This window comes from Lotus japonicus, chromosome 2, assembly GCF_012489685.1.
Source record: "Lotus japonicus ecotype B-129 chromosome 2, LjGifu_v1.2".
NCBI lineage: Eukaryota > Viridiplantae > Streptophyta > Magnoliopsida > Fabales > Fabaceae > Lotus > Lotus japonicus.
Genome location: NC_080042.1, coordinates 42,904,432 through 43,048,610, shown reverse-complemented (window position 1 = coordinate 43,048,610; position 144,179 = coordinate 42,904,432). Strand labels below are relative to the sequence as shown.

The 144,179-nt window shown below is 40.5% G+C and overlaps 7 protein-coding genes, 1 long non-coding RNA gene and 1 pseudogene across 24 annotated transcripts; 3 read left to right on the top strand and 6 right to left on the bottom strand.

The window, feature by feature from the left end:
* Positions 1 to 13,207: 13,207 nt before the first annotated feature.
* Positions 13,208 to 15,102, bottom strand: LOC130736454 (uncharacterized). The gene is made up of 2 exons (XM_057588286.1): positions 13,462 to 15,102; positions 13,208 to 13,213 (listed from the first exon to the last, which is right to left on the bottom strand). The coding sequence occupies exons 1-2, from the start codon at positions 15,100 to 15,102 to the stop codon at positions 13,208 to 13,210; spliced, it is 1,647 nt and encodes a 548-aa protein (XP_057444269.1).
* Positions 15,103 to 15,342: 240 nt separating this feature from the next.
* On the bottom strand, positions 15,343 to 27,506 carry LOC130738042 (uncharacterized). Its single transcript, XR_009019124.1, has 3 exons — positions 23,995 to 27,506; positions 16,333 to 16,439; positions 15,343 to 16,167 (listed from the first exon to the last, which is right to left on the bottom strand). It is a non-coding gene; the product is annotated as an uncharacterized LOC130738042 (long non-coding RNA).
* A 3,484-nt stretch (positions 27,507 to 30,990) lies between these two features.
* LOC130736453 (uncharacterized) lies at positions 30,991 to 31,713 on the bottom strand. Its single transcript, XM_057588285.1, has 2 exons — positions 31,369 to 31,713; positions 30,991 to 31,230 (listed from the first exon to the last, which is right to left on the bottom strand). Exons 1-2 carry the CDS (start codon positions 31,711 to 31,713, stop codon positions 30,991 to 30,993), a joined length of 585 nt encoding a protein of 194 aa, XP_057444268.1.
* Positions 31,714 to 33,952: 2,239 nt separating this feature from the next.
* LOC130736452 (uncharacterized) lies at positions 33,953 to 49,687 on the top strand (annotated as a pseudogene).
* A 13,971-nt stretch (positions 49,688 to 63,658) lies between these two features.
* On the top strand, positions 63,659 to 68,539 carry LOC130738040 (probable choline kinase 1). 2 transcript variants are annotated; one of them, XM_057589941.1, is made up of 10 exons: positions 63,659 to 63,816; positions 63,962 to 64,013; positions 64,139 to 64,209; positions 64,534 to 64,923; positions 66,147 to 66,268; positions 66,364 to 66,559; positions 67,078 to 67,195; positions 67,291 to 67,338; positions 67,953 to 68,053; positions 68,263 to 68,539. In XM_057589941.1, exons 4-10 carry the CDS (start codon positions 64,570 to 64,572, stop codon positions 68,398 to 68,400), a joined length of 1,077 nt encoding a protein of 358 aa, XP_057445924.1. In that variant the 5' UTR covers positions 63,659 to 63,816; positions 63,962 to 64,013; positions 64,139 to 64,209; positions 64,534 to 64,569; the 3' UTR covers positions 68,401 to 68,539. The 2 variants fall into 2 exon arrangements, with proteins under 2 accessions (XP_057445924.1, XP_057445925.1); XM_057589942.1 differs by lacking the exons at positions 63,962 to 64,013; positions 64,139 to 64,209 and having other exon boundaries at positions 63,664 to 63,816.
* Positions 68,540 to 70,036: 1,497 nt separating this feature from the next.
* LOC130738041 (uncharacterized) lies at positions 70,037 to 74,375 on the bottom strand. Its single transcript, XM_057589943.1, has 10 exons — positions 74,206 to 74,375; positions 74,042 to 74,103; positions 73,421 to 73,540; positions 73,235 to 73,334; positions 72,971 to 73,051; positions 72,671 to 72,720; positions 72,427 to 72,577; positions 72,295 to 72,351; positions 70,716 to 70,837; positions 70,037 to 70,363 (listed from the first exon to the last, which is right to left on the bottom strand). The coding sequence occupies exons 1-10, from the start codon at positions 74,278 to 74,280 to the stop codon at positions 70,153 to 70,155; spliced, it is 1,029 nt and encodes a 342-aa protein (XP_057445926.1). The 5' UTR covers positions 74,281 to 74,375; the 3' UTR covers positions 70,037 to 70,152.
* A 573-nt stretch (positions 74,376 to 74,948) lies between these two features.
* LOC130738036 (protein FAR-RED IMPAIRED RESPONSE 1-like) lies at positions 74,949 to 77,187 on the top strand. The gene is made up of 3 exons (XM_057589933.1): positions 74,949 to 75,227; positions 75,344 to 76,527; positions 76,631 to 77,187. Exons 1-3 carry the CDS (start codon positions 75,054 to 75,056, stop codon positions 76,983 to 76,985), a joined length of 1,713 nt encoding a protein of 570 aa, XP_057445916.1. The 5' UTR covers positions 74,949 to 75,053; the 3' UTR covers positions 76,986 to 77,187.
* Positions 77,188 to 78,245: 1,058 nt separating this feature from the next.
* Positions 78,246 to 81,331, bottom strand: LOC130738038 (protein MAINTENANCE OF MERISTEMS-like). Its single transcript, XM_057589940.1, has 4 exons — positions 81,173 to 81,331; positions 79,634 to 80,647; positions 78,789 to 79,549; positions 78,246 to 78,697 (listed from the first exon to the last, which is right to left on the bottom strand). Exons 2-3 carry the CDS (start codon positions 80,640 to 80,642, stop codon positions 79,002 to 79,004), a joined length of 1,557 nt encoding a protein of 518 aa, XP_057445923.1. The 5' UTR covers positions 80,643 to 80,647; positions 81,173 to 81,331; the 3' UTR covers positions 78,246 to 78,697; positions 78,789 to 79,001.
* Positions 81,332 to 84,817: 3,486 nt separating this feature from the next.
* LOC130738037 (uncharacterized) lies at positions 84,818 to 131,236 on the bottom strand. 16 transcript variants are annotated; one of them, XR_009019115.1, is made up of 7 exons: positions 130,186 to 130,316; positions 111,074 to 119,899; positions 110,801 to 110,870; positions 89,311 to 89,388; positions 85,931 to 86,186; positions 85,469 to 85,813; positions 84,818 to 85,034 (listed from the first exon to the last, which is right to left on the bottom strand). XR_009019115.1 is itself a non-coding variant. In XM_057589938.1 (2 exons), exons 1-2 carry the CDS (start codon positions 131,059 to 131,061, stop codon positions 109,731 to 109,733), a joined length of 900 nt encoding a protein of 299 aa, XP_057445921.1. In that variant the 5' UTR covers positions 131,062 to 131,236; the 3' UTR covers positions 109,442 to 109,730. The 16 variants fall into 16 exon arrangements, 5 of the variants coding, with proteins under 5 accessions (XP_057445921.1, XP_057445922.1, XP_057445917.1 ...); XR_009019114.1 differs by having other exon boundaries at positions 85,469 to 86,186; XR_009019120.1 differs by lacking the exon at positions 85,469 to 85,813.
* Positions 131,237 to 144,179: the final 12,943 nt, after the last annotated feature.

Here is a 144,179-nt window from a genome sequence, read left to right as displayed (position 1 = left end):
GCAAAAACACAAAAACAGAAGTACTATCAGAACTTAGCATATGATGACTACTATCAGAAGCTACTTGCACATAAGCTATCCACATAAAAACCATAAGATGCAACTTGAAACAAACATAGCCATTGTTCTTCAAATTAAACAGACCAAAGCTAACACTAGCAAAACACATAGTCTTCACAGTAGCAGCACAAATTATTACAAACCATAGCAGATAGAGTCTTCAAACTATTACTCCCCCTTTTGAACACAAATTTGACAGAGGGTGCCCAAATACATCAAAACAAAAGAAAGTAGCAAAATAACACACAGCTTATTCTTCAGAACTGGATTCCTCTCCAGATTCTTTTGCATTCTCCTCTTCACTTTCAACAGATCCTTCCTCCTCTTCATTGTTCCCATCCTGAGTAGCAGTAGCAGCAACACTTTGTTCACCTCCTTGGCGTTCTTCTTCATGCAGCTTGAGGAGCAAAGCATCAACCTTGAGCTTCCTGGCAGTGCTCACCTTGATTGTCTCCTGCAAAGCCTTGGAGACTTCCTGCAATCCAGCAATGATGGCCTGAGTGCCAGATTCAGTCACAGGAGGGGCAGATGTCCTGCTGGTTGGCATGACAATGTCTAGGACATGTGGCTCCATGAACAAACGTTGATCCAAGGTGATTGGAGCTCCACGAGACATAGCCACTTCATCAACCCTGAGTATCTGAGGATGCTGCTTGAGAATGATTTCAGTAAGAAGTGAGGGAAATGAAACAGGCAGCTTCACATCACAAGTATCAACATGTTTCAATGTCTGCTAAAAAACAAAAGCACCAAAATCAAATGCAATAGACTTGCCAATCCTATAGATCAATTTGGCAAGGGTAGCAGAAACACCAGAGGTATGCTGAGTAGGAACCCAATTCACAACACCAATCCTGTTAAGGATTGCATATTTCACACTGAGATTCCCAGTAGACAACAATTTCTTGCGAGGCCACTTCTTCACATGACCAGCAGTAAGTTCCTTAGCAATAACATCCATGGACACTTCATCATCAACAAATTTAATAGCACTTCTTCCAAGTGCTTGATTGATTACAACAGGTGAAAACACAACACATTCAGCCTTCACAAAGACTTTCCTGAACTCATCACTCTTAGGAAGTCCAACATCAACAGAGAGATTCACCAAGAATTCTCTCACAAGCTTCTCATAGCACCTTCCAACATACTGAATTGTCTTCATCAGACCTGCCTTTTCAATCAGATCAATAACATCTTTGCATTCAAGAACATCAGGGCCAACTACCCTTTCCTTGGCCATTCTTCTCTTGCAAACAAACTTCCACTTCTTAACACTCTTCTAAGTGAAAAGATACTCTATCAATGGGAACAACAGGAACATTTTGAGGAATTCGCTTACCAGAATATTTCTCTTTCTCAGAAGGTCGAACGTCTTGGACATCAGCTTCAGCATCTGACTCAGAGTCTTCAACATCAACTGGTTTCTTCCTTTTCTTCTTCTCACTGGGAGTCTTGACAGCCTTTTGCTTTCCCTTACCCTTCACACTCGCTTGTCTAGACTTGTAGGTTACAGGAGAGGATTTGGATCTCTGTGGTGGAGTAGGAGTGACTTCAGGAGTAGAGACCCATCTTTTTCTTTTCATCCTGGCAGCAACGCTAGCAGGAATGGTCTTAGTCAGAAGAAAATCATCAGAATCATCATCAGAGATGTCCTGAACAGGAGCAGGAGCCTGGATTGGCTCTTCAGTATTGGTATCCTCAGAATTTCCATTCTTTGGATCAACATCCTTCGAAGAGGACGACACAGAGACATCAGGCTGGGTAGCATTGCCTGAATCTTCAAGAGAAGTGGAATCATTTCCAGGATTTTCTTGATCAGAAATTTCCTGAGACACAGATGTCTCAACATCGGGCACAACATCAGAAGAAGATTTCACAGGAGAACCTCCATCATTAATTTCCTCTTCATCAGTAACATTCTCACAGTGAGGGACATTGGTCGGTTCTTTGTTCTGAACCTTGGACATGTAGGTCTTTCTTGCTGGGTTTCTTGTCTTCGTCTTCCCAGAAGCTTTCTTTGACACAGAGGATGGTTGAGAGGAACCACTCTTCAAACCCATGCACTTGACTCCTTTAGCAGTTCTTTCAATTTTTGTTTTGACAGAATCATTCTTTCCTAAACTTTGAGACATGATGAAACGAGAGCAAACACAAACAGAGCACAGAATGTTGAAAGAAAATTGAAATTGAGAGACAATGAGACTAGTATAAGATGAATTCACTAGCGGTTGAGGAAACTCTATTTGCCCTTTGGAGGTAGTTATAGGATGAGTGAATGAAAAAGTAATATTCTCTCTACTAATGTCACAACGACAGTTAATGATGATCAAAGATAAACTAGCCGTTAACACAATGTGGCACGATAATTGCTATGCCTCAAAAAGGCAAATCCCTAGACTTCCTCTTAATTTTTCAAAAGTGCTTGCATCAAGGGGTTTTGTGAAAATATCAGTCAATTGCTTGTTAGTTGTAACATGCTCCAAACTGACAATTTGATCCTCTACCAAGTCTCTAATAAAATGATGTCTAATATCAATGTCATGACATCTTGTTCAACATCATACTCCTTCAGCATTTGCTTCATCCACATGAGTTGAGTACAACTACTTCCTGCTACAATATACTCTGCTTCAGCTGTAGACAATGAGACACAATTCTGCTTCTTGCTAAACCATGAAATCAAATTATTCCCTAAGAAGAAACACCCACCAGATGTGCTCTTTCTATCATCTGCACTACCTGCCCAATCTGCATCACAGAATCCAACTCAAGAGGAATTTGTATCATGAGTATAGAGAATACCATAGTCACTTGTGCCACTGATGTACTTGATAATTCTCTTGACTTGTAGCAGATGACTTGCCTTAGGAGCTGCTTGATATCTTGCACACACACCAACAACAAAGGTGATATCTGGTCTGCTAGCAGTAAGGTACAACAAGCTTCCAATCATGCTTCTATAGAGACTTTGATCAACATCTTCTCCTTGCTCATCCTTGGTCAATTTGATGTGTGTAGCAGCAGGAGTTCTCTTGTGACCAGCCTTTTCAAGGCCAAATTTCTTGACTTAGCCTTTAGCATACTTACTCTGTGATATGAACATAGAATCCTTCATTTGTTTGACCTGTAGCCCTAGGAAACAATTCAATTCACCAACTAAGCCCATCTCAAATTCAGATTTCATTTGTCGGACGAAATGCTCCACCATCGAGTTCGACATTCCTCCAAAAACTATGTCATCCACATAAATCTGTGCTATCATGAGCTTTTCTTTGTCATTCTTCACAAACAGAGTTTTATCAATTCCACCCTTACAGTAACCATTGCTTACAAGAAACTCAGTTAACCTTTCATACCAAGCCCTAGGTGCTTGCTTCAACCCATACAAGGCTTTCCTCAGTTTATACACATGGTCTGGATGATGTGGATCTATGAATCCTTTAGGTTGCTCGACATAGACTTCTTCACTCAAATACCCATTCAGAAAAACACTCTTCACATCCATCTGATAGAGTCTGAACTTCAAAAGACAAGCAACACCTAACAAGAGCCTTATAGATTCCAGTCTAGCTACTAGAGCAAAGGTCTCATCAAAATCAACGCCTTCTATCTGAGTATATCCTTGAGCAACTAGCCTTGCTTTGTTCCTTGTGACTGTTCCAGTTTCATCTGATTTGTTCTTGAAGATCCACTTGGTGCCAATGATGTTTACTTCTTCAGGTCTAGGCACTAAATCTCACACTTCATTTCTCCTGAACTGCTCTAGCTCTTCTTGCATAGCATTTATCCAGTATTCATCAGTGGGGGCTTCATTGACATTTATCCAGTATTATGTATGTAACATGCAGTACTCATTGCTTCAGCCCAGAACTGGTGTGGAATCTTCTTAGCATGTAACATTACTCTTGCTGATCCCTGGAGAGTTCTATTTTTTCTTTCAACAATTTCATTCTGCTGTGGAGTGATGGGGGCAGAAAACTCATGAATGATACCTTCTGTTCCACAGAACTCCAAAAATTTTGAGTTCTCAAACTCCCTTCCATGATCACTTCTGATTCTCACAATCACACTCAAGCATAGGTTCTTGAATATTTCAAAAGTCTCTGATTTTTCTCTCATAAATTCAACCCATGTATACCTTGAAAAATCATCTACACAGACAAACAAATACCTTTTTCCTCCCAAGCTTTCAACCTGCATGGGACCCATAAGATCCATGTGAAGAAATTCCAGAACATTTGTCGTGGTCTGATGCTGGAGCATCTTGTGTGACACTTTGGTTTGTTTTCCAATCTGACATTCTCCACAAAGCTTTCCTTCTCCCAAGCTTAGTTTGGGCAAACCGCTTATTGCTTGTTTAGCAATAACCTTTTGCATGCTTCTGTAGTTGAGATGTCCTAGTCTTTGATGCCATACATTCACCTCATCTTCCTTGGTTATCAAACATCTAGAAACATGAGCTCTTTCCTCTGATGTCCACATGTAACAATTGTCTTTTGATCTGACTCCTCTCATCACAATTTTGTCATCATCAGTGGTCACAACACATTCTATTTTATTGAACTTCACATCAAACCCTTGGTCACAAAGTTGGCTTATGCTGATCAGATTTGCAGTTAAACCATTGACAAGTAACACATTATTCAAGTTAGGAGATTCTGTGCTAGCAAGCTTTCCTACTCCCTTGATCTTTCCTTTAGCTCCATCTCCAAAAGTAACATAGTTGGTGGAGTGACTTCTGATGTCTTGTAAGAAGCTCTTATTCCCTGTCATGTGCTTTGAGCAGCCACTGTCTAAATACCAATCTTCCTTTGATGATGCTCTGAAAGATGTGTAGGCTACCTGACATCTGACTTCACCCTTGAGCTTCCATTGCTTCCTCATCTGAATAGGCTTTGAAGACTTGATATTATTGAGCATCTGAGGATAGCCATATAACTTGAAACAATAGGGCTTTATATGACCATTCCTACCACAGTAGTGACACTTCCAAGGTACAGTTTGGCCAAACTTAAGTTGGGGGTTCACATGCAGAGGCACATGTCGGGGCAATGGATCTGACAACTGATAATTCATGTGCTTCTTGAATTCAGTTTGTTTTGTAGCAGAAACAAATTTCTTTGATCCTTTCTGATCTTCTTTGTTTGTTGTCCTGTAGTCAAAACCAATTCCCTTCAAACTCCCTCCTTGCTTACTAGTTTCTTTCAGAATTTCATCAAGCATATCAGAACCAATGTTCAGCATTCTAACAGATTTGTGAGTAGCTTCAAGCTTTCTTGTCAGAGTTTCCACTTCCTCTTGAAGTCCTGCATTAATCAACATTAGGTTAGCCTTTTCCATAATGTCAGCATTATTAAACTTACTTTGCCATTCTTGCAGATCTTCCTTCAGCTTTGTGCTGAGCTCTTTCAGCCTTTCATTCTGAGAAACAAGTTGTTCTATCTCACTTTGCTTTTCTCTCACAAGTTTACATTCTTCTTCCCACTTGTTATGCAGCAGCTTGTAAGTCTCATCCAGTTCCTCATCTGAGATGTCCTCATCACTTGTCTCAGACTCATAAATGGTTCCAGAAAAAGCATTAACTTTGTTTGCAGATATCTCCTTCTCATCTTCAGTGTCTTCATCTGACCAAGTTACCATCATACCTTTCTTTTGCTTCTTTAGATAGGTGGCACATTCAGACCTGATGTGGTCATATCCTTCACATTCATGACACTGCACTCCTATGTTTTGACCAGATCTTTCTTCTTCCTTGGTCTTCCTCTGTGAATTAGAAAACTTGGGTTTGTTGTCAAACTTCATGTCCTGGACATTAGACATGGTTCTTTTGTCAATCTTTCTCAATGCTCTGTTGAATTTTTTCTAGCATAGCCAGAGCCTCAGAAAGGTTTTCACCCTCACAGTCTTCATCATCACCTTCATCATTGTTAGACACAAAAGCAATACTCTTATTCTTCTTTTCATACTTCCCACTCAGTTTCAACTCAAATGTCTGCAAAGAGCCAATAAGTTCATCAACCTTCATGTTCTCAATGTCTTGAGCCTTCTCAATTTCAGGGGCATATCTAGGGAGGGGCTGACAGAGGTCATCCCCCCCCAAGAATTTTAAAATGTTCACAGACAATAGGTATTTTCCCGAGCTAGAAAAAAGGAATTTTCCGTTCCAACTAAGACATTATCATTCAGATGTTTCCCAAGATCCTAATTTAGGAAAAAAATTCAGTTAATCCAAGTTTTACCATAAGTTAGTTGAAACTAGAAAAGCAACAATATTTCCAATTGTTAATAGATTGATACGTCTTGTTTTTGAGATGCAAATAAGTATCACAAGAAGGGGGGGGGGGTTGAATTGTGTACTTGAAATTTACGTTTTAAAACTTTGTTTTATGAAAAGAATATAAGTTCTTTTGTGAAAACGTTTAAGTATGACTTTTCGTATACTGTTCAGTGCAACAGAAGTAAAACAGTAAATGAGACAGAACGATCAGCACACATAGATTTATACTGGTTCACCCTAAACGATTGGGCTACGTCCAATAGTTGGCCACCACCAAGATTTTCACTAGCAAGTATCAATGACTTCTCCAATACAAGCATTTGACAGGACTTCTCCAAGTATTATCACGGACTTCTCCAAGTATTCTACAGGACTCTTCCTATAAGTATTGTTTAGGACTTCTCCAAAATCTTACAAAGATTGAATCACTCTACATGATTTCTCTTCTTTCAAGAGTAGTGGTAGAGAATTTATGCCACTGGAACTCTAAGTATTTTGGGTTCAGATTTGACTTTGGATCACTTATGAGTTCTAACAAAAGTGTAAAGAGAATAAAGAGATATGACTCTTTTAAGGTACGAGGTTTTCTCTTTCATTTGCAGAATTTAATGGCTTGTGTTTGACACTTAGGAATTTCTGCTTGAGCTTTGAATGCTGTTGAGAAGTTTTGAATGAATGTTGAATGCTTGTTTTTCTTTGAAATTGATTCTCTTGTCTTCATATCTTCAAGAGTGTCTTAAATACTTGCTTGCTAGTGTTGTAGCCGTTGTGAGACAATATCCAACCGTTGAGATAGCCGTTGTAAAATGAGATCGAGCCGTTGATTCAAAAGGCTTGGTTGGTAGCATCATTAAATGTTGCTTCAGAAGCAAGTATTAATCATGGAAGACATGCATGTCATGGATAATAACTTAAGCATTTAAACATGACAGCGTTAAAAGTCATAGTGCAATTGTTCAACAAATTAAACTGCATAAGGAGAGAGGAGTAGAAAGTTGCCATTAGCCAAAACGATTCAGAAGCTGCTCAATCTTGGAAGTGAGGTCGGTGAAGGGATGGTTGATGTGATTCCGATGATTCTCGAAATCCTCTCTGCGGACAAATTGTTCTTCCAGAGGTTGTTCTTCATAGAGATGCTCTGCTTCATTCATGGGATCATCATCTTCATTGTCATCATCAATGATGATGAACTGTTCAGCAGCAGTCTCATTGTTCAGATGTACTGAACATTCACCTTCTTCTTGGAGCTTGGCCTTTCCTTTGACTAAATGAAGCTTTTTTGGGTGCAAGATGATTTCTGGAATATCCCTTGGCAATAGTATAAAGACCCAATTGCCTAGTAAAGCAATTAAAGCAGATTTCATGTTCAGCAAAGAGAAGGGAAGTGTGCCAACATAACCTTCAGTTGCACTGACTTGCCATTCATCCCAATCTGGGACTTTGCTTGTTTCTAGTTGAAATTTATAGCCAACATCTGAATGCCTTTTCCAAGACACAGATACAGAGTGATCTGGGGCCTTCTCAATCCTCTTGATTAACTTCTCCTGAAAGACCTTGAAATTTGCCTTGGTAGTTCCTACAGTGCGCCTACGCTTGATAGCAGAAGACACTAGCGTCTGAAGACGCCTTTTTCTCGCTTGAGAAAGGATGCGAACAGTACCAAGCCTAGAGTGAGGTTGCTGAGTGCTTTCAGTGGTTGGTGTTTGTGGAGTTTGTGTGGTGTTTTGAAAAGGTTGGTCTATCTGAGCGGAAAGTGATAAGGGAAAGAGTTGAAATAGCTGAGACCTTGGTTTGGTGGTTTGAACAGAACGTTCCTCATCAGAGGAATCCAATGTAAGGACAGGAGAGAATTTTGGAGAATTGTGATCAGTGGGATTCACAATTTGTTCTTCTTGGTGTGGAATTGGTGAGGATGGTTTTGGTGTTTTAGATGTTTGTGTTTCGTGGATTGTGTGTGTGGTTTGTGGTGAATGGTGTGGTTGTTGTGGTGTGACGGAACAGTTTGGATCATAAGAGTCATCAAATAAAGAATTGACAAATTCTTGATTTGAGAGTTCAGGATTTACCTCTTAATATGGAAATGCGGTTCCCATGGAGTTTGTTAACTTGGTGTGAAGGGCAATATCTTTTTCACCAATTGGCTCATCAGGTTCATTAGCTAAGATCTTTCTCTTACAGTACAGTGGTTGTTGAACTTGTCCAGCAGGTTCATCTTCAAATTGCTTCCTCAAGCGTTTGAGCTTTTTCTTGGGTTCTGCAGGCTTGCTTGCGGGAGACCCTTTCCCAGATCGAGTTCTTGAAGCAATGGGATGAGATGCAGGCTGTATTGGAGCTCCACCCTTGATGATTCTGATGGACCGTTCTTTCGTGGGTGCCTTGGGCACGATCCTAGACTGATCCGGTTCGTCCTCAGGATACGGTGCGATACGCAAGGCAGCAGGAACAACTCTCTTAGTTGGTTCCTTCCCGACTTGATCAGACAGTTCTTTCAAATTTTTCAACTTCCCTTTGCCATTTTAGCAGTGGCATTGGTCTTCTCCTTTTCTCTTGCAACTCTTTTCTTCTTGGTCAAATATTCATCAGGAACTCCTGAATCATCATAGGTGATGTTCATCTTGCTCACATCTCCTAGCTTGATTGGTGTAGACCAGATGATGTCTTCTTCCAACTGTTCATCCTTGTTTTCCAGGAACTTGGCGGTGATCCCTTTCTTCTCAAAGATAACAGTCAATAGGGATCCAAAAGGAAGGTATCCTTTTCCAGTTTCCTAGAAAATTTAGCAGATAGCTCCACATCAAATGAGCAGGGTTGATTTTTACTCTTTTCACAATCTTGTAAAGTGCATACCTTGCATGTGCATTCACATGACCTCTGGCACCATCCTTTGGAAGAATAACTTTGCTGATCACAGCATTGTTGAACTTGTTCTCGTCCTTGAGGTTGCTGACCTCTACCAGCAAGGGGTCTTCTGGGTTTTTCCAGATGCACCGAGAATCGTTAACCTTTGACAGCCAAACTGGAGAGTACCTTTCTCCTTCATTAAGTTGCATGTTTAGGGCTTCAGCAACGTCTTGCAGAGTGACGTCGATGATCTGGTTGTTTGCCATGGACTTGGTAGTTTCCCAGCCCTTCACCACAGCACAGTCATAGAATTCCTTGACGAGATGCACATAAACTTCACATTGTGCGATATTGTAAACATTTTCCCAATCTTGAAACAGGAGGTCATTAAGTCCTGCCATCTTTACAAAGGCAAAGACCTTCATGTCCAGATATCTTGGTGAAACAAGGGCATTGTCACCCAGTTTCTCAGTCTTGATTACCCCTATCTCTTGGTTTTGAACGGATCGTTGCTGATTGACCCTTTCAGTTCTTCTCTGGATGATTTCCATTTCAGTCTTAGTGTAAGGTGACTTGCCACCCTTATGGGAAGGAGCTCTGGATGAGGTTGCGAGAGCTCCGGCCATTTAGTTTCTGGAAGATGAAGAAATTTTGCAGAGAGAATGGGGTTGCTTTTCTTGGAAGAGAGAGAGAGAGAAAATTGCAAATGGGTTAGCGTGTGTGAAGTTTACGAAATCTCTTAGGGATATGGTGATTGAGAATATGGAATGACGGTTTTGGAAAAATGTGTGATTGACAGAGTTATCTTTGGAGAGAGAAAGTATTAAACTAATCGGTTGTGGTTACACGCGCGGTTAAAGCTGATTGAGTAACTGCTCCGCATTGAATGTGATGTGACTTTTTAGAAGAGAACTGTTGAAGCACGTGCCACAGATATGATGACGTTGAACTTTGACAATTGCATTGCCAGCTGTGATTGAACGGTAGAGAAGATAAATTCATAGTACGATGTAATCACTGAACGATTATCGTTAACTTCTTGCTGATGGATATGTTGAACGATACATAATTTTGTTGAACTGGTTGATTCACGGAACGGTACCTGCAAAATAGAAAAACTGTGTTTTCGTACCTTCAATGAGCAGATTGCATATTGATCCTTTTTCCCAAGTATGAGAATCTGCCTTCCAGTAATGGTTTTGTGAGAATGTCCACAAGTTGATCTTCAGTGTGCACATGAGATATATCAATATGTCCTTTTGCAACGAGATCTCTAATGAAGTGATGTTTGATTTCAATATGCTTTGTCCTTGAGTGCTGAACTGGATTCTTTGCTATATTGATGGCACTTGTATTGTCACATAGCAAAGGTATGTTGTTCTCATGGATATTGTAATATTCAAGTTGATGCTTGATCCAGAGGAGTTGAGTACAGCAAGAACTAGCTGCAACATATTCAGCTTCAGCAGTAGATAAAGAGATGATGCTTTGTCTTTTGCTAGACCAAGAAACTAAACAGTTTCCTAGAAAGTGACATCCTCCACTAGTGCTCTTTCGTTCAACTCTATCTCCAGTATAGTCAGCGTCATAATACCCGTTTAACTTGAAATTACTACCTTTCTCATACAGTAGACCAAGATTAGCAATACCTATTAAATATCTAAATATTCGTTTAACTGCACTAAGGTGTGATTGTTGGGGATTTACCTGGAATCTTGCACATAGACAAACGCTGAACATGATGTCAGGTCTGCTTGATGTAAGATACAGAAGAGATCCTATCATTCCTCTGTACGATGTTGGATCAACTGGTGAGCTCTCATCGTTCTTGTCCAGAATAGTGTTTGGATACATTGGTGTGCTCATCTCATTTGACTTATGCATGTTGTATTTCTTGAGCATGTCCTTTATGTATTTGGTCTAATGTATGTAGATCTTGTCTTTCTCTTGCTTGATTTGGAGACCAAGGAAGAATTTCAGTTCTCCCATCATACTCATCTCGAATTCGCTTTGCATGAGTGTGGAAAATTCTTTGCATAGTTTATCACTAGTGGCTCCAAAAATAATGTCATCAACGTACAGTTGTACAAGAATGTAATCGTCCTTCAGATGTTTTCTGAACAGTGTGTTGTCGATCTTTCCTCTTGAGAAACAGTTCTTCATGAGAAAGCTGCTTAGTCGGTCGTACCATGCTCTTGGTGCTTGCTTTAAACCATAAAGAGCTTTCTTGAGTTTGAACACATGTTCTGAGGCTGATGGTTCTTCAAATCCTGGGGGCTGCTTCACATAGACTTCTTCTTCAATAACTCCGTTTAGAAAAGCACTTTTGACATCCATTTGATATAATTTGATAGAATTTTGACATGCAAAAGCTAGAAGGATGCGAATTGCTTCAATTCTTGCCACAGGAGCAAAGGTTTCTGTGTAGTCAATTCCTTCTTGTTGGTTGTATCCCTGAGCTACTAGTCTTGCCTTGTTCTTTGTTACTTTTCCATTTTCATCCATCTTGTTCCTGAAAACCCACTTAGTACCAATGATTGATTTTCCTTTAGGTTTTGGTACAATGTCCATACTTCGCTTCTTTCAAATTGATTCAGTTCTTCTTGCATGGCTAGGATCCATCCTTCATCTTCTAAGGCTTCATCTACGGTTTTAGGTTCAATCTCTGAAATGAATGCGTTGTTGGATTCTTCTCTGATGGCGGATCTTGTCTTGACTTTTTCTGAGACACTTCCAATAATCTGTTCTGGTGGATGATCAGATTTGTATTTCCACTCCTTTGGTAGAGAGATACCACTTGATGTCATCACATGATCAGACGGTTCTTGAGACTCTGATTGAGAAGCAGTGGACTGTTCTACATGTGAGACGTCAGAGGGTTGAACTTCTTTGGAGATCTCTTCATCCTCTTGATCAGATAGATCAAGATTTAGAAAGTCTTTTTCCAAACGATCAGTTGATTCGGTTGAGTGATCGTCAAACTTGACATTGATGGATTCCTCGACTGCTTTCGTCCTAGAGTTGAAAACTCTGTAGGCTTTAGAGTGAGTGGAGTATCCAAGGAGAATACCTTGATCAGATTTGTTGTCAAATTTTCCAACATTGTCCTTAGTGTTGAGTATGAAACATTTGCACCCAAAGGGATGAAAGTACGAAACGATAGGACGTCTTCCACGCTACAGCTCATAAGGAGTCTTCTTTAGTAACATTCGCATGGATATTCTGTTTTGGATGTAGCAAGCAGTTTCAATAGCTTCAGCCCAAAAGTACTTAGGTAGAGAGGTTTCACTTAGCATCGTTCTTGCCATTTCTTGAAGTGACTTGTTCTTCCGTTCAGTAACACCATTTTGTTGAGGGATTCTTGGAGCTGAGAATTGGTGAGTAATACCTTCTTGTTCACATAATTTTTCAAATTCTTCATTTACAAATTCTCCTCCTCTATCACTGCGGATGGTTGTGATGTAGTAACCTTTTTCATTCTGAATTCTCTTGCTGAACACTTTGAAAGCTTGGAAGGTTTCATCTTTGCTTGTTAGGAAGAATACCCAACAAAATCTTGTGTAGTCATCGATTATGACAAAACAATATCTTCTTCCAGAGATACTAGTTACTCTAGTAGGTCCAAACAGATCCATATGTAAGAGGTCCAGAGGTTTGCTAGTGCTGACAAAGTTTTTAGCACGACAGGGGATGTTGTTTGCTTTGAACACAAGCAGAACATGTAACATCAGATTTGATAGTTAGTTTTGGCAGACCACGTACTAAGTCATTACTTATGATTTTAGTGATGGTCCAAGGAAGCATGCCCTAGCTTCCTATGCCAAAGCCAAGTATTGTCCTCTGATGATACTAGACAACTTACACTTTGATTTGCTAGATTTTCCAAGTTTGTCTTATATAGATTCCCTTGTCTCTGAGCTTCAAAGATGATCTTGTCATCGGTATCAGTGACACTACACTTCACTTTATTGAAGGAAACAGTGAACCCACTATCACATAATTGACTTATGCTAAGTAGATTGTGTTTTAATCCTTCAACCAACATAACATTATTGATCACAGGGAGTGGTTCCTTACCAACATTACCTTCTCCAACAATGAGTCCTTTCTGATTTCCTCCAAAAGTGACTGGTCCACCATTCCTTTTAGTTTGGATTTTTGGGAACATAGACTTTTCTCCCGTCATGTGACGCGAGCATCCATTGTCCAGGTACCATTGTTGGCGTTTCCTTCGTTCTGTTAAATAAGTCTGCAACAGAGATAATTGACTTTTTAGGTACCCAGATTTTCTTGGGTCCTGAAGGGTTAGAAGCATTTTTAGGAGGAACCTTCTTTTCATAAGAGGTTTTCCTTTCATCTCGCTCAATTCCGCAGTTCACAATAAACTTAGTTTGACCAGACTCAGATGATGTAAAGGATATGTCAAACATGTTTTCACTAGATGAGGCTGATTCGTTGTCAAAACCTAATCCACTTTTATCATACAGTTCGCGACTGTTGCCGCACAGTTTAACTAGATTATCATGACCAATTGTGAATGTAGATAAATAATCTATTAAAACTTTAATTCTTTTCTTCAAAGTAGTTACTTCCTTAACGGAATCTTGTTCCTTTAAGGCAGTGTTTTCTTTAACTATGTGGTTCTTTTCGGTCAACACTTTTTCATGCTCTAGTTGTAGCTTAGCAAACTGTTTCTTCAAGGTTTTGTATTTTTCAGATAATGCATATGAATGTTCAAGTAGGTCATTGAATTCTTCTTTAAGATTTTCAGGTTTTACCTCATCATCCTCTTCATCGTCTGAACTTTCTGCATATGCCATGAGAGCAACGAGTGCATCTTCATCTTCATCTTCATCTTCATCATCATCTTCTGAACCGTCCTCAGAGTCATCCCATCCGGCTGCTAAGGCTTTCTTTTTCTTGTAGAATGGTTTCTTGATTGACTTTTTCGCTAGTCTTGGACAGTCCGGCTTGATGTGACCTGGCTTTTTGCATTCGAAGCATGTAATGTTGCTCTTGTCTATATTTGAGCCTCCTTCACCTTTGTGAGTGAAAGATTTCTTTTTCATGCTTGATTCTCGTTTGTTGTCTTTCCTTGATGTTCCTTTTCCTTTTTTCTGTTTGATCCACATTCTCTTGAACTTCCTATTGAAGAGAGCTTGTTCATCCTCTGACATTTCTTCTGAGGTTTCTTCTTCTTCAGATTGTTCCTTTGTTTGAATGGCTTTTGAACTGTTTGCTTTGAACGCGATGTTCTTCTGCTTCTTCAGTCCTTCGTCATTAGCCAGTTCTATTTCATGAACCTTTAGAGATCCGAGGAGATCTTCCAGTCTCAATTTGCTGAGATCCTTAGCTTCTTGAATAGCGGTGACTTTAGGTCTCCATCTCCTGGGAAGGCATCTTAGAATCTTTGTGATTTGATCAACATTTTCATATTTGCGATCAAGATTCCTAAGACCGTTAACGATGGTTTGGAATCTTCCAAACATATCATCAATGCTTTCATTTTCCTTCATCTTGAAGGTTTCATATTCAGCCACAAGTAAGCTCACTTTGGTTTGTCTGACATTTGTTGTACCTTCATAGGCAAGTCCTAGAGCATCCCATACTTCTTTGGCTGTAGCTAGACCATCAACTTTGTCCAGCTGAGATTTTCTCAAAGCACATAACAAGAACAGCTTTGCTCTAGCGTTGAGTTGATATTCTTTGCGTTGTGCTTCTGTTAGTTGATCTTTCTTTATAGGTTCTCCAACATCATCTTTGTGAACGATGTTGCCATTTTCAATGATGTCCCACAGTTTGTAGTTTGAGGACTCAATGAATAGTTGCATATGGGTCTTCCAGTACGGATATTCAATTCCATCAAAGAATGGAGGCTTGTTGGTGGATGAGTCCGTAGCTATTGATAGATCTTCTGCCATGGATCTTTACTCTACACCTGTTTAAGATGTTAGTTTTCTAGAGACTATGCTCTGATGCCAATTGAGATACAAATAAGTATCACAAGAAATGGGGGGTTTGAATTGTGTACTTGAAATTTACGTTTTAAAACTTTGTTTTATGAAAAGAATATAAGTTCTTTTGTGAAAACGTTTAAGTATGACTTTTCGTAAACTGTTCAGTGCAGCGGAAGTAAAACAGTAAATGAGACAGAACGATCAGCACACAGAGATTTATACTGGTTCACCCTAAATGATTGGGCTACGTCCAGTACTTGGCCACCACCAAGATTTTCACTAGCAAGTATCAATGACTTCTCCAATACAAGTATTTGACAGGACTTCTCCAAGTATTATCAAGGACTTCTCCAAGTATTCTACAGGACTCCTATAAGTATTGTTCAGGACTTCTCCAAAATCTTACAAAGATTTGAATCACTCTACAAGATTTCTCTTCTTTCAAGAGTAGTGCTAGAGAATTTATGGCACTGGAACTCAAAGTGTTTTGGGTTCAGATTTGACTTTGGATCACTAATGAGTTCTAACAAAAGTGTAAAGATAATAAAGAGATATGACTCTTTTAAGGTACGAGGTTTTCTCTTTCACTTGCAGAATTTAATGGCTTGTGTTTGACACTTAGGAATTTCTGCTTGAGCTTTGAATGTTGTTGAGAAGTTTTGAATGAATGTTGAATGCTTGTTTTTCTTTGAAATTGATTCTCTCGTCTTCAGATCTTCAAGAGTGTCTTAAATACTTGCTTGCTAGTGTTGTAGCCGTTGTGAGACAATATCTAACCGTTGAGATAGCCGTTGTAAAATGAGATCGAGTCGTTGATTCAAAAGGCTTGGTTGGTAGCTTCATTAAATGTTGCTTCAGAAGCAAGTCTATCCTTAAGCTAAAAAGATAATATTTGTCAGCTAGTAGGTGGTGATAGACTTTGGGCTACTTTTCAGACATGAGACAATTTGGCAATTTGATGTTGACGGCTTGTACTTTTCCTTATTGGTCAACGCGCCTTTTGCTGAAGCAAACTTGTCTTCATGTGATCTAGTTTGAATGCAAAACAAATAGTTGTCATTTGATTTGAATGTGGGACAACTGGTTGTAATCAAACTAAGACTTTGGCGCTCAAAAATTGTCTTTGATAAATCTGACTGACGACATGTCATTAGACGGTCAGAGACTTGATGCTGGATAAAAGTTAGTTCTCACCTTTGCAGAACTGTTTTGTAAAAAACAAGACTCTTCTTCTATCTGATATCTCTTTCCTTTTTGAAGTCATAGAACGTTGAAGCGTATAGCATTATTTTGAGTTTCTCCTGAAATCAGAAACGTTAACAAGAGTTTAATTTCCAGCGAAACTTCTGGTATAAAATTGTTATGATCAAAATAAGATTTTAAAACGTTATGATGCGTTTGAACTTAACAGTTTTGACACTCCCTGTTTCAATAACATCTACAAAGCGATCTTTTTTTGCAATGAAAGTTGTTAAGACTCGGCTTCACAACAAAATTAAAGATGATCTTCTCATAAATTTATTAGTTGTATATATCGAGAGAGAAATTGCTGAAAAAATCTCTATTGATACAAATAATAGATAAATTTAGTACTATGAAAGAACGAAGAGTTATATTTAAATAATTTATTATTATTTAAAGTTTATATAATATTCAATGAAGATTTTTTTAGTCTTATATTTCGCCCCCCCCCCAACAAGAAAATCCTGGATACGCCCCTGCTCAATTGCAGTGACTTTCATAGGAACATTCTGGGGAAGAGATCTCAAGATCTTCCTTACAAGCTTCTCATCTGACATAGGTTCTCCCAAAGCAAATGAAGCATTAGACAAGTCACGGACACGCATGTGAAATTCTGAGATAGTCTCTTCTTCAGTCATCATCAAATTTTCAAATTGAGTGGTAGGCATCTGAAGTCTTGACATCCTTACTCGAGTAGTTCTTTCATGTGCAGTCTTCAGAATTTCCCAAGCATCCTTTGCCACAGTACACGTATTGATCAGTCTAAACATATTCTTGTCAACTCCATTAAAGATAGCATTTAGAGCCTTTGAGTTTCCAAGAGCAGCTTCATCTTCAACACTGGTCCATTCCTCTTCAGGTTTCTCCACAACAGTGGTAGAGGTGCCTTCAACCTGAGGCTTAGTGGGGTGCTTCCAACCCTTGACAATAGCTTTCCAAGTCTTGTTGTCAATTGACTTAAGAAAGGTTGTCATGCGAACCTTCCAGTAGTCATAGTTAGTACCATCCAGAATGGGTGGCCTATTGACTGATCCTCCCTCCTTGTTATCCATGAGAACTTGAATCAAACTCCCTGGAGCTCACCCAACCAGAACATGGGGCATGCTCTGATGCCAATTGTAATTCAGGTTCCCTGTAGTACGAATGTCCTGCACGATGCTGGGACAATGAGTTCGACAATCGCCTAACAGTAAAACAGTAACTTAAAACAGAAACAACAAAACACAGGAGTTGTTAACCCAGTTCAGTAAAAAAATTTCACCTACTTCTGGAGGATTTGCACCCAAAGAAAGGAAATCTACTATCTCAAGATTCAGGAATTACAGACACTCATGAACACCACAGTTCATAGTTCACTTCCTAATCTACCCAGTGTATTTCTACGTAGAATCTCAACCTAAGTATGAGAGCCCCTCTCACTTTCTCTCAATCACTGCCACAGTGATTGGTGAACACAATCAACAATCAGAGTTTGAAAGTAATCAAACACATAGAACTCTTCTTTTCTTTATAGAATCAGTGAGCAAAGAGGATTCACAACTAACAAAGGACAAAGCACAATCACAAATCCTAAAACACTTGATCTCTCTCTATAGCTTTGATGGTCTTCAAGTTTTAGGTCTTCATCCTTTTATAGACTTCAGCAGCGGCAGCATGGGCTCTAGGGTTAGCATGGGCTGAAGTAACATATTGCAGCAACATCAATTCAAAACGCAATCTTGATAGATCTTGTTACTTATTGCACAAGAAAAGATAGAAACCAATCTTTTAACAAAGATTGTTTCAACAAATAACAACCCATAAATAAAGCCGCCCAGAACATCTATGATGTCAAAGCGAGATGCAATGGATGCTTTAAGCAGCCTCAACAGGGTTTGATTTAGCAGATCTCGTCAATCGTTTTTCTCTAGCAACATATCCTTTTAATAAGGTTATAAATGATGCGGCAATTCGGTCATCAGAGGAAGCGTGGGTTCGGGGTGGTTCGAGCTTGGATAGTCGAAACTTTTGTTTTGGGTCCCCTTCAAAGAAGATGCCTAGAATTTGGCTGTAAGATAGGCGTTCGAAGGTGGATGGGGTTTTTTTTTCTATTCCTAAATCTTGGCCCAATGCTCGTCTTGGGAAGCTGAAGTAGCATGGGGGGGTGGAGTTTATTCATGCTCAAGGGAGGCATCGGGAAGATGAAACGGTGCTCCTGGGCATGGGTTCTCCAGAATCTGGAATTTTTTCACTTAAAATTAATGGATTTGTTGGTTGGGTTCCCCACTTTTTGCAGCTGTTACTTGGGGTTTGGTTGAGATACCTTCTGCTTTGTCTTGATGCTTCGATGCTTAATTTTGGTCTCGATGAGGATCGTGTATCCGCAGTTGCTGGTGAAGGGGTGGTCACAATTGGGGTTCATTCAATCCATGTTGTGCTAGCTAGTAGGAAGTTGAATTTGAGGCTTGTTGATGCAGTTGGATCCTAGGGTCTTTCCCTGTTCAACCCTGGTTATTTTCGCAGGTTAAAAGTTTTGTGTTCTTACAACAAACATGAACATTGTGGATTAGATTGGATATCAAATCACAGGCTTGATTTGCACGAAGAGATTTCACTCGTGTACTTCATGGATGTGTTTTGCGAGCTTTATATGGAAGGTTCCTCTTATGCGCTTCTCTTCAATGGAAATAAATGTTTGAGATAGGTGGGGTCTTACGGCCTCCTGGAAGAGGCAATGTAGATGCTGCTTGGTGTTCTCCTACCGAAGAGATAGATCTTGCTATATGTGGGTTGGGCTTTGCAGCCCCTTCTCGCCCGTTTGTTGGTTTATGCTCAAAGTATTGCGTGGTCGCAAGCGTGGGTAGCTATGGAAAGGTTCAGAATCAAGGAAATGATATCATTTTGTATTATGTTTTCTATTCCATCCATTGTGAGGATAGCATGGATTCCTCAAGTTGTTGTGTTCGAAGGTGTTCGGGTTGACCTAGGAAATCGATGAATACAGGGAGAAAGAAGAGCATTTTGGCTGCATTGATCGCGGAGGGTTCAGCTTCGCTAAATTTTGTGAAGTTTACTCTTGCATGGACAATCCGTCGATTCCCTAGAGGTTCGATAATTCTCTCGGAGGCATGGGATTCAAACAAGGTATTGATGAGATCTAGACGTGCTTCTCTTATGGGGAACCGTCTTGGCGCTATTTTCAATTGTTGCAACCGGGGTTGCGACGAATCGACGCAAAAGAATAAAATAAATAGATAAATGATATATGTATGTGATTAGAATATGAATTGAGTCGCCACCAATTATTAAGGGAAATTGGAACCCTAAAAAGAAATAAAAAACTAGTCTGCGATAGAGTTCTCCATTTAGGAGTCGTTTACGTGCGGGGAAGGTATTAGCACCCCACGACGCCCGTAAATACCTCTGGTTAATTGTTCAAAAATTGATAACTTAAAAATGTTATTTTACCCAAAAAAAATTCAAAATTTGATATCTTATGATTTAACATTACAATTGAGAGAAAATGATTATTTACATGGAACCTTAAGGTTTTTATTTTGGAGTGTCTGTCGGGAATTAAATCTCGGCCTACGTATTCTTTGTGAGGAGACATTTATGCTACATAGTTCTAACTTTAAGGAAGTCATTTTTGCAAGATTTATTTATTTAATTTTAAAATCATCCATGCTACCAAATGGATGGTCAATGGATTTTTATGAGGTAAAATATAGAAATGCTATTCTATTACCATCATTGAATTGAGAAAACATTGTTTATTTTAACTTTAGGGCTCGCTTGGTACGTCGTATTAGGCATGATAGTATAAGCTTATACAATACATTATGGGCTAATCTATTGATTGGTGTTCACACTTCACATTGTAATGTATGGCTTATACATCAATCTCCTCTTATACATCAAAATGATGGATTATTTAATCCACCCTATAGATGATACATAAGATATGATAAGAGTGTGATGTATAAACTACTTTAATATATTTAATGAACAGCCACAACCACTACCACCCTCCACCACCACCGTCGCCACCACTACTACTGCAACCACCACTGTTGCCGCCACCACCACCACTACCACCATCGTTGATACCGTCATCGTTATCGCCACTACTACAATCACCACCACCACAATCACCACTACCGTCGCCGCCACTGCCATCACCACCACTGTCACCATCGTTGATACCATCATCGTTATCGCCACTACTACCACCGCTGCTGCCACCACCCTCCACCACCATTGTCGCCACCACCCACCACAATCACCGCTACTACCATCACCACCAACCTTCACCACCACCGCCACTAGTCCACCACCACCACCGCCTTCACCATCACTGCCACCACTAGCACCCTCCACCACCACTGTCGCCACTACCCTCCCCCACTGCCACCATCGCCGCTACTGCCACTACTATCACCTCCACTGCCACCATCATCACCTTCCAATACCACAACTATCACACCACCACTGTTGCTACCAAATTATATAGTGCACAACCAAACGCTGTATAATATTAAAATTTTATCAGGCCTTATCCTATCAGGCTTAATACAATTAGATTTTATACTATCAGGCAATATATAATACATCATACCAAATGAGCCATAAAGTTCATGCTGCCTAATGGATAGTCAATGACTTTTGTGAGGTAAACGATATAAATTGTTCTGGACCTAGATCTCACGTGTAGAAGAGACTTTATCCAAAACCCTAGCAGACAAAGCTAGGAGAAGATAAGAGTGTAATATAATAATGATAAGATCCTTTTTACAATGAATGACCTCCCTTTTTATAGTGGGATGGTCCAATATCCTAATGTTATACTAGTTGGGCCCTTGGGCTTCAAAAATCCTTGGCCTAGAGAGTTAGTCGCCCTATGGAGGTCTCGCATAGCCGTCCTATAGTCGCGCCAAGGTCTAACTCTGGGCGAGTCCTATCATGAGCAGGTCCCGCCTACTCCACAAGCCCACAAGACACGCGCCCGAAGTATGATGGCAAAGTGTCTTAATTGTCTTAAGTCTTAATGAACATATGTCGCCCTTGGATGATTTGTTATAGAGATAACCCTTCGATTGGCAGTCACGACCAATACCCCAGGATGTCCCCCCACAACAAGCCTTCCAGGCTATATTGCTCTAATCTCGACTGTGGCAATAAAGCTCGCCCTCTATAAAGCATACAAGTCACTATAAAGCATGGCGTCATAAATATACATCCCACCGCAAGGGACAACTAATAAAATTAAGTGCCAACAATGGCATAATGAATATACAACCATACAATAGGGGCGACTAATAATCATAAGTGTCACTGAACCGTCCACGCCTGAGGAGGTGGTCCGCCGGATGGTGAAATCGAGTTTGGGAAGTATCTGACCAGCCCACAAGCCCTCAAGACAATGCGTATGAAGCATGAAGGAAAAGTGTCTTTACTGTCTCCCCTCCCCATGATTGCATGTTGTCCCTCAAGACTTGCCATGAAGCTCGCCAATCACATCATGCTCGCCTCAAGTCATGCTCGCCTTTCTAAAGTAGATCGTCACGCTTTTTGTGACCTGTTACCTGTCTTTCATATGTCAACTTGAAAATAATGATTAGCTTTTCCAAAAATTATAATCATCATGCTTAGTCGCCTCTTTATGGCGAATCATAGTATTTTGAATGCCCTAGGCGTTACTCTTTCTTTCTCATCGATCTTAAATGAACAGGAAAACTTGTATATTGGAAATTACATATCATAGAGTCACTTGAACAATCAAATGTGAATAATAATATTCTTTAATCTTGTCACTTTGAACTAAGCCACAATTCTTTTAAGAACTTAACCATGTTTCAGTCATTCCAGAGAATGCAAAAGTGTGTAAGATAAGTATAGAAGATACCAAACTATGCTTTATTTTGCATCGACTTTCCTTTCTTATAGGTCGCCTTCTTTTGAATGAGTACATCCCTTGTTTGAAAATTGAGCTCCCTTGTTTGAAAATTGAGCGTGTCTTTTGCCCACCTTTTTTCACAATAGCTTTATTTCATTTAGGTATTCCCTGCAGTAAGAAATTCAAACCCTTTTGCCCCCCCCCCCCCCCTTTTTTTTTTTTTTATAGTGCTAAATTTACTGAGACTTGGCTCGCCATGGCGAGACTTTTTTTATGTGCTCGAGCTTAAATTCAAGGCTTAGGCGCATTTTACTGGCTTTAGTCCTTTTACAGACGGGGCTTGGTTTCTAGTGGCCACTAGAATTGCCAAGGCTGTGTATGCTCAGTATCGATGCTTTCTTATTGCGAAAGTCTTACACACGGTAGCTTGTACCTTTGACATTTTGTCATTGTGCACTATAGTTTGGAAATAAACAAAATCGAATCCCGCCCTTAAAGACGTTTCCAAAAAGTAAACGCCCCTGGGCGACCCGAGATAACTGCAATTTTCTTTTTCTTCTTTCTTTATTTGCTTTGCTTCTTTATGACATGTTACATTTTGTTGTAACAAGAGATGCCTCTAGTACATCGTTTTCTTTTCTTCTCTTTTCCCTCTTTTTTCTCTTTCTCTTTTTTTTTCTCGATATATCATGTTACAACTTGTTGTAATAGGAAGGGATGCCTCAACTGCATCTTCCTTTCCTCTTCCTCAACCTATTTGCTTATCAACATGTCATTTAGCCCGCCCATCTCATATTTCTCGTCAACAACATGCTATAGGCGAGCTCAACAACGTCATTTTGATATCACATGATATTTGGTATGAGGGAAATTTAGAATAGGTCATCAAAGTGATAGCACACAAATAAATGAACTTCTCAAAACAGGCTAAATCAATGGAATCATGTTTGAGAGTAAAATGAAGGTACAATCATAAGGCTTTACATAAGCAAGATATAGTGTTGCTTCTACCTTTCTAAAAAGGATTAACATTGCAATTGAGTCTACGTATCACAAATTGATGTAAGTTTGTAATAAAAGTTGATAATCATCAAATCAATTTACAAATGTAAATAACCTTTAAAATGAAAACATTGATCTAGGCTAGGCAAACTGTTGAGAGAGATTTGAAACTTTCTACTCTCTTTCTCCCTCTTTTGATATTTTGAATGAAATCAACATTCTCTCAAGGTCTTTCAAAAACAGCACCATTTTAGAACAAAAAGCGGTTTGTGAAAACCAACTATTGTAAGAGAGCACAAGAGATAACCGCACAAGGACACCAACCCACAAGTTCATTCACTTTTCTTATGAAATAAGCAAAATAAATCATAAGAATAGGATATCATTAAGAAGCACATGCTCAATTTAAGGCAGCCATTCCTAACAAAGCTTACAGATGTGGTATCTGCGCTTAACTGACATATCAATCTAAAGTTTATTGGGGGATGTGAATCAAAGTATTGTATAGGTTATACTTTCATGAAGAAGTCATATTCATTGAACAATCCATTTTGAAGGTCTAATAAAATAAGTCACATGAAAAATGCCAAGTGATATCGTTCACATGACAGATTTATAAAGTTTATCCTCTAGGTTTTACCATTCCAAAATAAGGTAATGGAGGTATTCAAATTAAGGCCAATCCAAACCACTTATGAAAAAGCAGATAAAGCAATGAACCTAAAGATCAAGCTAACCTGGCTTGTAGCCTCAGTTTCTGTTTTTATGTGATCTGCTTTTTGATATTGTCTTTCTTTAGACTTCTCATTCGTAGTTCCACATAAGCACAACTGGTAATTCTTTGCCTTTACTATCACCATCTCCTTCTTTACTATGTGCATTAATCCCTGAAAATTTACCTCAAGGAAAAATAAGGAGAAACCAAATACTTAAAGAAACCCTATTCTTCAGAACAATACTCATTCAAGCACATAGATGCAATAGCATGGTATGTGAAGGCCAAGGCTGATAACATGAGTAAAACCAAGAAATAAATGGCGTAGTGAATTAACTTAGTTAAGTAGGCAGTGCAATATCCATAATAGGTTTCAGAAAGCTACTTAAAGAAAATTTCTTTCTTGAAAGAAAAGGGTCCAGCCCTATGAGGATATATTCATGTCTAGCTATGAACAAGCATGTGGTCACAATTGAAGTATATAACCAGCATGTTAGAAAGAGGAGAATGAAAATTTTAATGTTGGAAAAGTATCTTAATATCTGATCATGTATCGGTTCATGTATTTATTTGACAGCTCAACGGGATAGACTCCTATAGAGTTCAACAAAAATATGAAGGAACTAGCAAATTGCTACAAATACAATATTGATTCATATCAAAGATTAAGATGAAAGGTAAGGGCATAAGACAAAATCAAATATGTGGATTATGTACCATGTTGGTGTATGCTGAAAATGCAAAAGATATCAGCCCAAACAGTGTGAAAAGCAGTACATTTTAACTCCATATAAAAGGGGAGAATAAAAATAAGAACAGGACAAGACAGGTTACTTTGTTCTCTTTAGTATACAAATCAAACATAGCCTAAGGTACGTTCCTTTTAAGTGTTCAACTACTTTATGTGTTCTTAAACAGAAAACTTCAAAACTCAAGCGACTCCATCAATCTAACAACTCTTCACCAATATAACCACAGGGTGACCGTTTGACAGGATTGAAAATAAGAGAGGGAAGTATCAAAAGCAAGGGAATTCCCTTTTACTTTCTTTAATAAGAGCATGATATTCTTTATTTCATCATATAAGCAAACTATACAGCAACTAATTGAACTCTTTTCAAGCATGGCGTGTACATGAGAGCACAAGCCAAAAACAGAATGACAAAAGGATTCCGGATTCAAATAACAGTGGCTATTTTGATAAACATCATGTGATAGGGATTGAAATTCACATAAGCAATTCCACATCAAAATAAGAGAACAATTTGAAAAGGAAGTTTTAGTATACAAATAAAGTAATCACATATTATTTGGTATTAGTAATACCAAAGGATAAAACTAATGTATTGTTGTGGATATTCATGCAGTAGGATTACAAATAACAACCTACCTGAACCTGATTTTTATGTTTGGTTCAAGAAAGAAAAAGGTCAGAACAGAAGGCATAGCATATGCAGTTTTAAAATAACAGGTCCCAAAGTTCTCTAATTTTTCCTTGTGCAACTAGAAAAGCTGATATAAAACTCATTAATTAAACCAGGAAAACATATTAGGAATCTGCCACAATCCATGAAATTAAACCAGAGGGCACCACCATAACTTGTTTGTCATTTGTTATTGAAACATTTGAAAACAGCATCAGCCCAAGACAATGAAACACAGAATAATATCTCCTGCAAAAACTGGTGTAAAGCAGGCAAGCAACATGCAGATTGTGCAGAGACAGAGACAGTGATCTGATTAAGAAGCAAACTGGTTATGGATCATTTATCGTACCTGATCCATAAAGAAAACATAATGCACCATTTCGGAATCTAATCAAGCCTAATCAGTTCAAACATAAAAATCAACACATTTTATACAACTTCATGCAACTGAGAATGGCTGACAAACATATAAGTTCAGAATCATGGCATGCTAAGTGGGAAGTGCAAAATTAAAAAGATAAAACAGGTTTGAAAATTGATATAAGCTGTCAATGTGCTAGTTCATTAAATTCCCGTCAAACTAGAGGTTTAAAACACTTCAAAATCAAGAGAATCTTCACCCAAATAGAACACCCAAGTAAAGTACTAATGGCAACGAAAATTTCAGCTGAGCATGTTCAGAAGGTTAACTAGCTGACGTAAAAGGACAGCAAAGCACTCTTCAACTTGTGCACATATCTTGTGAATCAGCATCCCAACACTTATTCTTTAGAGAGGTGGTTCAAGCCAAGTTCCAAACTATTACATGTATAAGATTAGGTATAATTTACCTTGTCATATGCATTGCAAGTCATAATCATAAGCAATTGGTTACAAAAGGCACAAATATAAGTGTATCCCTGACAAGCCCATTTTCTAACAAGAGGTTAGGAACAATTCTTCATCACGAAAATCCTACTAACACTACAAACTTTAAACACTCATCATAGAACTCAAGCACATTTCAATTCCCAACAAACTAGAGGTTTAAAACACTTTAGGATCAAGGGAATCATCACCAGAAGTAAAACACTCAGAAAATTTCAGTCGAGCATTTCGTCAAACATTTGTCACACATGAAACTTATAACAATATTATCAAAGGAAATCTACTCAGTCATTGCATCAGATATATGGCAGGGATAGACATGAACAGAGAACCACGAATTCGAAGCGGAATGAAAAGAACAAGCTAGTAGAATGGGGTTTTACTGCCCTGATTTATGATGACGGAATAGACAGACACATTATGGCATTCGAAGATGCAAAGTTTTGCTGAAGCATTTCATCGAACAGTTGGTGTGCTCCAACTCATAGGCTCATTGTCCCTCATCTGCCATACTCCTCTCTCGACCTGGACCTAAACCGTTTGAAAAAATCCCCTAATTGATCCATACCTTCTTCTTGGTCCACCATGTTCCTCTCTGTTTCGTATCAACAAAGTGAAGAAAATGATTTCAGAATGAAGATAATCAAAGGAAATATCAAATGGAAAGAAAACCAAAGAAAAAGCAGGAGAAAAGATCGAGTGTGTTGAAATATGTTTGTTATTTGGGCGGGTCTGAATCGTGTTTAGCTCGCCCTAGGCGTTGAGCTTCACGGCTGTGCATCCCTGTTTCTGAAGCAATTTAGAATTGTGACGAAAAAGGGGCTTGGTTACGAGAGAGTGCTGCCCGCCGCTGTTTCAGATCGACTGAGAGGATGTCACCCACAACGATGTTCGAGGATTAGAGAACTCGAGCATCTGGTGGCCTTGTCACCGATCTTCACTCCCTTTCAGCCAATTGACAATCGCGGTGAAGTGTCTGGAGGAGACGACGTTGTTATACGTTCAAAGGTTGCCATCCACGAGGCAGTTGATGACGCTGGTGGTGTTCGCAAAGCCATCGTGATGAAGACGGCAAGCATTAAAGATGCCTACAACTTCATCTACTTCAGCTGCTGCTACTTCTTCCTTTTGATTCAATAGTTCATTGACGTGACTTCTCGACTCAGCAAGAACACGAAGATTTTTCATGGCTATGGTGAGCCACAGATGGCGCCAATGTTCTGGACCTAGATCTCACGTGTAGAAGAGATTTTATCCAAAACCCTAGCAGACAAAGCTAGGAGAAGATAAGAGTGTAATATAATAATGATAAGATCTTTTTTACAATGAATGAACTCCCCTTTTATAGTGGGATGATCCAATATCCGAATGTTATACTAGTTGGGCCCTTAGGCCTCAAAAATCCTTGGCCTAGAGAGTTAGGGACTGTTTGTTTCCTGTTTTCAAAACAGTTCTACGACCTGTTTTCAAAAATAGTTTTTGAAAACAGTTCTCATTTTCAGTTTTTAAAACTAAAAAACTAAAACAGGTAAGAGATGTTTTCAGTTTCAGTTTTTAGTTTTTAGATATCAGTTTTCTAAATGTTCGAAAACATGTCATTCAAACTATTTTCTTCTTCTGAAAACTGTTTTTAAAAGTTGTTTCTGAAAACTGTTTTAAAAACTGAAAACTAAAACTGTTATCAAACAGGCCCTTAGTCGCCCTATGGAGGTCTCGCCTAGCCGTCCTATAGTCGCGCCAAGGTCTAACTCTGGGCGGGTCCTATTATGAGCAGTGTTGGTAAATCCGTAAGTGTACGAATCCAACTGGTTTTAAATATCGAACCACAGGGATTGTGAGTGAATGAATTCGGTTCAAGCCTTAAGTATGAAGGTTCGTTTTATTGAATTAGAGATATGTCGAAGTAGTAATAAGGAAAAGGAAAATAAAAAGACAATTCAGAAAATAACATGCTTTGGGTTCTTGTACAACTAGTCAATTTAAGCACATCATTCTAAGCACATGAACTCATGAATCTCTCCTTGATGATATAGCATAGTTACTGACTTATTGATTCCTCACATAAGCAATTCTCTCATACTAACAGTTAAGCCCAATTCCTTGTGTACTTAGTCATTTATATGAGGTTTTAGATCATGAAAATTCAGGCCATCAAACAATTCAGGCCATCAAACCCCCAACCCTTCCTCTATTCCTAGTAGCAAGCATAGAAGGGGTCATCCCAAATCGGTTCCCTAATCTATAACAAACTTCCGTTATGATTATAGAAAAGCATAAAGCAAGCCTGCATACAAGCTTAGATTGATATTCAGAAAATGGGATTCAAGGAAAGAAGAAGATCATGTGGGAAAGAACTTAAGATTATAACTTAAACATGAAAAGTCTTACATGAAAACCAAAGCATAAGAAGAGAGATTAGCCATGCTTAGCTAAGAACCTGAATTACAAGCTTGGAAGCCTTCTCTCACTCCCCTAGATAATCTTCTCTTTCTAAACTTATGTAAAAATGGAATAGATATCAAAGATTACAAAAAAAAAGCACTAAAAAAATATTTATAGGCACAAGAAACGAGTCTAGGCGCTCAGGCGCCAATTCAACACGCCTGAGCGCCAATTCAAGCTGAAAATATGGCCTCTGGAAGGCAATTGGTGCCTGGGCGCCAATTAAGCATGCCTAAGCGCCAATTCCAAAATCCTGGAAATAGCAATTGGCGCCAATGGAGCACGCCTAGGCGCTCTAAACACGCTGGAAAACCTTTTTAACTTCCTCTTTACTCCTTTTCAAGCCTCTTTAAGCCTCCATTCAATTCTCCAAGCCTCTAGACCTTCCCTCTTCAGCTGATTCAACCTGAAACCTTGATGAAAAAAGGTCAGTTTTGCACAAAGGCTCCAAAACAAGTGGAAATTGCCTAAGACTCCTAAACTCTAATAAAATGCAACTAAAGTCCCTATAAAACTACATAATTACTAAAACCAAACAAAAACTCAAATAAAGATAAAAAAATGCATGAGAATGCATGAAACACTACATGAGACAAAGAAAAAGACTTAAAACCTACAAAGAAATGACCCTAAAAACAAGACTAAATCCTGGTCATCACACCACTATACTCAACGAAAGCTCGCCCTCGAGCGTCACTAAGATTAGCTTGCCCTCAAGCATAAAGAATTACCCCAACCACACAAGCCAAAAGAGGGATACATTTTTAGAAAACCGGGGGATCAAGTAAATGCAGTTAGTTCCAAGAGGAAGATTCAACAATCAACTTCATGCAACTCTTAGACAAAGAAGAATTAGAGTCCACTATGAAAAGCATTTAGAACTAACATCCTAGCATGAGACAATTGTTTAGTGCACTAAGCACACAAGCAAGTTCATAGGTTCTGGGAATCATTCACTCAAGAGCAACTAAAGTCGACAATGCATTCTTTATTGAGACTTCCAAAGGGTTGTAATGTTGGCTAAGTAAAGCACATGGTAGGTGGTCCTATTTGAGTGTGATCCTATTTGAAATTCTGGAGCTTTCAAGCTATTGATACTTAGCATAGAAGTCTCTCAACCCCCTTTTGTTTCATAATTTTTTCCTTTTTTTGGAACTCCACCCGTTCCATGGAGTTCATTTTTCTTTTTCTCTTTTTTTTTTGGAACTCCATCCAGGCCATGGTCATTTTCTCTTTTCAATTTTTTCAATTTTTTTCTTTGGGGCAAGAGACAATTGCACTTTTCATAAACTAGCTCCATTAAGATTTAAGGACCACAACTCCTCATTAAATCCAACCAAACATCCAGCCCAATAAACAAAGGTAACAAAGAATTCTCCATAAGGCTCAAAAGGGTCGACTAGGGACAAAGATGGTATAAAAAAAATTCTGAAGTCCAAGAAAACCTACCAGTCTAAAAAATGCAAGTCTCCTAAAGCTACTCTCAAGGGTGCACAAAATGAAACACAGAACCAAGAAGTGCAAGTGAGCCAGGATCCTCCTGGGAAATTATATAGTGAAGGGTCAAAGATGGACCCTTGTGGACTCACATCAACTCTATCCTCAAGACAACACTTAGAAGACCGAAGTCTCTCCCTTTCTTTCCCAAACATACAATCACTCCCCCAAAAACAGCACAAAGTATCCACTTAAGAACATTTTCAAAACCAGCATCATGTGAGTGAGCAAGACTTGGGAACATATCATTTGAGTATAAGAAAGTAATGACCAAGGTTTAAAAGACTCTATGCATGATAAAAAAAGGATAAACAAAAACAAAAATCTATAAAAGAAAAATATGCAAAAATGCATTAACTAAACTAAGAGTAAGAAAAGAACCTCCTTCCAAGTGATTGAGTGCTTCCAAGTAAGAAAAGAACCTCGTTCCAAGTGATTGAGTGCTTCCAGATGGTGATTTTCTTCCTTGTAGCAACTGATTCAGCATGCATGACATCCCGTTCGCCACAATATTAAAAAGAAGGGGTGATAGAGGGTCACCCTGCCTTAAACCCTTTTCAATTGTAAAGAAATCAGAAGGCGATCCATTCACCAAGACCGCCAAAGAAGCAGAAGAAGTGCAGTTTTGCATCCACCGTCCACCAAAACCCATCTCTTGCAATAGTTCCAACAAAAAACCCCACTCAACACTGTCATCAGCCTTTGCAAAATCAATTTTAAATAGCAAGCCTCCCTGAGGCCTTGAAATCATGGAATGTACAATTTCATTGGCAATCAACGAACAATCAGCAATCTGGCGACCCGCTGTGAATCCGAGTCAGCAGGCGAGGAAGCACCAAACTCAACCGAACAGATAACACCTTTGACAGCAACTTATACACACTGCCAATCAAGCTAATTGGTCTGTAATCTGAAATCTCTTCCTGTTGTCCGCCTTTGGGAATGAGAGCAATAAAAGTAGAGTTCAAGCCCTTCGACATACGCCCTGTGTGATAGAAATCATTGAAAAAATTAAGCAAATCATCCTTCATTAAATTCCATAATTTTTTAAAAAAATCCATGCTAAAGCCATCAGGTCCTGGTGCTCTGTTTCCATCAAAATTCTTAACCACTTCCTAGATTTCCTAAAGTGAAAAAGCTGCTTCCAAAAGGTGATAATTTACATCTGACACCTTCTGCAAGTTCTCATTATAAAACCACGGCCTAGACACATCTGCCACCCTAAAAAAATTCTCAAAATGATCCTGCATTGCTTCTTTAATATCCACCGGAGACGTTAGCAATCTACCTCGATACTGTAACTGAGTAATATTTTTCTTAACAGTTCGGAGCTTGCAAACGCGATGGAAAAGCTTAGTGTTCCTATCTCCTTCCTTCAACCAACGCACCCTGGATTTCTGACGCCATACTCTTTCTTCCTCACGATAAGCTCTCCATAAATCCTCCAGAACAACCCTCCGCTCCTTTGTCAAAGCCTCTGACCCCCCCTGATTTTCCAGGACCCCCATTACCTCCTGTAGTCTACTCTCTAATACAATATTTTCAACTCCCCAAGCCCCTCTCCCCCTACGCCACTCTCTAATCTTCCCCCTCAACCCCTTTAATTTCTATTGCAAGACATACCAAGACCATCCTTGATACACTGCAGACTGTAACGCCCGTAGTCGATTAAATAATAATCGGGGAAATTGTTAATTTTTAGCCGAGAGAAATTAATATTAGAATAGTATTATTTTTAGTAGCATGTTAATTAAGTAAGAGGGCTTAGTTTTGTGATGGTAATAGTAATACTGGAATTATAATATATTATAATTAGAGTAGTCAGGGGGGGTTAAAAAAAAGAAAGAAAAAGAAGGGTTTGGAGAGGAAAAAAAGGAAGAAGGTTGTGCGTGAAGTAGCAGGAAGAGAGGGAGAGCGGATCGGCTTCGGAGAATTCGATCGGGAACGGGGAGCTGCACTCAATCCAAAATTAAGGGTGGGATTTTGAGTTTATAATGGAATTATGGTGAATGATATTAGGGATTTGGGAGATGTGGAATTGTTGCTGTTAATGATGTTCTGGAAATCTGATTTGAAATCCATTGATTTCAGGATTTTCTTTTGTGTGATTGAACGGGGTGAGGGCAGAACCACAGTATGCTAGGAGTTTTGGGTTGAGGTTCCCTTTTGATTTTCTTTATGATCACGCACATAAGGACTGTTAGGTAGCATGCTTGTTAGGTTTTGTGTCTTGTTTGATGAGAAACAACTTTAATCACTTATTTTGGAATATAAAACGGACTGGTCATTTTCCTGGTATGAACCGTGACTTTCGAAGCCTTTTAGAGCCTGTTTAGAGTGCTCGAATAATGTTGCGTTGAACTGAGAAAGTGTAGGCCTTTGAAAGAGCTTTATGGAATGATATGGTACAAAATTTGTGGTTGAGAGACGAGGTCTATAAGTTCAGTTTAGTAAACCATGTTTTTCTGCGGTTTGTATCTGCTATCTCTGCCAGTGAACTTCAACGTGATTTTTCACCTTGTTAATGTGCCCAGGAAATTCTTTGATGAACTAGAAAGTGGTAGAGTTTTCTGTTAGCTTTTCAAATTGAGGTCATTTGTAATTTTTGAACAAGTAACGAATCCTGTAGGTTATCTCTACTGAAACATGTTTCTGCTGTGTGCGTAATTCCTGAACTGCTATATGAACTTTAAAGCTGTCTTATAATTGGTTTTCTTTCCTACTGCAAGCTAGAATGAATAAAATTGAGTACGTAGTATAACGTTAGTGTTTTATAGTATGATTAAGGATTTCTTGAATATGAGCCAAAAGAATAAGGTGCTGAATTATGTAGTTTTAAGCGATGATAGTGATGTGGTGATATAGGTGCAATGCCTCATGTTGAAGTGATGATTATGAGATGTATACGCCCTTTCGAGTCGCATAGCATCTGCATACTCTGTAATGGCCTGTATTGGCGTTTTGTGATGAAGGCTTATGCCTTGTGCCTCTAATAATTGGCAATTAGTGATGAGGGCTGAAGCCCTGTTGGTACCTCATGCACATGCATAGTCCTTGTTGTGTTCAAGTTGCATCCGAGTCGATGACGTTATTTGTGACTGTTTTAGTGACTGAGCTATATGAATGTAAAAAGAAGTGGTGTGACATTAATCTAGCATATTCATTGCCATTCTTATATTTATGATACTCGATATCTCACCCCTTCTGTTTGAATGTTACCCTTGTTGGTAATGTGCAGGTAATCAGGAGGAGTAGTCTATAGCCTTTATTTCGAGTTGGAGTCCTTGCTCTGATACGTAGCACTCGGGGGGGGGGGGGGAATGGACGCTTGTTTCGTTTCTGTTATATTTGTTGTTGAATTAAGTTATCATTGAGGAGTTGTTCCTGTTAAGTTGTGAACAAGATGCTATGTTTTCTTTAAGTTTTAAAGACGTTATATCCGATGTTTATTTATTGATTTAGTGAACTATTTTTATTATTAAAAATTAATTATCTGCCACAGGAATAGTTATGTTTAACGCAGTTATGTTCATCATTTTTATGTTCGTCTGCTATGAGTCCTTCTCAAGTTTATGTGCTATGTATCTGTTACAGGAGTATTATGTTGATGTTTTAAGTGATTATGTAATGCCTCATGATCGTTTGAAATTTTATCATTCTGATATTTGCAATATATATACCGATTAGAATTGGGGTGTTACATTAGTGGTATCAGAGCAGGTCGGTCCGTCCGGCCAAGTTAGCGAGTCGTAGTTGTCTAACAATCGAGTATTGTTATTTCATTTTAACTGATGTTTGTATTGTAGTGGTAAGATGGCTGGAAGGAATGATGCTGCGATTGCTGCTGCTTTGCAAGCGATGGCTCAGGCTATGCAGAATCTGCCGAATGCTGACGAAAATTTTGGATCTCGCAGTTTGGCGACCTTCCAAAGAGAGAACCCACCGGTGTTCAAGGGTAAGCATGATCCGGATGGAGCATTGGAGTGGTTGAATGAGATTGAGAGGATTTTCCGTGTGATGGATTGCACTCCAGCTCAGAAGGTTCGGTATGGCACTCATATGCTAGCGGTTGAAGCTGATGACTGGTGGCTGGAAATGCGCGACAAATTGGAAGCTGCAGGCGAGGGAATAACTTGGGATGTGTTTCGTAGGGAATTCCTGAGGAAGTATTATCCTGAAGATGTTCGGGGTAAGAAAGAGATTGAGTTCCTTGAGCAGAAACAAGGGAATCGGTCGGTGACAGAATATGCTGCGAAGTTCGTTGAGTTGGCTACGTTCTACCCACATTTTAATGGAGAGGGTGCTGAATTTTCTAAGTGCATCAAGTTTGAGAATGGATTGCGCTCAGACATCAAGAAGGTTGTTGGATATCAGAAGATTCGTGTCTTCTCTGATTTGGTTGATAGTTGCAGAATCTTTGAAGAAGATAGCAATGCTCATCACAAAGTTGTTACCGATAAGAGAGGCAAGACTCAACAGAATCGTGGCAAGCCTTATGATGCGGGAAAGGGTAAACAGAGAATTTCTTCAGGTCAGAGGACTAGTGGGGGAGACGCTCCTGCTAAGATTGTGTGTTTCAAATGTGGACAGCCTGGTCACAGTAGCAATGCGTGCACTACTGCTGAGGTGAAGAGGTGTTTCCGTTGTGGTAAGGCGGGACATGCAGTTTCTGAGTGAAGGCATAAGGAAGCTGTCTGTTTCAATTGTGGTGAAGAAGGACATATCAGTACTCAGTGTCAGAAACCAAAGAAAGCGCTTGGTAGCAAGGTGTTCGCTTTGGCTGGGACTCAGACACCTAGTGAGGACCGACTTATCAGAGGTACATGTTTCATTAATAGTACGCCATTAATCACTATTATTGATACCGGTGCTACTCATTGTTTTATTGCCGCTGCTTGTGTTGAAAGATTGGGTCTGGGGTTGTCTTCTATGAAACGGGAAATGGTCGTCGAGGTTCCAGCTAAGGGATCGGTGACTACTTCTCGTGTGTGTTTGAATTGTCCCTTGTCGATCTTTGACAGAGACTTTGTTGTTGATTTGATTTTTTTACCGTTAAGCGGTCTAGATGTGATCTTGGGTATGAATTGGTTAGAGTAAAACTACGTTCATATCGATTGTTATAACAAATCCTTGAGGTTTTCTACTGCGGAAGAGGAAGAAGATGGCTTGATGACTGGTAAACAGCTAAGGCAATCGATGCAAGACGAAGCGCAGATGTTCTCGTTGTTGGCGTCGTTATCTATCGAGAATCAAGCTATAATTGATGAGTTGCAAGTGGTGCGAGAATTTCCTGAGGTATTTCCTGATGAAATTCCTGATATACCACCAGAAAGAGAAGTTGAATTTACAATTGATCTTGTACCTGGTACCAGACCTGTATCCATGGCACCATACAGGATGTCTGCATCTGAATTGTCCGAACTGAAGAAGCAATTAGAGGTGTTGCTTGAGAAAAAGTTCATAAGACCAAGTGTATCATGTAACACCCCACTTGTTAATTCTATTTGAGGCATGTTAACTGTGATTTATCGTCGTTTATATTCATCATGAGATATGCAACCCTAGGATGTTATCCCTAGCTAAAAGCCTAAGTGGCTATCCTATTATCTGTATCTATCCTTGCTATTATTTACATAATTCTTTGGAGTTGACCCTCGCGTCTTCTGTGTGTGCTTTGGCGAACAAACGCCCTTTGTCAGATGTCTTTGGCGGACTAGTTCACGACGGTTCACCCTTCGGGGGAAACTAGAGTTGGGATGCTGGAACAGGAGCGCATCGCGATAGCGAGCGGAGGACGAAGGATGTACCTAGACTTAGTCGTTCTGGATTCAGATTCGGACGACGATCACGCTAGCATGTAGGATTGAGTGTTAGTGTGAGCTCCTCGAGATGGGATTAGTGTAGGAGTAGAGTCTTAGCTCTGAACATCATTTGTTTCATTCGGGACAGGGTAGTTTCCCACCTATAGCTTTTTGTGTGGTTTCGTTACGGGAATCACAGAGAGTTGGTTGGACTTAGGAAGTCTTGTTTCAGGCCGATGGGCCAGCTTATTCTCATTTTGAGGGATAGTGTTGCGGACACTTAACCTTTTCTTTTGGTTTGTACTTTTGCCTACGGGCGCTACTCTTCTATTACCCGTCACTGGAGGTTCACTCGTGACGAGGTTGCTACTTACAGCGGGGGCTGTTTATATATTGTATATTAGTTTTATTACTTTTCGCACTTGGGTTTTATTTATTTCAGTCTTGTCTTAGTTATAATCGGAAAAAAAAAAATATATTCACGTTTTTCCGCATTAAGTTTACTTTTGGTTACTAAAGTGACGCCACCGAAATCGGGGTGTTACAATGTGGTATCAGAGCACGGTCGAGTCTTTCGGGAGTTGTTGGGGAATAGGTCTTCTGTGCTAGGTTGTGTGACTCTGCAAAGAGTGAAAATTGATTGTCTGCAAGCGATTTTTCGCTTAAAAATTGATTGAAGTTATTGCTTAATCATATTGTATAGTTATGGAAATGCTATCTTATGATGAGTACTAACTGTTTGTCTAACTTAACAGAACATGGTGAACACTAACCAGTTAGTTGAGATGATGGCCACTATGGCCCAAGCTGTGACGGCGCAAGCAAACGATAATGCCATGAGGCGTGCTGCTGAAGAAGCACGTGAACAACATCAGCGCCAGAGGGAAGTAACTCTGGACCAGAATAAAGGCCTCAATGATTTCAGAAGGCAAAACCCACCCAAGTTCTCTGGTGGTACTGACCCAGACAAAGCGGATCTCTGGATCCAGGAGGTTGAAAAGATATTCGGCGTACTACAGACTGTTGAGGGTGCCAAGGTGGGCATGGCGACTTATCTGTTGCTCGGCGATGCTGAGTACTGGTGGAAAGGCAACAAGGGAATCATGGAAGCCAACCATGAAGAGATTAACTGGAACTCTTTCCGGGACGCATTCTTGGAGAAATACTTTCCAACAAGTGCTCGGGATGAGCGGGAGTCACAGTTTCTGATACTCCGTCAGGGAGGTATGTCTGTACCGGAATTTGCTTCGAAGCTGGAATCTTTGGCGAAGCATTTCCAATTCTTCCATGACCATGTGAACGAGCGCTACATGTGCAAGCGTTTCGTTAATGGACTGAGGCCGGATATTGAGGACTCAGTGAGGCCACTGGGAATCATGCGATTCCAGTCGTTGGTGGAGAAGGCCACGGAAGTGGAACTGATGAAGGACCGGAGGCTAAACCGGGCTAGAACTGGAGGGCCGATGAGGTCGGGCTCTCAAAATTTTCAGAGCAGAGAGAAATTTCAGAGCAGGGGGCCATATCAGCGTCCTGCTGGAAGAGGATTTACTTCCGGATCTTACAGACCCATGACGGGTGCTGCTGGAGGTTCCGGAGATCAGACTTTGAAGAAGGAGACGACCTGTTTCAGATGTGGGGAGCCGGGGCACTATGCCAATGCTTGTCCCGACACGAGGCCCAAATGCTACAATTGTAACAAAATGGGGCACACTGCCGATCAGTGCAGAGCACCCAAGACGGAGCCAACCGTGAACACTGCTCGTGGAAAGCGTCCTGCGGCTAAAGCAAGAGTTTACACCATGGACGGTGAGAGAGCTGAGGGGTTTGTCAGAGGAGAGCGCAAGAACGATGGTAACTTTCTTACCATTCTTTCTCATTCTAGTATAATATGTTCCATTTTTCTTGTAGAGTGTGCAAACACACCTATCTTACGTATATGGTTTACGCTTTGACCTTATAGTTACTACGCCTATTATGACTTTACTTTACTGTTACTCGTATTTTAGCTATAGAAGTTATACGAGGTTTAGAATGACACGCTAAGCCTAGAAAGTAGTCTTCTACCGATGCGTTTAAAAGGAAGCTAGAAGCTGAAGAATGAATTTCATAGAGATTCATTATGGATAGTATACGTATGATGTCGAGGGTGTGTAGTTCCGTAGAGACATCATTGAAGATTTAACGTCAGGGTATTTGCGACCACTGGATGATAGGAACTCATTGACTGTTCCAGTGGGCTTTTTCTAGATTTTCACCTTCGATGTATTAGGCCTGATCAACTTAATATTGAGGGGGTGATTTTCGGAATCACAGCTGGATATGGACTTTGATAGAAGGATGTGTAAGATGAATTTGAATTGATCGAGGATTAGTCGGATTTGGGAGGAAAGTTCGTGTTAAGTAATTGATTTTCTTTGGGAAGGAGTTGTCGTTGTAAGAGATGAATATTCTTTTAGGAAATGTTGGAGAGCTACAGAGCATCAGAGATCCAAACTTGGAAAAGGTTTAGGTTTTAAGTCTATTAATTCTTGTCATGAGTGTATAGGACTTGAAGTTTGTCATAATTTGATTGGGAGATTAAGAAGTTTATCGACAAGATGGTAATCAAGTTACAAGAAGGAAAGTGTTAGTATTAAGATGAATACTTGAAGTTATCATAGTTGGACAAGCTACTCAGAGTCTAATAGTGAATGGAACTTTGTTATGGATTTCGGTGATGCTTGATAGAGTTAGCAAGTGAATTTTGCTCAGTTGAATAAGAATCCTATGATTAAGATTGACTTGGGGAGTTGGAAATCGTGTGTGAGTAAGGGATGTAGTGGTGATAGAAGTTACGATAGTAGTTAAACCTCAGAAGGTTGGAGGATCGGATGACGAAATGACTAGTTAAGTCCCTTGAGGTATAGTTATGATTTGATCTTCTAGAGGATAAATCTCGATTGATGCGAAGCGTTAGGGATTTCAGTAAGTGTAAACTGGTTTGAGTGAGGAAGGTTTTGAGGACAAAGACGACAATAATGGATTGTTGGATATCAAGAGGATGATTAGCTTATGAGGGGTTGATGAATTTATGATTAAGGAGAATGAGTCTTGTCATGGACAAGGTAGTAAGACTCAAGTTGAGCATTCAATCCGGAACATAGAGATGTACCGAGTTCCTAATCAGTATTTTGGACGAACAAGGGCAGAGGAGCAAGTGGTTAAGGTTGTGCGATTGCACGAATGCCAACAAATATTATTTCCAACGGAGAACCGATTCAAGTGGTCGAACCGGACAACAGAGAGTTAGAGGACGATATGTCTTTTGAGACGCCGTCGGTCAGCATTGGGACTAGAAGAGTGAAACAATCGAGGGGAAAGCAGAGTGCTTTAGTGCAAGTTATTTGGAACAAAGACACAGACGGTGCTATATGGGAGTTAGAGGAAAAGACCAAGGGACAATATTCAGAATTTTTTTACTAACCCTTAAGTTTCGAGGACGAAACTTTCTTTTTACTTTTAAAAAAAATATTCACGTTTAAAAAAAAACTTTCTTTTAAAAAAAAATATATTCACGTTTTTCCGCATTAAGTTTACTTTTGGTTACTAAAGTGACGCCACCGAAATCGGGGTGTTACAATGTGGTATCAGAGCACGGTCGAGTCTTTCGGGAGTTGTTGGGGAATAGGTCTTCTGTGCTAGGTTGTGTGACTCTGCAAAGAGTGAAAATTGATTGTCTGCAAGCGATTTTTCGCTTAAAAATTGATTGAAGTTATTGCTTAATCATATTGTATAGTTATGGAAATGCTATCTTATGATGAGTACTAACTGTTTGTCTAACTTAACAGAACATGGTGAACACTAACCAGTTAGCTGAGATGATGGCCACTATGGCCCAAGCTGTGACGGCGCAAGCAAACGATAATGCCATGAGGCGTGCTGCTGAAGAAGCACGTGAACAACATCAGCGCCAGAGGGAAGTAACTCTGGACCAGAATAAAGGCCTCAATGATTTCAGAAGGCAAAACCCACCCAAGTTCTCTGGTGGTACTGACCCAGACAAAGCGGATCTCTGGATCCAGGAGGTTGAAAAGATATTCGGCGTACTACAGACTGTTGAGGGTGCCAAGGTGGGCATGGCGACTTATCTGTTGCTCGGCGATGCTGAGTACTGGTGGAAAGGCAACAAGGGAATCATGGAAGCCAACCATGAAGAGATTAACTGGAACTCTTTCCGGGACGCATTCTTGGAGAAATACTTTCCAACAAGTGCTCGGGATGAGCGGGAGTCACAGTTTCTGATACTCCGTCAGGGAGGTATGTCTGTACCGGAATTTGCTTCGAAGCTGGAATCTTTGGCGAAGCATTTCCAATTCTTCCATGACCATGTGAACGAGCGCTACATGTGCAAGCGTTTCGTTAATGGACTGAGGCCGGATATTGAGGACTCAGTGAGGCCACTGGGAATCATGCGATTCCAGTCGTTGGTGGAGAAGGCCACGGAAGTGGAACTGATGAAGGACCGGAGGCTAAACCGGGCTAGAACTGGAGGGCCGATGAGGTCGGGCTCTCAAAATTTTCAGAGCAGAGAGAAATTTCAGAGCAGGGGGCCATATCAGCGTCCTGCTGGAAGAGGATTTACTTCCGGATCTTACAGACCCATGACGGGTGCTGCTGGAGGTTCCGGAGATCAGACTTTGAAGAAGGAGACGACCTGTTTCAGATGTGGGGAGCCGGGGCACTATGCCAATGCTTGTCCCGACACGAGGCCCAAATGCTACAATTGTAACAAAATGGGGCACACTGCCGATCAGTGCAGAGCACCCAAGACGGAGCCAACCGTGAACACTGCTCGTGGAAAGCGTCCTGCGGCTAAAGCAAGAGTTTACACCATGGACGGTGAGAGAGCTGAGGGGTTTGTCAGAGGAGAGCGCAAGAACGATGGTAACTTTCTTACCATTCTTTCTCATTCTAGTATAATATGTTCCATTTTTCTTGTAGAGTGTGCAAACACACCTATCTTACGTATATGGTTTACGCTTTGACCTTATAGTTACTACGCCTATTATGACTTTACTTTACTGTTACTCGTATTTTAGCTATAGAAGTTATACGAGGTTTAGAATGACACGCTAAGCCTAGAAAGTAGTCTTCTACCGATGCGTTTAAAAGGAAGCTAGAAGCTGAAGAATGAATTTCATAGAGATTCATTATGGATAGTATACGTATGATGTCGAGGGTGTGTAGTTCCGTAGAGACATCATTGAAGATTTAACGTCAGGGTATTTGCGACCACTGGATGATAGGAACTCATTGACTGTTCCAGTGGGCTTTTTCTAGATTTTCACCTTCGATGTATTAGGCCTGATCAACTTAATATTGAGGGGGTGATTTTCGGAATCACAGCTGGATATGGACTTTGATAGAAGGATGTGTAAGATGAATTTGAATTGATCGAGGATTAGTCGGATTTGGGAGGAAAGTTCGTGTTAAGTAATTGATTTTCTTTGGGAAGGAGTTGTCGTTGTAAGAGATGAATATTCTTTTAGGAAATGTTGGAGAGCTACAGAGCATCAGAGATCCAAACTTGGAAAAGGTTTAGGTTTTAAGTCTATTAATTCTTGTCATGAGTGTATAGGACTTGAAGTTTGTCATAATTTGATTGGGAGATTAAGAAGTTTATCGACAAGATGGTAATCAAGTTACAAGAAGGAAAGTGTTAGTATTAAGATGAATACTTGAAGTTATCATAGTTGGACAAGCTACTCAGAGTCTAATAGTGAATGGAACTTTGTTATGGATTTCGGTGATGCTTGATAGAGTTAGCAAGTGAATTTTGCTCAGTTGAATAAGAATCCTATGATTAAGATTGACTTGGGGAGTTGGAAATCGTGTGTGAGTAAGGGATGTAGTGGTGATAGAAGTTACGATAGTAGTTAAACCTCAGAAGGTTGGAGGATCGGATGACGAAATGACTAGTTAAGTCCCTTGAGGTATAGTTATGATTTGATCTTCTAGAGGATAAATCTCGATTGATGCGAAGCGTTAGGGATTTCAGTAAGTGTAAACTGGTTTGAGTGAGGAAGGTTTTGAGGACAAAGACGACAATAATGGATTGTTGGATATCAAGAGGATGATTAGCTTATGAGGGGTTGATGAATTTATGATTAAGGAGAATGAGTCTTGTCATGGACAAGGTAGTAAGACTCAAGTTGAGCATTCAATCCGGAACATAGAGATGTACCGAGTTCCTAATCAGTATTTTGGACGAACAAGGGCAGAGGAGCAAGTGGTTAAGGTTGTGCGATTGCACGAATGCCAACAAATATTATTTCCAACGGAGAACCGATTCAAGTGGTCGAACCGGACAACAGAGAGTTAGAGGACGATATGTCTTTTGAGACGCCGTCGGTCAGCATTGGGACTAGAAGAGTGAAACAATCGAGGGGAAAGCAGAGTGCTTTAGTGCAAGTTATTTGGAACAAAGACACAGACGGTGCTATATGGGAGTTAGAGGAAAAGACCAAGGGACAATATTCAGAATTTTTTTACTAACCCTTAAGTTTCGAGGACGAAACTTTCTTTTTACTTTTAAAAAAAATATTCACGTTTAAAAAAAAACTTTCTTTTAAAAAAAAATATATTCACGTTTTTCCGCATTAAGTTTACTTTTGGTTACTAAAGTGACGCCACCGAAATCGGGGTGTTACAATGTGGTATCAGAGCACGGTCGAGTCTTTCGGGAGTTGTTGGGGAATAGGTCTTCTGTGCTAGGTTGTGTGACTCTGCAAAGAGTGAAAATTGATTGTCTGCAAGCGATTTTTCGCTTAAAAATTGATTGAAGTTATTGCTTAATCATATTGTATAGTTATGGAAATGCTATCTTATGATGAGTACTAACTGTTTGTCTAACTTAACAGAACATGGTGAACACTAACCAGTTAGCTGAGATGATGGCCACTATGGCCCAAGCTGTGACGGCGCAAGCAAACGATAATGCCATGAGGCGTGCTGCTGAAGAAGCACGTGAACAACATCAGCGCCAGAGGGAAGTAACTCTGGACCAGAATAAAGGCCTCAATGATTTCAGAAGGCAAAACCCACCCAAGTTCTCTGGTGGTACTGACCCAGACAAAGCGGATCTCTGGATCCAGGAGGTTGAAAAGATATTCGGCGTACTACAGACTGTTGAGGGTGCCAAGGTGGGCATGGCGACTTATCTGTTGCTCGGCGATGCTGAGTACTGGTGGAAAGGCAACAAGGGAATCATGGAAGCCAACCATGAAGAGATTAACTGGAACTCTTTCCGGGACGCATTCTTGGAGAAATACTTTCCAACAAGTGCTCGGGATGAGCGGGAGTCACAGTTTCTGATACTCCGTCAGGGAGGTATGTCTGTACCGGAATTTGCTTCGAAGCTGGAATCTTTGGCGAAGCATTTCCAATTCTTCCATGACCATGTGAACGAGCGCTACATGTGCAAGCGTTTCGTTAATGGACTGAGGCCGGATATTGAGGACTCAGTGAGGCCACTGGGAATCATGCGATTCCAGTCGTTGGTGGAGAAGGCCACGGAAGTGGAACTGATGAAGGACCGGAGGCTAAACCGGGCTAGAACTGGAGGGCCGATGAGGTCGGGCTCTCAAAATTTTCAGAGCAGAGAGAAATTTCAGAGCAGGGGGCCATATCAGCGTCCTGCTGGAAGAGGATTTACTTCCGGATCTTACAGACCCATGACGGGTGCTGCTGGAGGTTCCGGAGATCAGACTTTGAAGAAGGAGACGACCTGTTTCAGATGTGGGGAGCCGGGGCACTATGCCAATGCTTGTCCCGACACGAGGCCCAAATGCTACAATTGTAACAAAATGGGGCACACTGCCGATCAGTGCAGAGCACCCAAGACGGAGCCAACCGTGAACACTGCTCGTGGAAAGCGTCCTGCGGCTAAAGCAAGAGTTTACACCATGGACGGTGAGAGAGCTGAGGGGTTTGTCAGAGGAGAGCGCAAGAACGATGGTAACTTTCTTACCATTCTTTCTCATTCTAGTATAATATGTTCCATTTTTCTTGTAGAGTGTGCAAACACACCTATCTTACGTATATGGTTTACGCTTTGACCTTATAGTTACTACGCCTATTATGACTTTACTTTACTGTTACTCGTATTTTAGCTATAGAAGTTATACGAGGTTTAGAATGACACGCTAAGCCTAGAAAGTAGTCTTCTACCGATGCGTTTAAAAGGAAGCTAGAAGCTGAAGAATGAATTTCATAGAGATTCATTATGGATAGTATACGTATGATGTCGAGGGTGTGTAGTTCCGTAGAGACATCATTGAAGATTTAACGTCAGGGTATTTGCGACCACTGGATGATAGGAACTCATTGACTGTTCCAGTGGGCTTTTTCTAGATTTTCACCTTCGATGTATTAGGCCTGATCAACTTAATATTGAGGGGGTGATTTTCGGAATCACAGCTGGATATGGACTTTGATAGAAGGATGTGTAAGATGAATTTGAATTGATCGAGGATTAGTCGGATTTGGGAGGAAAGTTCGTGTTAAGTAATTGATTTTCTTTGGGAAGGAGTTGTCGTTGTAAGAGATGAATATTCTTTTAGGAAATGTTGGAGAGCTACAGAGCATCAGAGATCCAAACTTGGAAAAGGTTTAGGTTTTAAGTCTATTAATTCTTGTCATAAGTGTATAGGACTTGAAGTTTGTCATAATTTGATTGGGAGATTAAGAAGTTTATCGACAAGATGGTAATCAAGTTACAAGAAGGAAAGTGTTAGTATTAAGATGAATACTTGAAGTTATCATAGTTGGACAAGCTACTCAGAGTCTAATAGTGAATGGAACTTTATTATGGATTTCGGTGATGCTTGATAGAGTTAGCAAGTGAATTTTGCTCAGTTGAATAAGAATCCTATGATTAAGATTGACTTGGGGAGTTGGAAATCGTGTGTGAGTAAGGGATGTAGTGGTGATAGCAGTTACGATAGTAGTTAAACCTCAGAAGGTTGGAGGATCGGATGACGAAATGACTAGTTAAGTCCCTTGAGGTATAGTTATGATTTGATCTTCTAGAGGATAAATCTCGATTGATGCGAAGCGTTAGGGATTTCAGTAAGTGTAAACTGGTTTGAGTGAGGAAGGTTTTGAGGACAAAGACGACAATAATGGATTGTTGGATATCAAGAGGATGATTAGCTTCTGAGGGGTTGATGAATTTATGATTAAGGAGAATGAGTCTTGTCATGGACAAGGTAGTAAGACTCAAGTTGAGCATTCAATCCGGAACATAGAGATGTACCGAGTTCCTAATCAGTATTTTGGACGAACAAGGGCAGAGGAGCAAGTGGTTAAGGTTGTGCGATTGCACGAATGCCAACAAATATTATTTCCAACGGAGAACCGATTCAAGTGGTCGAACCGGACAACAGAGAGTTAGAGGACGATATGTCTTTTGAGACGCCGTCGGTCAGCATTGGGACTAGAAGAGTGAAACAATCGAGGGGAAAGCAGAGTGCTTTAGTGCAAGTTATTTGGAACAAAGACACAGACGGTGCTATATGGGAGTTAGAGGAAAAGACCAAGGGACAATATTCAGAATTTTTTTACTAACCCTTAAGTTTCGAGGACGAAACTTTCTTTTTGGAGGGTAGTAATGTAAGGCCCAAGTTTTTCAGTTTATACCAAGTGAATAAATTCTTATTCACAAGTAGGTTTGATGCATGGCGAAGGGAAACCTGAACAAGAGTTTAGTAAATGAAATAAATGTATGAAGGAGAAAGTTCAGGAAAAGTCTGAGGTTCGTATTGAAGTCGACAAAAGTTATAGCACGATCGTTTTACGCTTAAACCTAGGTCAGAAACCCTAGTATATAGCTAATTTTCACTTTTAGGCACGACGGAAGTTAATTCCAAAAATCTTCAGAGAAATGTTAGAACTTCTCTTTTTCCATATATCACAATCGTTTCGAGGTGAAACTCTAGGATCTACGAACGTCCGATTCCAATCATCGGAAGTTTGCCGAAACCGAATCCCTGGTATTTCAAAACCCTAGAATTTCTCGACAATGAAGACTTTTTCTATTCAGAGCTTCAAATGAATATTCCACACGCGTACACCCATTTCTCTTGATGATTTCAATCTTTCTTCCGAAGGAAGTTTTCCATTCCTACATTCGATGCAAAAAGCAACTTATCGGGTAAAATAGTTTTATACCGACTATGCTTTAGTTGCCAAAAATACAAGGAGACCTCTTTATAGTTTTGAAACTCTTTTGCCAAAACATATCTATTAATTCATGGAGAATGAAGTCGGAAAAATCAGATTCGCGAAACTTTCATTTTCCCGCGAATTTCCAACCTTTATATATAGCAAAGAAAGGAAGAAAAACACAAATTCTCCTCCATTTTCTCTCCCAAAACCGCGGCCAAGAACAAGGAAGAAGGAAGAAGAGTTTTTCTTCATCGTTTGCTTGATCGTCGATCAATCAGTTGCTACTTCAAGGCTTCGAGGTATAGTCGCTAATCTTTACCTCTGATCGCTTTTTCCATAGCTTTTCTGTAGAGTTTTCTGAGCGGATAGTTTATGGGTTTTTGCAAAACTATCCTGAATCTTTCATTTCTGATTCTAAACCTCTTCCTTATGCGCCCAAGATCACTTCTGCCGAGTTAGATTTTCCGTTATGTCGCCGGAATTCCGCCGGAATCAATTTGAGCCTAAAATACCCATTTTTGGAGTTTTTGGTGTAAAGCTTCAACCTTTAGGCTGAAAACTATCGCCTTAGCTTAGTGCTAGTAGGATTAGTTGTCATAAACGTCGTTGGTGACATCCCTGCAAAATTTTATTTTTGGGATTTCAGTTTTGAAAAATCCTAAGTTAAAAATCATGACCAAAATACCCCTGCGACAGTTTTTGATCCGATAATTTTTCCGAGTTCAGAATACCCTTAGTTACGGATTATGAAAGCATAGGAACCAAGTTTGATCGAAGAAAAATCGAGCCCCATAATTGCACAAAGTGGCCGAGCCCTATTAGGGGGGAGGAGGAAAATTTCCTTTTCCGAAAACTTGTCTTTCGCGCTAGTTTATCGTACATTAGGGTATAGATTACATCGAGTAACCTTAGTAAGTATCGATAGCTTAGTTTCCGATAGATTCTGATAGTATTCTGTGATTTTATTGTAAAGGTGCTTTTGAGGATTTCCCCGAGGACCAACACTTTGAGAGCGAGGAAGCACTAGTTGATCATTCTGGAGAACTTTCAGGTGAGGGCTTCTCACTGAATCTCTAGTTAATGCCTAGGGTCGATGTTTCGACATTGTTTACTGTTTATGCACTGGATTGTGTGTGATTGGAAAATGTTTTCTGAGGCTTCGGCTGACAATGTAGATGATTCATCTACTGAATGTTTTTGAGATTGACTTACATGCTATGTGCTAAGTGGGTAATCTAGGATGTGTGGTGCATGCTTTATATGCTAAGTGCTAAGTGTTTATGATGAGATTCTTCGATATATGACATGTTGTTGATTGTGATGATTTAAATATGCTCTGCACTGGAATCTGAGATTCTGAATGGTGAGAATAGCGGGCAGGTCATGCCGATTTTATTTTGAGAGTTTTGAGAAAGTTTGATAGGACGAACGAGGTTCGGGCCTTAATTTTGTTTAGTGGATCGAGACATCCTCTGGAAGCGACTTGGGATTGGGAGATCCTGAAAATGTATAAGACTTGCGATAAGACAAAATGGAATCTATTTTATAAAGAAAACTCATAAGACCTTAAATAACCTCTAAATCTTTAAGTAATGGTATAAATCTCGAAAGGAGGCTTTCGATGCAAATCATAGTTTTGGAAAAACGAGGAGTGTCGTCGGATCCAAGTGTTGAGTTTGTCGTGGTTGTGCTGTTGGAGCAGCGTTTGTTGTCGTGCTGTTGGAGCAGCGTTTGTTGTTGTGCTGTTGGAGCAGCGTTTGTTTGTTGTGCTGTTGGAGCAGCGTTTGTTGTTGTGCTGTTGGAGCAGCGTTTGTTGTTGTGCTGTTGGAGCAGCTATGTGTTGTTGTGAAGTGTGTCTTTTGTCGCAGAATCGACTTTACCTTAGGGTAAGCTTTTAGAGACATTAATTTAGCTAGAACACGTGGCGACGTGTCGAGTGAGATCGGAGACGTTGATTGACTAATCATCTTGCATTCATGCAACATTAATGAGGTATTAACACAGGACGTACTCTGGACCTCGTCGGTTTCCAAAATGGTCATAAGACCCGGAATGCCGTGGAAGAGCGTTTGTAGACGTCTCTTGTAGCAGACCGAAATGGCAGACCTACGGGTTTACTGCTGATCTGGCTACCTTTGTGTGGTGTAAGAGGCACGCGGGCCGAAATGGTTCCACCGTGGCTGGTGTTAGGGCTGATCCGTTTGTTGTCCATCCCTTTCCGGAATGCATGTGGTTAACTGGGTTAACCTGCATATCATTTCATGCAACATGCATACTGACTTAGTGATGAGTGTGTTTGATACTTGTTAATTCTATTTGAGGCATGTTAACTGTGATTTATCGTCGTTTATATTCATCATGAGATATGCAACCCTAGGATGTTATCCCTAGCTAAAAGCCTAAGTGGCTATCCTATTATCTGTATCTATCCTTGCTATTATTTACATAATTCTTTGGAGTTGACCCTCGCGTCTTCTGTGTGTGCTTTGGCGAACAAACGCCCTTTGTCAGATGTCTTTGGCGGACTAGTTCACGACGGTTCACCCTTCGGGGGAAACTAGAGTTGGGATGCTGGAACAGGAGCGCATCGCGATAGCGAGCGGAGGACGAAGGATGTACCTAGACTTAGTCGTTCTGGATTCAGATTCGGACGACGATCACGCTAGCATGTAGGATTGAGTGTTAGTGTGAGCTCCTCGAGATGGGATTAGTGTAGGAGTAGAGTCTTAGCTCTGAACATCATTTGTGTCATTCGGGACAGGGTAGTTTCCCACCTATAGCTTTTTGTGTGGTTTCGTTACGGGAATCACAGAGAGTTGGTTGGACTTAGGAAGTCTTGTTTCAGGCCGATGGGCCAGCTTATTCTCATTTTGAGGGATAGTGTTGCTGACACTTAACCTTTTCTTTTGGTTTGTACTTTTGCCTACGGGCGCTACTCTTCTATTACCCGTCACTGGAGGTTCACTCGTGACGAGGTTGCTACTTACAGCGAGGGCTGTTTATATATTGTATATTAGTTTTATTACTTTTCGCACTTGGGTTTTATTTATTTCAGTCTTGTCTTAGTTATAATCGGAAAAAAAAATATATTCACGTTTTTCCGCATTAAGTTTACTTTTGGTTACTAAAGTGACGCCACCGAAATCGGGGTGTTACACAAAGTGTTATGTTGGGAATGTTAAAAGTTAATAATGAATTTCTCGACAATATCAGAGAGGCTCAGAAACTGGATGTGAAGTTGGTAGATAAGATGATGGGAGTTAATCAGTCAGAGAATGATGAATTCAAGTTAGATACGGAAGGCGTGTTGAGATTCCGAGGTCGGATTTGCGTTTCCGAGGATGAAGAAATTAAGAAAATGATTCTTGAAGAAAGTCATAGAAGTCGTTTGAGCATACATCTGGGAGCTACTAAGATGTATCAGGACTTGAAAGGTTTGTTTTGGTGGCCTGGTATGAAACGTGATGTGGCATAGTTTGTCTATGCTTGCTTGACCTGCCAGAAGTCGAAGATTGAACATCAGAAACCTGCAGGGTTGATGCAACCGTTAGAAGTCCAAGAATGGAAATGGGATAGCATTTCGATGGACTTTGTGACGGGATTACCGAATACCTCGGGAGGGCATGATTCGATTTGGGTGATTGTTGATAGGCTTACAAAGTCGGCACACTTTATCCCTATTAACATCACATATCCAGTTCCCAAGTTGGCGGAAATCTATACTAAGGTAATTGTGAAATTACATGGTGTTCCTTTGTGTATTGTGTCGGATAGAGATCCGAGGTTTACTTCTGATTTTTGGAAGAGTTTGCAAAAAGCGTTGGAATCTAAGTTGAGGTTGAGCTCGGCGTATCATCCGCAGACAGATGGTCAGACCGAGAGGACAATTCAGTCTTTGGAGGATTTGTTAAGAGCATGTGTTCTTGAGCACGGAGGTTCGTGGGATACTTATCTTCCGTTGGTTGAGTTTACTTATAACAACAGTTACCATTCTAGTATCGAGATGGCCCCTTTTGAGGCGTTGTATGGTCGGAGGTGTAGGACTCTGTTGTGTTGGCATGAATCAGGTGAAAGTGTAGTACTTGGACCTGAGATTGTTCGAGAAAAGATGAAAGCTGCTCAAAGTCGACAGAAAAGTTACCATGACAAGAGGAGGAAAGATTTGGAATTCCAAGCCGGTGACCATGTGTTTCTAAGAGTCACACCTGTGACAGGTGTTGGGCGAGCTCTGAAGTCTAAGAAGCTCACTCCTCGTTTTATTGGTCCGTATCAGATATCGGATAGAGTTGGAAAAGTTGCTTACCGAGTGGCGTTACCGCCAAATCTTGCTAACTTGCACGATGTGTTTCATGTATCAACACTCCGGAAATATATACCCGATCCATCACATGTGATTCAGATGGATGATATGCAAGTGCGGGACAATCTCACAGTGGAGACGATGCCAGTACGTATTGCAGATCGTGAGTTGAAGAATCTGCGAGGAAGGGAAATTGCATTGGTGAAAGTCGTCTGGTTAGGAGCTGCTGGAGAAAGCATGACCTGGGAGTTAGAGAGCAAGATGCGAGACTCCTATCCCGAGTTGTTTGCACCAGGTAAACTTTTATTTTCGAGGACGAAAATACTCTGAGTGGGGGAGGGTTGTAACGCCCGTAGTCGATTAAATAATAATCGGGGAAATTGTTAATTTTTAGCCGGGAGAAATTAATATTAGAATAGTATTATTTTTAGTAGCATGTTAATTAAGTAAGAGGGCTTAGTTTTGTGATGGTAATAGTAATACTGGAATTATAATATATTATAATTAGAGTAGTCAGGGGGGGTTAAAAAAAAGAAAGAAAAAGAAGGGTTTGGAGAGGAAAAAAGGAAGAAGGCTGTGCGTGAAGTAGCAGGAAGAGAGGGAGAGCGGATCGGCTTCGGAGAATTCGATCAGGAACGGGGAGCTGCACTCAATCCAAAGGTAAGGGTGGGATTTGGAGTTTCTAATGGAATTATGGTGAATGATATTAGGGATTTGGGAGATGTGGAATTGTTGCTGTTAATGATGTTCTGGAAATCTGATTTGAAATCCATTGATTTTAGGATTTTCTTTTGTGTGATTGAACGGGGTGAGGGCAGAACCACAGTATGCTAGGAGTTTTGGGTTGAGGTTCCCTTTTGATTTTCTTTATGATCACGCACATAAGGACTGTTAGGTAGCATGCTTGTTAGGTTTTGTGTCTTGTTTGATGAGAAACAATTTTAATCACTTATTTTGGAACATAAAACGGACTGGTCATTTTCCTGGTATGAACCGTGACTTTCGAAGCCTTTTAGAGCCTGTTTAGAGTGCTCGAATAATGTTGCGTTGAACTGAGAAAGTGTAGGCCTTTGAAAGAGCTTTCTGGAATGATATGGTACAAAATTTGTGGTTGAGAGACGAGGTAGACGAGGTCTGTAAGTTCAGTTTAGTAAACCATGTTTTTCTGCGGTCTGTATCTGCTATCTCTGCCAGTGAACTTCAACGTGATTTTTCACCTTGTTAATGTGCCCAGGAAATTCTTTGATGAACTAGAAAGTGGTAGAGTTATCTGTTAGCTTTTCAAATTGAGGTCATTTGTAATTTTTGAACAAGTAACGAATCCTGTAGGTTATCTCTACTGAAACATGTTTCTGCTGTGAGCGTAATTCCTGAACTGCTATATGAACTTTAAAGCTGTCTTATAATTGGTTTTCTTTCCTACTGCAAGCTAGAATGAATCAAATTGAGTACGTAGTATAACGTTAGTGTTTTATAGTAAGATTAAGGATTTCTTGAATATGAGCCAAAAGAATAAGGTGCTGAATTATGTGGTTTTAAGCGATGATAGTGATGTGGTGATATAGGTGCAATGCCTCATGTTGAAGTGATGATTATGAGATGTATACGCCCTTTCGAGTCGCATGGCATCTGCATATACTCTGTGATGGCCTGTATTGGCGTTTTGTGATGTAGGCTTATGCCTTGTGCCTCTAATAATTGGCAATTAGTGATGAGGGCTGAAGCCCTGTTGGTACCTCATGCACATGCATAGTCCTTGTTGTGTTCAAGTTGCATCCGAGTCGATGACGTTATTTGTGACTGTTTTAGTAACTGAGCTATATGAATGTAAAAAGAAGTGGTGTGGCATTAATCTACCATATCCATTGTCATTCTTATATTTATGATACTCGATATCTCACCCCTTCTGTTTGAATGTTACCCTTGTTGGTAACGTGCAGGTAATCAGGAGTAGTAGTCTATAGCCTTTATTTCGAGTTGGAGTCCTTGCTCTGATACGTAGCACTCGGGGGGGATTGACGCTTGTTTCGTTTCTGTTATATTTGTTGTTGAATTAAGTTATCATTGAGGAGTTGTTCCTGTTAAGTTGTGAACAAGATGCTATGTTTCCTTTAAGTTTTAAAGACGTTATATCCGATGTTTATTTATTGATTTAGTGAACTATTTTTATTATTAAAAATTAATTATCTGCCACAGGAATAGTTATGTTTAACGCAGTTATGCTCATCATTTATATATTCGTCTGCCATGAGTCCTTCTCAAGTTTATGTGCTATGTATCTGTTACAGGAGTATTATGTTGATGTTTTAAGTGATTATGTAATGTCTCATGATCGTTTGAAATTTTATCATTCTGATATTTGCAATATATATACCGATTAGAATTGGGGTGTTACACAGACCTCCACCAAGTCTCTACCAACTCATTAAACCCATCCTCCCCCACCCTATGGTTAAAATAAGAGAATGGTTTGGGGCCATCATCAGGCACCCCAAACGACAGACCCACTGCTCTGTGATCAGAAACATTCCAGTCAAAAACAGTCTGAGAGATATTATTGAAAAATAATAGCACATCATCAAACACTAGCCAGCGATCTAAACGACTCCATAAACCATCATTACGACCTAAAAACCAAGTATATTTTCCATTGAGCAACGGTAAGTCAGATAAGTGACACTCCTGTACAAACTGCTGAAAAACAACATCACCGACATCCAGAACTCCCCCAGAGGATCTATCAGACCCTAACAGAACCGCATTGAAATCACCACCAAGGAATGTCATACCAACATGACTCAGCACATAAACTTTTAAAGCCTCAAAAAATAAACGCGCTCCAGTAGAGTGTGTGGACCATAAACATTTCCTACCAACACAGATTGATCAATATTTGGTATTTGCAATGTCAAAAAAATAAAACTTACATCCTTCACTACAGACCGAACACGGATGGTGCTCTCCCTCCATAGACACATAAGACAACCCCTGCCCCTGCAGAAAAAATCTCCACGTGACTCATGCTTAGACCTTGAGCCCATTTTTCAATTGTACGCTGTCGCTGCTCATTTAATTTAGTTTCTTGGAGAAAAAGAAGTTCAGGTTTCAACTGAAAAATTGCTCTTTTAACTGCCTCCCTCTTCGTAGTGTCTCCTAGCTCACGCACATTCCAAGTGAGCCAGGGCCCCGACATGTCAGTTAAGCTGAGGATGGTTCTCGCGAATTTGAGCTTCCAACCCTCTTAGCATCAAAGCTTCCGAACCACGTGGTTTAAGACCCAACTGCTTACCAATCAGCCATGCTCTTTGTGCCCATGTCGTCACACCGTCCTCACCCGTCACTGGCTCCAAAAAATCCACCGGCAGTGCTTTGGGTTTGTTTTTGCTTCCTTTTGGACGCCCCCGTTGCGAGCTACTTTTGGGTGATTTCGATGTTGAGATTACCTGATCACCGGTGCGCGCCGGAGTGGTAGTATCAAAGCACGCAGGAGGAGATTGAGACTTCCGATGCAACTGAGGAACTTGAAGATCACGCTCCAGAGGAAGAGATGAAGAGCGAGTCTCTGTTTGCCTTACAATTTGATGTGGGGTTGTGCGTACAAAAATTTCACGCTGAACGTGTTTTATTTCCTTTGAGGAAAGAGTTGTCGAAGTTCTGAACCTGAATAAGTTGTTTTGGCTGGTAAAACAGTGAGGAAAACATGCCCTTTGCCCTTGTTTCTGAATTGTGTACTGTGGGACCTGCTTAGTGGAATTAAGAGGCCAAAAACAATTATAAATCAAATCCTGTGAATTAAAAGAATAACCTGTAACAGGAAATTTGTTAGCCATATTGATATCAAGATTTTGAACCTCATTAAAACAGGTTTGTTTTCCATTTGATAAGATATCTTCCGCATTTAAATTTTTCCACCACCCCTTAATCTCTTCATGCGTGTAACCTGATTCTTTCAACGTCTGTAACTGTTCCTTCAATTCCTCCTCTGAATTGATGGGTAAATTGATGAGTTTTGAATTTGAAATTTCTGCCTCCCCTCCTGGCTGCCCCAAAACCGCTAGGAGTGCCGGAGTCGCCGCTATCTCTGGCGTGATGAAGTGCCCTGCGTTCGCATGAGGGGAGCCTACGCCCCCAACCACCATGAAATCACGTGCCTCCTCCACGGTTTGAAGACCTTCCATCTTTTCATTCCGAAAAGCTTCATCCTCTCCATCGACGTTGTTGTCAGCCTCTCCTCTAGATTTGTCATCCTTATCAAACAGTGACGTTGGGTTTATAGGTTCATCTACATTACAGTCATCCTTGTCATCAAATTTATCCTCAAATTGTGCATCATCCTCCGAATTGTAAATCTTCACTGGTTTAGATGGCATGCCTTCCATCATGCCATAATCATACCCAGAATCATCTTTTTCTAACAAAATAATACATGAAGTTCCATTAACGTCAACTGCCATAGTAAAATTCTGAAAAAGCGGATGGGGCATACGCACAAGGATACGTGCAAAATATGCCCTGTGTCTTAACTTGGTTGCTGGAACCAAACTCACAAAGCTCCCCAATCTGTTACCCCCAACAGTAAAAAACGATTCCGTCCATAATCCCATCGGAACTTGCCACAGACGGATACAGACTAGGTGTGCTACGCCAAAGTTAAGCATGGTACATGGTCTAATCTCAGACAATTTCATCTCTAGAAAAGACCCACACTCCAAGAGAGTACTCTCCTTCTCTTCCTTATTCTCAAATTCTAATACCACTTCATCTGCTCCGAGCGGTACTAAGAGAAAATTATACATGCCAATTTGTGCAAATTCATCCTGTAGAACTTGGACAAGCTTAGGTTCCAGCATGCGAGCTCTTGCACAACGTTGATACCACTCCTCGTCTACATCAAACGCAGATAGACGCAACTGGCATGCTCCTAGTCCTTCTGCAGATTCCAAAGGCGGAACTGTTGCATTGTTTTTTGCCTCGCACTCTTTGGCGTTAGAATGTTTCTGTTGTTGTGCCTTTGGTCGCCAAATTTTGCCAGAAGTTCCAGAAGCTGTCGTTGGATTATGTTCTGCATAATTTGCTGTATTCACGTTAAAGGCTTGTTGAGGTCTTGCTCTTTTCACAACTAGAAAATTACCATACAACCGCATCCCATTGAACAATTGTTTTTTTTTTTTTGATAGGCCCCATTGAACAATTGTATTGCCCTCGACGCCTCAACGTCATTCTGAAGCGAACAAATCCATACCGAAATCGCCGCTGAAATTTCTTTTTGAACTGAACAAACACATCACAAACACGTCCTGCCTTTCCAAAGATAGCTTTCAATTTCATTAAGGTTATCCGATCGCCCAGGCCATCAACATACACTGAGAACGACAGCCCCTCAACCTTAGAGGTCTATTGAGGTTGTTCACGAGGACTCTGTTTCCGTTTCTGTTGTGCAGCGAGATGATTACGTGATCTATGGTAATTTCGCTGCTGCTGTTGGCTAGGAATATCACCCCCTGGTCTCTCAACGGATAAAGTTCGACACTTCTCATGTCCCATTTGCTGCCGCTGAGGTCTATTAACACCATTGCGCCGCGCTGCGGAGTGCTGATTCCGCCATGATGGAACCGCCTTACCTGGCCAAGAGCTCCACTGCCATTGTTTGCTGTCTCGATAAGCATAAACACTGCCATATCCGGGACCAGCCGTCTCCCCTCGTCGGTGCCGGAGCCACCTTGGCTGGGGTTCCCAAGCAGACTGTCTCTCTCTAACCTCTCTCATTCATTCGCAAAAATTTTTCATTGTAAATATTATGAAAGGTATTAATACAAATAATTTTTTTATTTTTTGTTGTGTTTAACCTTTTTTTACCTAATTTTTAATAATTTTAAAAAAGAGAGAACAATAATAATAATAATAATAATTATAATAATCAAAATCAAAATGAACAAACAATTATATTAAGTAGGACAACTTACTTCAGTGATATTCTTAAGAGATGAGTGTTCTGGTACTGAAGAGTGGGGGGTTTCAATTTCAGGTGATTCAACCTCTTGAATTATACTAGTATTTTTGTCTTTCTTCAAATTTAGGGTTACATTCCCTTCCCTGGTCTTCATCCGTTCCAATTTTCTTATAAATTATCTCTTCATCACCACTTACATAAATTGGATTGCCTTCAAGTCTTGGCCAATTTTTCCAAATATTATTTTCATCTTGCATTTCCCTCTGAAAAGAAGAATTGGAATCCATCGGAGGAAACTAAAGTTTCAGATCCAAGAAAGTAACATCCATAGAGACACAGGTGCGTTTTGTGATAGGATCATAACAACGATATCCCTTTTTGTGTGTCACATAACCCACAAAAATACAACGCACTGCACATGGATCAAGTTTTGTGCGTTGATTTTGATGAACATGAAAAAATGCAACACACCCAAACACTCGAGGAGGAATCATAAGAATAGTAGGGAAGGGAACATGCATAGAAAGAACATCTAATGGTGTTTTAAAGCACAACATCTTTGAAGGCATACGGTTCAACAAATGCACTAATGTGACAACAACATCTTCCCAGTACCTACAAGGCATATGTGCTCGAATTAGAAGAGCACGAGTTGTTTCTAAGATGTGCATGTTCTTTCGTTTTGCAATTCCATTTTGTTGAGGTGTTTAGGAGCAGGAGGTTTCATGAATTAGACCATTGTTTCCGAAGTACTCTTGAAACTCCCTATTAATGTATTCTCCACCATTATCTGAGTGGAGAATCTAAATTTTAGCTGAAAAATGCGTATGAACCATTTCATTGAAGGATTAAAAAACACCAAACACATCATTTTAATGTTTTAGCAAGTACAACCAAGTCATATAAGTGCAATCATTGACAAAAGCAACAAACCAACGAACACCAGAGGTAGTTGTAATAGGAGAGGGTCCCCACACATCAGAATGGACCAAAGCAAAAGGAATTTCACTTTTATGCAAACAAATTGGATAAGATACACAGTGACTTTTGGCTAACATGAAAGTTTCACATTTAAAGTCTGAATCATGTAAATTGGAAAATAAAACTGGAAATAGGTGTTTCATATAACTAAATGACAGATGCCCTAAGCGGTGATGCCACATCCAAATCTGTCTCTCCTTTGCATTTGTTGTCTGATGCATATTATAGGCCTTTCTGGAACTAAAATCTTCCATGTAATCTAATCCCCGCCCCTCTCTCTTAGTACCACGCCCAATGATCTCCTTGGTGAGAATATCCTGAAGAAGGAAAAAAGAAGGATACATTAGTGTCGCACAATGTAGTTCCTCAGTAGCTTGACCAACATAGATCAATTTACTTGAGAAAGATGGAACCAATAAAGTGTTAGATAAAGAGAGATAATGGGAAAGGGAAAGAGTTCCCGCTCCGGTAACTGGATATGTGACTCCATTAGCAATACTAGTTCGCCTTGGTGGAGTGATCTTGATAAATTCACTAGAATCAAACGTCATGTGATTAGTTGCTCCTGAGTCAATTATTCAACCACTGTTATCTTTATTATTAGAAATAAGCAATGTCGTAGCACTATTACCTTCTTCATTTGGGGCATTCAATTCACTTGAATATTCTACTTGTAGATAATTGACAATTATGGTTCTACGTTCATGAAAGCAACATTTCCCATGCTTCCATTGGCAGCAGCTTCTCGTTGTTTCCTTGTCTATAGTTCTTTCCACCACAATGGATACTCATTTAACTTAAAGCAAGTTTCGCGGGTGTGTTTCATGTTGCCACAGTTGTGAAATAATGGAAATTATTCATGGTAATTATTCATGGAAATTACTCCTTCCATCCGTTTTTATTCTCTGATTAAATGATCTTTATTACTTCGAACAATTCAAATGTCAAATTTGAATTCTACCCGTTGGCAATTAAGTGCATGTTTGGTTTTCAGTTTGAACTCCGTTGGCGCACATTCCAAGAGAAAATGAATGTGGTTTTCACGCTTTCCAATAGCAAATGTGGTTTTCACTTTCATGTTAACTTAAATACAAACATAGCCTAACTTGCTGCAATCAGTGGTCAATTTACCATAGCAATTCACTGCCTTGACCACACTAAATCAGCCATGAGTATTTCTACTAATTAAGATTGGATGCTGGTCCTTGAATCCTCTCTTAATATATAAGAGAACAAGTGTCGAGAGATAGATATACAAAAAAAATACTCATCTTCTCCTTTTGTACCTTTTAATCTTTCTATTCTATTTGTTGGGCAAATTTTGTGAGAGTTCCATTGCTTTATGCCTCGAGTGCACGAATTAGACAGCGTATTGTGTTAACCTTGGGGGCAAAACCGGATAGAGGGATTTGCACCAGTGTCCACCAGAAATTTGCTTCAGATTGTCAAACAAATAAGGCTGGTTTGAAAACTGTGCTTGAATTTAACAAAATTATTATAACAAAAAACGAAAATCTTGTGGGAAATGGTGATGTATCTGATGGTTTATTTATCTTAAACACAATTGGAATAAATAATGGGATTTACAACCCTGTTTATATTGTTGAATCGATTGATCTTTGGCATGAACGACTAGGACACGTTAATGTAGCTTCCATAAAACGTTTGCGTGCTATGAACTTGTTTCCTTCTATAAAAGAGGATTGTTCTTCTAAATGTCCCGTGTGTGTGGAAGCTAAACATGTTAAGATGTCCTTCAAACAAGTGACTAATAGATAATCTGTTTTGTTTGAACTTATACATTCTGATCTAGCAGATTTTAAAAATACAATGAAAAGAGGTGGGAAAAAGTACTATATTACTTTTTTAGATGATTTTTCTCGGTATGCTAAGGTTTACCTTTTGAAATCTAAGGATGAAGCAAAAGCCGCTTGTATTAAATACAACACTGAGGTAGAAAACAAAATTGAATATGAAAATAAAAAGTCTAAGGTTAGATAGGGGTGGTGAGTACAACACAACCAGTTTAAGGGAATTTTGCGAGAAAAGTGGTATAATACATGAATTCACTGCACCTTACACGCCTCAACAAAATGGGATAGCTGAACGAAAAAATAGAACTCTTAAAAATATGATGAACGCCATGATGCTTAATTCTGGCATGCCCAACAACATGTGGGGGGAAGCCATTTTAACTACAACCTATCTTTTGAACAAAGTTCCCCATAAGAAATTAGATAAAACACCTTATGAGATGTGGAAAGGATATTCTCCTAGCTTGAATTATCTTAAAGTGTGGGGATGTTTAGCAAAGTTTGGACTACCAGATTTCAAGAGAACCAACATGGGTCCTGAGACAATTGATGCTATTTTCATTGGTTATGCCCAAAATAGTGTTGCATATTGATTTATGAGCCTGAATGATAACTGCATTATAGAATCTAGAGATGCTGAATTTTTTGATAATGTTGTATCTGATTCTGTTATTTTCGCTACCCAACATGTGCCTGATAAAGAAACTAATGAACCCAGAAGAAGCAAGAGAGCTAGAATAGAAACTAGCTTTGGTCTTGATTTTATCACTTCCTTTTTGGCAGAAATAAAAGATTTTGATGAGATAACTGAAAATGTCGTTTCTTGTTATATGTTAGAAGAAGATCCTAAAACATATGAAGAAGCCATTAGATCAATAGATTCCAGTTTCTGGAAAGAAGCTATCAAGAGTGAACTAGATTGAATAATGCATAACCAGACATGGGAACTAGCAGACTTTCCTGAAGGTAGTAAACCCATATGTAGTAAATGGATATTTAAAAGAAATTTGAGACCAGATGGATCAATAGAAAAATTTAAGGCGAGATTGGTCATAAAGGGATTTACACAAAGGGAGGGTATAGACTTCTTTGACACTTCTTCTCCAGTAACTAAAATTGCTATTGTGCGTGCCCTGATTGCTCTTGCAGCAATTCATAACCTAGTCATACATCAAATGGATGTAAAGCCTGCCTTCTTGAATGGAGATTTGCAGGAAGAAATCTATATGAAGCAACCAGAAGGCTTCATTGTAGCTGGACAAGAACAAAGGTATGCAAGCTTAAAAAGTCTCTTTATGGCTTGAAAAAAGCACCTAAACAATGGTATGAAAAGTTTAACAATACTCTGGTGAACTATGGATTTGCAGTAAACACTTCAGATTCCTGTGTGTATGCTAAAATGATAGATTCTGATTATGTTATTGTTTGCTTGTATGTGGATGACATGTTAATTTTTGGAACTAGTCTGAAAGTTGTAATTGAAATCAAACAATTTTTAAGTTCCAAATTTGAAATGAAAGACTTAGGAGAAGCTGATGTTATTTTAGGCATTAAAATACAAAAGAAGGAAAATGGTTTCTCACTAAGTCAAGCTCATTATGTTCAAAAATTGTTAAGGAAATTTAATAGTTTTGATGTTATACCTGCTAGAACACCATATGGCCCTAGTGTTCACCTAAAGAAAAATTATGGAACTAGTGTCTCGCAATTTGAATATGCAAAAATAATTGGTAGCCTCATGTACCTCATGAACTATACTAGGCCAGATATTGCATATGTTGTGAGTAGATTAAGCGGATATACTCATAACCCTAGTAATGAACATTGGAATGTTCTTTTACGTTTGTTAAAATATTTAAAGGGCACTATGGATTGGAGATTACATTTTACTAATGCTCCAGCTGTTTTAGAAGGGTTTTGTGATGCAAACTGGGTCCCATATGATGATGAGGTAAGTTCCACAAGCGAATACGTGTTCACATTGGGAGGTGGAGTAGTGTCTTGGAAATCTGCAAAGCAAGCATACATATCCAGATCTACAATGGAATCAGAATATATAGCCCTTGATCTTGTAGGTCAAGAAGCTGAATGGCTTAGAAATTTAATGGTTGATTTACCATTGTGGGAGAAACCAACACCCACCATATCTATTCACTGTGATTCACAAGCAGCAATTGTTGTTGCCAACAACAGTGTCTATAATGGCAAAAGAAGACACATACGCATGAGACATGCTATTGTTAGACACCTAATAAAAACTGGTGTGATCTCACTTGACTATGTGAGAAGTGAGAAAAATCTTGCGGATCCTTTTACAAAGGGATTGGCCAGGAAAATTGTCCTGGATGCGTCGAGGGGGATGGGCTTAAAGCCTTGAGTGGAGGAACGTGTGGTGGATATCCATTTTGCGGTCAAACGAAGCCATGCGAAGACTCTTATGCACTACATCTCATCCTTATGGCGTGTGGTAGTGCTTGATGTGATTTTGAGCTGAATTTTCTTTGATACATAGCCCAGTATTTGGGTGGGCTATAGAGACGCACTTGATGTATCTGCAGAGCTCAAAATAGATACATAGCCCTGTATTTGGGTGGTGCTATGGAGACGCACTTGATGTATCTGGACATCATTTTAAAGAGACACATAGCCCAAGATTTGGGTGGTGCGATAGAGACGCACTTGATGTATTTACCTACTTGAGTGTGAAGGTTTAGGCCACCTTCTATGAAAGACTTAGGAAATCCTTCTAGAGCATTCATGAGCAACCCAAGGTGAATGAATAAGAAGACCTAAAAATAAATTTATGGGTATACTATCGCGGAGCTCTTACAAATTTGAAGGTTAGGTGTGTGTTGTGGGGGTCTTATCTCAAGTTCACTAAGTTCAAGGGAAATTCACTTATTGAACATTGGGATATTGCCTCACTTCTGAGAAGCCAAACAACGCGATAGGGTGCCTCTTGTCATCGTCTTCCGAGGGGGTTTCGCCAAAGTCACAGATAAGGAAGCCCCACCCACTCTAATACCATACAAAGATTTGATCGCCTCAACAGCAACCTTCAAGGAAGAAAAGCGCACAAATCCAAACCGAAACCGGCGACCCATCCTCTTTTTCCTCTGTACAAACACATTCACCAATTTCCCATATTGAGAGAAGAGATCTCTAATCTGAAAATAGCCAACCAACTTTGCAATACCGTCAACAAAGAGCGAACCACACGACCTCCCAACTCCGGCAGAATCTTGGCTAGAGGCCGCCCCAACACCATCAGCCTCCAGACCCAAGACTAGCATCATATCCTTCCACTAACACCATAAAAAACAGCACTGAACAACATAGGAAACAGAGCCACAAACGAGTATAGAGGAGACAAGGCAGCAAGTCACCACTCTAAGCCTTCCCAGGTCGCAAAATTTAGGCTTTCTTCAGATGGAGCTTACACCCACTAAAGAAAACAGGTCGAAACAGAGCAGCCAAGAGAAAGAGTGGTCACGGAAGTTGCGATTGGGAGCAGAGATGAACAAGGGCCGGAGCTTGAAGAAAGGTAGAGCCTTGCGCAATGGAAGTCGCGGCCGCCGTCGCCGCCCAGAAGAAGAGTGGCGTGATCAGTGACCGGCGACAGCGAAGACCTGAGAACGCAAAACAAAGACAACATGAGTAGACTAGCATGGGAGTAGAACGAGAAACAACCTTAGTGATACACTTTTACAAATTATCGCCTAATTATCCCATTGTATAAAAATAAAATAAAGATAAATCTTACATCAAATTCCTTATATCCATGCTATTAAATTTTCCAATCATTTAGTGATGTGTGTCTAATATTTTTAAAATTGAATAATTATGTTTTAATAATTATTATTTAGGGTTAATGGTCAAATTTGTCCCTTTGAGGAAAAATGATGCTTAGTGATATGTGTCAAAGTATTAGTATAAGTTATGTGCCAAAAAAACAATTAAATATACAATCCAAATATTAACTAGTCAAAATCTTATGCAAAAGAAAATTGTCTATCTATTCTTAAACGGCTTTGGTCATTTGGTAACAACATATTATAAATAAATTAACCGCCTTTGTTTACAATATAAACACGCGTGGTGAGGTGTTTGTATTGTAATATTGTTCTGGCAAAGCACTTTTCAACCGCCAGAATCTCTAACAAGATTCAACTCCCACCATGATTCTCTCAACGTGAACTGTTCCCATCTTCCAAAAGATTGAACCCCACCACATGAATCCATCACCGTCCAAAACATACACAATCCAAAACAAACAAAAATTTAATAACATTCTAGCTCATGACTCATGATGAACAATTTTTCTTTTTGACTTTCTGTATTTTTATCATATAATAAATGCATCACAATCAATCCAGTGATTATTAAACAAATTTTCGTTGGTTTTGACAATAAGTTCCTGGTTTGCAAGCAAGCTTTCTTTTTGTTCCTTTAACTTCGTCACAATATAAAAGATCATTCATGTCGTTATTATGTGTGCTAAACTCTCACCACTTTCTTGGACAACTCTGAATCTCTCTCTCTCTCTGTTTGCTTCTTGGGTATATTCCCAATTCTCAAATTCTACTCTTGCTTTCTGGGTTTTCATTTCTTTGATCATTCTTCATGCTTTGTTGTTGTTTTGATTTTGTGATGTTACTCTCCAACTGGGTTTAAAGATTTTTTCTCTCCTTGTTTTCACTGCAGAGGTTTCTCTTTGTTTGTGTTGATTTCCTCTGCAACCTTTTCTACTTCAAAGGTATATTTCTCAAATTGTATATCATTTTCTGAGTTTTTCTTTCTGAATTCTGATTAAAACAAGCATGTTTTCAATTTCTGATGTTTTTCTTTGCTGAATTCCCAATCTTCATATGCATGTTTCAGTTTTGATTTGAGCAGCTGAATTCCCCTGGCTACGAATTCCCCTGTTTCTCTGAATTTCCCTGGTTATTCTGGTGAGATTCTTTAATCCCAATTCAATCTTTTTTCCTTCTTTAATCTCTCAAGGATTTCAACTTCTTTGCTATTAAATTTTCTGCAAAAAAATGGGTTCTTCAATCTTCTTTCTTATATGCCTGCTTCACGTTTGATTTTTTGCCGGTTAATTTTCTCCTCTCAATTATATTCATTTTTCGATAAAAAGAATTAAACTTTGATATAGGATCATCAATTATGAAGTTTTATCACAATTGGATCATCGAGATTTTCTGCTTTCCCCATATTTTTGTTGCATGCAAGAGCTTAACTTCAATTTCCCCTGTTTCTTCACACTGTTGCAGCTAGAGTTTCCATTTTTCATTGATCTTTGATCAATTATGGCCATAAAGACCTTTGAATTGCTGAAAAGCTGCGCATCCCATGAAGAGATTATGAAAGTTCTTTCATCTGTGGCTTCCGATTTGGGCGATGTGATCGATGATGTGAGTTCACTGCAGGTGAAACCCCTAAAAGGGGCAATGACCAATGAGGTTTTTGAGGTGAATTGGCCAACCAAGAGTGATGGTCATCTCAGAAGGGTTCTGGTTCGATTATATGGGGAAGGTGTTGAGGTTTTCTTCAACAGGGTGGATGAAATCCAAACCTTTGAGTGCATGTCAAAGCACGGTCAGGGTCCACGCCTTCTCGGCCGGTTCACCACCGGTCGGGTTGAGGAGTTCATTCATGCCAGAGTATGTGATTATCTTCTTGTGTTTCCCTGTTCTGATTAATTGACGGCATGTTTGGATTAGCTTGCTTTATCTCATAATCAATTTTGGCACTTAGAAGCTACTCTTATAAGCTTGTCCCAAAATTGATTTTAACTTTAGTATCAATTCTAGAAGAATTTCCAACCATGCACTGATTCTAACAAGAAAAGTAGCTCTTAGTTATTATCCACATAAAATTGTTTGAAAATAGGAAATGAAGTGAAAACAAACTCTTTGTCATGTATTGTAATGAAAGTGGCTGCAATGATTACATTGGAATTGATGGTTTTGTGATTTGGAGAATATATGCTGAATTTTATGTCTCTATTAAGCTCTTTCCTTTTCCATTTTGCTTTATTGTTTAGTCAAAAAGGTTTTCTTTGGTGTTGGTTCTTTCCCTTCTCTATTTTACTCTCTTTTCCTTTGGAGGAATGGAAGCTTAGCATTACCTGATAGTTCTTTTGATTATTTAAGAAGCATCTATTTAATTGAATGGTGTTGACTCACCGTAAGATCAAGTGGTTCATTAACCATTCTTTTTAGTTTTATTCCTAATTCCTTCCCTATATGATATCTCTTACTTTTATGAAAATAATTAAAAAAAGTAAAAAGTCACCTGAAAAAGAGCTAAATAGATAACTGCTTATTTTGAAGGGTATCTAGAAATTTTTATCCACACATGGAAAGATGCTCATTAGTAGATATAATAATGTGTATAATATAAGCAATCAAGTTGTTGTAGCCTTTTTAATACAGACCTAAAAATGGCAAAATATAATTTAAATTTGACAAACAAATAATTGAGATCTACAGATGATTATAGTAAATTGAAATTGAATTTCAGTCATCATAACTTGGTAGACCTCATTGAATATATCAGTAATGGTATTCGTTGAGGTTGCAGAGGCAGTAATTTCATGCCTATTTAGATTATCAAGTGTTACTGGGTACTAACATGACCATAGTCATATATAGTAAGAGAAAGACAAAAACTTAAAGTACTGTAACTGTTTTTGTTTTGTGTGTGTCTCTTGTAGCATGGAAACTGTAAGTAAAGTAATAGAATCCTAAATCTCATTCCTTTTCATTTCCCAGTGGACTAAAATCAATTCAAGCAGTTGTAGAAAAGCTAACATGATGGTGGAGTTGGTAAACTGATAATTGTGTATAACATAATTTTTCTTTTCCTATTTTTGGATTTTCAGACACTCTCAGCTGCTGACCTCCACGACCCTGAAATATCCGCTATGATAGCATCTAAGATGAAGGAGTTTCACAATCTTCATATGCCTGGTGAAAAGAAGGCTCAGATTTGGCAGAGAATGAGGTAATAATATTAATAGATTAGGACAATCTTCAAAAACCTTTTTCACTTCTGTAATCTGTACAGAATAATTACATATACTCTTCATATTCTACTAGGAACTGGCTTAATCATTCCAAGAGTCTGTGCTCCCCAAAGGATGTCAAGAATTTTGGCTTGGACAATATAGATGCTGAAATAAAGATGCTGGAAGAGCTGTTATGTAAAGGAGATGAAGAGATTGGTTTTTGTCACAATGACTTACAGTATGGTAACATAATGATAGATGAAGAGACAAGATCAATCACTTTAATTGTAAGTTATCATGCTAAGCTGTAGTTATATTATATATTCCACTGTTCTGGCATTACTGATATAACTTTTTAGATTTGTATTTTATTAAAAAATCTCAAAGTGAACAACCTGTAATTGGTCCCCTGATTGTAAAGTACAATTCTATCAGTTTTCTCTATTTAGTATTTAAAGTTGATATGGGTAAACTCTCTCTCTCTCTCTCTCTCTCTCTCTCTCTATATATATATATATATATATATATATATATATATATATATATCTCCATTTTTCAAATCATATTTTTTGGTTCTGGTATTTGTTCTGGTTTTCATTTTCTCTATTGCAACATTAGAGTTACTAGCCATGAAAAGTTGTTCATTAACATAAGATTATGAACTTCTTCATACTATGTCAATGTTAGGAGGATTTTAGACACTACCATTTTTGTAAATTCATTTTTTCTGTCATCAGTCATATCTTTCAGTATAATTTTTTTTCTCTTTTTCATATTTGTTGATTATACTTTTCAATATTTGTAGGACTACGAATATTCTAGCTACAATCCTGTTGCATATGACCTGGCAAATCACTTCTGTGAAATGGCAGCGAATTACCATAGTGACACCCCTCATGTTCTCGACTACAGTAAATATCCAGGTAAAGTAAAACTCTTAAATTTTCAAATCATTTCAGATTTGAGATGACTCCATAACTGCATTACTGAGAGCACCAATTTGTTTATGGTATCCCAGATCTGGAGGTGCGTCAAAGGTTTATTTGTATTTACTTGAGTTCAGAAGGTTAGTCCACTCCTCTGACAATTTCCCTCCAACAATAAATACAACATGGTATATAGATCATGATTTTGATAATTTATACTGTTAACTATTCTCAATACTGAATGAGTGAACTACTCTACAACTTCGTTGATTTCTAAAATGGTGTACACAATTAATTCCATCCTTTTCATTTTGTGGCTGTTCATATAGCATCTACATGTGATTAAATGAAGTAAAGCTTGGTCTTGCTTAAATTTGAAGAACATAAATGAAGAAAAAGACATATTTCTCTTAGAGTTTAGGTTTGCAAATGCCTAAATGCGCCTAGGACTAGTCATCTCGACTGTGATTAATCTTTTGCTGATATGGAGCTGGCATTCATCTGTTAAATTTATGCTTAACTTATTCGATTATTAGCTACTTTGCTTATGCACTCTTTGATTTTAAAATTTGTTTTTTGAACTAATTCTATGTGTTGAAATTTTGCTGTTGTATTATGTCCTATGATTTTCAAATTTTGTCATATCATATGGTATCCAAGTCATTCATGTGCACTTTGCAGCATATCTCCAAACCGCACAATGCTTCTGAATTTCATGCTTGTTTACAAACTTAAATTGGAAACTTGTGCACAGGTAAAGAGCCGAGCAACTCTGAAGTGGAGCAGCTAATGAGTGCTGCAGAAAAATACACTCTTGCAAACCATCTATTTTGGGGATTGTGGGGACTTATTTCGGTAAGCTCTCACATTTAGCTTTTTCTGCTTGTTTTAAAGCTTACTTTTGTTGTAGCATATGTTTGGATCAGTTAATTTTTCCTCAGAATCAATTCTGACACCTTAGGGGTACTCATAGAAGCTTCTCTCCAGAATTGATATTTTGCTTTAGAATCAATTGTGGAAGGATTTCCAAACATGCACTGAGTGTGTTGCTTTGTGTGGTGCAGAGTTACGTAAATACAATTGACTTTGACTACAAGGAGTATGCAAGGCAGAGGTTTGAGCAATACTGGTTAAAGAAGCCTACTTTACTGGAATCACCAAGCATCAATATTTCCCAAGATGAATCTGTCAATGGATCTTAGTAAAGATGGCATAAAATGTGTAAATAATCTGTAAAATAAAATTGTTTGATGGATTTTAGAAAAGATATATTTGTGATCCCTCTTATTTGGGAATGCGCTGAGGAGAATAAAATTGAGAAATCCATGTTTTGTCATGTCATCTGCAATTGTTGGCTTATTAACCTAGAGAGAGAATAGCATAGCCCTCAATCTTAAATCATGAAATAGCACTTCGTGAATACTTGCTGAATGTTTCATAGCATTGACTATTTGTTGGAGAATATGATTTAATGCGATATTTTTTTTTTCATGTAACAAAGTTTAGCCCCTTCTCCAACTGTTAGAAAAAAAACTAAAATTTGAATAAATTAAATAAAACATAGTCTGGATGAAATTTGGAGTTTTATTCCACATGTAACCAGAAAAAAAAATATTGGAGTTACACATCAGTCAAACACTCAAACCTAATGGCATGCAAAATATTCCGAAGTGTAGGAAAGTATCATAACCACAAAACCAAGATGCACTTTACTTAGTGCTCCTTAGAGATACAAAGTACTTAGTGCTCCTTAGCGTTTGTGGTTTTTGAATGTAAATTCGAAAATTCAACGCTTTGGACAAAAATCTTTCAACAAAAATTAAGTTACAATTATTTTTTGCTTAATTTTAGTATAATTTCAGCCTATTATTTATAACTACAAAAAATGATTGTGATTATAGATTTGTTTCAATAAGAGGCAACATACCACCACCACTATCCTCCACCTTCGCAACTACAACAACCACTATAATCACCACCACCGTCCAAAACCACCAACACCTCCAAAGCTGCCACTCGCCGCCCCCTCTATAGCCGCCACCGCCACCACCTCCACCCTCGACTCCACTCCTCAACTTTCACAACCACCACCGCCTCACATCCTCCACCATCGCTGCCACCACCACCACCACCTCCACTCTCCACCACCACCTCCACCACCACCTCACGTCCACCACCTTCGTCACCCCACCTTCGTCGCTACCACAACCACCACCTTCACCTCCACTACCCATCTTCGCCGTGACCTTCACCACACTGTTCATATGGTCTATATATGAGCCATTCCTTTTTTCTGGATTCTCTATGATACCAACTAAACGTTACATGATGTAGACCATGAGCCATTCCTTTTCTCTGGATTCTCTTTGATGCTAAGTGAACGTTACATGATGTTGCTGAAGTTATTGACCTTCTTCAAAGCTGCACAAATTGTAACTCCAGCAGAAGCAAATGAGTTGTAAAAGTTTGGAGCGCTGCTTAAAATAGAAAAAATGTATATTACTCAGAAGTTAGTTGGTTTCGATGTTTAGTTTTAGTGTTCTAGGGGTTTGTATATGTATTTTTGGGTTCTTACTTCATGTATTGAGCTAGATATGTCAACACGAATGAGCATGTGTTGTTCTTAATTTACTTATCTAATACATTTATACTCTCATGATGTTAGTGTCGTTGGGCAACCCTTTGGATGTTAATCCAAACATCTTTGAACAAAGAAAAAATAATACATCCCAAATTGAATAGTCACACTCATGTATCCACAGACTGCAACTTGAGGAAAAGCAGTCAATAGCTTATTTCTAGTCAGTCATAGAAAGTTAGCGAATCGATAATGTTCAGTTTAGTTGGAAAAGCAGGCGATTGAACTAATTCTAAAAATGCTATATTGCTCAGCAACAAGGTTGAGATTAATTACAACTTTGAGGTTGAAATTCAGGGTACAAATAATACACCTATTAGACAAAACGAGAAACCATGGAATGAAGACTATCAACTACAGAGTTGATCAAAGCATGAGAACCACTGGTAGCAGCAAATGCAAGGTGCTTCGGAGCTTCTGCTCTATCAAAATAGAATGCACCTGATACCAGTTTCTCTTTTGGTTGTAATGCCAACCAGATAACTGTATCTGCACCTTCCTCGCTTGTTCTAAGCTTCCCTGAAAGCCTGTAAATAGTTGAATCAAATATATAATCAGACAATGCCAAATAATAGTATACTTTCTTTTATTTGATAGCCACACATGATTTTATTGCAAGGACCAATCATCCTAAAACTTAAGCGAATAGGTACAAGATATTAGGACTTGAAGTATGAAGTGTTTACAAGTTTACTTCACCTTGTGTGGAAATTTTACTATAAAGGATAGAGGTAACAAAAATCAAATTTGGCCATTGGATGTTTTCCATCAAATCAAAGATCAACTGTGTGCTCTTGAGTTGTTTTATTTTATCACTTCAATATTTTATAGTAAGAATCAATAGCTTCCATGGATAATGAAACGAAAAACAATACTTACGATTTAGAGAAGCTTGGCAAACTCTTAGCCACCCCAGGAGTTTCAGCCCAACCTGGATGCATTGAGTAAAATCCTACCCCTTTGTTCTCGTATGTCTCAGCCCACTTTTCTGTCAGTGCAACCTGGCATATCACAATCTTACATGAATGGAGGGCACACAAAAGAAGAAAAAAAAACAGAAAGCAGACAGTAATCTCTCTTAAATTCCTCTAAACATTTTATTCACAAGGATTTTAAAATATATGAAACGCAAAGATTTGCGTATACAAGATTTTAAAATTATTTCACTTGATATCAGATAGTACTATTACTGCTTGTTCTGCTCACTAAATGATATATAGAGTTAACCCTGTTTGGCAGAGCTTATTTATAGCATAAACGCTTATGCAATGTTTGAGAAAGCTTATGGAAATAGCTTATGACCTACCTATAAGTTGTTTTGGGCTTATTTTCATAAGCTGTTCATATTAGCTTATGAGTAAGAGCCAATGCTTACCTATAAGCTATTTTCAGCTTATTTAAATAAGTTTCTTAAATTAGCTTATGAACAAGCGCTTATGCAATATGCCATAAGCACTATGCCATGAGCGCTTAATTAAGATGTTCACCCAAAAACACCCTTATTCAATAAGGATTTAATTTTGGTCCACTAATATAATTTTTTTTGGTTTAAATATGCTGGAGATCCCTGAAATTGTATGGCGTATGAATATAAATCTCTGAAAAAAAAATTCCGATTTGGGATCCCTGGAATTTTTTTTAATCTAAATAAGTCCCTACCCGTGTTATGTGCTTATGTGGCTGGAATTTTGCACAATCATCGATTCCACGTGGCTTTTTTAATTTTTTTTATTCCACATGTATTAATCAATTATAATTAACAAAGCCTCGTGAAGAGAACATCGCTTCCCAGATATGTAGACAGTAGAAACATCAGCTTTAACCGATTTGAAAGCCTCGTCTTGCTAAATTGGCCCCGCAAGGAGTGATGTTCTCTTCACTGAGATAACCAACCCAAACATCTCATCTTAGGGTATCATGTAAATTGAAATGAAGGGTATGTGCATCAAAGTATGCTGATCCAAAACCAGTATCAATATCCAGTAAACTAACAGAAAATATGGTGTTTCCATTGATAATAAGTCTCAACCAACCTTATCCACATTTTCAAATCAATTTGACATGTTTACCAAACAATGCCAACCATGTTTTGCCATATTTTGCAATCAACAAGTTTGGCAATTCTTCTGATAAATAAAACAATGTCCTAAACTCCGGAGACTAGAAATCTGAGTAAAATGAGGTAATTTATTGACTGCATGCCATGTGTTATTATATTTTCTTAACCTTCTGAAATTTATTTTAGTCTACCACTATCATTGTTATTACAATGTACACATAGAAACAATTAGCTATCATTTCAGATGCAAGCACTCCCTTTAAAGTATTCTGAAACTATGAGGTAAATATATAAAGACAGGTTAAAAGTACTATGGAACAATTATGTAGTAATCTGTAAATGATCACATCACAGGAAAAACTATGTTTCCCTGATAGAGAGAGTACTAATTTAACTGACCTGAACACGCTTGTTTCGAGCATACTGTTCAACCCCATTATAGTTGCTCTCGGAATACTACAGACAAACGAATAAATTATACTAAATTCATATCAATAATAGAGTCAGCTGACATATTCATCATACAGTCACCTGAAGATCTTTGGTCAAGGGAGAAGTATACATTCCACCAGAAGAAACGGTAATGACACGTGCATCAGGTGAGGCTTTCTCCAGTAATGGTACCATCAGTTCTGTCATAGTGTAAGTTCCTAGAACATTTACAGCAAAGTTCAACTCAAACCTGGATAATGACAGGTTACGTTAAAAATCAGCAGACAATGAACATTACAGGTAACGGGTAGAATTGTAAAATTTTAATTTTCCATGTACTCACCCTTCTGTTGTGGTAACTCGATTTTGCTCAATCAAGCCAGCATTGTTCACCTTGATGCAAGAAACTTTTTCAAGATTAGATTTTGTCAAGATCATGAAGGGTCTAAAATAGTAAAACTACCGTATCGGTGGTTGTTTTATATTGCACAAGATATAATAGAAGTTTTAATTTCTTGAAATAAAACAGTATTCATCAGAAATCTATACATGTTCCATTAAGTTTCTATTGTAAAGCTACCAGCAATTACAACAACTAAGCAGTGAAGTATTGTACTCTCTCACAATACAATTGAGAATTTACCAACACATGTAATGGCAAATTCTTCTCAGAAAACCTGGAAGCGAATGACTTTATCTCCGTGACAGATGATAGGTCACAAATCTGCAAGATAAATGATTCAGTCATATAAAATCATAATGATGATTACATTTTCCAACCGATTTCCGTTTATCTCGATGAAATTGTGGAAAGTACCATACAGCTGAAATTAGGAAAGTCTAATGCTTTTGATGATTAAAAGAGACAGATTAGTGTCAGAAATAGGAAAGAAGAAAACGGTGATACCTCCAAATGTACGTTTCGATTGCCGGTTTTAGTTTGAATTTCAGAAAGAGCAGCCTCCCCTCTCTCTTTATTACGGCAAACAAGATAGACAGTAGCACCACTGGTGAAAGCCACAACATATATGATAAATAACTACACATTGGAAAAACAAAATTCCAAATACAAAAATCAGAGAAAGATCAAAACCGCTGTGCAAGACCCTCAGCTGTAGCATAGCCAATTCCTGAGTTAGCTCCTGTAACAATGCAATTCCTCCCGGGTATTTGTGTTTCCATTTCCTCTGGTTTGAATTTCTTAGAATGTTCACTACAAAATTTTAATGTATACTTTAGCAACGATCCGAGGCCAAATAACAACAGCACTAATACATAAAAACTAGCACTTTTCTATTATTCTACATTTCAACAAACAGTGCACAGGCACAATAAATAGCAGCAAATTGTCATATCTCCTTTCTTGATTTCTTCTATTTTCTTTTCCAATTTCTAGATTTCATGATATCAGGGAGGGAGGGTTAGTAGTAACATGCGACCTAACTCAACCCAAAAGCTAGCTCTAAGAGTCGAGGGTTGCTCTATCATTTATAAAGGTTATCTATGTCATATCTCTAGCCAATATGAGACTTCTAACAAATTCATGTATTCAATCTTGTATATTCCCCGGTCCTCCCAGCAATCAAAAAATAAACGAAATGAACACAATTTAAGTCGAAATTGATTACTTGAATACAATCAAAGTTGATAATCAACGTTGTTTTAGGACTACTTTGATTATGCATCTTAAAAAAAAATCACGGAAGGGACTCACAGAAAACCAGGTTTGGTGAAATTGAGGTAACCATAAACACCAAAAGCCGTTTGCCTCCATGTCTGTGGAAACAGAAACAGGTTTCATGGGGTTAAAGCATGGAATAACGAAGCAATGTGAAATTCTAAGAAAAGAGGAGAATCAGGGGAAATTGGTAGCGTGACCTTGAGAAGGAACATGGCGAGTGTTGCAATGGAGAGGTGAAGTTGAAGTTGCAGTTGCAGAGTTCCAGTTTTCATTTACGGTGCCGTTATGGGTTTCTTGTCTTCTTGAAGCGTACGTTTTATTCACGTGCGTGGCAGGTTTGGAAATTGGAGGCGACGTAGAAGCCATTACCACCACTCCTTTCTTCTTCGTTTGAAAAATTGATTTATTGATTTATGGAGCTACCCCTTAGCTATCAGCGAGTTCAGTGGGAGTTGGGTTTGGCCCCCTATGGGGCTCCGCGCCCCACCTCTTTTTTTTTAACCCATAAATGCCCTACGGAACTTAAACTTCCGTATTCAATAAAATAGAATACGGAAGTTAAAATTCCGTATTATAACTCTGACAGTCATCACCTTTTCCACCATTACTCCTCCCTCCACCAACCCCTCCACCATTACTTCTCCGTCACCAACCCCTCACCAGCCCCCTTAACCCCCTCAATGCCTCCAGACCACCCTCTCTCTCACCCTCTCCTACCTCACTTTCATCCTCACTTCCATTCTTCCTACCACCACCACCAACTCCTTCATTGGCAAGCTCTCCACCATTGGATGCAAAAAGATAACATTTGAGGTAAGTGTTGTTAGTTGTTTGTTGTATGTTGTTAGTTTAAGTAGTTGAAGTTGTTAGATTAAGTAGTTAGATTAAGTAGATTAAGTAGTTAGAATGATGATTTTCTGAATTCTGAGGTGTGTTAAAATACGGAATATAAAGTTTCGGAGTCTATACGAAAATTAATATACCGTATTCAATACGAATTATAAATTTCCGTATTCAATACGAATTATAAAGTTCCGTATGCAATATGGATAATAAAGTTCCGTATTCTCTTCCAGGGATGACAGAATCATTTTTATTTCATGAATCCCAATTGATTGAAGTTGGATTGAACAATGCTCAACCTGAAGAGGTGCCACCACCAGCATTTGTACCCCCGTGTATAAGTATAGATGTCTCGCATTTATTTACAACTGATCAGGTATTCTTTGAACAGATTTTTGCATTGTTTTGAAAGTGTAATATACCCATTTTAAATATGTCTTGATCACCCTTGTTTATGCCTTGTTTGTGTGTTGGGTATGCATCATTGAACAGATTTTCCCTACCCGTGATGATCTTATCAATTGGGTTCATGGAATTGCGATTGAAAATGGATATGTTGTGTTGATCACAAAGTCAGATAGCGGTGGGAATGGAAGCAGAAAAGCTTATGTCATGTTGGGGTGCGAGAAGCATGGTAAGTATGTTCCCTACAGAGACCCTGACCTTGTTGAAGGAACGAGAACACAAAAGACAGAATGTCCTTTTAGACTAAAAGGACGACCTATGAAAAATGGCATAGATAGAGATTGGCGGCTAAAGGTGATGGAAGGTACACACAACCATGAACCAGCTAGGTCACTAATTGGCCACAATTTTGTTGGTCGTCTAAATTCCGAAGAGAAGGAGCAAGTGGAAAAAATGTCAAAGAGTTGGGTTCCACCGAGAAAGATGCTGTTGACTTTGAAGGAAAACAATCCTTTAAACTTGACTACCATATCTCAGATTTATGGTGCTTGCAAGAGGTTAAGAAAATCCCTCCGCGGGTCATTGACAGAAATGCAACACTTGTTGAAGAAATTGGACGGTGACAAGTACGTCCACTTTGAAAGACATGAGCCTGGATCGGAAGTCATTAGGGATGTATTTTGGGCTCATCCAAATGCTATCAAACTGTTCAACACATTTCCATATGTAGTGATTATGGATTGCACATACAAAACAAACAAATATAAAATTCCATTGCTTGAGATTGTTGGACTGACTTCCACAGATAAGACATACTCCATAGCCTTTTGCTACATTGTTAATGAGGGCACAGATGACTACGTTTGGGCACTAGAGTGTATGAAGTCTCTATTAGCTGATCAAGCCATGTTGCCTAAGGTGATTGTTACTGACAGGGATCTTGCCTTATTGAGTGCTGCTAAGCAAAGCCTTCCCAACACCAGCCATTTATTATGCTTGTGGCACATCAACAAGTGTGTTTTGGCAAAGTGCAAACTGTATGTTGGTACAGATGATTTTGCTGAATTGGTTATGGGGAAGTGGGGAGAGGTGGTGGATGCTGCAACAGTTGAAGAATTTGAAGTTCAATGGATGCAATTGTTTAATATGTGCAAGGACAAATACAGCAACTTTACCTCCTATTGTTCTACTACATGGTTGGTCCACAAGGAAAAATTTGCCAAGGCATGGACAAATCATGTGATGCACTTTGGAACAACAACAAGTAACAGGTACAAAAATTATATGAGCTTAATTTATGCCTTGTTATATGTTTTTCATTTGATAGATTGTTTACATTGGAGAGTTAATAAGATATCTGTTTGTTGTTTGCAGGGCTGAGGGTGCACATGCCAGTTTGAAGAAGATGTTGCGGGATTGCAAGGGTGACCTAGCCACTTCTTGGGATGCGTCGCATAGTTTGACATGTAATCAACATACTGAAATATTAGCATCGTTTGAGCGCAGTATTCACAGAATTGATCACATTTTCATGTTCCCATTTTACACAAATATTAGAGGATTTGTGTCAAACAAATGCCTGCAGCTCATCGACGATGAACATATAAGAATGAAGTCCTACGGCGGATGCGATTGCTTGTTGAGAGAGACTCATGGACTACCTTGCGGTTGTGAACTTGCAGGTCACCGGTCAACCACTCTCTTGTCAATTAATTCTATTTGTTATTGAAAGTGACACTTTTGTGAACTTGCAGGTTATGAAAGAATTCCATATGAGTCAATTCATCCATTCTGGAAGAGACTGAGTTGGGAGCATGTACCTGAACCTGTTGCAGATACTATCAGCAACCATATTTGCGGCATGAACCATGGAGATATGCAACCAGAAGTTGAGGCATTGACACATTATTTCAGTTCTTTAGATACTGGAGGGCAGAGTATGGTAAGGAGGAAGCTTCAAGCTATCTTTAGATACTCGTGATCCTTCAGGTTTTGAGCATGTTGATAGGGAGATCAAAGAGGCAAAGAAGGCTTCGCAACCACCAAAGAAGAAGAAGCGTGTGAAGAAGTCTGATACAAGCTATTTCATGGGTCATTTTCCATCCTTTTTCCACCCATATATACACACAGTTCAGAATGTTGAGGACGATGGTAACTGTGGCTATAGAGTCATTGCTGCATTACTGGGACTACCATCAGGTGAGGAAGGTTGGTCATGTGTTAGGGAAGCGTTGATAGACGAACTTGAACGACACAGAGGATTGTATGATGAAATGTGGTCCAGACATGTGGTTAATGCCTTACATTCTCGACTCACTCTTCCTCCTGGTCATCCGGCTACCGAGGATAAATGGATGCAACTGCCAGAGATGGGATACCTTGTAGCAACCAGGTTCCAAGTGGTTTTCATATCCATCTCTTCTCAGGGTTGTTGGTCATACTTTCCACTAAGAGGAGAAGGTCCACCTCCTGTACATCGTGTTATAGCTGTTGGTCATGTGATAAATCACTTTGTACAGGTATTTTTTTATTGCGTTCACTAATATCCAGTTTGTGAATTAATTTGTTGTATTTGTAAGTTATCTAATTTTATTGTTATTCTCTATAATGTAACTCCATCTAACTCCTGGACATTCTATGCCGCCAATTGCTCTCCAGTGGGAACGGTATGTTGATCCTATATCAGTAAGCTGGTGCGTCCCATATGTTACACGTTTACACAGGTTCACATCAGAATTAGAAGCTTGGTTTGTTACTTTTGGTGTTCCTCTTAGTCACCAAAGCTATGTAGACATCACCACAGACTGACACCACACTTTGTGTAATATTCATTTGTAAACGCTCTGTAATATTAATCTGATGGGCCTTGCCCTTATGTTGTTCATTGCTGCTTTTAATAATAGTAATTTGATGGTCATTGGTATATTGATGGGCCTTATGTTACTTATCTTGCCTTTCATTATTCACGATGTAGTTATACAGGTTATTTTTCATTATAAGAGTCTAAACATAATAGGTGGAAATAGAAAGCGTGGTTAATATAAAAAGAGTCCATACAATGTCGTCACATGTCATAATATAAAAGTACACAAACAAATATATACAAATATACAGTCACTCGCCCCGACCCCTACCGCCACCCCTCCGACCTCTAGGTCCACGAGCTCTGCCTCCACGAGCGCCCTCTGCAGGTGCACCCTCTCCACGGGCTCTGCCTCCACGGGCTCTGCCTCCACGCGCTCTACCTCCACGACCTCTGCCTCCTGCAGCTCCAGCTCCTCGGACAGCAGCAAAGGCTACTCCCTGGGTACCGATGAATGCGCTGGATCTAATAAGATCCAGCGCCCTCTCAGTGAGGGATCGGGCATGCGTGCCAACTGCAAGAGCATCTGGCACCTCCAATGACTGCTCCAACAAGTCCACGACCCGACGCACAACCGTCTGCAAAAATAATGTACATAAATGTGAGTGTACAAATAAAATATCATGAACAAAAAATCACAATTGCATGAAAAATAAAATTCAAACTTACCACAGCACTGAACTCCTCCCTCCTATCATCAGGGATGATGAACCGATGGGACACACCGCCATACCACCTCATGTACTCCTCCACAGCCTCTCCCGAATGAGTAGCAGGGATCCCCTGAGGGCGCAGGTGCGGCACAAAATCAGCATAGGCAGCATCTGCGGTCTCAGCAAGGGACCCAGTCGTCTGGATCTCGGAGGGGTGTCGAGGGACATCCTAGATGTAGCCAAACTGGCGCAGAACCCTCTCTGGTAGATGTCGTCGAACAACACGGCCAAATGGCGTCCGGATGTAGCCAGAATACATGGCCCTCTGATCCCGTGGTCGATGAGCCCGATGGTCCTCAAATGGGGTCCATATAATGTCATCCACCGTCAGCTCATCGAGCATGACTCGCCTCTCATCGAGGCCTGCATGCCCGACCCGGGACATAACCCACCGCCGCGCCCTAGGCTGGTCCTGCGAGTACTCCGGATCCGCCCTCCGGATAATGACGCGATCAGAAAGGTACTCGTAGGCCCATCCTAGCAAGAATGAGCTGAAACCTCCCATCTGGGCCGTCCCCCTCCTGGACGCTCGATCAAGCTGGTCGTACAACGTAGCGAGCGCAATCGCGCCCCATGCGTACTCGGACACTCGACCGAGATCCTGCAACATACCTATCCAGTAGACGGTCGTGTGGTATCCACCGCTCTTGCTAGCAAAGAGCGTCGCGCCTAGCTGGTTCACCAGCCAAATCCGTGCAGCGTCCTCATATCGGTGCTCTACAATGAAATGAATTGAGTTAACAGTTAATAACAATACAATAATAATAGATACTATTTAATCAAGTAATAATTAAGACATACCCTCCAACGCAGCATCATACAGGGTCTGCAAGACCCCAAAGCGAATAGTCTGGCTCCTGTTCTTATCAAACTCAGCATGATAACGAGCAACAGATCCTCCCATCAACTCAGCACATAGCGCTGCACACTCGTCCCTCTCCCCCCTCCCAGGCGTATAGAACCTCGACCCCATTGGGAGATGGAGAAGAGCCGACACGTCGTCCAGGGTGATGGTCATCTCCCCAAACGGCATGTGGAAGCTACTAGTCTCCTCATGCCATCGCTCCACAAGGGCCAAAATGAGGCCTGCATCTGTCTCCGAGTAGCTGCACCAGGGTAGCTGATGAAGACCCGTCTGCTCAATCAACTCTCGAACCCTCCTGTGACTGTCTGAATCACCATCACAAGCAAGGTTCCAAACCTTCCCCCCAGCTGTGGCCACCCTCAAGTGTCGACGGTCCACATACCGCTCGTCTGTGCGTAGGAGTGCATGCCACGTCCAGGGAGCCTTGTGATCAGCATAATGCGTGAGAAGCGACAGATCAACAGGCCCCCCCGGAAACGGCGGCAACCTCTGGATCAGGTCCTCCTCGCCACCCTGTGCCTCTGGCACGACATCAGCATCAACATCAGGAGGAGGAATACTATCCTCGTCATATGACCCCTCCTCGCCGGATGACTCCTCGTCGGATGACTCATCGCCAGATGACTCATCGCCGGATGACGACTCGCCTGATGACTCCTCGCCTGGTGACTCATGGCGAGGTACCTCAACCATGGGAGACGGCGGAGGTACCTCAACCATGGGAGACGGCGGAGTAGGAACTGGATCAGTAGGCTCAACTGGAGCTGGAGCTGAAGCCTCTACCATGGGCGACTGCATAGAATCAACTGGAGCTGGAGCTGAAGCCTCAACCGCGTGAGAGGTCGCAGCATGATCGCCGCGCCGGCTAGAAGCATGTAATCGCCGGTGTCTATCCTCTGTAGGCCCCGCATCCTCACTAGCTCGAGACCTCTTTCTGTTCTTCATTCTCACTATATATTCAGAGCAAACATTTTCTAAATAAATTCACTGAATAAATTATACTCGCTCAATTACTAAATTTCTCAATTAAATCTCTAAATAAAATCACTAAATAATTCACGATGTTAATTATAAGTTTAAAAACATTTTATAAATTAACTAAGCTAATTAGATTAGGTTTTATAAATAAACTAAGCTAATTATATTAAGTTTTATAAAAACATTTTATAAATTAAGTTTATAACTCTAAACAGACACCAAATACGGAACATTAAGTTTCATATCCAATACGGAACATTAAGTTTCATATCCAATACGGAACATTAAGTTTCATATTGAATACGGAATATTATGTTCCGTATCGAACCAGAACTCCATTAACGACATTGCATGATTGGAACTCGCCCCAAAGACCAATTTATACAATTTCAGCCAACCTAACATCTACTTAAGCATAAATCGACTATCCTAGGGTTGAAAGATTCCATAATTTCAAGTTAAATGGTGAATTCAAGTTGAAATCCAAACTTACTTACCTCTAGGTTCAATGCAATGAATGGGGAGAATGGGGTTGATGATGGAGACGATGGTACCCTGTCCAGATGATGATTGAAGCAAGGAGAGCGTCGGTCTCGAAGATTGCAGAGCAAGGGTTGGGAAATGGGTTTGGAGCGCTGAAATGGGTTTTGAAAAAACCCCTGTCGATTACATAGTAATATAATACGGAACTTTATATTCCGTATTGAATACGAAATTTAATATTCCGTATTCTTTTAAAAGGGGGTTTTTCCGTAATTTCCCCACTTTAAGTGGGGCGCGGAGCCCCATAGGGGGGGCCCCAAACCCAACTCCCGAGTTCAGTTCTTCATGTGTGATACTAAATTTTAGATATTTATGTTTTCATAAATTAACATGATTTGTTCATATTTCTAGAAATGGTTATTTGTGAATTTTATGTTTATTACACAATCATCGTTAAAATGATTTTGAATTAGTTTTGTTGATGATTTTATTTATTTTAAGTCATTAAAGTAGGCTGCACATGGATTGAGGAAGTCCCTTTTGAAGTGAACTTGCTTGTTTTTGCAGACTTTTTAACCTCTCTATCAGTCTAAGTTTAATGTTATTTAGTCATCTTTCAAAAAAAGAGTAGGGTGCACATGGGTATGATAGATCTTATTAACATGTTCTATCCAAATTGATTTGAAGTTAAAAAAATGGATTAGAGAGGATTCATGGATTGGATTGAATTCTAGAAAGGGGAAATTTTATAAAAATGAAATCCGAATCAAATCACAAACCAATATATATATATATATATAAATATTATAGGCAAAATGTTAATTTTCTTTTAAAAAAATGGTTAGTTGTTAGTAACTATTGGTATTTTGCTGGGATTAATTTCAGTTGCCTTACATTTAGTTGGGATAAATTAGTAACATGTTTGTTGATACACCTTAGTAGCTTGTCGTTTGACTCACTTAATTTCATTTTTTATAATGAAGGTTTACTAGTATTTTAATAGAGATCCAATCAATTCATCCTATCCAGCAGTAATATCATCATTTTAAGACACTTTTAGCCTTTATGTTTCAAGCATGGTGTCTTGTGGATTGAGCGATGGTCACTCTGTTAGTATGTCTGCACGCACTGGGAAGCTTAGCCGTGGCGATCTCCCTCAAAATCGCTATGGTTATGGCAATCAGAGAGTCTGGTAAAGCATACCAGAGGGCGGGTCACTACTCAAATTGGCTGGCCTGGAGAGTTGGGGAGCTACAGGGAGGCCATGGGAGCACCCCTCCAAATCCACGAGTGAGGACACTTGTGCGTTTGACTTAGCAGGATGAAACAAGGCCTTAGACGAGGTTCAAGGGCTCTTGGGCTGAGTATTATCAGGCCCAATAGTCCATTAGGTGATTAAACCTAAGGTTATACCTATCTTGTATCCACCACTATCTATAAAAGGAAAAAGGTTTATTTGTAAAAGGGGTTGATTCATTTTATACCAAAAGCGAATAGTTTTTTATAAAATTCTACTTCCGCAAGAGTTTCAGATCTAGATCACTTCTATTGCTCCCCAAGTGTGAATAAGGACCATTGAAACTACAAAACTACTTCAATGTTATAGCTAAGAAGTACTTCTTTGTAGCTAAATTATGTTCCTTCGTGGAAAGCCGGGTATAAACAAGTAGTTGACTTTAAAATGCCTTTAGAACTATACATTAGTAAGGTACATGCTCAAACAATATATTCAAAGAGGCGTAAAAACTTTAAATTCCATTTATCATGTTTCTTGTATATAGTACGAACGGTAAGACCAAGATTTGGTTTCATGTACATCTCTAGGTTTTGATAATAACATGTATATATTTTGAGTATGAATAACTTTGGTACTCTAACGTTTATCTTTTGTGTATTTGACAAACAGGTTCTGATTCTGATTGAAAGAGATTTTTCATCAGAAGTCAAAGACCAAAGTGTTGACCACCAAACCGCTTCTGCACTCACTACGTTCAAATGAACGGTAGTTGACTACTTCAGATGTTCTGAAGATTAAAGCTCTGATGTGGGCTCTGATGAATCAACTGCTGAAGACTCTGAAGACCAGAAGTTCTGAAGTGAACGGTCAAAGATTCTGAGGACTTGAAGATTCTGGAGACCCAAGAAAACTGGCTCTGAAGACCAGAAGTTCTGAATGAACCGGTCCAGAAGCTGAAGACTTGAAGCTCTGAAGATCCAAGCATCCTCTTGACTCTAACTAGAAGCTTCACAAGTAAACATTTGAAACGCGCCTTTGAAGATCAGAAGTCAGCTGTAAAGGACAAAAGGTCACTATCAAATAGTACATTCGCAGTGTACTATCCTGACCAGTCTACCTACGAGGATCAGCCTTGTACGTTCTGGAATTTCCAGAAGTACCCTCCAGCGGATAGAATCTCACAACGGAAATATCACCTCTTGCTTGGAGTATTTAAAGGCTTAAGAAAGGAAGAAAAAGACTAAGACACCGCGTTGCAATACAACTCTCTTTCAAGCGAAAACCTTAGCAATCTTTTTCTTCATTGTTCATAACTTGTTTACACTCTGCTTGTTTAGAAGCAAATCTTTGTAAACCCAAACCTTCAAACTCTTAATTGTATTTCCTTAAGGGACTGGTTAGGTCAGTAGCCTTGAGAAGACTAAGACTTGTGTGTCTTGGTGTTTGCTAGTTCTTAGGATTGTTAGTCACTGAGCAAGGTGTGCTAGTGCCGTCGTAACAACCTTTGATTAGTGGATTACCTTCATTCGACGAAGGAAGAAATCACCTTAACGGGTGGACTGGATTAACTTGAGGATTTGTTCAAGTGAAACAGAATAAAATCCTTGTGTGTTTCTCTCTTTACTCTTTACTCTTCTACCTTTGAATCTGAGAGTTTAAGTGAACCTTAAAAAGAAACCATTTTTATTTCAAACCCTATTCAAACCTCAATTTCTAGTGTTTTTCATATTTTCACGAACCTCACTACATAGAATATTTGTTGAGGGTATGTATGATTACAATAATTTCCATAATGAGCCAATTAAGCATGCCAACTGCCTCTCATGGATAAGAAGAATTAAGCAAGAAAGAAAACATTTCTTGTAGAGCAGACAGAATTTTATTTCTAAAAAGATTGCGGTTTTAAGGTAGAACCTAGAGTTACCAACAGGAAAGCTATCCAAATAAAATTGAACTCTATCTTCAATTGAATAAAGTGTGACACATTATTTAGGTGGATTTCACGTAAATTTTGTCTTATGAGGGAGAGTGTGTTCGAATTTTTTTTTTGCGAGCATTTGATATTTGATAGCTTTTCTTTTGTTTAAAGCACAAATCTTCTTCACTAGAGGTAATCCCAATGAATAAGTGTGAGTATTCTCCACTAAAGGTAATCACAATCTATGACTTTGTCTGTTAATAATAAACACAATTGCATACCTGAAGTTTATGAAATAGCTTCTATTTTAGTTGTTTATTTATTTAAGAAAATAGTCATTTCATTGGTTTGTAACAAATAGCATCCCTACATACATAAATTAGCTTGCAATCCATTGGTGAGCGGTTTCCACCCAGATTTAGCGATAACACCTTCGATTATCCCATTTCAATGGTTTCAATGAAACATGACAGTTTGCAATCCAGCAAGTGGTGTGTGTTTGAATTTTCGTTGAACTAAACGTGGATTCATATTGAAGACAACATATCAAAATCCTGTTTTTCTGATCCACAATTAACATGACAAAATTTAGCTTCCCAGTTAGTTACTGTTTTGAGATACATAAAATCATGTTTGCGTTGCTTCAACGCCAAAACAAACATGCATTAAACTTTTTCTATTGATGCATTTCAAAATTGCTGAACTCAGATTCACTCAGAAGCTGCATAAACATCAAGCAAGATAAAAATGTCAGTTTAATGAGATACGCATAGATGATTTATAAACATGCACATTCTAGTCCAAGCACTAGATATTTGTAAATATGTCAAATTAAAATAATTCAACCATTACATTGAAATAAAAGGGCATGTAAAGCGAGACATGATGTGGGATCTATTATTTTCTTGACTTCAGTATGCACACAAAGTCTTGCCTGGGACCATGTTCAATTGACTTGACTTAAAGCCATTAATTAAGCAGTCAAATATTGACATTGAGCAATAGCCACAAGTTGGTTTTTTCATTGACTTTGTTTGGTGAATGATTTAGCTTCTTCTAATTGCTGTCTGTCTTTAAAGCTAGCTAGGTTTCACTTCACTCAACACATACAATGATACAAAATATTTTCCAAGAGAGTTCAGCAAATCATCTCACCATGTTTGGGTGCAGCAGGTTCAGTCTGTTTAGTGTGGTGGGAATTCTATGCATCTGTTTCTTTGTTGAAAGTTCCCATAAAAACAAGTGTGTGGAGTCAGAGGGGCAAGCTCTTCTTGGGTTGAAAGGTGGTTTCACTAATGGATGGAAAGTTCTTTCCTCATGGAATGGTGAAGATTGTTGCAAGTGGGAAGGAATTGTGAAATAATGGCAATTTACCATTATTATCTCTTGTCATATCATTCAATTAATATACCAATAATGGCTTTGAACAATCCAAAATCTGATTGAGAGCCTTGACTCCAGCTTGAATACCTGGTCAAATTGACCGTTCCTGATATATTGCTATGGACAATTATATCATATTATTAGGCTTAATTGCTTTGTCTTCTCCATGGTCTATATACAAGAAAGGAAAAAGCTGAACAAGAGTAAGAGAGCACAATCGAGTATTGATCTCACCTTCCTAGCTTCACACTTCTTCCATTTCCATATTCTGGGCAATATTTTGTGAAGGCTCCATCGCGTCCTGCCTCGAGTGCACGGGTCAGATCGTGGCTGTGTTAATCTTGGGGAGCAAAACCGGCAGTTGGGATTTGCACCGGAGTCCGCCGGAAATTTTGCTTCTGGTCAGTGGTTTGCCACGGCACAGCATCAACTACTCTAATATTCCAACAATCGGAAGCAAAATTTAAAATTGTTTGTGCTGATCACGCTACTGCTCAACAAAATTAGGTAGGAGAAAGCGATTAGTCTAAAAGATAAGCATCTTTCTATCCCACAAAATTATACAATATTTTTTTGTTAATTATCTGCTTGTCATGCCTTCTTGTTTGGAGATATACATCTTGAGCATGCCATGCATTAGAGTATCTGTGTGTGGTCAGAAACCTGATATATGAGGCTAGTGTCTCTGAGGCTGGATTTATTGTGTTGCTCTTCCTGTAAGATCAAGTATTAATCTAGTAGTACAACTCTATGTTTTGATGATTACATGTTAACTATTGTGTATGAACAATTAAGGTACTCTAACGTTGTTTTCTGAGTGTTTTAATGACAGGCTCTGACTCTGATCTGATTACACATAAATCAGAAGCACTATGCTCAAAGAGTAACCTCCGCAACGCTTTCACACTCACTATGTTCAATCTGAACAGTAGAATAAGCTTCAGAAGATCTGAAGATAGTAAAGCTCTGATATGGATTCAGTTCACTTGAAGTTCTGAAGACCAGAAGCTCTGAAGGATCAGAAGCTCTGAAGGATCAGTGTAACACCCCGATTTCGGTGGCGTCACTTTAGTAACCAAAAGGAAACTTAAAGCGGAAAAACGTGAATATTTTTTTTCGATAATACAATCAAAGACTGAAAGAAATAAACTCCCCAACAAAAGATAACGGAACTAATATACAATAATAATTACAGCCCCCGCTGTAAGAAACAAACCACGTCACGAGTATCCTCTAGTGACGGGAAGTAGTAAAAAGTAGCGCCCGTAGGCAATATGTACAGTCCAAAGGAAAAGTTAAGTGTTCGCAACACCATCCCTAAAAAATGAGAATAAGTTAGCCCAAACGGCCTAAAACAAGACCCCCTAGTCCAACCAACTCTCTGTGATTTCCGTAGAGAAACCCCACAAAAAGCTATCGGCAGGAAACTACCCTGTCCCCAACTAGAAGCATGACGGTCAGAGCTTAGACTCTACTCCTACACTAATCCTATCTCGAGGAGCTCACACCAGCACTCAATCCTACATGCTAGCGTGATCGTCGTCCGAATCTGAGTCCAGAACGACCAAGTCTATGTACACCATCCTACCTCCTCTCGCTACCCCGATGCGCTCCGGTGCTGGCCTCACGGGCGTAGGGTCCGAGCCAAGATCATCGATGACAGCGATGGTGGGTGAGCTAGACTCCGCAGAAGTCCCTCCCACAGGCTCCTCCTCTAAGGGGTCCTCATCATCAGAAGATGACGGTGGTGGTGGTGCTCCCACTCCTGGTCCGCAGTGCACGCCAGGTGGCAAGTTGAAGCTCACGGTGTACATCCTCAGCACTCCCTCCGTCAGGTGTCCCAGTCGGTCGACGCGGTCCTCCATAATCCGCCCCGAATAGGTCGCACGGTGGCCCGCGGGGTCGACCACCCATGAACCGGGGTCATCCTGGTCCAGCATCTCAAACCGGGTCCCCCCGAGGGGTGGACCATCGTAAGCCAGTCTGCCATAGACATCTGACAATGGACGTAGTCCGCCAAAGCACACACAAAAGACGCGAGGGTCAACTCCAAAGAATTATGTAAGTAATAAATCCAATAGGTAAAGATAAGAAGTAGCCACTTAGGCTTATAAGTTAGAGATAGCATCCTAGGGTTGTATATATTTCACAATGAATATAAAAGACGATAATAACAATTAGCATGCATCAAATAGGTTTAACAAGTATCAATCACACTCAGCGACTAAGTTAGTATGCGTGTTGCATGAAATGCAATGCTGGTTGACAAGATGCATTCCGGAAAGATGGGCATCAACAAGTCAGCCCTAACACCAGCCACGGTGGGACCATTTCTGCTCGCGTGTCTCTTACACCACACAAAGCGTAGTCAGATCAACAGTGAACCCGAAGGTCTGCCATTTCCGTCTGCTACTAAGAATCACCGCAGTGTTCTTATATGGAAATCCGGGTCTTATGACCATTTTGGAATCCATCGAGGTCCGGTATCACGCCGTGTATTAACCTCAAAATGAGTGCATGAATGCAAAGTGATTAGCCAAACAACGTCTCCGACCTCACTCGACACGTCGCCACGTGTTCTAGCTAACTTATTGTCTCTAAAAGAATACCCTAAGGTAAATGTCGATTCTGCGACAAAATACAATGAATCATAAAAAAAGAGTGCAATCACTCACGATAACTTCATCAATGCTTTCACGAAGTCTCACGCTCCAGTGAAGTTTTATGCTTTCACGAGGTCTCACGCCTTAGTGAATTTAAACACTTGCACGAAGTCTCACGCTTCAGTGAAGTTCCATGCTATTCACGAGGTCTCACGCCTCAGTGAAGATCCATGCTTTTCACGAGGTCTCACGCCTCAGTGAAGATTCACGCTTTCACAAGGTCTCACGCCTTAGTGAAGCTTCTCGGCACATCCCTTGGATGGCTAAACAAACTGCTCCAAGAGCGAGGGAGTATCAACATACTCAGAACTTACAATTTCCCTAAAACTTGGATTTCGACGACATTTCTCATTTTTCAAAACTAAAATCCAATCCTAAGCTTGCATCCGAGATTGTTATCATTATTTAAAGGTTTAGAGGTTGTTTAATGTCTTATGAATTTTCCTTGTAAAAATAGTTTCCATTTAGTCTTATCGTAATTCCTATGAGTTTCAAAGATCCCATAATCCCAAGCAATTCCCAGAGAATGTCTCGATCCACTAAAACCATAACAAGGCCCGAACTCCGTTCGTCCCGTCAAACTTTCTCAAAATCTCATAAAAATTTGGCATGACCTGCCCGCTATCCTCACTCTCCAGTACCACAGATTTACGTGTAATAACATAGTTAAATCAGCACAGTCCAACAATCATAGCTCATATATAAACACATCCTAGATTAACCACGTAGCACTTAGCATATAAAGTAGATATCACACATCCTAGATTAACCATTTAGCACGTAGCATGTAATTCAAACTCAAAAACAGTCAGTAGATGGATAATCTACATTGTCAGCCGAAGCCTCAGAAAACATTTTCCAGTCAAACACAAACAAGTGCATAAACAGTAAATCAAGTCGAATGCGTCGACACCTAAAGCATTAGCTAATAGTTCAGTGAGTAGCCCTCACCTGTAGCTCCTCCAGGGTTTTCTTCAAACGATCCTTCACAATCAACTCCTTGTTCTTCGGGAAATTCCTCAAAAGAACCTTTAGAGCAAAAACCACAGAAATCAATCACAATGAGTCAGAAACTCAGCAAACAATAGATACTAGGGTTACAAGAAGTAGCATATACTCCGAGGTACGATAATCTAACGAAATCGGACAAGTTTTCGAAAAACGAAATTTCCTCCCCTCCCCCCCCTCCCCTTGACGAGGAGTTCTCGGCCACTATGCACAATTAGGTGGGCTGATTTTTCTTCGATCAAACTTGTTTCCTAGGTTATCATTAGCCGTAACTAAGACGAATCTAAGCTCAGAAAAATTTTCGGATCAAAAACTGTCGCAGGGGTATTTTGGTCATTATTTTCAGCTCAGAATTTCAAAACTGGATTTTCGAAAAATAAATTTGATAGGGATGTCAACAACGACGTTTATGACGACTAATCCTACTAGCACTAAGCTAAGTCGATAGTTTTCAGCTTAAAGGTTGCAACTTTGCTTAAAAATGGGTATTTCTCATAGAAATTGATTCCGGCGGCATTCCGGCGACATTCGGCAAAATGTAATCCGCTAGAAGTACTCTTGGGCAAGTAGGGAAGATGTTTAGACACTAAAATCAAGCTATTTGGACAGTTTTACAAAAAGCTCCAAACTTTGAGCACAAAAAGACATAGAAGAAGTCGACAGAAACGACGATCAGAAGTGAGGGATAGCAACTATACCTCGTAGTCTTCAAGTAGCAACGAACTGTGAAGCAATCGGGCAAGAAACAGCGAAAATCAAATCCTCCTCCTCCTCCAATGAAGATCGCGGGTTTGAGAGAGAAATGGGTGAGTTTTTGCCAAATTTTTTCATTTCCCGCCTATTTATAGGTTTTGGAAAATGCGGAAAAATGAAAATTTCGCGATTCCGATTTTTCCTGCGCGTTCCTCCGTGAATTCTAAGATAGGTTTTGGCGACAGAATTCCAAAACTCAAAAGAGGTTTCTTGGAATTAAGGTAAACGATTCAAAGTCGGTGTAAATCTATTTTACCCGAAAAACTACTTTTTGCAGTGAGTGTCGGAAGAGAAAACTTCCTTCTGAAGAAAGATTGGAAACATCAAGAGAAATGGGTATACGCGTGTGGAATCTTCATTTGAAGCTCCGAATAGAAAAAGTCTTCATCGTCGGTTGATTTTAGGTTTCTTGAACTATTAGGGTTTTGGTTTCGGCAAACTTCTGAGTATTGGAATTTGACGTTCGTACATTCTAGGGTTTCGTATCGAAACGCTTGTCTATAGACGAATAAGAGAAGTTCTAACATTTCTCTGAAGATTTTTGGAATTAGTTTCCATCGTGTCTTAAAGTATAAATTAGCTATTTACTAGTGCCTTTGCCCTAGGTTTAGGCGAATATTAGTCGTGCTATAACTTTTATCGATTTTGATACAATCCTTAGACTTTTCCTGAACTTTCTCCTTCATAAAATTTATCTCATTTATTAAACTCTTGTTCAGGTTTCCCTTCACGATACATCAAACCTAATCGTGAATAGGAATTTATTCACTTATCCTATACTTAAAAACTTGGGTCTTACAATCAGAAGCTCTGAAGGTCCAGAAGCTCTGAAGGTCCAGAAGCTGAGTAGTGAAGATTCAGAAGTCCAAGAGTAAGCTGGCTCTGAAGACCAAGTACTTCTCCTCTGAGTCCAGAAGCAGAAGGTACAAAGGTCATAGGATCAAAGCTTCCCTCTGACTCTGATCACCAAGCTTCACAAGTTCCAACATGAAGCGTCGCTCTGATCAGAAGTCAACTAGGATAAAGGTCATGTCACTATCCAAAGTACAAAAGCAATTGTACTACTCCTGACGACCTTACCTAACTTATTCAACCACAGCAGAACCTGGAAAACCCAGATCTGCCCTCCAACGGTAGCATTCCATGCAAACGTCCAAACCTTAATCCTTGGAGTATATAAAGAGGCTGACGATGAAAGATGCCGCCTAAGAAACTTTGTTCAAGCTCACGCGATATTCAAATATTCTCTTAAGCAATATTTCTTCACATTGTTTCTATTGTGTTTACTATTAGCTTTCTGAGAAGCATTTCTGTGTAAACCCAAACTTTCAAACAGTTGTTTGTTTTTCCTTAAGGAGACCAAGGTTGGTCAGATCCATGAGAAGACTAAGAGAGTGAATCTTAGTGATAACTAAGTCATTGTATTGTTAGTCACTTTGTAGGTTGCAAGTGCAGTTGTAACAAACTCTGATTAGTGGATTGCCTTCATTCTAAGAAGGAAGAAATCACCTTAACGGGTGGACTGGATTAGCTTGAGGGATTCATCAAGTGAACCAGGATAAAATCATTGTGTGCTTTCCTCAACTCTTATCTTAGCACTTTTATTCTCGGTGTTTGAAGAGATTTGTTAAAATCTCAAGTGGGAAAAGTTTTAGATTGAAAACGCTATTCAAATCCCCCATTTCTATCGTTTTTCATACCTTCACTTCCTATTTACAAGTCATTTAAATCTAGGGTTAAACAACATATTAGTCCATGTCTTTGTATTGCCGTCTGACCTAGGTCCCTCGCCGGAAAAATTATTGGAAAAGGTCCTCATGTTTGAAAATCGTTTGGAGCCCCGGACTCCGGCGAGTGATGATTTGTCACGCTGACTGTGTCAATGGTGCTTACATGAAATTTAAAAAAATAAATAACACATCAGAAATTTTAATTTAATTAACAAAAATAAAACTAATTAATATATATAAAACTAAATCAATTAAACCCAAAAATCAATTAACAGATATATCATCAATGTTCTTCTCTTTCACAATCTCCAACCCAGAATTTGTTTGCTTCAACCAAACTTGAACCCAGCAAATTAAATCATCTTCTTCACATTTTTCATGTTCTTCAACAAACAACTAAACCCAGAACATGAAAATCAAGATCATCCCCTCCCGTCAAACCCAGAAAATTTACCCACAAATTAACCTTTTCGAAAACAAAAATCAACCCACAATCAACCAAAAATGGCTAACACGGGATCCATCTACAGAATTGACCAAAAATAACTATCAGCCAAAGTTACAATCAAAAGATAGAATTGAATCATTATTCTTTTTAAGATCAAATATATTGATAATAGGAAGGGACACAAGCTGACCCTGTACATCAAACCCCAGCTAATCTCTTCATCTGTGAAGGAAATGTAGCAGTAAAATACGAAAGAAGTAAAGGAACTAAAAGAGGAGGAACAAAGCCTCAACAACAGTCCCTTAGGCGCCCAATAGTTCCATGTCAAGACTGTAAAGAAAACAAAAATGCCCGTAAATGAATCGGTGCAGGTCTTGTTCAATGTACTTCAAGTCTCCATTCACAACAGGAACAATGCCACTGGCAATTCTGGCAGTGTCTTCAACCAGCACCCACAATTGTTCAGTTAGAAATGAATCATTATAAAATTGATAAATCGAACCCCACCCCCTCTTTGTTGTCCCATTCTAGAGCAGGTTTCAACCACCATGAACCCCATTAACCGGAAGCTCCACCTTGAAACCCAACCATCACCCAAACCCAGCCGCTGAGCCACCACCACCCAGAAACCAACCCCATCTCTCATTGCCCAGCCATCAAAGAAAGAGGAAGAGATCGAAAGAGAGAGATTGACTTTCTTCCCTTATTCCCGATCTGGATCTAGATCTGGGTTCCCTTTCTCATCTCCGCGACGAGTTCCAACCTCCAGCCACCACACCACCGGAGCTCTGCCATGCGAACGTCGTTCTCTCTCCTTCTCTGTCGCACTTTCCCTCCCGATCTGGGTTTTCCTTGCTCTGTTTCTTTCCCATCTTAGGCGATTGCGTGGATTTTATTGGAAGAAAAGAGTGATGTTCAAGTTTTGAGAGAAAGGGGAATTATGAGAAGGGGTTGGTGAAGGAAATTAGAGGGTTTTGTGAAGGAGAATGTAAGACCCAAGTTTTTAAGTTTAGAATAAGTGAATAAAATCCTATTCACGATTAGGGTTGATGTATCGTGAAGGGAAACCTGAACAAGAGTTTACTAAATGAAATAAATTTATGAAGGAGAAAGTTCAGGAAAAGTCTAAGGAGTGTATCGAAGTCGATAAAAGTTATAGCACGAGTAATATACGTCAAACCTAGGGCAAAAACGCTAGTAAATAGCTAATTTACACTTTAAGACACGATGGAAACTAATTCCAAAAATCTTCAGAGAAATGTTAGAACTTCTCTTATTCGTCTATAAACAAGCATTTCGATACGAAACCCTGGAATGTACGAACGTCAAATTCCAATACTCGGAAGTTTGCCGAAACCAAAACCCTAATAGTTCAAGAAACTTAAAATCAACGGACGATGAAGACTTTTTCTATTCGGAGCTTCAAATGAAGATTCCACACGCGTACACCCATTTCTCTTGATGTTTTCAATCTTTCTTCAGAAGGAAGTTTTCTCTTCCGACATCCACTTCAAAAAGTAACTTATCGGGTAAAATAGATTTACACTGACTTTGCATTATGCACCTAAAATCCAAGAAACCTCTTTTGAGTTTTGGAATTCTGTCGCCAAAACCTATCTTAGAATTCACGGAGAATGAAGCCGGAAAAATAGGAATCGCGAAACTTTCATTTTCCCGCGTTTTTCCATCCTCTATATATAACAAGAAAATGAGAAAAATTGCAAAACTTACCCATTTTCTTCCCAAGAGGCCGCGAGTTTGAGAGGAGAGGAGGAGAAGAAGATTTTCGCCATTTCTTGCTTGATCGTCGATTCAACAGTTGCTACTTGAAGGTATCGAGGTATAGTCGCTAATCCTTACCTCTGATCGTCGTTTCCGTAGCTTTTCACTATGTCTTTCTGTGCTCTTAGTTTTGAGGTTTTTGCAAAACTATCCAGATAACTTCATTTTTCTATCTAAACATCTTCCCTACGTGCCCAAGAGCATGTTTAGCGAATAATATTACGCCGATTCTCGAAAAACTACCGTCGAGTTTCAATTCTGCTTCAAATACCCATTTTGGGACAAAGTTTCGTCCTTTGGGCTGAAAACTATCGCCTTAGCTTAGTGCTAGTAGGATTAGTCGTCATAAACATCGTTGGTGACGTCCCCATCCAATTTTCTTTTCGAAATTCCAATTTTGAAATTCTGAGCTAAAAATATTGACCAAAATACCCCTGCGACAGTTTTCGATCCGATAATTTTTCCGAGTTTAGATTAACCTTAGTTACGACTAATAATAACCTTGGAACCAAGTTTGATCGAAGAAAAATCGACACACACAATTACCATGTGTGGCCGTGAGCACCCTAGGAGGAGGAAGAAAATTCTTTTTTCGAAAACTTGTTCTTTCGCGCTAGATTATCGTACCTCGGAGTATATGCTACTTCGTGTAACCCTAGTATCTATTGTTTGCTGAGTTTCTGACTCATTGTGATTGATTTCTGTGGTGTTGCTCTAAAGGTTCTTTTGCGGAATTTCCCGAAGAACAAGGAGCTGATTGTGAAGGAACGTTCGAAGAGAACCCTGGAGAATCTACAGGTGAGGGCTTCTCACTGAACTATTAGCTAATGCTTTAGGTGTCGACGTATTCGACTTGATTTACTGTTTATGCACTTGTTTGTGTCTGACTGGGAAAATGTTTTCTGAGGCTTCGGATGACAATGTAGATGATTCATCTACTGACTGTTTTTGAGATTGAATTACATGGTACGTGCTAAATGGTTAATCTAGGATGTGTGATATTTGCTTTATATGCTAAGTGCTACGTGGTTATTCTAGGATGTGTTGATATATGTGACATGTTTGTTGACTGTGCTGATTTACCAATGTCATTTCACATATATCTGTGGTACAGAGGAGTGAGAATAACAGGCAGGTCATGCCGATTTTATTTTGACATTTTGGAGAAAGTTTGATAGGACGAACGAAGATTCGGGCCTTGTTATGGTCTTAGTGGATCGAGACATTCTCGGGGAGTTAATTGGGATTATGCGATCTTGGAAACTCATAAGATTTGCGATAAGACTAAATTGAAACTATTTTATAAGGAAAATTCATAAGACATTAAACAACCTCTAAATCTTCAAATAATGACAACAAACTCGAAAGAAAGCTTAGGATTCAAATCTTAGTTTTGGAAAAGGGGAAGTGCCGTCGGATCCCAGTGTTGAGAAAATTAATAAGTTCTGAGTACGTTGATACTCTTGTGCTCGAGAAGCAGTTGTGTTGTTGGGCTATCTGAGAGATAAGCCGGGGAAACAGGTAGTTTCCGAGTATGTTGATACTCTTTGCTCGTTGAGCAGTTTTGACCATCGGATTGAGATGAGTCGGATGATTTGGAGATCATCATGAGAGAATGTGTTGTTGTAAAGGATTGTCTTTTGTCGCAGAATCGACTTTACCTTAGGGTAGGTTTTTAGAGACAATAAGTTAGCCAGAACACGTGGCGACATGTCGAGTGAGGTCGGAGACGTTGTTTGGCTAATCATTTTGCATTCATGCACCATTAATAAGGTATTAACACGAGACGGACTTCGGACCTCGGTGGATTCCAAAATGGTCATAAGACCCGAATTTCCGCGTAAGAGCGCTATTAGGCGACTCTTAGTAGCAGACTGAAATGGCAAGCCTTCGGGTTTTATGCTGATCTTACTACCGTTGTTGTTGGAGTAAGAGACACGCGGGCCGAAATGGTCCCACCGTGGCTGGTGCTAGGGCTGATCCGTTGATGTCCATCCCTTCCGGAATGCATTTGGTTAACTGGGTTAACCGGCATTTGCATTTCATGCAACATGCATACTGACTTAGTTGCTGAGTGTGTTTGATACTTGTTAATCCTATTTGATGCATGCTATTTGTTATTACTGTCGTTGATATTCATTGTGGAATATGCAACCCTAGGATGCTATCTTTAACTTATAAGCTAAGCGGCTGTCTCTTATCTGTACCTATTGAGATTATTATTTACATAATTCTTTGGAGTTGACCCTCGCGTCTTCTGTGTGTGCTTTGGCGGACTACGCCCTTTGTCAGATGTCTTTAGCGGATTGGTTCACGATGGTCCACCCTTCGGGGGGGACTAGATATGAGATGATAGATCAGGATGACCCCGGCGCGTGGGTGGTCGACCCCGCTAGCCATCGAGCGACGTACTCGGGGAGGATCATGGAGGATCGTGTCGACTGCTTAGGACACTTGACGGAAGGAGTGCTGAGGAGATGCACTGTTAGCTTCAACTTGCCACCTGGCGTGCACTGCGAACCAGGAGTAGGACCACCACCACCACCGTTATCTTCGGAGGATGAGGACCCCTCCGAGGAGGAGCCGGTGGGAGTGACTTCTTCAGAGTCTAGCTCACCTGCCGTTGCTATCATTGATGATCTTGGCTCGGGCCCTAAGCCCGTGGGGCCAGCACCGGAGCGCATCGCGGTTGCGAGAGGAGGACGGATAGTGTTTATAGACTTGGTCGTTCTGGATTCAGATTCGCACGACGATCATGTTAGCACATAGTTTTGAGTGCTGGTGTGAGCTCCTCGAGATAGGATTAGTGTAGGAGTAGAGTCTTAGCTCTGACCGTCATTGTTTTCTTTGGGGACAGGGTAGTTTCCCGCCTATAGCTTTTTGTGTGGTTCCTCTACGGGGATCACAGAGAGTTGGTTGGGCTTGGAGGTCTTGTTTTAGGCCGATTGGGCTAACTTATTCTCATTTTTGAAGGTTTGTGTTGCGGACACTTAACCTTTCCTGTTGGTTTGTACATATTGCCTACGGGCGTTACTTTTCTTACTTCCCGTCACTGGAGGTTTACTCGTGACGTGGTTTGCTACTTACAGCGGGGGCTGTGATTTTTATTGTATATTAGTTCTGTTATCTTTCGTTGTCGAGTTTATTCCTTTCAGTGTTTGTTTGTATTATGGAAAAAAAAATATATATTCACGTTTTTCCGCTTAAAGTTTCTTTTTGGTTACTAAAGTGACGCTACCGAAATCGGGGTGTTACATTGTGGTATCAGAGCTTGTCGAGTCTTTCGGGAGTCTTTGGGGAATAGGTCTTCTGTGCTAGGTTGTGTGACTCTGCAAAGAGTGAAAATTGATTGTCTGCAAGCGATTCTTCGCTTAGAATTGATTGAAGTTATTGCTTAATCATATTGTATAGTTATGTTAGATGCTATCTTATGATGAGTACTAACTGTTTGTTTGACTTAACAGAACATGGTGAACACTAATCAATTAGCTGAGATGATGGCCACTATGGCCCAAGCTGTGACAGCACAAGCGAACGATAATGCTATGAGGCGTGCTGCTGAGGAGGCACGTGATCAGCATCAACGTCAGAGGGAAGTGACACTGGACCAGAACAAAGGCCTGAATGACTTCAGGAGGCAAGATCCACCAAAGTTCTCGGGTGGTACTGACCCGGACAAAGCGGATCTCTGGATCCAGGAGATTGAGAAGATATTTGGCGTATTGCAGACTGTTGAGGGTGCCAAGGTGGGCATGGCAACTTATCTGCTGCTAGGTGATGCTGAGTACTGCTGGAGGGGCACCAGGGGGATTATGGAAGCTAATCATGAGGAGATCAATTGGAACTCTTTTCGGACTGCGTTCTTGGAAAAGTATTTTCCAACAAGTGCTCGGGATGAGCGGGAGGCACAGTTCCTGACACTCCGTCAAGGAGGTATGTCTGTAGTAGAATTTGCTTCCAAGTTGGAAACTCTGGCAAAACATTTCCAATTTTTCAATGATCATGTTGATGAGCGCTACATGTGCAAGCGCTTTGTTAATGGAATGAGGCCTGACATCGAGGACTCAGTGAGACCGCTAGGAATCATGCGTTACCAGTCTTTGGTGGAGAAAGCCACAGAGGTGGAGCTGATGAAGAACCGAAGGCTGAACCGTGCTGGAACTGGAGGGCCGATAAGGTCGGGATCTCAAAATTTCCAAGGCAGAGGGAAATTTCAGAGCAGGAGGCCATACCAACGTCCTGCTGGTAGAGGATTTGCTTCAGGATCTTACAGACCCATGGTGGGTGCTGCTGGTGGTTCTGGAAACCAGACTGTGTACAGGGAGATGACTTGCTTTAAGTGTGGGAAGCCGGGACACTATGCTCGTGCTTGTCCCGACACGAGACCTCAATGCTTCAATTGTAACAAATTGGGGCATACTGCCGCTCAGTGCAGGATACCCAAGACGGAACCAACCGTCAACACTGCTCGTGGAAAGCGTCCTACTACAAAGGCAAGAGTCTACACCATGGATGGTGAAGATACTGAAGGGGTCGATGGGCTGATCAGAGGAGACTGCGAGATTGACGGTAATCTCCTAACTGTACTTTTCGATTCTGGTGCAACGCATTCATTTATCTCTAGGGAATGTGCGACCAAATTAAAACTTCCTATTACTGCTTTGAGCTTCGATCTTATAGTTACAACCCCTGCCAAAACTCTACTTGCTAATACGACATGTATGTATTGTCCAGTAACATATAGAGATAGAGTCTACCATGCTAACCTAGTGTGCCTAACTCTCAAGAACCTAGATGTTATCCTAGGAATGGACTGGTTGTCCCACTATCATTGTCTTTTGGACTGCAACCGAAAGAGAGTGGTGTTTCCTGACTCGGATCTTTCCGAGTATCTATCTGCCAATCACATTAGCGTCTCTTTGAACGAGGGATCTCAAGAGTATTCCGTATTGCTGAGTTTGGAGAGTAAAGGGAATCCGGAAGTTGACAATATTCCAGTGGTGAAAGACTTCACAGATGTTTTTCCTGGCGATGTACCTGGATTGCCGCCTGTACGCGACATTGAATTTGCTATTGACATCGTACCGGGAACAGGGCCGATTTTGATTGCACCATATCGTATGGCACCTACGGAGTTAGTGGAATTGAAGTCCCAACTAGAAGATCTTCTGTCGAAGGGATTTATCCGACCAAGCATTTCACCTTGGGGAGCGCCAGTCCTATTGGTGAAGAAGAAGGACGGGAAATCTAGATTATGTGTCGACTACCGGCAATTGAACAAAGTAACCGTCAAGAATAGGTATCTGTTACCTAGAATTGATGATTTGATGGATCAACTGCGAGGAGCTGCGATATTCTCGAAGATAGACCTGAAGTCGGGTTATCATCAAATCAGAGTCAAAACTGAGGATATCCAGAAGACGGCATTCAGAACTCGTTATGGACACTATGAGTATTTAGTGATGCCATTTGGGGTGACAAACGCACCTGCCATTTTCATGGATTACATGAACAGGACTTTCCATACATTCTTAGATCAATTCGTCGTGGTGTTTATCGACGATATTCTGATCTACTCAAAGAATGTTGAGGATCATGAGGGGCACTTGCGACAAGTCTTACAAGTGCTGAGGGAGAAGGAGTTGTACGCCAACCCTTCTAAGTGTGAATTTTGGCTCGAAGAAGTAAAATTCTTAGGCCATGTGATCTCTAAGGAGGGTATAGCTGTGGACCCAGCAAAGGTAGAGACCGTATTGTCATGGGAACGGCCAAAGACAGTGACTGAGATCAGGAGTTTCGTTGGTTTGGCGGGATATTATCGTCGTTTCATCGAGAATTTCGCCAAGATTGTTGGACCTTTGACTCAACTTACGAGGAAGGATCAACCTTTTGCATGGACCGAAGCGTGCGAAACTAGTTTCCAGACGATGAAGGAACGGTTGACGACGTCACCTGTACTCGTTCTACCGCAACCAGAGGAACCTTATGAGGTGTATTGTGATGCTTCGCATCAAGGTTTGGGATGTGTGCTGATGCAACATCGGAAAGTGGTGGCTTATGCTTCACGACAACTGAAGGTTCATGAGAAGAACTATCCGACTCATGACTTAGAACTCGCTGCCATCGTATTTTCACTAAAGATTTGGAGACATCACTTATATGGATGCAATTTCACCATATTCAGTGATCATAAGAGTTTAAAGTACCTGTTCGAGCAGAAGGAGCTGAACATGAGACAACGACGCTGGATGGAATTTCTCAAGGATTACGAGTTTACCCTACAATATCATCCTGGAAAGGCTAACGTTGTTGCTGATGCCTTGAGCAGGAAGATGCATAACTCGTCGATGATGGTTAAAGAGCTGCAATTGCTGGAACAATTTCAAGATTTGAGCTTGGACGTGAGATTATCCGAGGGAGAACTGAAGTTCGGAATGATCAGAATTGCCAATGGATTGATGGAAGAAATCCGAGACCAACAGTTGCAAGATGAATTTCTACTCGGGAAAAGGAACTTGGTAATTCAGGGTAAGGACCCGGAATTCAAGGTAGGAAGTGACAATATCCTACGGTGTAAGGATAGAGTTTGCGTACCAAACAACCCCGACTTGAGGAGGTTGATTATGGACGAAGGTCACAAGAGCAAGTTGAGCATTCATCCTGTAATGAAAAAGATGTATCAGGACTTGAAGGTGAATTTTTGGTGGCCAGGAATGAAAAGACAAGTGGCTGAGTATGTGGCTGCATGTTTAACCTGTCAGAAAGCGAAGGTGGAACATCAGAAATCTTCAGGTATGCTACAAAGCTTGGATGTACCAGAATGGAAATGGGATAGCATATCGATGGATTTCGTCGTGGTGTTGCCAAGAACTCAGAAAGGATATGATTCAATTTGGGTAATAGTGGATCGACTGACTAAGTCGGCTCATTTCATACCTGTGAGAACCACGTACAACGTGGAGAAACTATCAGAGATATATATAGCTGAGATTGTACGACTTCATGGGGTACCGACCAGTATTGTTTCCGATCGAGATCCAAAGTTTACTTCACATTTTTGGGGAGCTCTTCAGGAGGCTCTGGGAACGAGGCTGAGATTAAGTTCTGCTTATCATCCACAGATTGATGGACAGACTGAGAGAACTATCCAATCATTGGAGGATTTGCTACGAGCTTGCGTGTTAGACAACAAGGGCAGTTGGGATAACCTATTGCCATTGATTGAGTTCACATACAACAACAGTTTTCATACGAGCATAGGTATGGCACCGTATGAGGCTTTGTATGGCCGCAAGTGTAGAACACCTTTGTGTTGATATCAAAATGGAGAGAATCTGTTAGTAGGGCCAGGACTTCTGCAACAGACAACCGAGAAGATCAAGCAGATCAGAGAGAAAATGAAGACTTCTCAGAGTAGACAGAAGAGTTATGCAGATCAAAGGCGCAGAACTCTAGAATTTGAAGAAGGAGATCATGTATTTCTGCGCGTTACACAGACTACGGGAGTTGGTCGAGCAATCAAGTCAAAGAAGCTTACACCAAAGTTCATTGGACCCTATCAAATTACTCGTCGAGTAGGACCAGTCGCATATCAGATTGCACTACCACCATTTCTATCGAACATTCATAACGTATTCCATGTGTCACAACTGAGGAAGTATATTGCGGATCCGACACATGTTATCGAGCTGGATGACATTGAGTGGAAGGATGATCTGTCTTTCGAGACACCGCCAATTAGCATTGGTGACACTAGGATAAAACAGTTAAGAGGAAAAGAGATCGAGTTAGTGATAGTCATTTGGAACAAAGACACCGGTGATGAGACATGGGAGCTGAAGGAGAAGATCCAAGAACAATATCCAGAACTTTTTACTGACCCTTAAGTTTCGAGGTCGAAACTTTCTTTTTGGAGGGTGGTAATGTAAGACCCAAGTTTTTAAGTTTAGAATAAGTGAATAAAATCCTATTCACGATTAGGGTTAATGTATCGTGAAGGGAAACCTGAACAAGAGTTTACTAAATGAAATAAATTTATGAAGGAGGAAGTTCAGGAAAAGTCTAAGGAGTGTATCGAAGTCGATAAAAGTTATAGCACGACTAATATACGCTCAAACCTAGGGCAAAAACGCTAGTAAATAGCTAATTTACACTTTAAGACACGATGGAAACTAATTCCAAAAATCTTCAGAGAAATGTTAGAACTTCTCTTATTCGTCTATAAACAAGCATTTCGATACGAAACCCTGGAATGTACGAACGTCAAATTCCAATACTCGGAAGTTTGCCGAAACCAAAACCCTAATAGTTCAAGAAACCTAAAATCAACGGACGATGAAGACTTTTTCTATTCGGAGCTTCAAATGAAGATTCCACACGCGTACACCCATTTCTCTTGATGTTTTCAATCTTTCTTCAGAAGGAAGTTTTCTCTTCCGACATCCACTTCAAAAAGTAACTTATCGGGTAAAATAGATTTACATTGACTTTGCATTATGCACCTAAAATCCAAGAAACCACTTTTGAGTTTTGGAATTCTGTCGCCAAAACCTATCTTAGAATTCACGGAGAATGAAGCCGGAAAAATCGGAATCGCGAAACTTTCATTTTCCCGCGTTTTTCCATCCTCTATATATAACAAGAAAATGAGAAAAATTGCAAAACTTACCCATTTTCTTCCCAAGAGGCCGCGAGTTTGAGAGGAGAGGAGGAGAAGAAGATTTTCGCCATTTCTTGCTTGATCGTCGATTCAACAGTTGCTACTTGAAGGTATCGAGGTATAGTCGCTAATCCTTACCTCTGATCGTCGTTTCCGTAGCTTTTCACTATGTCTTTCTGTGCTCTTAGTTTTGAGGTTTTTGCAAAACTATCCAGATAACTTCATTTTTCTATCTAAACATCTTCCCTACGTGCCCAAGAGCATGTTTAGCGAATAATATTACGCCGATTCTCGAAAAACTACCGTCGAGTTTCAATTCTGCTTCAAATACCCATTTTGGGGCAAAGTTTCGTCCTTTGGGCTGAAAACTATCGCCTTAGCTTAGTGCTAGTAGGATTAGTCGTCATAAACATCGTTGGTGACGTCCCCATCCAATTTGCTTTTCGAAATTCCAATTTTGAAATTCTGAGCTAAAAATATTGACCAAAATACCCCTGCGACAGTTTTCAATCCGATAATTTTTCCGAGTTTAGATTAACCTTAGTTACGACTAATAATAACCTTAGAACCAAGTTTGATCGAAGAAAAATCGACACACACAATTACCATGTGTGGCCGTGAGCACCCTAGGAGGAGGAAGAAAATTCTTTTTTCGAAAACTTGTTCTTTCGCGCTAGATTATCGTACCTCGGAGTATATGCTACTTCGTGTAACCCTAGTATCTATTGTTTGCTGAGTTTCTGACTCATTGTGATTGATTTCTGTGGTGTTGCTCTAAAGGTTCTTTTGCGGAATTTCCCGAAGAACAAGGAGCTGATTGTGAAGGAACGTTCGAAGAGAACCCTGGAGAATCTACAGGTGAGGGCTTCTCACTGAACTATTAGCTAATGCTTTAGGTGTCGACGTATTCGACTTGATTTACTGTTTATGCACTTGTTTGTGTCTGACTGGGAAAATGTTTTCTGAGGCTTCGGCTGACAATGTAGATGATTCATCTACTGACTGTTTTTGAGATTGAATTACATGGTACGTGCTAAATGGTTAATCTAGGATGTGTGATATTTGCTTTATATGCTAAGTGCTACGTGGTTATTCTAGGATGTGTTGATATATGTGACATGTTTGTTGACTGTGCTGATTTACCAATGTCATTTCACATATATCTGTGGTACTGAGGAGTGAGAATAACAGGCAGGTCATGCCGATTTTATTTTGACATTTTGGAGAAAGTTTGATAGGACGAACGAAGATTCGGGCCTTGTTATGGTCTTAGTGGATCGAGACATTCTCGGGGAGTTAATTGGGATTATGCGATCTTGGAAACTCATAAGATTTGCGATAAGACTAAATTGAAACTATTTTATAAGGAAAATTCATAAGACATTAAACAACCTCTAAATCTTCAAATAATGACAACAAACTCGAAAGAAAGCTTAGGATTCAAATCTTAGTTTTGGAAAAGGGGAAGTGCTGTCGGATCCCAGTGTTGAGAAAATTAATAAGTTCTGAGTACGTTGATACTCTTGTGCTCGAGAAGCAGTTGTGTTGTTGGGCTATCTGAGAGATAAGCCGGGGAAACAGGTAGTTTCCGAGTATGTTGATACTCTTTGCTCGTTGAGCAGTTTTGACCATCGGATTGAGATGAGTCGGATGATTTGGAGATCATCATGAGAGAATGTGTTGTTGTAAAGGATTGTCTTTTGTCGCAGAATCGACTTTACCTTAGGGTAGGTTTTTAGAGACAATAAGTTAGCCAGAACACGTGGCGACATGTCGAGTGAGGTCGGAGACGTTGTTTGGCTAATCATTTTGCATTCATGCACCATTAATGAGGTATTAACACGAGACGGACTTCGGACCTCGGTGGATTCCAAAATGGTCATAAGACCCGAATTTCCGCGTAAGAGCGCTATTAGGCGACTCTTAGTAGCAGACTGAAATGGCAGGCCTTCGGGTTTTATGCTGATCTGACTACCGTTGTTGTTGGATTAAGAGACACGCGGGCCGAAATGGTCCCACCGTGGCTGGTGCTAGGGCTGATCCGTTGATGTCCATCCCTTCCGGAATGCATTTGGTTAACTGGGTTAACCGGCATTTGCATTTCATGCAACATGCATACTGACTTAGTTGCTGAGTGTGTTTGATACTTGTTAATCCTATTTGATGCATGCTATTTGTTATTACTGTCGTTGATATTCATTGTGGAATATGCAACCCTAGGATGCTATCTTTAACTTATAAGCTAAGCGGCTGTCTCTTATCTGTACCTATTGAGATTATTATTTACATAATTCTTTGGAGTTGACCCTCGCGTCTTCTGTGTGTGCTTTGGCGGACTACGCCCTTTGTCAGATGTCTTTAGCGGATTGGTTCACGATGGTCCACCCTTCGGGGGGACTAGATATGAGATGATAGATCAGGATGACCCCGGCGCGTGGGTGGTCGACCCCGCTAGCCATCGAGCGACGTACTCGGGGAGGATCATGGAGGATCGTGTCGACTGCTTAGGACACTTGACGGAAGGAGTGCTGAGGAGATGCACTGTTAGCTTCAACTTGCCACCTGGCGTGCACTGCGGACCAGGAGTAGGACCACCACCACCACCGTTATCTTCGCAGGATGAGGACCCCTCCGAGGAGGAGCCGGTGGGAGTGACTTCTTCAGAGTCTAGCTCACCTGTCGTTGCTATCATTAATGATCTTGGCTCGGGCCCTAAGCCCGTGAGGCCAGCACCGGAGCGCATCGCGGTTGCGAGTGGAGGACGGATAGTGTTTATAGACTTGGTCGTTCTGGATTTAGATTCGGACGACGATCATGCTAGCACATAGTTTTGAGTGCTGGTGTGAGCTCCTCGAGATAGGATTAGTGTAGGAGTAGAGTCTTAGCTCTGACCGTCATTGTTTTCTTTGGGGACATGGTAGTTTCCCGCCTATAGCTTTTTGTGTGGTTCCTCTACGGGGATCACAGAGAGTTAGTTGGGCTAGGAGGTCTTGTTTTAGGCCGATTGGGCTAACTTATTCTCATTTTTGAAGGTTTGTGTTGCGGACACTTAACCTTTCCTGTTGGTTTGTACATATTGCCTACGGGCGTTACTTTTCTTACTTCCCGTCACTGGAGGTTTACTCGTGACGTGGTTTGCTACTTACAGCGGGGGTTGTGATTATTATTGTATATTAGTTCTGTTATCTGTCGTTGTCGAGTTTATTCCTTTCAGTCTTTGTTTGTATTATTGAAAAAAAAATATTCACGTTTTTCCGCTTAAAGTTTCTTTTTGGTTACTAAAGTGACGCTACCGAAATCGGGGTGTTACAGAGAAAGATGTAGAAGGCAGAAAGATGAAGAAGGGAGAAGATTTTTTATTTTGAACAGTTAAGAAGGGAGAAGATGGAAGAACGTTAGCTGGTTTGAGGAAATTTTTGGATTTAGGGTTGAATTCAGATTCAGGTTTAGTGTTTGGATTTAAGATTTTTTTAAATTAATAATTTTAATTTAATTTTTAATTATCTAGTGTAAAATAAATATAAATTAATTTAAATTCCATGTAGGCTTTATTAATCTAGTCAGCTTGACAAATCATCACTCGCCGGAGCTCTGGGCTCCTGCGAGGACCTGCTCAGAATAATTTTCAAACATGAGGACTTTTTCCAAAAAAATTTCCGGCAAGGGACCTAGGTCAGACGGCGACACAAAGACAGGGACTAATATGATGCTTAACCCTTAAATCTATTTCAATTGATCTGTTCACCTATTACATGTAACACACTTATTTTGATTTCACTAAGATGCATATCAGAATGTATTGGCTAAGTTTGAACTGACCCAGATAATTCCATTCTTTGAAACTGATCTGGATACTCATTCATATGAAAGTGTGGAATGGTAGTTTATTTCGACAAGTCAATTTTGGGGGGTATAATTGTTTTAAGTCTTTCGATTTGCAAGATGGTCGTTGATTGGTTTATTGATGAACAACTTTATGTTGGATTATCAGGTGGTGAAATGATTCAAGTACAACTCATTTAATTCATTAATTTAGCCATATTGTTAATGCTATACGATTTATATCTCACTAACTTCTCTTAAGTGTTAGAAGATATCTTGTGATGTAAAGTGGTTTCTAATAGTGATGAAATGAGTTCTACAGGTGGGTACACCTTTACATTGAAAGGTGATTCAATCTGCATAAAACCAATGCACATTGAAATTTCAAGGTACAAGAGATATCATTTCCTATGTTAAGTGCAAATGAATGAGACAATTATAATATAAAGACTAATTGCTGTGTCATTTATATACTCCAGTATCTTAGTTTAACTTGATCTTAAATTTGACACTATCAAAACTTGCTTATTTGTTTCCTTAATTTTCACGAGCATTTTTTACATTGTGATAGTGGTGTCCATTCTGGAGTTTTTTACAGGTGGAAATGTAAATTAATACATGTTAGTTGCTATAAGCAGATGGTATCAGGAAAATCTGAAGGTAAATATTTTTATCCTGCTCGTTCTAGAGTGCCCTGGCTTTTGACTTTGCTTATTGGCATAAAGTTGGCATTCTGTATTTTAAATTAGTGGAAATGTGTTAATTTATGGACAAACTAAACATTGATAGTGTGTAAACTGTTTCAGTACATGATTAATTAACTGAGTTTCACTAGTTCAGTGTTTTAACACCAGTTGGCTATTTTGAGTGTGGTAAACGGTCCATCGAACCCTCCAAATGGAATAATAGTTGTGGTGAAGTTATTTACGTCGTTTCATTGATTATGTTCATCATAATAGTTATGCAAATACACTCTTGTTTTAGAATGACAATACTATTAGTGGATCCAGAGATACTGATTTTTGTGAATAATTCTTTTTTGTGTGTATGTTTGTGATCCCTCAAGGAAAGATATTGTCACGACCCAAATATCTAAGTCGCAACCGGTGCACAGACTAACACTCTAGCCTAGCAAGTCTGTTTCTCACAATATCAATTTCAAACAATTGTCCAAAACATACTTGTTCAAAGAATGTTATACGAAAATTCAGCAGAGTCTCCTTTGTATTATCAACATTTCCAAGATAACAAAATCTGTCAAATGATATCTTCCTTAACCAGAATTCTAAGGAATGTACAAATTTAAAATATAGCACTCGAGTGCAATTTTTAAAATGAAATGCGAAGTCACAAATCATAATAAATCCACCTAAGACTTCCTATAGCTGCAGACTAACCAATGTCAAATAAAATGACACCAAGAAGACCACCAACTAAGATGCCTACCAACAGAACTGAATGATCTGAATCTGAAAACAGCTCCCTACTCAATTTTCCTGAGAAGAATCTCTAGATGGAAATGATGGGGGGTAAGTCACAAAGACTTAGTGAGGCATAATGGATAAAGTGCGCGGAAGGAAGAAACGGTTAAGGCACGAACATTTAAAACTAAATATTTAATTCGACGTAACATACGTATGAGAGATTATGAATCAATATCATTAAAATATGTTGTTTTTGCATAAACTTCATATATGTCCATATGGACTTCAAGTTTGAAAACTATATTTAAAACTGCAGAATAATGTTGACTTTCATCACTTGATATCACTAAACACTATAAACCAAGGGTGTTGCCCCAACTGACATTATCTCAAACTATATATATAAGCCGCATTATCTCTTCGTTGTGACGAACGGTACAACACTATGTCACATTATCTCTTCGTTGTGATGAACGGTATATATATATATGTCGCATTATCTCTTCGTTGCGACGAACGGTATATACATTAGAACCACTAGAACAAGTCTTGAATTTCTAGGAAAATTCATCTTATGCTATGAGGTAATCTCAGTGCTCTCATACGCATAAAGTCATCAATCCAATCATATACCACAATCAGAAGATAGAACTATATTAACTCTACCGCATTAATGTATGCGCATCAAAGTTATGTCCACAATCTCTCTAAAGAACCAATATTCCTTTGTGGATCCTTACTTGCATGTGTAAAGTAGGAGAATTAATTAGCTATACAAAACCAATCACTGTGACCTCAATCTGTCTAGTGGCACCTACTTGTTGTTACTTTCCTCTATCTAACCTCTAACTGACTCCCATAAATTTTCTTATGTGGGTTCCCTTGTTGCTGTCCAACAACCACTCCAACACGTTCGTACCAACTATAAGATCTAAGATCCCTGAATTTCATAACCTCAAGATAAGCACGTTAATATTGGCTACAACAACAAACAACCAGCGCCTACAGGCAATGGTCCTTCGCCTAAACCACAACGCCGACCACGACCTCCTTTAAGAGGATCCTAGTAAGTTAACTCATTGTATAACGAAAATCCTAATTTAGGTGGCATACTCACTGAACAAAGAATATTCATCAAACATAACACATGACTCGGAATTCAGTGAATGAGGAACGAACTCAAATCACACTTGAAAACAACATTACGACTCTCATGAGGCGTTAATAGCATCTTTGAAGTAAGTTGTGCCGCGGTTCACAATTTACTAGAAAGATTCTATCACTACCTCATGTCTGCAGCTATTAGGACCTACAGCCAAAGCTCTGATACCAACTTTGTCACGACCCAAATATCTAATTCGCAACCGGCGCACAGACTAACACTCTAGCCTAGCAAGCCTGTTTCTCACAATATCAATTTCAAACAGTTGTCCAAAACATACTTGTTCAAAGAATGTCATACGAAAATTCAGCAGAGTCTCCTTTGTATTATCAACATTTCCAAGATAACAAAATCTGTCAAATGATCTCTTCCTTAACCAGAATTCTAAGGAATGTACAAATTTAAAATACAGCACTCGAGTGCAATTTTTTAAAATGAAATGCGAAGTCACAAATCATAATAAATCCACCTAAGACTTCCTATAGCTGCAGACTAACCAATGTCAAATAAAATGACACCAAGAAGACCACCAACTAAGATGCCTACCAACAGAACTGAATGATCTGAATCTGAAAACAACTCCCTACTCAATTTTCCTGAGAAGAATCTGTAGATGGAAATGATGGGGGGTAAGTCACAAAGACTTAGTGAGGCATAATAGATAAAGTGCGCGGAAGGAAAAAACGGTTAAGGCACGAACATTTAAAACTAAATATTTAATTCGACGTAACATACGTATGAGAGATTATGAATCAATATCATTAAAATATGCTATGTTTTTGCTGAAACTTCATATATGTCCATATGGACTTCAAGTTTGAAAACTATATTTAAAACTGCAGAATAATGTTGACTTTCATCACTTGATATCACTAAACACTATAAACCAAGGGTCTTGCCCCAACTCACATTATCTCAAACTATATATATAAGCCGCATTATCTCTTCGTTGCGACAAACGGTAGAGTACTATGAACACGAAGTGCATAGGCCGCATTATCTCTTTGTTGCGACAAACGGTATATCATTATGTCACATTATCTCTATGTTGTGACGAACGGTACAACACTATGTCACATTATCTCTTCGTTGTGACGAACGGTATATATATATATATATGTGTGTGTGTGTGTGTGTGTCGCATTATCTCTTTGTTGTGACTAACGGCTTTCCAAAATATAACTCATCACATATCATTAAAACATAAGGTTTAACTAAAACTAGAGACAATCTGAAATTCTATGGTATATCACGTATTAATAATTTTGAATCCTAATGAAAATATACATCTTTTCTTTTCATGAATGCAAATTCAAAATCCTGCCTAGGCATCAAGATCACCTTCTTGCATTTCATATAGTCACTAGAACATGATATTGAGATATAAACTATGGAATCATCAAAGTCTATACAGCGTGGCATAAGCTGAATCATTGCAATAGTTTCGCAACTAAGCATTCTGCTCAAGAACCAAGGATTTGATTTAATAAAAACTTTAGACAAGTTCAGAAAGAAAACCTTGGCAACTCAAGTATAGGATTGTAACTCATGAAAATAACATATAATTTGCATAATGGATATAAGATTGAAGTACTTTGGTTTCTCCCATAAAAGATATTAAAATAATTGCCACTATATAAATTACACACTCACAACTATGAAGACCAAGCTCAATCTCTTCTAGAGCCCTCCGTAGAAATAAGAGAAGTGTCTCCACGCCAATCTAAGCATCAATAAAAGTTAACAAGTAAATAAGAAAAGAAATCCCCAATTTTTGAAACTTAGGGTTCTAGGGAAACCCAAGAAATTACCCACTATCCAAGAGCAACTAAGAAATCTGAATGTGTTCAAAACTCTAGAAATAATTATACCTAGTCTTCACACACTAGAACAATTTGTCTTTAAGTTTATGAGTTATGGGTTTACCTCAATGAAACCAAAACAGCAACCTTGAAGGAGTGTTCTCCTCCCTCAGAGCAAACCAACTCCAAAGATCTCTTTTACTCAATGTCAGAAATTTCCTTTCATGAGGGTGCAATTTATGATGGGGTTTGGTGTGGTCTTTGGGGAAGAAGAAAAGAATTGGCAAGAAAGAGAGAGGAAGAGGCACTGTGCGTGAAGAAAGAAAAAACGAGGGAGAAAGAGTGAGAAAAGTCAGGTCTTGAGGAAAAATAAAAATAATGGGTATTGATAGTTGAATTCCTTTTTAATCAATCTAAGGTCTCTTTTCCTTTTTTTTTTTTATTCTTTCTTGCTTCTGGTCACTCACGTGACCACTCTGTCTCTTTTCTTTTCTTTCCTAATCTTTTCTTTTTTTTTTTGTTGTTATCCATTCATTCCATTGTTTTACTACTTTTGTTTGTTAAACTAAAATAATGAGAATAATATAATAATGTAATAATAATAGTCAATAATATGAATCAGAATGGGGCATTTCAGATATGAGAAGTGAAATAGAGCTCTGTAAAACAAGTATTTGGTGTGACCTCATTTAACGCCTTCTGTATGCACAAAGCAGCGTGCTTACACTTGGAGGTGGTGCATTGTTGTCTTAAAAATATGCAAAATAAGTGTGTGGAGCCAAGTCAACAATGGAGTTAAATTTAAATTTGCAGGTCAAAGTTGCATGTCTGAAAAAGTAATGGTTAATTCATCATTGTGGGGGTAACGTTTAGGTCTATAATATAAATATAATCAAATGTCGCAGAAGTTACATGCTGCACTAAGATAGGCTGCACAAAAAAAAGGATGTTATTGAGATTTCTATTGATCTGTCATTTAAGTCTGATAATTTTCTTTCTGTAACTCGGGTTGATGCCTTTTACTTGCTGAATATGGTGGTTCTATGATGAACTTATCTGATTATTATGCGGCTGAATTTTGAGATTGTGAATCATTTTGCTTCTAGAGGATTGTTTTTATGACAAGTTTACCGGTGTGGGGGTTCTTATCCATAGTGATTCACAAGTTCAATTAGTGCAGGAAACAATGATGCCTATAGTGGCAAGAGGAGACACATTGGCATCAGACATGGTGTTGTTGAGCACTTAACAAAAGTTGGTGCACACTCACTTGACTCTGTGAGTAGTGAGAAAGTTGTCTTGACTGCGTTGAGGGGGATGAGCGCCTTGAGTGGAGGAACGTGTAGTGGATACTCATTTTGTGGTCAAACGAAGCCATGCGAAGACTCCAATGCACTACATCTCATCTCTATGGCGTGCGGTTGTGCGTGATGTGAGGTTATGAGCTGTTTTTTCTTTTGATACATAACCCAATATTTGGGTGGTGCTGTTGAGACGCACTTGATGTATCTAGAGAGCTCATAACATATACATAGCCCAGTTCTTGGGTGGTGCTATTGAGATGCACTTGATGTATCTGCACATCTGTTAATGGATACATGTCTAATGTTTGAGAGGTGCCATAGAGACGCACTTGATGTATCTACCACGTGAGTGTGAAGGTTTAGGCCACCTTCTATGAAAGACTTTGGCAATCTTTCTAAAGCACTCATGAGCAACCCAAGGTGAATGGCAGGCCTACGAATATGAATGTGAAATTATATTATCGCGGAGTCTTTGCGAATTTGAAGGTTAGGAGTGTGTTGTGGGGGTCTTGTCTCGAGTACATTAAGTTCAGAAGAAATTCACTTATTGAACTTTTGACATTGCCTCACTTCACTATGTGTTAATTCAATCCTCTGGACATTAACACTTAAGCTCAAACCTTTTTATTGCCCAGAATTTCCTTTCTTCCTTACCTCAGAATATTCTTTCTTCATTGAGATTTCTTCATTCAATTGCCATTAGTGGGGGAATGTGAAATAATGACAATTTACCGTTATTATCTCTTGCCATATCATTCAATTGATATACCAATAATGGCTTTGAACAATCCAAAATCTGATTGAGAGCCTTGACTTCAGCTGGAATACCTGGTCAAATTGACCGTTCCTGATATATTTCTATGGACAATTATATCATATTATTTGGCTTGATTGCTATATTGCGGGGAATTTGCCTTTTAAGATTTAGATTTCAATGCTATGGACTTCTTCCTGTGAATCTAATGCTCTTCACGATCTAACTCATTACTCTTCAGCATAGTTATGAGTTCTTCCAAACTCAACTGGTCAAGATCTCTCGAGAACTTCAAGGAAGTTATCAAGGGTACCCAGTTTTCAGGAAGACCTCTAAGAATCCTCTTAACATGATCAGCAGTGGTATAGCTTTTGTTGAGAGGTCTTATTCCAGCAATAATCAACTGGAATCTAGAAAACATATCTTCAACTCTCCAGGTTCCATCTGGAAAGCCTCGTACTTCCTGATCAAAGACAACGCCTTTGTCTCTTTCACTTCTTTGTTTCCTTCATGAGTCATCTTTAAGGAATCAAAGATAGACTTAGCATACTCACGATCTGCTATCTTTTGATATTCTTCAAAAGAAATAGCATTGAGAAGAATAGTTTTAGCTTTGTGATGTTCAGAGAATTTCTTCTTCTCCTCAGCCGTCATATTTTCTCTTGAAAGCTTTTTGCCATCAGCGTCAACTGGACGCGTATAGCCATCCATGATAATATCCCAAAGATCAGCATCGAAGCCAAGAAAGAAGCTTTCGATTCTATCTTTCCAGTACTTGAACTTGTGTCCATCAAAGATAGGAGGCTTTGCACTGTAAACATCCTTTTGCGCATCACTGGTGGTAGCCATCACAGTTTTTCACACCGGCCCAAATCACTGAACATTGTTAGGTGTGGTAATCAGAACTTGCGCTTTGAGACCAATTGAAGGTATGAAAAACGATAGAAAGAGGGGTTTGAATAGCGTTTTTAACTAAAAACTTTTTCCCTCTTGAGATTTAGATAAATCTCTCAAATAAACAACACAAGGTGCAAAGATAAGAGATGAAGAGAAGCACACAAGTATTTTATCCTGGTTCACTTGATAATCGCTCAAGCTAATCCAGTCCACCCGTTAAGGTGATTTCTTCTTTCTTAGAATGAAGGCAATCCATTATTCAATGTTTGTTACAACTGCACTAGCAACTTGCTCAGTGACTAACAATACAATGAACTAGCAAACACTAAGATTCACTCTCTTAGTCTTCTCAAGGAGCTGACCAACCTTGGTCCCTTAAGGAAATCAAACTAATTGTTTGAGGGTTTTGGGTTTACAATGAGTGCTTCTGAGAAAGCTAAGGTAAACACAGTAAGAACTATTGAAGAAAGATTGCTAAGAGAATATTGAATGGTTGCTTAATCTTGTACAAAGTTTCTTAGCCGCTTCTTCAGTCTTCAGCCTCTATTTATACTCCAAGGATTAGGGTTGTATTTGCTGTCTGAAATGATACCGTTGGAGGGCAAATCCGGAACTTCCAGATTCTGCTGTGGCTGAAAATCTTCGGTAAGGTCGTCAGGATAGTACAATTGCTTTTGTACTTGGACAGCGACGTGAGCCTTATCCTAGTTGACTTCTGATCATACGACGCTTCATGTTGGAACTTGTGAAGCTTGGTGATCAGAGTCAGAGGGAAGTTTGGATCCTCTGACCTTCGTATCTTCTGCTTCTGGATATCAGAGTTGGAAGTACTTGGTCTTCAGAGCCAGCTTACTCTTGGACTTCAGAATCTTCACTTCTTAGCTTCTGGACCTTCAGAGCTTCTGGACCTTCAGAGCTTCTGGTCTTCAGAACTTGAAGTGATCTGAATCCACATCAGAGCTTATCATCTTCAGAACTTCTGAAGCATATACTACTGTTCAATCAGAACATAGTGAGTGCGAAAGCGTTGCGTTGGTTACTCTTTGGCTAAATGCTTCTGATAATTGTGAGTATTTACCAGAGTCAGAGCCTGTCATTTAAACACTCAGAAAACAATGTTAGAGTACCATAATTGTTCATACACAATAATTATCATGTAATCATCAAAACATAGAGTTTTACTACGTGACCAAATCTTGGTCTTACAGCGCCATCCACCAACTTGTCCACATTTGGAAGTGGATATAAGTCTTTTGGGCATACTTTGTTTAAGCTCGTATAATCCGTGCACATTCTCCACTTTCCATTTGCTTTTCGTACCATGACAACATTTGTCAACCATGTGAGATATTGAACTTCTCTGATAAATCGCCCTTCGAGTAATTTCTGAGTTTCTACTCGCACGACTTTATTTTTTTCCTCGCCCATCCGCCTTCGAGCCTGCGCTATGGGCTTTGACCCTGGTTGAATGGATAACTTGTGAGATATGACGTCGGGGTCAATACCTGGAACGTCCTAGATCGTCCAAGTGAACAGATCCAAATTGTTTTGAGTAGCTCCACCAATCGATCTTCTTGTTCTTTTGAGAGGGTGCTTCCAATTTTCAAGGCCCGCCGTGACCCGTGAATGGATCTTGTCTCTTCAGCAGGCTGGGGTCTCAAGTCTTCTGAATCATCACGAGGCTCCAAGCTGAAATCTTCATATGGGAAGATTTCAGTAACACGATGACTTTCCTTGGGCGCCCTCTTGCCGTATAGCGCTAAACTTTGAGCATAACATTCTCTTGCCGCCTCTTGATCTACCCTCAAAATTCCAACCTTGCCATTGCAAGCTGGGTATTTCACTGTTAGGTGAGCAGTCGAGATTATTGCACATACTTTGTTTAGAGTATCCCGCCCAAGAAGCACATTATATGTCGCCTTGCATGGGAGGACCAAATACTTCACTTGAAATTTCTTCACAAACTCCCCCTCACCAAAGGTTGTCGCTAACTCCACGTATCCTCTTACCTGAGCTCGGCCGCCCGTAAATCCAACCAGGCACCCTATGTATGGCTTTAAGTCTGATTCCTTTATGCCCAACCTCTCAAATGCATCACCATATATAATGTCCGCAGAACTTCCTTGGTCCAAAAAGACCTTCTTAGTGACATAATTGTTTACCCGCAAAGTCACCACCATTGGATCATTGTCATGTGGGGTAACATGATCAAAGTCCCTAGGTGTGAAAATAATAGGAGTATGATTCAAGCAACACTCCCCTTCATAAGCTTTGTGCACAGAATTCACTGCCTCTACATATCTTTTCCGTCCTTTTCTAGATAAACACCCACCGCCGAATCCTCCGGCGATTGATGAGGATGATCCAGTAGGTATACCCAAATCATCAACTATCTCCTTGCCTTTCGAGGCCCCGCCCCGAGTGGCCTTGGTTACATCGGCCTGCGTGTGTTCATTGGATACAAAGTTTTCTAAATGCCCAGCTTTAATCAATCGCTCGATCTCTTTGTGCAAGGTCCAACAATTATCTGTTGTGTGTCCTGTAACACCCCAATTTTCGGGTGCCACGGTAGTAACATGTTAAAGTAAATATGCAATCTTTTCCAAAAGGGATTTATAAATGTGAGTATATTTTTTTTCCTTTTCGAAGTGTTTCTAAAATATGTAATGCATACTCCCAACCGTAAATAATTTACATCTGGCCTCGATCAAGGCACAACATAAAATACATGACAAATAAAATAAGATCCAACAACGGACTCACTATGCAATGACTCCATAGATCCGATATACTCCCTATGATTTCCACACGGGGTAACCATAGGAAAGCAATGCATCGGAACCTTCCCAAAACCTCAAATACAAATCATAAAATGATCCTGTTAGCTTAAACCAATAACGGTAAGCTTTTCTACCCAAAGGCTCTAGCCCTACACCCGACTCTATTCTTCGAGTCTTCTATAGTTCTTCCACGTGGAGTAGCATCTGCTCACATCACCTCCTTTCGTCGTCTGGCAGCAGGCCGACCGCCCAAACACAAACATACAACCAAAGCAAAGGTGCGAGGGTCGACTCACAGTATACAATAGATATACAATCAACATGCGACAAAAGGGGGGTATACACTTATATAGGTTCTCAGTTGCCTATCCTAAGGTATATACTTAGCATGTTATCAAGGCCCTAATCAACAATTCAATATCTGCTATCTCAACAGCTCAGTAAACAATATCTCAACAATTCAATAAACAATATCTCACAGTTCAAGTTAGGGTGCATGTATGCTTGCAATGTGTTTCAAATGATCCGGATAGTTCAATTGGGATGGGCACCATCGAGTCAGTCCTAACACCGGCCTAGTGTTTAACCATTTCCACTCGGGTGTCACTTACAAACCCATGCATAGTCGGATCAGTCCTAACCCCCCCCCAGGTTTAACCATTTCCGCCCGCTATGCCGAAGATACACTCTTGGTGTTCTTCGTGAAGGCCCAGTCTTTCGACTGTCCCAACCTTCGTGAAGCCCGACCGAAGCCGTCCCAACTTCACCGAGGCCCGATCTTTCGGTCGTCCCAACCTCGAATGTATGCATTATGCAATATGGTTAGCCAAACATCGAATCATCCTCACAACACAAGTGTTTAGCTTTAATCTCAATTTCAAAACTCAAGGGTTTAATGTCGACCCTACGACATAAACTCCAACAACAAGAGTACCAATGAACACGGTGACCTCCTCTCGTCACCGTGGCTCACCCCCGTGGCGTCCACCAATTCTCAAGAACTCATGACAATGTCGACTTCACGACAGAAGCTCCAACGAGCAAGGGTACTAAAAGTACTCGGTGACTTTCTCTCGTCACCGTGGTTCTCCCTCGTGGCAAACACCACAAAACTCCAAACTCAAGGCTTGTCGACTATTTCCCGTTTTTCACAATCATTTCCAACTCTTAAGTTTCCCTAAAGGTCTCGTTAATTAATCAAAGCAGTTCAAGTTAAGTTAATCAAATTATGAGGTTTATTATTGAAATCCAAGTTCCATAAGTTCCCAAATTCTAACTATTCCGAGTTTCCCAAATCCCCCAAATACAATCCCTTTTGGAAAAGATTGCATATTTACTTTAACATGTTACTACCGTGGCACCCGAAAATCGGGGTGTTACATGTCCCATGGCTTTGTGAAAGTCACACCACTTGGTGGTATCCACGTTCGCTGAGGATCGCTTGGGTAGTCGTGGGTACTGGACCAGATTTGTTTGCCCTACTACTCGCAAGATCGTGCTGAGAGGGGCGTTCAATTTTGTTTGCTTCCCTTGTACGGGCGTGTTTCCTCCTTGTGTCGCCTGATTTGTTCGGGTAGTTTGGCCATTTCTATGCCAAGTGTTACTCTGTAGTCCTTGCCTGCCCGACTGATAGGGCGCTGGTCTAGGTTGACGTGGCGTTTGAGTTGGCCATTGATCTTTTGAGTCGCGCCCTCTTTCCATCGTTGACTCAGATTGATTACGCTAGTTATCTCTATCCTTTTTTGTTTGTTCGTCTTGTTCTACCAAGATGAATTCCTGCACTCTGGCGCGTAAATCCATCATGTCCTTGGCGGACCTTCTGGTTAAGTCTTTGTTTAGTGAGCCACACCTGAGCCCGTTTTTGAAGGCCGCCACACACACCTCCGGGCTGGCGTCCTCCAACTGGACTGAAACTCTACTGAATCGAGCCATGTAAGTTTTAATGCGTTCACCCACCTGATGACGTATGTTAAACAGGTCAGTTGGGGTCGCCTTTTGAGTTTGATTGGCTGAAAATTGGGTTAGGAACTTTGTTGACAAGTCTGTGAAATTTGAAATAGAATACGGGGGCTGCTTGATAAACTATGTCATCGCCACTCCCTTAAACGTGGAAGGAAATAACCTACATTTTACCGCATCAGTCGCCTCGCCAATGACCATCTTAGTATTGAAATACCGCAAATGGTCTATCGGGTCGACGTCGCCCGCATACAAGTCTAGTGTCAAAGTCTGCAAATATTCTGGAATCTCCACCGCAGCCACAATGGGCGCGAAAGGTTGAAAGTCTACCACATCCTCTGCATCCACGCGTTGGCCGCGTCTTAGGTCCCTCATTTAGTTAAGATATTCAACCCGAGCTTGAAAATGCTCATTTTGGCGTTGCACCGCATGAATGGTGTCCAACACCTGCCTGAGTTCTGTAGAGGGTGTTCCAAATCCTTGACCCTGCACCTGAATGGGTGTTTCTACTTGTTGATCACCCAAGTCATCGTTATCTGGAGTTGGAAGCTTCGTTTTAAGGCCCAAGTCCGACCTTGCCGCCAAACCCGCTGGCTGCACCGGGTTCTCAGGCTCCGCCACCGAAGCTCCATCGGAGGAAGCCTCATGTTCCCCTTCTGGTTCAAGCTTGATTGCTTGAGCATGACTCCTACCTCCACTGTTACGTCCACCACGGCGGCGTGGTGCACGTCCGCCACAGGAACGCGTCTCCATGAAACTGAATCTGCCTCTCTCACGTCAGTGGAAGAAAAACCGCTGAGTTAGAGTCACAGACGGCGCCAATGTTCTAGTCTAAGGTTAATAAATGGATATCAAGTATTATAATAAAACCTTAGCAGAGCTAAGAGAATATGAATGATGTAAGAATAAGGGAATAATCTCATTAATGATAAAAAAGGTGTCTAGTACAAAGTGAGGACCCCCCCTTTTATAGTAGGGGTGGTCCTTATCTAGAATATTATTGGATTTGGGCCTTACATACAAGGCCCAAATTCCAATGCGTATAAGACAAATACACATAATACAAGTGTGAATAAGACAAAATGAACTTGGGACCACCTCTGTGATCCAGGACCCACGTCTTCACTCTGCGTTCATCCGCTAGCTCAGATACCCGCCCAACAGTATCAACTTTAACGGGCGAGGCTATGGGCTTGTACTAACCCGCTCGGTCCCCCTGTCACTAAAAACATATATCTATATATATATATCTATATCTATATATATATATATATATATATATATATATGTATGTATATATGTAAAACACACTTGAACTTTTGCATTGATTACTTTACATTTGTATTAAATACATTAGATAATTAAATACAAAACTAAAAAAAACTACATCTACTTTATTATTCATTACTAGTATTTTTTACCCATGTGTTGCACGAGGGCCTTCTTTTTTATTTTGTATTGTGTTTTTTTATGGTTTTTTTAAAATTATTTATTCGTATGAAAAGGAGAAAAAATAATATTTTTTGTGATAAATAAGTTTTTTTGTCGAAGTGTTAATTTCTGTTTTTTATTGGACTCGGCGAGACCCTAGGGTCTCTCGCCCAGGAGACCTGACCTTGGGCGGGGGATACGCCATGACCTTGGGCCTCCCTTCCCGAGGCCCAACTTGCCCATTTGGATAGGTTAGAGGCGCCAAAGCCCAACTCCACCTCTATAAATAGGAGGGGAATACCAATTGTAAAGGACTCTTAGCTCATTTGAGGAATAATAGCATTGAAATTCAGTTATATTTTCTCTCTCTAAGCATTCACATCACTTTCCTCACACTTTGGGTACTACCTTCCCTCTCTATGTTCTAGCACGGAACATTTGGCGCCGTCTGCTGGGATCGGTAGATTTCTATTCCCGGACTACGTGGATCGTGATTCAGAGGAGTGAAACTCGTTTTTCTGAGCGATTTTCGTTGGTGCACCTAGAAAAACCAGTGGAGCTCAATGGCGGAGAATCGACTATCACATGGAGAGAGGTTGAAGCGAGCACACGATCCGCCGCAACGGCACGATGAGCAAGAAAGGTCTTTGGCTTCCTTCCCGAGGGACAAAAGAGGAGCGCAGCTTCAACCTCAAGAGCCGAATGATGGAGCGGGTTGGCGATGGCTGATTCGCGACGTCATTAATCGCCTAGAACGACATGATGCGGAAACGAGCGTAACAGACACATCGCCGGAGCTTGATGCCTCATACAGACAACACCACCGAGATTCCATACAACGATTGGAGTCTCCTTTCTCTCAAGGACAGGTAGAGCAGAATGGTGTGCCTATCACCGAATCTCAGGACACGATACTGGAAAGTGTCGAGTTCTGCAGCGCGCGGTGGTAAAGCTGATTGTGGCAGGGAAATCAGCTACGGCGCGGGGCGATGTGTTCTCGACGGCAATAGAAGTTGGCACGATTGCTGGAGGTTTCGGCGGAGGAGGGACCACTAGTGCAGCACAGAAGCGATATGTTAGAGCGGTGAATGCAGTTACAGAGATTCCTTTTGGTTTTCAACATCCAGATATCACGTGTTTGTCTGCTGATTTTAACGGAATAAAGGCGCATTTAGATGACCCGATCGTGGTCTCCCTCCGTGTTAATCAGCTCACCGTGCAGCGAGTGCTTCTAGATCAGGGAAGTTCGGCGGACATCATTTACGGTGGAGCGTTTGCTCGGCTTGGTGTGAGCGAGGGAAACCTCGCTCCCTATGAGGGAACTCTGGTGGGATTCGCGGGCGAGCAAGTATGGGTGAAGGGCACCCTCGACCTTGACACCACGTTTGGCGAGGAAGAGAACGCTAGGACGCTCAGCGTCAAATATCTAATCATTGAGGCAGAGGGGTCATACAACATGATCATCGGGCGAAACACCTTAAACCGTCTGTGCGCCGTGATCTCCACAGCCCACCTGGCGGTGAAGTATCCGTTGACAAATGGGCATATTGGGGGAAATGTTGTGGATCAAAGGGTCGCAAGGGAATGCTATTGTAATGTTGTGGATCGGTATGGGAAGAAAAATGCTTCAGTCGGGCACCGTTGCAGCGAAGTTGAGACGCCAGAGGAAAGTTTGGACCCGAGGGGCGAGAGACGTGTTAACAGGCCCACACCGGTAGAAGAAACCAAAGAGCTGAAGTTTGGCGAGAAGATACTCAAGATAGGAACCAAGTTAAGTGATGACCAAGAACAGAGGCTATCAAAGTTGTTAGGCGAAAATTTAGATCTTTTCGCCTGGAGTCACAAAGACATGCCGGGTATAGACCCAAACTTCATTTGCCACAGGCTGGCATTGAATCCAGGAGCTAAGCCTATAACCCAGACTCGCCGGAGAATGGGAAACGAAAAAGAGAAGGCCATCCAGCAAGAGGTAAACAAGTTGCTAGATGTGGACTTCATACGGGAAATCAAGTACCCTACCTGGTTGGCAAATGTGGTGATGGTCAAGAAGGCGAACGGGAAGTGGCGAATGTGCGTAGATTATACAGACTTGAACAAGGCATGCCCAAAAGATTCTTATCCCTTGCCGAGCATAGATAAGCTGGTGGACGGAGCTTCAGGGAATGAACTTCTGAGTTTAATGGATGCTTATTCATGATATCACCAAATAAAGATGCATCCGTCGGACGAAGACAAAACAACTTTTATGACTGCAAGGGTAAGCTACTGTTACCAGACTATGCCTTTCGGGTTAAAGAACGCGGGGGCAACGCATCAACGGTTGATGGATAGGGTGTTTGAAGGCCAAGTGGGAAGGAACATGGAGGTGTACGTTGACGACATGATCGTTAAATCGGTTTTGGGATCAAACCATCATGAGGATTTGATGGAGGCCTTCGGTAGGATTCGCAAGCATAACATGAGGCTTAATCCAGAAAAGTGTTCTTTCGGCATACGGGGTGGGAAGTTTTTAGGCTTCATGATTACATCGAGAGGAATCGAAATCAATCTAGATAAATGTAAGGCAATCCAGGAGATGAAAAGCCCGAGCAATGTGAAGGAGGTGCAGAGACTAACCAGGCGGATCGCGGCCTTATCCCGTTTCCTCCCTCACTCGGGCGACAAATCAGCCGCGTTCTTCAAATGCCTCAAGAAGAACGCGGCATTTGAGTGGAATTCAGAGTGCGAGGAGGCCTTCACCCACCTCAAGGAGATGGTGTCCGCCCCACCAGTCCTATCAAAACATGTCCAAGGTCTTCACTTGCATTTATACTTCTCTGTTGGTGATCACACAATAAGCTCGGTGATCCTTCAGGAGGTGGATGGAAAGCAAAAGATAGTCTATTTCGTAAGCCATACACTTCAGGGGGCGGAGGTCAGGTATCAGAAGATAGAAAAAGCGGCGCTTGCCGTCCTCGTCACCGCCAGACGCCTACGACCGTATTTTCAAAGCTTTCAGGTAAAAATAAGAACTGACCTTCCTTTGAAACAGGTATTGCAAAAGCCAGACTTGTCAGGAAGGCTCGTCGCGTAGTCAGTAGAGTTGTCGGAATATGGATTGCAGTATGACAAAAGGGGGAAGGCCGGTGCACAGACCTTAGCGGATTTGTGGTGGAATTGACGTCCGAAAAAGGGGAAAAGGTGAGCATGCAATGGATATTGTTTGTCGATGGGTCGTCGAACGACAACGGAAGCGGGGTTGGGGTCACGTTGCAGGGGACCGGGGAGTTGGTGTTGGAACAGTCCCTTAGATTCCAATTCAAAACCAGCAATAACCAAGCAGAATACGAGGCTCTTATTGCGGGCTTGAAGCTGGCAATTGAGGTGCAAATCGACAGTCTGCTGGTAAGGACGGACTCGCTGCTAGTGGCAAGCCAAGTCAACCAAGAGTTTCAGGTAAAGGAGCCGGCCTTGATAAAGTATGTGGAGCGCGTGCGGCTGCTCATGGGACGTTTGCAACAGGTGGTGGTTGAATTCGTGCTGAGGGCGCAAAACCAAAGGGTGGACGCCCTAGCGAAGCTAGCAAGCACTAGGAAGCCTGACAACAACCAGAGTGTGATTCAAGAGACGCTCGCCAATCCTAGCATAGAGGGGGATTTGGTGGCCTCGGTTGATCGCCAGGAAACTTGGATGAACCCCATCATCGATATTCTGGCGGGGAAACCAAGTGACGTGGTAAAATATTCAAAGGCGCAAAGGAGGGAGGCTGGGCACTACACGCTACTCGACGGGATACTCTTTCGGCGAGGATTTAGTTCACCCCTCCTACGATGTCTTCCACCTGAGAAGTACGAGGCTGTAATGACGGAGGTTCATGAGGGAGTTTGTGCAAGCCACATTGGAGGAAGGTCGCTGGCGAGCAAAGTCCTCAGAGCGGGTTTCTATTGGCCTATGATAAGGAAGGATTGTGCAGAGTTTGTGAGGAAATGCGAGAAGTACCAAGTATTTGCAGACCTACCTAGAGCTCCGCCAGAGCAATTAGTCACAATCAGTTCCCCATGGCCATTCGCCATGTGGGGAGTCGACATCGTCGGGCCCTTCCCCACCGCTAGGTCGCAAATGAAGTTCATCCTTGTGGCGGTGGACTACTTCACCAAATGGGTGGAAGCTGAGCCTCTAGCAAGCATTACAGTGATTAAAATCATAAATTTTTACTGGAAGAGAATTGTCTGCCGGTTCGGGGTACCGAGGGCGATCGTCTCGGATAACGGGACGCAGTTCGCAAGTAATCAAACCAAGGAGTTCTGCGAAGATATGGGCATTCAGAGGAGATTTTCTTCGGTGGAACATCCACAGACAAACGGGCAGGCAGAATCGGCGAACAAAGTCATCCTGCGAGGTTTGAAACGCCGACTCTCGGAGGCCAAGGGGGCTTGGTTAGACGAACTTCCAATTGTTATTTGGTAGTATAACACAACTCAGCACTCAACTACAGGGGAAACTCCGTTCAGAATGACTTACGGGGCGGACGCCATGCTCCCTGTAGAGAGAGACAACCGTTCGTGGCGGACGGCACCGAAGTTCGAGGGCGAAAATTCTTCAAACATGGTAGTAGAACTAGACTTGCTGTCGGAGACACACAATGAGGCCCGCCTCAGGGAGACCGCGATGAAGCAGCGAGCTGCGACCAAGTATGACACAAAGGTAAAACCAAGGGAGATGCAGGTAGGGGATTTGGTGCTTAAAAAGCGAACAGGAGTCACCGGAAATAAACTGAGCCCAATCTGGGAAGGGCCCTACAGGATCTTAAAAGCTTTGGGAAGATGAGCATATCACCTGGAAAGCTTGGATGGGAAACGGGTGCCACGATCTTGGAACGCAGCGAAACTGAAGTACTATTGCAGTTGATAAGGCAAAAGGGAGCTGGATCTGATGCGGAGATAGGTAGGGCGCCTCACGTAGGCTGCAGAATTCAAAGCGAAATGAAGAAACATACTTTTGTACTTATCCCAGGAAGTTATTGGCCAAAAGCGCCCAAAAATGGTAAAAACAAAGACACGTTCTTGTTCTCCATCTCGGGAGTTTGTTGGCTATCACGCCTGATTGAAAATACAAAAATTGTATCCAGCAATTTCAATCACACTGAATTGCGGCGAGAGCTCGGTGGGAAAAATTCCCTGAATGTGGCAATCCCAACACGACCTTGATGTCTGAGGATTACTCCGGAAAAGCCGACGCAGCTCGCCGTCACTCGTCGGCGATGTGTGCGGATAAGCTTCTTATCCCAGTAATCTCCCTGAAATATGGGCGAGAATTTTTCAACTAGGCTCGAAAGTCTCGAGTAAACCCATACGGCCATTGTGCACTGAGCAATTGTAAGTCCTCGCCTAATAGGGCTGGTGGGGCCACACCTGATCTTACGGGAAATATGTGTGTGAACGAAAGCCTCGGTTCAAAAACCGAGCGACAAGTCCTAGTTGAACCCAGCACACTATTAATGTCGTCAGACGTAATTCAGAAATAAAGAAACGATGGAGGAGGCGAGAGAGGAAATCGAAAAGCGCTAAAACGTGCGAGAGAAATAATATAGTGAAAACTAAAATGGCTGGCTCAAACTAAAAACACGACGAGTAAAGCAAAAGAGTACTAACATTACAATAATCTAATATAAAAATAAGAAGTAAACATTGTTTTATCTGTCTCTATATTTTTGCTCCACAGCGTCTCCAAGGTCAACTTTAGCGACTCCTGGTGGATCTTCGACACCCTCCAGCCTGGCGGGTGTAATCTTCTTAAAAACTCCCAAGGGACCAAGGTTGATGTTGGGATGGAGATGTTTGACTTGAGCCTTGGCGATCAGGAAGCCATGGATACGCTCATTGGCCACCGCGTGAGCAGCTTCGCCCCTTATCTTCTCTTCTAGGGTGAGGGCCTGGGCATCTTTTTCGGCCAAGAGTTTGCGTTTCGACTCCAAATCAGAGCGTGCATCGGCAAGAGCTTTCCCCCTGTCCGCCAAATCTTGGCGCAACTTGGCGATTTCCTCATTCTTGGTCAAAAGGTCTCCCTTCTGAGAAGTAAGGGTAGCCTCCTGGGTATCAAGAGTTTTGCGGAGCTCTTCAATTTGGCTTTCAAGTTGTTCCTCTTTCTTGTCCACCGCAGCTTTCGCAAGCTTCACCTCAGTGAGTTTCTTCTGCATCTTCGTCGTCTTCTCCGTTTCCGAGACCAACTGTTTGGACAACTTGGAGCAAGTTTCATTGATTTGAAGGATGGTCAAGCGCAGTTTCTCCACCTCATGCCGGAGTCCAGCAATCCCGGTAAGGGGACAGGCTTCCCAAGCCACTTGGGCGAACAGGCAGCCAGCTCGAAGGAGGTTGGACACAGCTTCTTGGGCAATGTCTTGCGGGTTCTGGTTGGACGTTTCCCTCAGTTTCTCGAGGAAGGGGTGAGAAAGCAGGAAGGAGAAGGGATCGAAGCTTGATTCGCCAGAGGGGTTCTGTGGACGATTCAGAGGGGGGTCTTTTTCCCCGCCAACAGCCTTGGGAGAAGCAGGAGTTGGCAAGTCAGAGGCAAAAGTTGAGAGATGAACGACAGTTGGCGAGGACTGGGCCGTCGGTGACACTGGGGGGCGAGAAAGGCCCTCAACCTGGGCAATGCTCGCCTCGCCCTGGTGATTAGGTTTAAAAGAATCACCCGCACCAACCGGGGCGGGAGAGCCAGAGGCAGTGCCCTCCTCGCTAGGGACGGTCGAAGAAACGAAAGGTGGTTTCAGCTTGTCCAACTTTTTCTTCTTTGAAGCACCGTCGTCCGACGGCGAGCTTTACCTCTTTTCCCCGGTATGAGCGGAGGGAGGAGTTTTAACGCCCCCGGAAAGGAAAGCCTTCAGCAGTTCGTCGGAAGAGAAATTCATTTTTCCTGAAAAGAAAAAGAGAGAGCAGTCGTTAGAGGTGAAGGACATATAAAAAGAGGGGTGCGACAAAGGAATAAGAAAAAGGACCTAGTCGGGGAAGCAATTTGAATCCTGGGGGGGCATCAAGCAGTTCAATACAACTAAAAAGTTGGAGTCGAGATAAGACCTCAACGGCGAAGCTTTCTCTGGAGGAAAAAGATATTTTTGGGAAGTCGGATAAGGATCTGGGGGACAGCGTCCAGTAAAGAGGGAAAAGGGATTTCCCGTCCTTCTGTGTAAATGGTGAGGGATAAGCGGGGTGGACGATGACCCTGAAATACCGGCGAGCCAAATAAGATTCTGGGCCCACTTGATAAGGGGCAAATCGTTCTCGTTCTGGCCGGGGCACCAGGGTGACCCAGCCGCGAGACCCTCGAGTTTGAGAATCTACTTCAAAGAAGAAGGAAAAAAGGGTAGCAGAGGGCGCTACGTCAACGCTATGGCAAAGAATCTCAAAACACCGCAGATAGGCCCAGGAGCAGGGATGGAGTTGACAAGGAGAAAGATTCATATCGCACAACATTTGAGTAAGAAAGAAGGAGAAAGGAAGTTTAATGCTCAGATCAAGAAACATATATTCGTAAGCAAAGAAAAAGTGGGAATATTTGGGGTCATTAAGCCCACGATGCTGCCAGGGGCTGTCTTGTCCCCGACATCCGGTGGTTCGAAGAAGGCCCTCCAAAAACGAAGAATGGCAAAGCCCACCGACCTTACTAGCAAGGTCAGAGACGAATTTGCTGGTTGACAGTTCCGATGGTTGATCAAGAACTCCTTGATCAGGGGCTTTCGAGATAGGGGAGGGCAGAGTGGCGAAGGTCGCCAAGCGATGGGCTTTGATCTCCTCAATGGAGGACAAAGCCCCTGTCAAAGACATCAAAGAAAGAAAAGAAAGAAAGGGGAGAAGGAAGGGATGAAAACTAACCAGGAAGGGAACTGTGAGAAGAAGAGCAAGAGCTGGAGTGGGGATTCGTGAGATCAGCAAAGGAGACCGGAGTGAGAGTCGGGAGCGAATATGGGAGCAGTTAATAGAAGATGATGAATGATGTGAGGGAAAAGAACTCAAGGGTTGGGTATGATAAAGATTAGGAAGTCGTGCCTCATCATGGTAAATCATCATGGTAAAGGTGGGGCCTTCACACAAAAGGTGTGGCGTGGATTCCGGAGAGCAGGGGCAGCGCATTAAGTGGAAAACTGTGACGGTTGGAGCTGGTTGGTTAAAATTTAAAATTGACAAGATGTTGACATGATTCGAGAAAACATTTCAAAGGTGGCGGTTGAGATTATGTAGATTTACCGATCCAAACATCGCTTCAAGGTGCGACGTGTGGAAAGGATGCAACACGTGACAAAACGTCGCGATTTAGGGCGCAGGCATAACTATGCCGAGTCGGGTGGACTAGTAGTCGTCGCCACAAGCTTGCATGTGGACTGGGTTTGCCCAGAAGAAGAGGGCGCAACTAAAGGTCCAAAGTGCCAATTGCAAAAGGCTTTATTTACCAGGCCATGTTGGCCATCGTTTTTCACTTCTAGATTTTAAGTTTTAGTCGGCATCCTTGGGGCTTTCGCCTTGTTTCTTGCTTAAAGACACACTTAGCTCTCATGCTTCCAGCTCGGTGTCTTATGGACTTGTGGACTGGGCGAGACCCTAGGGTCTCTCGTCCAGGAGACCTGACCTTGGGCGGGGGACGCGCCATGACCTTGGGCCTCCCTTCCCGAGGCCCAACTGGCCCATTTGGATAGGTTAGAGGAGCCAAAGCCCAACTCCACCTCTATAAATAGGAGGGGAATACCAATTGTAAAGGACTCTTAGCTCATTTGAGGAATAATAGCATTGAAATTCAGTTATATTTTCTCTCTCTAAGCAGTTAGAGTTTCTCTCTCTAAGCATTCACATCACTTTCCTCACACTTTGGGTACTACCTTCCCTCTCTATGTTCTAGCACGGAACATTTATTGTGTTTTTTTTTTTGTCGTAGGTTTTTTTTATGAGTGTATTTATTTTTTTATTTGTGTTGTTTGTCATTGTTTATCTTATTGATGCTTTTGATTTAATATTTTGATATAACAATTTTATTTTACTTTACAAATAGAAGTAGTATTTTTTTTGTAAGATCTTCTTAAAAATATAAGTTTGTGTTTTTGAGGTTCATAACTCATACAAATAAATAATAATAAAATTATTTAAAATAATTTGAAGTTAATAGTATAAGTCCATATTAAATTATCACTATATACCTTAGTTTCTTCAGAGATGATCGATTACATGAAAATGATGTCAAGTATATTAAATTGTACAAAATCATATTTTGCAGTATGAGTAGTGTCACTTGTAACCTCTTCAGTTTTTGAGATGTTTATTCAAGTAGATGCTTGAACTATAAAATGTTAAATCACATAACCTTGTCATACACATAGTGTGTCACTAAACTGTAGCATTTGAAAAACTACAATTTTAAAAATTCACTTATTTATGATCACAATAAATAGTTTGGTTTAGGTACCATGAAAGTGGGGGGAAACAAAGAAATTTAATACATTTTCAACGATTAAGAGCAGTTCAATACTATTAACAATTTGAGGTTTTTTGAAATATCTTGTTTCTCACACATGGAGTACACGAACTGTATGAGTCATCCTACAAAACAAAATGTTGAGAAAATAAAAAAGAATTAAATTTTTAGGTGTTCAATTCCACATAATGAAATCAAGTTGAAGATCATCATGAAATAAAAAGCATGTTAGAACACACGTAAACATTTTAGGCTAGTACATCAATAGTTAATCGTTGGATATATGTACCTGAAAGAATGTCTTGAAGCGTGAGCCTTTGAAAAGAAAAAAGTAAATACCTCAACAAAGCAAGCTTATGTGAGTGTAATATGTTGTGCTTGATAATATCAGTATGTAATTCCCCTTTGAATATATATATTTGATGTCTTTCAAGATTTATTTCACGGCAGTATATATATTTAATTTTTAGGTTCTTAATTTTCTAAGATATGAACTATGAAGTGTATCTGACAGCTTTTAGCCCTCACATATATCTTTGATCAGTATTCGAAAAAATAATAATAGAGAAGGGTATATAAATTTATGTATTATGTGTATGAATCAATATGATGAAACACAAAAGTATAATGAACTTTAGGTAGAGTCAATAACCCAATGTTGGCCATCAATTTTTACCTTAAGACTGTGAATTCGGGCAAACAAGTCAAGCGCTCTTCTAACCCCTCTATTGTCTGCAGCAGTAAAATAATCATGCCCGAAAATAACCCCACCGGGTCGGAGGATCCGGTAGCCCCGGTTTATATCGGACCATGCTGACAAAAAATCATGACCCGCATCAATCTCTACTAGATCAGCAAAAACACCCAACTCACAAAGCCAAATCAAACCCGACCCGCTCGAAAATGGTACGGGCAAAACCGATTCGGTTAGGTTCCGGGTCACAGCATTCTGAAGAAACTGGTAATAAAGAAAAACGTCGCCGTTTACCATCGGAGTAGTATTGAACCGGTCCCTGAACCCGGCCCAACCACGAAAATCGTCGATGCAGAGGATCTGAGTTTTCAGCCCGAACCGGCGGGTCAACTCCGCCATGTGAAGCGACGAAGCGCCAAGGAACGTGCCTACCTCCACGATGGTTTCTGGCCTCACCCTTCTGATGAGGTTCTCAAAAACGGCGCCGTTTGAGCCCCACCCTTTGACCTTCTTGCTGCGGCTGAGCTTCCCCGCCGCGTGTGCCGGCGGGAAACCGTGAAACGGCGACGTCCCGTTAAAGAGGCGGTTGATGATCGTCCGGCGAACGACTTTCGGGGAGAGTGGGTCGGCGCAGCGAGTTGTGATTCGAAACTGGTCGAGTTCGGGGGAGTTGGTGGAGATGCGGAGGGTGGCAGAGGAAGCGGGTTGCGATGGCGGTGGAAACGAGGTGGGAGAAGAGTGGGAGAAGTAACCCAGTGAGTAAGTTAGCAAGAGGAGGATAACATACGCTGCGGGTTTTGCTGATAATGAAGATGAAACTCCCTTGTTGCGATGGTGAAGGGGTTGCTCTGTTTTCATGTTTGTGGAACAGAGAAGGTGAACAAAGTCAGAGACAGTTGGGGTTCGATGACAGCAGAAACGATGAAGATGAAGGATTGTGCTTTTGATAGACTTGACTATTCTGATTTGCTGCAAATATTTTTGGGGAGTTTATCACTTTCAAGATAAAAAAAAATTTGATGCATGGAGCCGAGAAATTTGGGATTATGATTTTTTCTTCATTTCCTATATCCTATATATTATTTCCATAACAAAAAGTGGTAACTTGACAAGTGTCATTTTCTTATTCTATGTTTTTTTTATAATTTTTCTCTCTCCTACTTCAAATGGTAAGTAGATTATGTAATATTTATATTTTCTAATTTTTTTAGTAATTTAAATATTAAATATTTTAATATTTTTGAAAATAATTAATTTATAAATATTTCATTTAATAGTCATTAATGAAATTAAAATAATTAACAAAAGTTAATTGTAACTTTTTTCAAAAATAATTATTGTATTAATTCAACATTTAATGATTTTTAATGACATTAAAATAGTTATTAAAAGTCAAATATGACTTTTCTACCATTAAGATATATTACTGTATTAATTTAACATTTAATGATTTTTAATGACATTATAATAGTTATTAAAAGTCAATTATGACTTTTCTACCATTAAGATATATTTGAAAAGTCTTTTTTAATAATTATGTTCATTTTTTATATTACTAAATAAAATATAATATAATACCTTACGTTCAAAATGATATCAAATATGTAATCAAAAAATTTGATATTAAACAATTTTAAAGGGACATAAGGGTTGGGGAGTAGAAGGTCAAGGATTCGAATCCTGGAAGGGATTTTCTAACTTATTACCAACTAACTGTAAGACCAAGATTTGGTCAGGTGGTACAACTCTATGTTTTGATGAAACAAGTTTATTATTCTCTCTGTTCCTATTTATCTGTCCACTTTGAGAAAAATAATTTGTTCATATTTAACTGTCCATTTGGCATTTCAAGAGAGCATTAAATGATGTTTTTACAACTAATACCCTTATCCGAACAATAAATGAAGAAAGATAAAATGCAATCAAAGGGTAAAAATTAAAAACAAATACTACTTTTATGAAAACCAACAAAATTAATTGCACTCCTTAATATGTGTGTTTCTTCTCTTCCCGGACGGTTAAATAGGAACGGAGGGAGTATTGTGTATGAACAATTATGGTACTCTAACGTTTGCCTTTTAAGTATGTGACAAACAGGTTCTGACTATGATTCTAAGACACACACACACACACACACACATATATATATATATTAGAATATGAAGATCCAAGAGTAACCAATGTAACGCTTTTACAATCACTACGTTCTTCTGAACGGTAGCAAACGCTTCAGATACTCTGAAGATTAAAGCTCTGATGTGGACTCTGAAAGACTCAAGTGTTGAAGCTCTGAAGACCAGACGTTCTGGGTGAACGGTCCAGATGCTGAAGACTTGAAGACTCTGAAGTCCAAAAGTAAGTTGGCTCTAAAGACCAAAGTACTTCCAATTCTGAAGACCAGAAGTTCAGAGTGAACGGTCCAAAAGCAGAAGTTCTGAAGGTAAGAGGATCCAAGCTTCCTTCTGACTCTGATCACATGGCTTCACAAGTTCCAACATGAAGCGTCGCCAAAGATCAAGAGTCAACTCGGCTAAGGGAATGTCATAGTCATTCGTACAAAAGCAAGTGTACTTTTCTGACCTCCTACCTATGACGTTCAGCCATAGCAAGCTCTGGAAATCCCAGAATTTCCCTCCAACGGATGGATTCTCTCAACGGATACACACCCTAAACATTGGAGTATTTAAAGGCTGAAGATAGAAGAAATTGGCTAAAGAAACTATTGAGCAATACAAGTGAAAAACTACAAGCGAATACCTTAGAAATATTTCTTCATTGTTCTTATTGTGTTTATCTTTGCTTATTTCAGAAGCATCTCTTTGTAAATCAAACCTTTTACAAACTTTGTTTGTTGTTTCTTGAGAGACCGGTGAGGTCAGTATTCTTGGGAAGTCTAAGACAAGGCTGTCTTAGTGTTGCTAGTTCATAGGTCGTTAGTCAGTGAGCAAGTTGCTAGTGCAGTTGTAACAATCTTTGAATAATGGATTGCTTTCATTCTAAGAAGGAAGAAATCACCTTAATGGGTGGACTGGATTAGCTTGAGTGATTCATCAAGTGAAATAGGATAAAATCATTGTGTGCTTTTCTCTATCATTTATCTCTTGCACCTTGTGTTCTTTATACCGAAAAGATTGACCAAAAATCTTAGAGGGAAAGCATTAAAAGTTCAAAACCCTATTCAAACCCCCCTTCTAGTGTTTTTCATACCATCACTAACCACTAATATTTGCCTATAAAAAAAACAGTTTTAAAGGATTGGTTTTGAAATTAACTCAATTTTTTTGTATTTTATGTTTTCATATATCAGATTGCAGAACATTTCACACGTTTGTGTACAAACGATATTTTGATACCCATGGTCCCAGCCATGCTCTACTGCCTGAATCTTAGCCATAAACGTCGTACCAGCACCATAGCTCCGTGATGTCCTCGACACCCAGTACCCCGACACGTGATATTTGCTCCACAACCCATCGTCAGCGTTGTAGGGTTCCAACTACTATCCACCAAGATACGAATCGAGTCTGGAGGGTGATGTTGGTTCGTTGCTTGCTGAGGGTGATGTAGAGGGGAAACCCGCGACCCACATCACCAACTAGTCGTATCCAAATTACTGGCCATGGAATGTCGCTGAACTTACTATCATTCCTCCATCGCCAAGCCCACCAGAGCACCGCCACAACAAGTGCATGTCTGCATGAACCAAGCTTAGAAAGGCTCAGCGTTCGAAAGGGAGGGGAGGAGCAGTCCAAACTAGTGCCATAGTTGGCGAGACGTGGCGCAACTCCTAAACACGTGATCGAGATCCACCTCATTTGCCTCACATCTAGGACAAGTTATCGATGCACATAAATGGTTATGCCGCCGCTTGGAATTCATCGGCAGCGCCCTTTGCAATTAGCCAGATTGTTAACTTATTCCTCCAAACGTAAAATAATTTCGTTGATTATAACTTTTATAATTTAAAAAATCAGTATTTTTTAAAATATCATAGACCCCAAGTTAGTTATACTAAATTACAAGGAGAACCATGTGATTAACTTAATTTAACTTGTATAAAAAATTGCTGGAGTTGGCTTGCTTGCGGAACTCTTTTATTGATAAATTAAATTAATCAAACTAATGAAAGAAGCAAAAGCATAAAATATGAAAATGTCTCCATATGACCTAATGAAAGTGAAAGTAAACCGTATTATACGGAAAAATTAATCAAGTCAAATCTCAAATGAATTGTAGTGCACTAGAGAAATAACCAAGAAGATGACTTTGACGGTTTATGAAGAAAAAATATTTTTGAAACGAAATAGAAGTTACGAACATATCATAATAATATTAATAATCAATAAAAAATAACAAAAACATGCATAAATTACAAAAGTAAAATAAAATGTGTAACTTTCATCTATTGAATAAGTGATAACAAATTGTATATTGCGAATAAAGACTAAATATTACAGGAGTGGAGGATGAAGAATGAGAAAAAATAAGACCGTTTGGGAAAAACGTAGCATGAGAACAAAATCTGAAGAAAAAATGATGGCGAAATTAGAACAAATAAATCAGAAGGGATAAATAAGGCGAAGAAAGAAGGGCACTTACCGGATGGAAGATGATGATGTAGTAAAACTCAATGTCTGAGAATGAAAAGTGCTTAAGAAGAAGTGACCGGTAGAGAAGAAAAAGATGCAAAAGAAAATTTTCTAACCTGATGGAAGATCTTCTTGTGCTGGAATGATGCTGTTGGAGAATCCAAATCGGAGAGATTTCCTGCACATGAATGGAGGTGCTGAATATCAAAATGGGAGAGATGAAAATAAGTTGAAAGGGGAATGGAAAGATGTTTTATACATGGGAGAAGAAGGAAGAGACTCTTGGTGATTTTGTAACCATAATCCATGATTAGGAGTTACAAAAGAAACAAATAAAATGGTCAAGAATATGAAAAGGTTGTACAAAGAATTTCATAAGAATAGGATCAACGGTTAGAATTAGAAGAAATGAATGGCCAAGATTGATTTCATATTAAATTCCTCACAAATTTACGTATTTGACCATGAAAAGCTTTTGGACTGGGCGAGACCCTAGGGTTCCTCGCCCAGGCGCGCCAGTCCAGGCCGACATACGAGCCAGGAAATTGGGCCTTCTCCCGGGAGGCCCAACTGGCCCATTAAGAGAAATCAGGGGCGCCAAGCCCAACCCCCGAATCTATAAATAGGGGACGGTTACCAATTGTAATGGACTCTTAGTTCATTTGAGAAATACTAACTTGAAATTCAGTTACTTTCTCTCTCTAAGCGGTTACGCTCTTACTCTCTCTAGATTCTAACATCACGATCCTCTCACTATGGATACCGTACCTCATCTTTATGTTCTTGGATAGAACATTTGGCGCCGTCTGTGGGGAACGGTAGATTTTGATTCCCAGATCACATGGATTGTGATTTGGTTGAGAGAAGTTCGATTTTCCTTTCTCTACAGTTTTCTGGAATTTTGGTTGAATTCCTAGTTCGCCGATGAAGCCTAATGGAGGCACATCGTCGACGAAGTAGGCGAAAGCTGAGAGGCGCGTTCGGTTCGTCATTGCGCCGCACATGTGGAAGGCGGCGCGATGAATCGGGGGGAGAACTGCTGACATTTGAGACGCCGGACGCTCACAGAGATCTGAGATGGTTAATTCGCGACGTTAATGCCCGCCTGGAGCAGTCGGATAGGGAATAATGGTGCGCTTACCACCGAACAACAGGCCACGTTACAGAGGAATGTCGCGATTTGCAGCGCGCTGTAGAGCAGCTGATGGCGGTAGGGGAACCAATCAGACCTCTGAGGGATTGGGCCTTAACGACTAAGGAAGTGAGCACGATCGCAGGAGGATTTTGTGGAGGTGGAGTCACTAGTGCAACAAGGAAGCGATACGCCAGGGCGGTGAACGCGGTCACAGAGACTCCTTTTCGTCCGCGGACTTCTGCGGAATAAAGCCACACCTGGACGACCCGATTGTGGTCCTACTGCGTGTCAACCAACTCAATGTTCAGCGAGTGCTTTGGATCAAGGAAGTTCAGCGGACATCACTTACGGTAATGCGTTTGATCGGTTCGGTTTGAAAGAAGAAGACCTCACTTGTAACACCCCGATTTCGGTGGCGTCACTTTAGTAACCAAAAGTAAACTTAATGCGGAAAAACGTGAAATATTTTTTTTCGATAATAACTAAGACAAGACTGAATTAAATAAAACCCAAAAGCGAAAAGCAATAGAACTAATATACAATATATAAACAGCCCCCGCTGTAAGTAACAACCTCGTCACGAGTAACCTCCAGTGACGGAAAGAAAAGTGCAACGCCCGCAAGCAATATATACAAACCAAATGAAAAGGGTGAAGTGCCCGCAACACCATCCCTCAAAACTGAGAATCAGCTGACCCAATGGCCTGAAAATAAGACCTCCTAAGTCCAACCAACTCTCTATGATTCCCGTAAGGAAACCACACGAAAAGCTATAGGCGGATCTACCCTGTCCCCTAAGTAACAAATGAAGCAAGACTGTCAGAGCTAAAACTCTACTCCTACACTAATCCTAACTCGAGGAGCTCATACCAACACTCAAAACTATGTGCTAGCATGATCGTCGTCTGAATCAGAATCCAGAACGACCAAGTCTACCAGCCCTATCCGTCCTCCCCTCGCAACCGCAGTGCGCTCCGATGCTGGACTCACGGGCTTAGGGCCCGAACCCTGATCATCAATGATCGCAACAGAGGGTGCACTAGACCCTGCCGAAGGCACTCCCACTGGAATCTCCTCTGAGGGATCCTCCTCCTCTGAAGATGACGGTGGCGGCGGTGCTCCTCCGAATCCTGGTCCGCAGTGAACGCCCGGTGGCAAGTTGAAGCTGATAGAGCATCGCCTCAACACTCCTGACCTCAAGAGTCCTCCACTGTCCACGTGGTCCTCCATGATGCGCCCCGAATACGTCGCTCGATGGCTCGCGGGGTCAACCACCCACGACCCCGGGTCGTCCTGATCGATCATCTCATACCTAATCCCCCCCGAAGGGTGGACCATGGTGAACCAGTCCGCAATACTCATCTGACAAAAGGCGTTGTCCGCCAAAACACACACAGAAGACGCGAGGGTCAACTCTAAAGAACTATGTAGATAATAAACCCAATAGGTACAAATAATAGATAGCCACTTAGGCTTATAGCTAAAGATGTCATTCCTAGGGTTGCATGTTCCACAATAACATAAACACAATAATAGCAGATAGCATGTTCCAAATAGGTTTAACAATTACCAATCACACTCAACAACTAAATTAGTATGCATGTTGCATGATATGTATGCAGGTTAACCCAGTCAACCACATGCATTCCGGAAAGGGATGGACATCAAACGGATCAGCCCTAACACCAGCCACGGTGGAGCCATTTCGGCCCGCGTGCCTCTTACGCCAACAGGGTAGTCAGATCAGCAGTAAACCCGTAGGTCTGCCATTTCGGTCTGCTACAAGAGACGTCTACAAACGCTCTTTCACGGCATTCCGGGTCTTATGACCATTTTGGAAACCGACGAGGTCCAGAGTACGTCCTGTGTTAATACCTCATTAATGTTGCATGTATGCAAAATGATTAGTCAAACAACGTCTCCGTCCTCACTCGACACGTCGCCACGTGTTCTAGGGAAGTTAAAGTCTGTAAAAGCTTACCCTAAGGTAAAGTCGATTCTACGACCAAAAGACACACTTCATAACGATACATAGCTGCTCCAACAGCACCACAACAAACGCTGCTCCAACAGCACAATAACAAACGCTGCTCCAACAGCACAACAATAAACGCTGCTCCAACAGCACAACAACAAACGCTGCTCCAACAGCACAACAACAAACTCAACACTTGGATCCGACGACACTCCTCGTTTTTCCAAAACTATGATTTGACTTCCAATGCCTTCCTTCGAGGTTGTTATCATTACTTAAAGATTTTGAGGTTATTTAAGGTCTTATGAATTTTCTTTATAAAATAGATTCCATTTTGTCTTATCGCAAGTCTTATACATTTTCAGGATCTCCCAATCCCAAGTCGCTTCCAGAGGATGTCTCGATCCACTAAACAAAATTAAGGCCCGAACCTCGTTCGTCCTATCAAACTTTCTCAACACTCTCAAAATAAAATCGGCATGACCTGCCCGCTATTCTCACCATTCAGAATCTCAGATTCCAGTACAGAGCATATTTAAATCATCACAATCAACAACATGTCATATATCAATAAATCGCATCATAAACACTTAGCACTTAGCATATAAAGCATGCACCACACATCCTAGATTACCCACATAGCACATAGCATGTAAGACAATCTCAAAAACATTCAGTAGATGAATCATCTACATTGTCAGCCGAAGCCTCAGAAAACATTTTCCAATCACACACAATTCCAGTGCATAAACAGTAAACAATGTCGAAACATCGACCCTAAGCATTAACTAGAGATTCAGTGAGAAGCCCTCACCTGAAAGTTCTCCAGAATGATCAACTAGTGCTTCCTCGCTCTCAAAGTGTTGGTCCTCGGGGAAATCCTCAAAAGCACCTTTACAATAAAATCACAGAATACTATCAGAATCTATTGGAAACTAAGCTATCGATAATTACTAAGGTTACTCGAAGTAATCTATACCCTAAGGTACGATAAACTAGCGCGAAAGACAAGTTTTCGGAAAAGGAAATTTTCCTCCTCCCCCCCTAATAGGGCTCGGCCACTTTTGGTAATTGTGGGGCTCGATTTTTCTTCGATCAAACTTGGTTCCTATGCTTTCATAAGCCGTAACTAAGGGTATTCTGAACTCGGAAAAATTATCGGATCAAAAACTGTCGCTGGGGTATTTTGGTCATGATTTTTAACTTAGGATTTTTCAAAACTGAAATCCCAAAAATAAAATTTTGCAGGGACGTCACCAACGACGTTTATGACAACTAATCCTACTAGCACTAAGCTAAGGCGATAGTTTTCAGCCTAAAGGTTGAAGCTTTACACCAAAAACTCCAAAAATGGGTATTTTAGGTTCAAATTGATTCCGGCGGAATTCCGGCGACATAACGGAAAATCTAACCCGGCAGAAGTGATCTTGGGCGCATAAGGAAGAGGTTTAGAATCAGAAATGAAAGATTCAGGATAGTTTTGCAAAAACCCATAAACTATCCGCTCAGAAAACTCTACAGAAAAGCTATGGAAAAAGCGATCAGAGGTAAGGATTAGCGACTATACCTCGAAGCCTTGAAGTAGCAACTGATTGATCGACGATCAAGCAAGAAATGAACAAAAGCTCTTCTTCCTTCTTCCTCTTAGCAAATTCGCAGGTTTTGGAGAGAAATGGTGGAAATTTGTGATATTTTCTCATTTCTTGGCTATATATAGAGGTTGGCAAAACGCGGTAAAATGAAAGTTTCGCGAATCTGATTTTTCCGGCTTCATTCTCCATGAATTCTAAGATAGGTTTTGGCGAAAGAATTCCAAAACTAAAATGAGGTCTCCTTATATTTTAGGTGACTAATGCAAAGTCGGTGTAAAACTATTTTACCCGATAAGTTACTTTTTGCATCGAATGTCGGAATGGAAAACTTCCTTCTGAAGAAAGATTGAAATCATCAAGAGAAATGGGTGTACGCGTGTAGAATCTTCATTTGAAGCTCTGAATAGAAAAAGTCTTCATTGACGGTTGATTCTAGGGTCTTGAAAAACCAGGGATTCGGTTTCGGCAAACTTCCGATGATTGGAATCGGACGTTCGTAGATCCTAGAGTTTCGCCTCGAAATGATTGTGATATATGGAAAAAGAGAAGTTCTAATATTTCTCTAAAGATTTTTGGACTAAATTCCTACAGTGTTCCAAAGCTGGAAGTTTGTTGGAAATTATATTCCTATAGTGTTCCAAAGCTGGAACATAGTTTTGTTTCCTAAGGTTCTTGTCCTAGGTTTTAAATGCGAATATTAGTCGTGCTATAACTTAAATCGACTTCGATACAATCCTTTGACTTTTCCTGAACTTTCTCCTTCATAAATATATTTCATTTAATAAACTTTCGTTCAGGTTTCCCTTCACATTACATCAACCCTAATCGTGAATAAGAAGTTTATTCACTTATCATAAACTTAAAAACTCGGGCCTTACATCACTCCCTACGCAGGGACTCTTGTGGGGTTCGCGGGCGAACAAGTATGGGTAAGGGGCGTCCTCGACCTTGATACTACATTTGGTGAGCTTGAGAACGCCAAGACACTAAAGGTGAGATACCTAATCCTGTGAGCGGTGGGATCCTACAACATGATAATCGGCCGGAATACTTTGAACTGTTTGTGCGCCGCGATCTCAACAGCAGACCTGGCGGTCAAATACCCGTTACCCAATGGGCGAATTGGGAGAGTTGTTGTGGACCAGAAGAGTGCAAGGGAATGCTATTGCAACGCGGTGGAACGATATGGGAAAAAGGGTGCTTCGACAGGGCACCGATGCAATGAGGTCGACGTGCCAGAGGAAGACCTAGATCCGAGAGGCGAGAGGCCCGTCAACAGGCCCACACCGATCGAAGAAACTAAGGAATTGAAATTTGGCGAGAAAGTCCTCAAAATTGGAACCAGGTTGACTGAGAATCAAGAACAGAGGTTATCAAAGCTATTAGGTGAAAATCTGGATCTTTTCGCTTGGAGTCAAAAAGACATGCATGGAATAGACCCAAACTTGATTTGCCACAGGCTGGCACTAAATCCCGGAGTCAAACCAATAACCCAGACACGCCGGAGAATGGGCGATGAAAAGGAAAAAGCGATTCAACAAGAGGTTAACAAATTGCTGGCGGTAGATGTAACACCCCGATTTCCAGGTGTCACTTTAGTAACCAAAAATAATCTTTACGCGGAAAACAGGTAATTTTTTTTTTCGTTTTCTTTCCTTTAAATCAAAACGATAAGGAAGTAAAGACAAAACCCAACTACTAAACTAACCGATATACAACATATATACATGTACAGCCTCAGCTGCACTCCATGTCACGCGCACTCGCAGTGACTCCAAAGCAGTGTGCCCGTAGGCAAATATATACAGACCCAGAAGTGTAAGTGAGAAAATTATAATTACAAACCACTAGGAGAAAGTCGGCCTCAATATGGCCTAAGCAAAGACCTCTATGGTCCAACTGACTCACTGTGATCCCTCAGTAAGAGAACCACACGAAAAGTCATGCGTCGGAAACTTACCCGATCCCAAAAGCAAAACGAATCAGAGCTCTACACAAAACATGACGCCTGCCCAAACCTAACCTCCCAGTGCCAAACCCAACACGATCTGAAGTCGGCAAGTTGAAGCTCAACTCCATGCACCATAGAACTCCTTTCGTCAGACGTCCACGCTCGTCAGTCCGGTCCTCCACGACCCTTCCCCGATACGTCGCCCGGTGACCAGCAACATCGATCACCCAAGCGGTGGGGCATCCCGATCCTGCAGCTCATATCTGATCCCCCCCCGAGGGAGAGACCACCGAGAACCAGTCGGCCATCGACATCTGGCAGCAGGCCGACCGCCCAAACACAAACATACAAACAAAGCCAAGGCGCTAGGGTCAACTCACAGCAATAAGTACATATACACTCAACATGTGACAGGGTATATATATAAGTTGTTATATAAGCATATAAGTAATCCTAGCATGTTATGGCTCTAACATTGCTTCAATAAACAAACAGCACACAGTCTCAGTCAGCATGAATGTATGCGTGAAATGCACAATATGAATCCGGATTTGTGACGCGTTCCCGTTCGCCACAAGTGAAGCATTCCCGTTCTTCACTATGGATGGACCATTCCCGTTATCCATCCTGGATGAAATCCATCCTGGATGAACCATTCCCGTTATTCATCCTTGGTGAACCATTCCCGTTATTCACCATATGATGAACCATTCCCGTTATTCATCATTTATGCAAGGTGAACCATTCCCGTTAGTCACCATGATATGCACAGGTGAACCATTCCCGTTATTCACCCGATTGAATGCAACGTGGTTAGCCAAACAACGAATCGCCCTTACCACGAAAGTGTTTAGCTCACAACCCAATCTCAACAAACCCATGAGTTAGTGTCGGTCAATACAACACAACTCGGAGTAAGTGTCGGTCAATACAACACAGCTCCACCAACAAGAATACACAAGGGTCTAGTGTCGGTCAATACAACACAGCCCAAACAACAAGAGCGCTAAGTGTCGGTCAATACAACACCGCTCCAACAACAAGAGAACCCAAGGGATTAGTGTCGGTCAATACAACACAACCCCATCAACAAGAGTACGTAAAGTACTCGGTGACTTTCAATCATCACCATAGCTCACCTTAGTGGCTTTCCCCAATTCCAATAACTCACAACAAAGGTCGACTTTTCCCCGTCTTTCGTAAATATTTTCCCCTTCAGTTTTCCTATACTTAAACGTTAATAAAAATGATTTCAATTCAGATTAGTCAGGTTATGAGTTTATTTCTCAAAATCTAGGTTTCCCAAGTCTTTAGTTTTCGAAATTCTAATCCTTCTACGTTTTCCGAAAACCAACCACCCAAAAGAAGTTTCCCGGGGAAAGTCTAAGTAAACCAACAAATACCAACCAGGCTAGGTCTCAAACCCCTCATTTGGACTTGCCTAGGGTTGCTCATCCAACCCAAAATATCAAAGATCACCAGATCAATGAATCTCCACTCCGAAGTCGCGTCAAAACGCTCAATTCAACACAACATCACATCATAAGTTATGAAAACATTCATAACAATAAACCATCATCATAATCAATATCATAGAAAAGCATAAGTCGAATTTATCGATGCCTATCATGCAATCATAGCTAATATATATGTAAGTTGCCCTAACCTCGAGCTGTTCCAGCTTCGCAAACAAAGTTCTCCTCAAACAATTGCTCTGAGTATTCCAAAGTTCCTTCAACTGAACCTCGAAGAAAAACAAAGCAGAATCCAAACAAAATCGATTAGTTCGATCGCAAAACAATACATAAACGATAGACAAAGCATTAAAGCTTCAGAATAGGACAATCAGGTACGAAAAGACAAGTTTTCGAAACCGAAAAACTCCCCCCTAAAGGAAATAGTCCACGGCCTCAAAGGAAAAAGGGCTTCGGCTCTTTTTCTTTGATCAAATCAATTCACAAGGTAGTTTTAGGATAAAACTAAGGCAAAGAAACTGTCGGAACAATTTTCGGACAATCGGGTCGAAATATGACTATCCAGGGGCATTTTGGTCCAAAATAAAGGCTCAAAACTTCAAAGTTATCAGTTCTGAAAACAAATTTGACAGCAACGATCCTCATGACATTCGTGACAACAAATCCTAAAGGCACGAAGTCAGATTAAGTCTTTTCGATAATAAAGTTTCGAAATGTGAGCAAAAAGGGTTTTGAAACAGTTTTTCAGATCCCTGTCAAATGGATCACAATCACAGTTTACTGACAGAGGTTTTAGGCTCATGGGAACCTAGAGAACATAACCCAAGCAAGAAATCGAAGAAAACGGACAATTTTAGAAAAAGCTCAAAACTGTGAGCACAGAAACGACTTCAGAAACGCAACAGAAACAACAATCAGAGGTAGGAATCGTGTTAGTTACCTCGATACCTAGAAGTAGGGACGAACTGCATGAAGATCAGTCAAGTTTTCGCGAAAATCTCCTCCCCCCTTGCTCTCCACGAAATTCGGCCACAATAGGAAGAAAATGAAGGAATTTTTGCTTTTCGAGCTATTTATAGGCAGGCGAAATCGCGGGAAAATGAAAATTTCGCTATTCCGATTTTTGCAGCACGTTCACCAAGAAATTCTAAGAGAGATTCTGGCGTCAGAATTCCAGAACTCAAAACAAATATCTAGGATTTGGGAAAAACGATATCCAAAACGCCAAAAGCGGTGTAAGTTAGTCTGTCCCGAAAAAC

Bases quoted from the DNA above. Each gene is read 5' to 3' on its own strand.
- LOC130738036 (XM_057589933.1), top strand. From the start codon at position 75,054: ATGGATAATAAAGTTCCGTATTCTCTTCCAGGGATGACAGAATCATTT. The intron at 75,228-75,343 runs GTATTCTTTGAA...ATCATTGAACAG, and splicing joins ATTTATTTACAACTGATCAG to ATTTTCCCTACCCGTGATGA. The intron at 76,528-76,630 runs GTACAAAAATTA...TGTTGTTTGCAG, and splicing joins GGAACAACAACAAGTAACAG to GGCTGAGGGTGCACATGCCA.
- LOC130736453 (XM_057588285.1), bottom strand. From the start codon at position 31,713: ATGGGGGTCCTGGAAAATCAGGGGGGGTCAGAGGCTTTGACAAAGGAG. The intron at 31,231-31,368 runs GTAAATTATCAC...AATTTAATGAAG, and splicing joins ACTTGCAGAAGGTGTCAGAT to GATGATTTGCTTAATTTTTT.
- LOC130738040 (XM_057589941.1), top strand. From the start codon at position 64,570: ATGGCCATAAAGACCTTTGAATTGCTGAAAAGCTGCGCATCCCATGAA. The intron at 67,196-67,290 runs GTAAAGTAAAAC...ATGGTATCCCAG, and splicing joins CGACTACAGTAAATATCCAG to ATCTGGAGGTGCGTCAAAGG. The intron at 68,054-68,262 runs GTAAGCTCTCAC...TGTGTGGTGCAG, and splicing joins GATTGTGGGGACTTATTTCG to AGTTACGTAAATACAATTGA.
- LOC130736454 (XM_057588286.1), bottom strand. From the start codon at position 15,102: ATGGCAGAAGATCTATCAATAGCTACGGACTCATCCACCAACAAGCCT.
- LOC130738037 (XM_057589934.1), bottom strand. From the start codon at position 128,179: ATGCGCTGCCCCTGCTCTCCGGAATCCACGCCACACCTTTTGTGTGAA.
- LOC130738041 (XM_057589943.1), bottom strand. From the start codon at position 74,280: ATGAAAACTGGAACTCTGCAACTGCAACTTCAACTTCACCTCTCCATT. The intron at 73,541-74,041 runs GTGAGTCCCTTC...AAAATTTTGTAG, and splicing joins TTCACCAAACCTGGTTTTCT to TGAACATTCTAAGAAATTCA. The intron at 70,364-70,715 runs GTAAGTATTGTT...AACTATTTACAG, and splicing joins TTGCCAAGCTTCTCTAAATC to GCTTTCAGGGAAGCTTAGAA.
- LOC130738038 (XM_057589940.1), bottom strand. From the start codon at position 80,642: ATGAAGAACAGAAAGAGGTCTCGAGCTAGTGAGGATGCGGGGCCTACA. The intron at 79,550-79,633 runs GTATGTCTTAAT...ATTTCATTGTAG, and splicing joins GTATGATGCTGCGTTGGAGG to AGCACCGATATGAGGACGCT.